Here is a 109043-nt window from a genome sequence, read left to right on the forward strand (position 1 = left end):
CCATTGCAATTTTTGTTCTTCTTGATGCCTACTAACAACCCTCTGAGTTTGTCGATCCATTAACTGAACACCCTGTATAGTGTAATGAAAATACAGCAAATTAATAGCGTTATCTCAATATACCCGAAAATGGACACAATGCCTTTTACACGGGGGCGTAGCCAGAAATTTCGTTCGGGGGGGGGGGGACCAAAGTGACAGAACAATAGATTTGGCAATATTTTTCCCTTTTTTCAGTAATTTTCTCACATTTCGGGGGGGGGGGACCAGACCCCCAAGTCCCCCTCCCTCACTACGCCCTTGCTTTAACATATACACACAGTATTATAATTGCAATGTTATATTATTCCCCCTTATTTCATGTAACGAGCATCGCGTTGGTTACGTTTTGAAAAACATGATTTTAGAGACCGGTAATGGTACGTGTGCTCATTATCGTTTCAAAAAAACACACAATATCTAAGATATTGGCCTATTTCATCACATGATATTAAACTGTCAATTAACCGAATAGCATTTTTAAAATGGGCAATCATTTGATAATCATTACTGAGCATTTAGCTAGCATAGCAGAAATTAAAAATGAGCATTAAATAAATTTTATATCAGAAATGTATGGCAGATGCGGGCCTTATTTTCATAATGTTCATAATGTTCATAAACAAAATGACACATATTAATGATTCTTTTTTTCCGATACAGCGACGCATACGTTTATGCGGTGCTTAGGGGTCATTCAAGTATTACGTAAGCAGATTTTCAACCATTTTTGACCCCCCCCCCTTGTCAGCAAAATTTCGTCAGCAGCTTAGAATATTTCATATCTTCAAAAAATGGTGGTCGATGACGTAAGAAACCTTCAAACCCCCCTCCCCCCTTGTCATCAAAAGTCAGCAAATCCGAAACCCCCTCCCCCCGATGCTGACGTAATACTTGAATGACCCCTTATTCCAAGAAATGCAGTTATGTAACGGATATATTTTTCCAGAATGGACATTTTTACTAACTCTGTGGCCTTATACCACATAATATGCTTTGTTTGTTTATACGTTGTTAAAAGAAGGTGAGAAGAGAAAATCTATCTCTCAAGAGAACAGAACGTGAGTTGGAATGTGGCTTCCGTCCTGGAAGGTTGTCTGTTTCGAGTGTGCTTCGAAATATAGGCTTCTCCGTTAAGTTCCGTAGTTTCGTGTATAAATTGGACACCCTTCCAATATCAAGAATCTGGGGATATTCCGCCACCTCACGGAAAAGAGACGCACCTCCGACGCGACGTCCCCGTATAAAACTGGCGCCCAACGTGGGGCTCGAACTCAGGGCAGTACGAAACGGACATTCGATCCCAACTGTGAGGTTCCTGATAGCGCCTAAAATCGAAATGGCGTATTTGGCCAAAGGTAAGAAACGTGATTTGACCTTACTCGCTCTAGAATTAGGAGAGGAAGTTCCGAATGATTCGCGTGTAGTAGATCTCAAGCATATAATAACAAAGTCCTCCGGTTATGAGGAAGAATTCGTGAAAGCCCTGCTGGCTACTATTATCGGAGAAAGAGAGGGAGAAGAAGAACGAGCTAGAATAGATGAGGAAAGAGCTAGAACCGACGAAGAAAAAGAACGATCTAGAATCGCCGAAGAAAAGGAACGAGAACGTTCGTTTGAACTTGAAAAGATGCGATTGCAGCTTGAGTTTCAATGAATCTCGACAGAAGAGCCATCCGTCACTCTCATCGATCAGCCCAAGTTCGACGTGAAGAGGTTGATCCCGAATTTCAATCCGAGTGAAGATGATATGTCGCTATTCCTAAAGTTGTTTGAAAGACAGCTAAAATTCTTGAAAGTGGAGAAGGTGAACTGGGTCGCGTATCTGCTGCGAGTTTTGCCGAATGAAGTTGCTAAGCTCATTGCTCGAGAACCTGAAGATAAGGCCCATGATTACGACCACATCCGGGAGGTTCTTTTACGCCGTTTCAAGCTGAGTGCGGAAAGGTTCCGGCAGCTCTTCTCTACTCACATAAAATCACCTGGAAGGACTATCACTTTGACATCCAAAGTTATTTCGAAGGCTGGCTGTCCGAACTGAACATTAGAAACTTTTAGAAACGAGCTGAAAGATCTGATGATTTCGGATCAGATGAAGAAGAGGATTCCACCCGAAGTAAAAAAACATTTTATGGATGTTTGGTGTGAGTGGACTACCGCTGATGAGATCGTGGAGAAGCTTGATGCTTATGATAACCTTCGAAACAAAAAGAGCGACATCCAATGTGAGAGGAAGAAGTTGCAGTCAAAGCAACATGAACCCCCCTAGGTCCCCAGTGCGACAAAGAGACTTTCATTCTAATCAACGTGCGAATCCGGAATCGGAAGATGCAGGACGTCATCCTGTCTCAAGATGTTATGGTTGTGGGGAACCTGGTGTTACCAAGTCCCGATGCCGAACGTGTAATCCTCCAACGGATAGACCAGGACCCAGTGTCAACGCTTTAGACTTATACAGTTTATTATCCTCCCATCCTAATACGGAATCGAAAGATGCCAGTAGCAGTCATGTACTAAGATGTTACGGGTGCGGAGAACCTGGTGTCGTCAAGTCCCGATGTCGGACGTGCAATCCTGCCACGAACACCCCAGAAGTTAGTGTCGACACCTTGGACTATAAACAAACAAAGCATATTATGTGGTATAAGGCCACAGAGTTAGTAAAAATGTCCATACTGGAAAAATAGATTCGTTACAGTACTGTATTAAACTACACGCACTGCAATATACTGCAAATATACTCAGTGAAATATAGAAACAAAAGACCGCAATAAAGTATATGTTAGTTATTGTTAATTTCGTTTTAATTCTAATATAAAAAATTAATTACGACTCAGTAAATTCCATATTAATCCGTATTTAGAATCAATTTAATATAATAAATTTGATTATTCGTAGAATTGAAATTATGGAAAATTAACTGATGCGAGTATATCAAGAGTTTTTTGGAAACCATGAGAGAAGTTTCGTGAAGCATTTTTGTCACTGATTTTAAACGTGGCTCATTTTTGACTATCATGTAAAGATTTTAGAAACGTGGAAATTATGTTGGCATCAGAAGAGACAGGGCCACAATTTTCTAATTCGGTTTTTTGGGCACAGGGTGTCCATATAAAAAGTTAATAGTTTTAAATTTTAATAATTATACAGTCCCTTGAAACATTCATGAAATTCCTAACTTCGCACATTTACATTCCGCAAGAATGACTCAAATGTCGGTCACCGTTTGCTTGCTATTCCCATTTTGAAAACCTTCAGGCGATTGTGGGACACAATGTTGACCCCGTCGAGAATTTTAATCGGCTCACGAAACAATTTTGAAAAAGTATTTCATTATTTCAAAATACACTCTCGGACGTACGGTTAAGATAATATGTATAGATATACTATGTAATGTATTATTGATTTTGTTGTAGACTATATAACCAAGTACGCACAAAGTATCTCAGCACCAATCAATGGTTCAGAGATACTTATATACTCATATTCGAATGTATGCACCATGCATTAGAATTAAATTTATCAGTGTTTTTCATCGATTGTGTAGACGCCTACAGGCCGCAGGTTGAGCGCAGTTATATGGCAATCATTATGAATCGGAATAGGATACGAATACGGGACAGAAAAGTAAAAATAAGGCGCAAATATATACAGCACCACTTTTTTTGTCTTTTGTTTATGATTTATTACTAATGGCATGGGAGGGGGGGGGGGCTAGAAAGTTAGACTGAAATGGGAGGGGGGGGGTAAAATTTGTATAGTCCACAGGCGGAAAAAACTTAAATACGTCTCTGACCAGAAGGCTGTTGTGGATGTTAGTTGTTGCTCGAGCTGCGATGTCTGCTTTCTCATTGCCCGGTATTCCAACATGACTTGGTACCCAGTAAAATTTTATTGTAGTACCACATGATGTGAGAGATAATGTAATTCATGAAAAATGGCATGAATAAATGGATGAGTGTGAAAAGTGAAGGGACACACATAGAGCTTGCAATGCGCTGAGAGAGAGAGAGTCACTATAAATGATTCATCGTCGGTGGCGTTTGTGTCGTGTTTGACGTAGAGCCTGAAGGATAGCGTATAGTTCCGCCGAATAAATAGTGTTTCGAGAAGTCACAGCAGATGTAGGCACAACCGACATGGCCAAGGCTCTTACAGCCGTCGGTATAGGCGAGGGGGGGCAACCCCCCCCCCCCCCCGTATCTCCGATGATGACCTACACGGTCAAAGAATAATTCTTTGCTAAGCAATGCAGACGTTCACACATCCCCTCACCGCGTCCGTACCGTTACCAAGTAGTTTATTTTATATTTTTACGGTGACTGTGTGTGTGTGCGGTCTCGGAAGAGAAAGCGCAGATTTTTTTATAAAAGAGGAGAGAGCGCTCATTTGTTTCATGTCGCTTCTCAATTTTCATCAATTGCTAAATTATTAATTCCATTTATTTCTTGATTTTAATCAATTTCGGCATTTTATTACTTTTATAAATTCTGAATTTTCAATAGTTCTGGAATTATTTCTTCCGTTAATTCTAAATTTTAATCTATTCCGAAATTATTTCTTTTATTAATTCTGAATTTTCATCGGTACTGAAATTATTTCTCCCAATTATTTTTAATCCCTCGATTCTAAATTTTTCGTTAGTTTCGGAAACGGTTCTCTCATTAGTTTAAAATTATCTCCATAAATTTTTGTGTTAATTAACATTTAATTGAGTGTTTAATTATTTTTTTTTTGTACGGATATTTCTCAGCGCTAACTGGGACATTGAGAATGAGTGATTTGAAATTATTATCGTAATACTGCCGAAGTTCCGACATTTAGTACAAGTTCCATGGCTTTCACATGAGCTTAATATGTCCTTTCAGACTAAACACGCCTCCCCCCTATGTTTATTGATTTTGTCTGCATTTGCCATCTGCGGAGGGACCAATTTTGGGTTTAGGAGACTCCACATTTACACATACAAAGTAAGATATTATTCTCTCGGAATTCGACACCATGTGCCCCAACAGATGATATTTATGATAGCAGTGGATTCTGAATGAAAAACAAAGAGAGAAAAATAAGTGTGTGTAAGTGAGGGGAAGAGTAATTATTTTCGACTCTTTCATTTCGCACCCTTAGTTCAAGATGGATGTACAAAAACTACACTGGTGTAAGAAATTAAGAGAATTTGCAGACTTGGTCGATTATCTCTAGAACTACTGTACCGATTTTAATGAAATTTGATATGTACATACATTGATACAATACAAAACAAATAACCGTTCAATAATTGTAATACACACGCATGATCGTGCGTAACACTCGTTGGAGTCGGAAGGTATGAAACAGCGGTTGCAGAATAAACAAAAAAATGGGTTAATAGATGTGTTAATAGGGGGTATGGTCCCCTCTTACAGATAAACAGGTCTCGCAGCGTGATTTCATACTTGAAATAAGGCAGTTTATCATTTCCTGTGGCAATTGGTCCCACTCGTTCAGCAACGCTGTTTTCATTCCCTGGATGGTTCCCGGAACCATCAATTGCGAGTTGCAATTGCCCTCCTCAGAGCGTCCCAGACATGCTCTATAGGGTTAAGGTCTGGAGATCTGGCTGGCCAATCCATCCATCGAATATCCTCACTCTCTAGAAAATTGTCGAACGGAAGAGCTCTATGTGGCCTCGCGTTATCGTCCATTAAAATGAACTCAGGGCCAACTGCACCCCTGAAAGGTGAACGTAGAGCTCCAAGACCTCACACCAGTCACAGTGCCTCTTTCAAAGACATGGAGAGGTGTACGGCCATCCAACATGATGCCTGCCCAGACCATTAAATCTCCTTCGCCATAATGGTCGATTTCGCGGACATTGGAGGGTAGGTAGCGGGTCCCTGGTTCTCTCCATATGAACGTACGGCGAGAATCGGTGCTTAGGCTGAACCGGGACTCATCAGTGAAGAGAACGGTCGCCCATTGATCCATACTCCAATCTCTATGCTCCATGATAAACGGATTCTCCTGTCCGTAGAAGTGAGCGGGACGCAAACAGCAGGTCTTCTTGCAAACAACCCTCTCTCATGAAGTCTTTTGGAAACAGTCACCCTTGATACACGGGTTCCTGTGGCTGCATACAAGTCACGAGAGAACTGAGAAGCTGTAGCACTCCTGTTACGGCTCGCTATAATCGACAAATGGCGATCTTCTCTGGCCGTCGTGGCTCTTGGACGACCTTGCCCAGGCTTTCTCTCGATGGATTCGGTATCCTGGAACTGTTTCCGTGTTACACACGACGCTGGGCGTTAAATCGAACTCCCCACAAATCTGGACTTGAGACTGGCCTGCTTCTAGCCTCCCCACAATTCGCCACCTCATTCCATCATCTAAACGTTGGTGGTTACTCATTTTTACTGTTACAATTTGAAATTAACCGATTGTTGCAAAATAACACCAAGAAATTCGCCGAGGTGTGCTATCGAACGAAATGCGTCTTAACTTACGCGCGCTTATAAAGCCTGTTTCTCTACTGGCTCCGCCTACACACACGTGTACAGTTATCTATTTGACGTACAAGATTTGCATTTTTGTCTAGAAGAAGTGGTTTTACATTCAGTTCAGTTCTTTTCATGAAATTCGATAAAATATGCAAATTCTCTTAATTTATTTCACCAGTGTAATAGAAGAGGTCAGGAAGTTTCTTGTACTTTATGATCAATCACACGTAAAATATGTAAAATATCGGAATGCAGAACATAAAGCAAACGTATGGAAAAACATTTCTACAACTTTAAAGATATAAGGTAAGTTTAAAATTATGTTTCATAGAATTATATTCAATAGCATGTAGCAAAATTTCGTTTGGAGATTTTTATTAAAATAATAATAGAATAATGAACTTGAAAACTGTGTGAATGTGTTCAATCCCCAATGCTCCATGAATAAAACACCATTTCGGTTCAAACTTTTTTTATCGTATATGAAAATATAGGAAACATTTTAAATTTAGCAACATGAAAGAACATGAATCAGAAAACGCAACATGCTCCCCTCCCCCCACATCCTGCAACAGGACTCCTGCGCTGGGATCTTTGGTGGGTTTCCAGATCGGGCTTTTTATGGGGATCCTGTGTAGTAAATTCATGGAGTGAAAAAAAAGAGATAATAATCGTCTTAGTTCCCGGGGCTGGTGCTCTGTCATCACTCCTCCGCTGAACACTATTCGGTGCTCCGCCGTCTCCACCCTTGTGAAGGCCATGCCATCCGACATTGCTGTTCAAGAGACTAGGACTTGGGCAATAAATGCTTTAAATTATCGCATACTGTTATGTAAGCGGAAAAAACGCCCTGGGAGACTACCAACGATTTCCACTATATTCGTCACCAATCGCAATGTGCAGAGGGGCGAATCCTGGGTTAGAAGATTCTACATACATACATACACAAAGTGGGATATGCTGTTTCTACGCAATTTGGAGGAAGGGTTGTATACTCCCACAGCTGGGGTCTTATCGCAATTTGACACCATCTGCCCCGACTGTTGATTCTGAAAAAAAGAAAGAAAATGTGTGTGTATGAGGAAGAGTACTCTCTCCACAGGTATTTTTTACTTTTTTAGTGACTTTTTTTCTCAATATATCTCTCCAGGAAATTATTTCCTCTCTGCCAATGGCATGTAAACAAATATATATATATATATACAGTCAAACCTCGTTAGTGCGTCACCCGGTTAACACGTCACTCCGTTTAACGAATCACTCCGCTTACTAAGTCATATTTTTGCTCTTCCAATAGTGACTCATTAACGAGGTTTGACTGTATATACACAGTCAAATAGCACCCGGCCTGGCCATCTCTTTTTTTACTCTCAGCTGCTCTTAGATTCTACAGTTCTTGTAAGTTCCTGTTTGGTACATACAAAACAATTTGGTGGAGGTTAGTCCAAATAAAAAACACCACGCACACACACACAGAGACAGAAAAAAAATTTTATATGCATATAATGGATAGATTATTTACAGTAGAATTCACTTTATTCATTCCATACATTAAATTGTTGTACACATCTATTAAATATTTTAGAATTTACATTTAAAATTGAAAACCCAAATAAAAAATAGATTTCTCTCGAACAGTTTTTTAATCTAAAATTCAAGTAAACAATAATTTCTTATTAACGCCTGGATATAATCTCAAATAAATTATGGCCTCGTAGCGTAGGGAGAAGATTATATCGCAAACATTAAAGAAATTTTGTGAAAATGCAAAATTAATTTAATAAAATTTTATCTGATTTAAATGGAAGCATATAACTTCCACTAACTACACAAATTTTAACATCTTGTACATGAGACATTTATATTTTTATAAAATCTGTTTTGCCCTCCCAAAAAATTGAATTCAGTGCAATAGATGTGATTGTTCATAAAAATATTTTATATATATAAAAAAAATACTTCATTTATTTTATAAGGTTTACTTACAGCTCAGTGATCTTACCTGAATGAATGAACGCCAGGGTCTCTGCCACCGGACTTATCCCGTTGCCGAGATCTCTTCCAGCCCAGCTTCGTGGCAGAGTATGGAACAAAGTGAGTGCACCTAACAGTCTGAGTGTGTAGCTAGTGTTGTGTATGATATTTCAGTGCTGCCATCTATACTTCAAATTGTGAGTGAAGTGTAATGATTGAATATTTGTAACGTTGTAGGCCTGTTGCTCTCTGTGGCGAGACTTTTTAACGGGGAGATCGGCTCGCATTCGCGCCTTGAAGTTGGGAACCACAGAAAACCAACTTCAGCCGACCACCACTGTGGGGTTTGAACCCGGATCCTCGCATCACGAGTCCGTCACTATAACCACTCGACCACCACAGCGGCAGTGACCTTACCTAGGCTGCGCATCGATACATCGGTTAAGAGGCTTTTGTTGCCATAGAAACGAGTGATGAGGTTCCCTCGTAGCTTCCTCTTCACTGTAAAGTTCTGAAACGGACTGTAGCTAAAAATTCCTACCTACCTATTTGCATATTTACTCTTGAAAATCGGAACCAGATCTAATTGTCACTTGACACCCCGGTGTCAGAAGTGCCCAGATGAAGCCCATGCAGTAAACCAAGTTCTACAGAGTAAGGAACGTGATTTTTGTAGGTCATTAGTAGATCAACTGTGTAGTTTAATCCACAGAAGTAAAAGAAATGATATATATATATATAACGGTGATTCGTCAGAAATAAGATACCTACTGTCAGGGCCGCAACTGGATACTTGGTTAGCCGGGGCAACCACTCATTTAGGCACCCCCCTAGTAATGCTGAAGGATAGCTTGAATAGTGAAATTTGCGCCCCCTTTTGTGATGCGCCCCGGACACCAGAGCCGCATGCTCCCCCTTCCCACTATTTGCGGCCCCTGCCTGTTGGTTATATTATGGGTAAATCTTGAAGGGAAAATTTTTTTCACAAAGACCGCATTCTATTATACACATTTTTTTCGCACATTTTGCGAACGCGTTGATAGTGTGGATCATGGCCCCCACATCTTGAATCAGGGCCCCTAGGCTGGGATCTTTCACGGACCCCCTTTATGATGAATTTATAGCGTGAAAAATCAAAAAAATGATTAAAATCCTCCCGGGCCCCAGGGCTGGAGCCTTGTCAGCCCACCTCTTGTTGGGGGCCATGGTCTGGGTCGTAATCAAACACGATCCATTGAGAGAGAATGGCATTTAAATTAATTTTACAAAATATTCAGAGATTATTAATAATAATTTAGCGCGTGGTCTACCAGCTGACACTTCATCGTGACTCGAATCATATTGAACAGTCATAAATTTTTGTCATACTTTTAAAGCGCTTCATCAAATATACGTTGCAATTCGATAACTTTGATAATTTTTCGAATTTTTTATTGCTGCTTTTGTTTAATTAATGTAAATTAATAGAAGCAAAAGTATCAAGCACTGGAATTCCATGACCCCCACAAAGGTGGGGTTGACAGGCAGGATCGTCTTAAGAGCATCATGGGTCCAAGCCACGGGATTTTTTGGAGGCCCTACCTGAAAAATTCACTTACGTCTCGTTTTTCTGAGTCACCTCTTCTCTTGAGGCCCTTCGGGCACGGCCCGGGGAGCCATGCGTTAAGACTTGTGCCTAAGGTTCACATAAGGCGTCCTTTTTTTTCAGTTTTGAATCTGGTAACCCTATCTAAAGACGACATAATCCTTATTTTCGCTTATTTGCTCGATCATCCATATTGTCTGAATTTTTTTGTTTAAAGAAATAATTATTTTTTCTACATAAAATCGATTATTGCAAATGTACGAATTTTGTTGCCGAAATTTTCGTCTCAAAAAAATTTTATGCTAAAAAATAAACTCTCTCTCTCTCTTCGTCATCGCATGAGTTGCCTGAAATTTCGAGATTAGATGGCAGCACCAACAGTATATAAATCTTCTCAATGATATAAATCAAGCCTCCATCGAGCTTATATTACTGGAGAGCGGGGCTAACGAGAAAGAGAGCTCTTTCTCGTTAGCCCCGTAATGCGCCCCATTCCAGAATTAAGGAAAGAGATAATTCCAACATTAATGAAAGGGAAATTTTAGAATTAATGAAAGAGATAATTTTAAGTATTAATGAAAAACTTCGAGGCACAAATGCAGGCCGATCTCCCCATTGAAAAGTCTCGCCGGCCCAGCGCAAGCTTATAAACTGATCTGAAAAATCAAACTTCCAGTTCAGTATTTTTTTCAAGACCCAAGGAGACATCCAAAACAAAGGACCTACACACAAGCACACGACAGGTAAGATTTTAAAAAGTGAATTTTTCCACACTCAACTTTATGTAATGTACTGCCATCTAATTTCAAATTTAAAAGTGACTCGTATGGTGATAATGAATTTTAAAATAAAAAAACTGTATTCTTTATTCCGCTCTGTTCCTTATAAACAAAAGCTCATGAACTGAACTGAAAATTCAAACTAAGAGTTCAGTTATTTTATTTGAGCATAAGGAGACGTCCAAAACAAAGAACCTCAATGAGCAGACGACAGATGGTTTGTTCTGTTCCCTACAAGCTAAGCCCACAAACAGAACTGGCAGTTTAAATTTCCAGTTCAGTGATTTGTTCAGGACACAAGGAGACTTCCAAAACAAGGAACCTGGAGAGAAGCAGACGACAGAGACTCTGAGGGTTTATTTATATACTGTTGGTGCTGCCATCTAATCTCGAAATTTCAGGCAACTCATGCGATGATGAGAAATTGAGAGAGAGAGAGTTATTTGTTAATTTTTATAGCATAACGAGTTGGGTGACCATACGTCCCATATTCCCTGGTACAGTCCCGGTTTTTTCTGTTTTTTTTCGGCCGTTCCGACTGTTTAGCGAAAGTGGCCCGGTTTTCCCCGTTTTTTACACGAAGCCTACTTAAATTTTTATTCTTTATTGAAGTCAAACGATGAAATTATTTTCCCACTCATAAATTATATTATGATAATTACAATTATAAATAGGAATATTAATCGCTTACATTTGTCTTAGTGAACGTTTTAGTTCGAGGAATTTTTATGAGAGAAAAATTTCGGCAACAAAATTCGTACATTTGCAATCATCGATTTTTTTATGTAGAAAAAATAATTATTTTTTTCCACAAAAACATTCGGGCAATATGGATGATCGAACAAATAAGTGAAAATACTGATTATGTCGTCTTTAGATAGGGTTACCAGATTCAAAACTAAAAAAGGAGGACGCCTGGTGTGAACTTTAGGCGGTGCCGTCTTAACGCATGCCTCCCTTCCCGAGGAGCGGGAGCGGCTGAGTGAGTGGGCGAGTGAAAGCGTGAGTGAGCAAATGAGTGGACAAGTGTTTGCGAGTGAGTGAACGCGCAAGTTTACAGTCGACTGTGTGGGTAAGTTGGTTGACGAGCGAGCTACTAATTTCGTGATTGAGAGAGCGAGTAAATATCGGCGAGTGGATGAGTGAGGATTGTTAGATCGAGCTACCGAGTCCGTGAGCGAGCGAAGAACGCTTTAATTATAAATATGTAAGGAATGAAAATTATTTCGAAAATGATTAATTAAGTAATGTATGTTTTGAATGAAAATTATATTACCAATTATATACCAATTAAACATGTAATGAAAAGTTTGTCGAAAATTATATCTCCAGTAACATTGGCCATAAGGGAATGCTATTTCTTTTTTTTTTTTTTGAAACTCGAGTTTCATGAGAAAGTTTTCGAAAATATTTTTTGTCACCCACGAGGTACAAGAATTGTAAGTTTAAAACGAGATAACTTCACACAGCTTTTGAACTCAAGCATGGCTTTAAACAATAAGAAGCTGAGGCTTTCTTTTACCATTTTTGCTGATGGAGAAAATTAAATTTATCTTCATACTAAGGGGCAAAGCCCCCCCCAAACTCCTCCAATGGACCTAAGACGTTTTTTAATTATAAAGCAAAAGCCTCAGGCACTGCGAATGCCTGCAAAATAGTCATTCAATTGCCAGTTTCCCACTCTGATTTCGATGAGCAATGCACTGCCATCATATTATAGAGTAGATATGCAGGGTGTCCTGTAAGTTGTAATGCGGCCTTTATGTCATTAACCGAGCGTCGTAGAATCGCTGACTCAGCCGCTTCTCCATGCCCGAAGGGCCTCAAGAGAAGAGATGCCTCAGAAAAAGGGGGCGTAGTTGAATTTTTCGAGAATTTTTCAGGTTGGGCCTCCAAAAATTCCCTTGGCTCGGGGGCCCATGATTCTCGTAAGACGATCCTGCCTGACAGCCCCACCCTTGTGGGGTCATGGAATTAAAGTACTTGATTCCTTTGCTTCTATTAATTTACATTAACTTTGTCAAAAATTACTTGGAGGGAAGAACCTTCAAAGTCAAAATTAATGAAACATACTCCTACGAGCGACCAATAAGGTCCTCAATAGCCCAAGGAAGCGTTCTCGGACCGGCACTACATAATTACCGTATGAACGACTTCCCCGTGAGCCCAACAGGACTCACGGCTCTTTACGCTGATGACAGCGCGGTCGCCCAGTGCCATCGTGACCCATTGAAGGATTGGATGCCCTTCAAAGGAATGCTAGAGAGATAGAGAGATGGCGTATCAACAACAGAGTTAAGCTAAATGCTAACAAGACGATATTCATGTGGATTACGGGCATCCACCCAGTAAACCTTCCACAAAACGCATTTCTTGTAGTCGAGGGAGCTCAGATAATGCCGTCCACACAGCCGGGTTTTCCTAGGAGCAGGTTTCCTGTGCCGCGCGCAACGTGATTCGCCCAGCGAGACACGCCGTCCGCTCACCAATAAGAAAAGCAGTGTTTTCCTACAGAGCGTAATACGGCTCACGACGGCGCTTTACGTCGGGCGTGATTGGCCGACTGCTTCTGGAGGAGTCAAATGTGTCGTGCGCCGCCGGTTTTGCCGATATTCTCTTCACTCTTGTGTGTTTTATTTCCCTTCCCTTCAAACCGGAGCATGCAGACGACAGATTAGCTGATGCCAAAGCCATATACTTTATATAGCCGCCCTGATCTGATGCGCCTCGCTAGGAAAACGCAAACGCGTAGCGTGATTATGTAACACGATTCTGTCGGCGCGAAATAGTCTAATTCGGTTCACGCTGCGCAACAAACCTATTCCTAGGAAAACCCGGCTTTAGGGAGGAAAACGTATATCGCCCCCCCCCCATCCTTAATACTATCTCTTGTAGGTAACAGGAGCAAAGGAAAGCAGTCCCCCCCCCCCTCCCACAAGTAAGAAAAGAAAGGAAAGGAGAAAAGCAACCAAGAGATAAAGGAGCGACGATAGATCCTTATCCCCATTAACAGGGAAAAGAAGATTGTACATAATGTAAATATTTTAAACTAATGTGAATAGGTGTAAATAATTTTACTGGTGATGGGAAAACTTTTCATTCATTTAATTTTCATATTAATAACTGATAGATATAAATACCAAACTTGTATGCTTATAACATGACGCATGGTGCTTAGGCACCTACGGCCCTTAGAAGACCCCTTTTAGGGATGGAAAACCTTCACGACTCGATCCCGTTCCCCCTCCCCCCCCCCTAAGAAAATAATAGAAATGCGATCGAAATTTATGATTATCTGTCTATGCTGCTCTCGCGCACCGATGGAATTACGTTTTAACCTTGAAACCCCGCAAGGAAAGTAATAAATATTCAATAAATCTGCACATATGTCATGGTTAAACGCATTATATTCGCTACTCAAATGGCGAGGAAAGATGGGAGGGAGGGGGGGCCCCCCCTCCCCTTCAGTGGACTCTGGAACCCCAGTTCACATGTCATTTCAGTGTCAGTGTCGAAGAAGAAGAGTTTACTTTAGACTAACTTAAGTCAATTTCATTAATTCGTAAACGATGTGTGTGCGTGTTTGGTGAACCGCAATAGAAAAAAATAAATTTCCATGTACTGTCGGTCCCTTGGTTTACGAAGGTCTCGGTGTGCGAACAATTCGGTTTACAAACAACTGAAATAATTTGGTTAACGAACACGTCTCGGTTTACGAACACGCAAGCTGAAAAAAAAAAAAAAAAGATTAAATCTAAAGAAATAATGGAGAAACTGAGAAGTCTAATGGCCACTTGGCGATTTTTCTATAAGTTCCCTCCTCCATATGCGAATCTTACGCAAACCATAAATCAGCAGGTCATTTCAAACTTTATGAAGCTGTAAGCCAATGGTGCCGAACCTTTTGGAGAGTGCGAGCTGTTGTAGAAGGAATGTGACGGTTGAAGACAAAGGACAAACCCTTCCTTCGGACAGCGTGACTGTCTGGTTTGAGAGGCAAACGCAAGTCCAGTCCGATAAAATGTAGTCACAATTTTTGGATAGGAGATCAATACAGATTGGTTAAAAACCTGAATTTAACCAATCCGTGTTGATAATTGTCAAAAAATTGTGACTAGTTTAAACGATGTCGGTGAATACCGCCCTTAGTGAGCTGCGAGACTTCAAGGCAACTTCCCAAGGAATTCATTAATAATGAGTCGTGTTTTATGGGGATTTTCTGAATTTCATCTGTTTAAAAAAAAAAATGTTTGATTGCGTGATTTTGGACAAAAACAAAATTGTTTGAAGAGAAATCTACTATTTTGCCATCTAGGTTGCGTTTTTTATCACGAAAATTTGTAAGAGGGTTTAGTGAGGCTGATTTACTTTAAAGAATTCGATCAATATTTCGAGCTTAAAATTTTAACTTTAATTTAAATTATAAATGTATCATTATTAAGTTGTTAAAAAATAGACAAGTTATTTTGTTATGAGATAAATATGTTTAAAATATATAGTATGACAACTTTTAAACTGGATCGTCGTTCTCTTAAAAAACCACACGCTGTAGTGTGGTGTTTATCGTTTCTTGGGAATAGAACCAAACTTCGACCCGGCAAAGTGGAATGGTACTTGACGGTCAAGGTTCGTTGAAACGACCATTCCGTTGGTTATTACTAGAGCCCGGATTATATGCAAATGCATATGCATTTGCATATTTTGGCCTTTTTTAGTATTAATGCATATAAATGCATAAAATCAAAGAATTTCCAGTATAAGTGCATATTTTTGAAGGTTTACTTAAACTCACTTTTTTTTTTATAATTTTCCAAATAAATATTGTTCGTAATATTTTCATAACATCGATTTTTTTCCCGGTATGTGAAATTTAGTGAATTAATACATATTTATAAAGTATTTTACGACTACTAACTGTTTTATTGTAAGGCTATTTCCAGAGATGTGTCAAAATGTTAATTTTGTTTTTAGAAATAGTGTCGAAATTCTTTTATTACTGCTATTTTCGTTATTGAGCAGCTACAACAAACTGAAAACTAAAAAAATGCCTGAATAAAAAATATGTAGAAGTTATTTGCATATGCTGTATACATATATATATGAGGGGATATTTTTTGGTAAAAATGAAACACATATGCACCAATAGAAAACATGTATTTTAAAAACACATTCGCTCTTTTTGCATGGTGTATTTTTTAATGCATATTTTCTCTTTTTTAATGCATATTTTCCCTTTTTTTATACATATTTCGGAATTTTTGACTTTTTCAAGATTTCTAATGCATATTCTGGGGTGTTTAATGCATATTTTGGAATTTTCAGTGCACATTTTGTATTTTAAGTGCACATTTTTAAGTGCATATTTTGCCACTTTTTTAGTGCATATAATCCGGGCTCTAGTTATTACAATGTTCAGAAAGATAAGCCATTAATGTTTTCCGTGTAAAGACTATCCTATATGATAAAACGACCACGCGAAACTGCAGTATGGTATGATATAACCCTGGATAAATCGCATTCAATCAAAGCCTTTATTCTACGATCACGCCGTTTTTAAAAGCTCAATGTTTTACAAGAGTTCTAAAAAACTCAAGGTGCATTTTTTTTTTCTTGAAATGGACATGATTAAAAACACAAAACATCGTTTCAGAATTGCTGTAATCCATCTTACTAGTTCCAAAGCCTACATTAACCAGAAAGTCATCAGAACCGACGTATACAGTCAAACCTCGTTAGTACGTCACCCGGGTCGTGTCATTCCACTTACTGTATCACTTTCTGGAAATATAAATTGTTTTTTATGGGGTTCTAATGTTATTAAACTCCTGATACTTCCAACTCCACACAGACAAAACTCGCCAGTGTGTTTTGCCATACAGTTTTTATTTTTCGAAACCATGAAATATATTTCATTTTCATTAATGATGTTCCAAAAGAATTAGAGGAAAAAATTAGAAATTAAACTGCCATACAACAAGACGACAGTACTTTGATTTCCTTTGATTTTGATAAGCATGCGGCAAAATTGGTGTTCCGGATAATTTTCCACAAGACTTCGAGTTTGCAAAAACAAGAAGTGGTTCGACGGACAAACACAGATTTATTTACAGAACAGCAATTTATACACGTATTTACAGGCTAATCAGAGAGCTAACAATTTTTCAATCACAACTGACTTTCCATCGAGTCTGTCTCTATTCGAGTCTGCCTTCAGCCTTGATCTAGCCTGTCATCACGTGAGCGCCCGGGGCTAACGAGAAAGAGAGGGCTATGACAATGAGCCGTTAAAACCCAAAACGGCTCCGTGATATGATTGGCTGCCGATGATGTAACAAAAATGAATGGGTTACCGGCTGCGAGAGATTTGGTGAAGAAAGTGGCAGTACATGGTACAAGACGTTAGGGATCAAGAAACGGAATGGAATAGTACTCAAAGCGCATGCGCAGAACTTGGATCTCCTCTGTGACGTCGTGGTGTCAGTCCCAGAATCCTTTGCGTTGTATCTAGTCAAGGTTACCACAATAAATAGCTTATCGCATGAACTGTCGTCGCCAAGGGAGAAAGAGATGATCTTTTGTTGCCATTTCTCAAAACAAAAACTTGATTAGCAAAACTAAATGACCATATATATATATATATTCTGTATTTTACGGTATAAAATAATCTATCTCCTCATTCCAATCAAAATACGCATTTGGTGGAATTTATATTACAGAAATGGTAAAAAATATTCTTTGTATTGTGAATTTCTTATCTCAACGAAAATTATTCACTGATGTTATTTGGAAAACAAACAAATTGCCTTGTTTTGGAAAACATGGTTGCATTACATTAATGCCGAACTTACAAAAGTGTGAAGTTAGCGGCAGGGCCGTCTTAAGAGCATAATCATGGGCCACCGGGCCCAGCGGTTTTTTGAGATAAATTCTAGAAAATTTCAACCAAATCTCATTTTTGTGAGGCTCTCTTCTCTTGAGGCCCGGGTGGGCCCATGTGTTAAAACGCACTGGTTACCGTCCGCACCAGGCCGCTAAATATTAAGTGTCGTAAAACGGGATTAAAATAAGGGCCGTAACTAGGCTGGGGCAACGGGGATACTCCCCCTGGGCTCCGAGTTGAATGGGGCCCCGCAAAAGTTTATATTTGTTCCACATTTACCCTTGCAAGAGGTGCCCAAGGAACATCTGCCCCGAGAAGGCACACTACAGCCCTGATTAAAATGTATAGGCTAATGATATCAAGCGATCTGATAAATGAAAAAAAAAGAAGTTCCGTTTTGAGTTTAAATATGCTTGTAAAGAGATTTATAAACCATAATTTTTTATTGATTTATAGATATGCAATGGAAAAATGTCACACGCATTATAACATACTCAAATATGATATACATACACAGCCTACAGATGGAACCCTAGGCCCGTCGTAAGTTCATCATGGGCCTTTGGACAAATTGATTTTTTTTAGGTCCCCCCCCACCCAAACGATTGCTTACCGATTTGCATGCTTAATTTCGAAATCATTACGAGATCTGATTACCATGTGGCACTCTGCACACTTGAGGCTCCCGGGTCATGCTCGGGTGGGGCCCGTGTTAAGGCGGCACTGTTTAGGCCAGGAGTTTGAAGGAATCCCCAATCGTAGTCTTTTCACGAAGCCTACTTTGATTTTCCTGTGAATTTATATGAAACAAAAATATTAAACTTCCCGTTCAGGATTCTAGGATAGCGTTATGTAAACACATAACCCCGCGCCGGAGCTGATAACGGTATATCTGCTGAAGTAGGGAGTTCTTGTACCCTGGGGACCCTACTTCTGACATGGTGCCCCACATCCTGCAGCAAGGTCCTTAGGCTGAGATCTTTGATGGCCCTTCCATAGCGAATTTATAGTGTTAAAAAACAAAAATTGGTAAGAATCATCCCGGGCTTTAGCCCTGTCCTTGTGGGGGCCATGGGACAGTGAACTTGGAAGTGAAAACAATTACGTGTCATTCTTCTTATCTCCCCCCTCTTACATATATTTAGGGCTTTTACTGATTTTCACAAATTACTTTTTCAAAAAAATTCAGGGTTTTCATGACCGTAAAAAATTCAATTCTAAATATATTTGTCATTCAGTGTCGTCTGAAGGCATAGGCCCACGCAGGCACGGCCCAGGGGCCTCAAGAGACGAGGGCCCCCCACAAAAATGAGATATGGGTGAAATTTTCTAGAATTTGCCAAGTAGGCCCTCAGAAAAATGACTTGGCACATTATCATTAGCTTTAATTTTCTTCATTTATTCGAAATGATCAACATTGTTGGAATTAAAATTTTCATATTAATTTTTGATTAAATGTTTCTTTCATAAAATATTCTGAACTTTTAATAATTCTCACGACACACACACACACCTGAATTTTCATCATTACATTTTTCTGTTTAGTGTTCATAATTTTCTTAGATATCTTCATCATTCTCGTATAACTGAATCTATTATCTGCACTTCTACATTTGCAAAAAATTTTGGAAAGAAAGTAAAGTATCGCAGAAGGTAATGCTTTTATATGCTGTCTTAAATCAGTTTCTATTGATTGGAATGCTTTTAAGAGATGGTAACCATAAGTTTATATGTGTGAGAGAGATTCCTTACACTCCGTCCTCCCAAACCTTTTCCGTCCTACTCCAAAAATCATTCCTGACTACGCCCCTGAACAGAGTGCACACATAATAAATATCATTACATTCATTTGAATTTTTCTAGAGTATAATAGCTTCTTTCACACAGGCTATTCTCAAAAAAATTCTTTGAGGATATTAAAATCTCATACAGAAATGGGATTAATTTGATGCTTGCGACGTGACTGTCTATTCCACATAATTTATGAAATTTTGGAATTATTTCAGGATTAATTATTTTGCTTTCAAACTTGGACAATTGTTCTTAAAGTTTTTGAAATACTTTTGAATAGCATCAAAATTCATAAGCCAATGTAATGCATGTTATTGTAATGTGACAAAGGCCTGAAATTACTCAATTAAAAGAAATACAGAAAGACATACCCGGAATTTACTTATCTTCAGTAGAATAGTACAGAAGGATATATATATATAGCTCTCTAATTCTAGATAAGTTTACGTATAGAAATGAATTTAGAAAAATGTGAAAATCAAAATGCAGATGAATTCATATGAAATATTTGCAATGCAATACAACAGATCACTCGCTTCCACTAATTTCTTTGTAACATAAAATTGACTATCACTTTATTGCACAAATTCATTAAACTTCAAAAGAAAGTTGTACTTCAAAAGTAAAAGTACAGTAAAACCTCGATAAGTTGTCACCTCAAGTTATCGAAAAATTATGACTGCTTAAACGGAGTGACAACTTAACCGGAGTGCCATCAGTTTTAATGTGCAATGTCGTGAAAATCGTATAAAAAAATTTAAGGTAATATGACATTTACTAAAGTGTGAACCAAAATAATATTAATAAAATTTACATTGCAAAAGAATAAATAATATCATTTTTTACCTTTTTTTTTCTCTCTTATTACTTAAATTATTGTGGTAAAATGTACTGTACACTTTCGATTTATACCAATAATTTTTAATTTAGACTAACGGAGCAACTGTTAGAATAAGCAGCTTTCCTTCATAATAGAACTCTCTATTGTACATTAATTTTACATGTACATCAAATTTATAATTTGTGTTTGTTCATCAGTAGTTCATGATACAACCACAAAGTAATCTTGAACACGTATGACTTGGTGGAGGGGCCCTGGGCTGGGAAAAGTAAACAGAAGACCTCAACTTGGGAAAGAATGTCTAATTTCTTTCAACAAAGATATTTTGTTTAAATTTCAAACTGTTCCGTTTGGGTATATAGGATTTTATGGTGACTTTTAAGCATATGACAATGCTGTTAACAAGCTATTTTTTAATTGGTAGCCATAAAAATAGTCTGTTCCACTTTCTCATAGTGACGAGTTAACCAAAATTAACGACGAGTAAACGAGGGTTTAATAATATTGTTGTCTATGAGAGCTGGGGGTGTACCACCTTCTGATTCTTAATAACCAATCATCCATACGTAAGAATCGGTTCGTAAGAATCACGTTAAGAATCGAGCTCCGAATGCAACCACGATGTGATTGTTAAAAGTTATTCTTAAGGTCACGTGACGATGGACAGGCCGATAAATTTCCCTTTCGGGGAATTTCGCCATTGGCCAATCAGCGCCCAGCTAAAAATTAACAACAGCTTGTTGTTGACAAGATAAGGAGGAAAAGAAATTTTAGAGCGACGCTAGCCTGAAAAAATGGCGGAGATTATTTCAGCAAATGTGAATACGGTTTTGAAGAAATTATAAATACATAACATTTTTTTAACATGTTACAGTAAAAAACAAACATATCCATACTTAATCATCCGATATTCTTAACTAAAGATCAAATCCATAGTTAAGAAGCGGATTCTTATTAAGAATCAGAAGGTGGTACATCCCCTGGAAGGGCCTGAAGAAAAATGACGACTTATTAGGAGTTTAGGTTATTAGTCGAATGGTCAATTGAACCATTGACCATTCAACCAATTGAATTTTATTTGTCTTGAAAACGTGGCAATTTTTGTATAAATTAAAACCAGGCAAATTTTTTAATTTTTGTGATAATTCCATTAATGTACAGCAAGGCAAGACCATAACGTGCCTTCTCAAAACAGATTTTTTCGTGGAGGCTTCTTGAATGTGGTATTTCTAAGCAAAATATATGCATAATTTTATGTAGGGGACCCACTTGGCTCGGGGTCCTGGGCAGTGCCCCAGACTAGTTAAGGGCGTGTAGCAAAGTCAAACTTAATTTGACCCGTCATTCCCCATAAAATTATACCTCAATTATGGGCTGCCAATTGTTGTTTTTTTCATCTAAATTAAAGAATTGTATTCAATTTGAATCGAAGGGAAGTGTGTGAAAGAATTATAATTATTAACTTAATTGTTTTAACTATTGTAAATAAACCATTAAAATAACATTGAAAATCAATATTTCTGATTGTTACAAGATACATAAAATAGTATATTTGCCCTTTTCTAAAAGCATTTAAATACTATTTGGTGTGTTATAAAATTAGTGAAATTAAGTAATGTTATCACATAGAGAAAGCAGTATGCAAATCAGAAGATAATTATAATGGAAAATAATGCCCATTTTTTCAATGAATAAATACAAATCTTTAAAAATTTACATGGCTAGACATGCGAGAATATTCTCCTGGGTGTAAAAATTGGAGAATAATCGATATTATTTAAAAGAAAAATGCATAATGTTTTTACTAGTTTTGTTTATATTATAAAATATATATCAGTTTTTATTGCCTGAGACAAAAAACAATTTTTGGCATAATCACCCCACAATGACAACATTCAGCTTGAGAATATTCTCTGTATATAAAAATTTGGTTATAAAGATTTTAGAAATCTTAAGATTAAAACCCTAAAACATTATTTTAAAATTAGATAAATTTTCAGAAATACGTTGAAAACAAAAAATTAAGCCAAAAGGTGATTGATGAAGAAAGCTATTCTTCAATAGTCACCTTTATTCTAAGATACAGAACTGTTGTTTTCGTCAATGTACATACACTTAAATTCTTTATCGCTCATATTTCTTTGCAAGTTGTGCAATTCAGCAATAGTGGTTTCATTTTCCTGCTTTCAAACTTTAACATTACGGGTTACAAACTTTAATATTCCCAGTCTTCTTGACGGGAAGAGAAATGGTTTCAAGGATATTATATATAACTACATTATAAATAAACAGGAGAATATTCTCAAGTAATTTATAATAGTAGTCCTTCCAGAGAATATCCTCCTAAAAGATTATTCTCGAGAATTTTACATCTCTATACATGGCAGATATAAATAAGCAAGTAGTACAGAAATTGCATGAAATTTGTGTCAAATGCCAGTTAAGAATAAAATTAAAAGAGTAGAATGAATGAAACAGATTTAGGAAATATAGATCAATAGTCTTGAATACTAAAACAGTAATAAGAGGAAAAAAGAAACATTGATTTATTCCACTAAAATGTATAACTAAGTTGGTTTAGCTCATTCACAGTCAAAGGTATCATTTCCTGTTACGTACATCGTACATCGTTAGTCTCATGTTGGAAGCTCCAGCAGTAGCCTGAAATCAGCCACTAGCGTAGGGAAGAGGCTACACTTATTTTTATGTTAGGATGTATGTTCCAAGAAAATGGCTGCTGGATGACAGACAGTGATGCAAGTAAAAAAAATGTCTTGACATCAAAGTCCATGATCAAGCGGCCTCTCCACCCAGACCCATGTCCTGAGAGAGAATTACTGGAGCTATTAATCCTGCAGGCTAGAGCTGATGTTTCCCTTCAACGTTTCATCAAAGCATCAATATAAAAACACCTGTCCACAGATCTGATAGAAATGTTTTAAATTATAAAAATGCCTTGGTAAAAACTGCTATACAAGGTGCTGGAAAAAAATATCAATGATATGGTTCATAAATACTATAATATTCAGATCATTTTTGTCGCACCACAGTCATTTTCTGCACAGGAGGGCTAATTAGACCAGGACCTATAATTTATTCCAGATTCTGAATGGCAGCATTAGATATTTTGTCCTTTTTTCATACTCAGAGAGGTTGGTGCGCTAACCCCTTGGTGTGGGGGCTCCCTGCGGTAAGCAATCTCTTTTCTGTGGTCATGTTGCCATTTCTGCTGCACCTGATGTCAGGAAAGTTTCTGACAAGAACGAACCAGGTATCGAACTCGCAACACCTCTACACATCCTTTGGTACTTTAGGTGAGTATAGTATCAACCTAGGCTACAGCACCCTACAAATATTCAGCAACACTAAATAAAATCAATAACACGATTCAGCAACACTAAATAAAATCAATACATATGAAAACTAAAAACTAATCGACAATATTATCTTATATATAAATGTGAAAGTATGTATGTATTCTCTTTATACAAATCTACAGTTTTAGGCCAATCGTCCCCAGATTTTGCATATATACCAAACAGGTCCAGGATTGAACCGTAGGCTACTTTAAAAGTTCGTCAGAGCTGGGCAAATGCCCGAAATGGGCGAAAAACTGTCGGGCAACAATAGTTTTGGAGATTCAACAATTACTTTCGAAACGTTTACTTTGGTTACCGTGGTTTCCTAGCAATGCGTTTCAGACGTGTATATATGCCTTTATAATGGTTTGCCACACCTTTAATTCTGTCATTATAACAGTTTATTCCTTTATAATGGTTTGTCACTTTTCCAATCCTCCTAGTAATTGAAGAAAACCCGGGAAGCGCCGGGTATTTCTGCTATCCTATATACAGGGTGCATGTAAGTGCTACTGCGGCCTTTATCCCATCAACAGCTCATTGTAAAGGTATAGTTTCAATTTAAAAAATGCTTAAAAGGCGTTTGAATAATATTCGCTGCACAAGCTAGACGTATGACGTCACCAACAACAGAGAACAATAACTACGACGACAAAACTTGGAATATAAATGTTCAACGCCAGCTGATGAACTCAATGCTCGCCTCAAATCATCAACACTCTGGCACGAAGTTAAAAAATTATCATTATCCACCAACATACGAGTTCAACAGCACAATGACTCAGCACTGCTATCATTTTCACATCGGTTGATCAAACTTGGCAATGGAAGAATTCCCGTAGACCCAAGCACTGGACTGATTACGTTCCCAAATGTTCCGCCTCTTCGCATGTCGGAAATCCGAAAAATTTGTACATCTACACACCAGACGGAAAAACAAATATTGTGTATCCACAAGCGATAGCCTCAAGTTTTTAATTAAAATATTTAAAAATAAAAGTAATTTTTTTTACTTGATGCAGAAATTTTTGATTATGAAATAATTAATAAGCTATACATATATAAATTTTTTACGGGGCGGGCAACGCCGCCGGGTGTCAGCTAGTATATATATGTATGTAACATGCATATATATAACAATAGAAAATGGTCATTAATTAGCAGACACTATGCACAATTCCACCTTTCATTGGAATACATCAATTCCCATTAACATTCACTGGAAATGTAGATTACCCTACAAACAAAGCATAATGAAGCAATTTTTATAAACTTATTTCGAAGGTGTTTCTGGTACTACAGAGTGGGGCACCTAAATGCATACTTGCCCTCCCTTTTGCGACAGAAAATTTTTTCTGGTACAATGGTCCCCTTTTTTCTCATAAATAAGTCTAAGCTGCCACCCATGCCATAAGAAAATGTGATTGTCTTCATGTATGGACACAACCTCTCGATTTAAAAATCTTTAAATTTTGATCTTGAGAAAGAAGCCAGGTGATTTTTCTGTGGCCCTACCAGGCAAATTTTCGAAAATTTAAACCGGTTCTTATTTTTGTGAGCCACTGCCCTCCCCCACATCCTACAGAAGTTCCCCTAGGCTTTGACCTTTGATGGTCCCCCGTCAGATGTTTCACGGGCCTGAATAAACTCACCCTTTGGATCGATGAAAATGCACGCTCTTCATATTCTTCATTTTGTCCATGATTTTTAATAATATAATAGGAAAAAATGTGGAAAACACGAGCATAACGAGACGAAAAAATGGCGAACAATCTGCAATAGAAGCAGAATGCAATTTTTAAGCCACTTTGCCAATTTTAGACGCCAATTTTCAAGCAACCTCGTACCTATGCTAACTTTATTGTTTAAGTGCTCCTACGTCACGCGTGAAATCACGCCCATTCGCGCTTGCGCTTTAAGCATTCCTTCGTGGTCCCTACCGGCTACGGTACATGGTTGGCGATGAAATTTCATTTTGTTTATGCTTTCCTTCTTCGCTGATCGTACCGCCATTTTTCCCTCACGTTTTGCGCTTGTTTTTTGTCTGGTTTTTAATTCGTAATTGTCATTCCATGACGAAAATAAACGGCCAACAAACAATACATTCTCTGTTCTTAAGTCAGCCACCTCGTTGGGCAATTCGCCTGTTGTGGCGTTGTATTTGTATTTGACTACTGTTGATGCGTTCAGAACGTGAAAGCACTCGGCTCAACATTCTTCGCAATCATCTGATTGAAAAGCTATTGACATGAAATTGAATGCGAGGAGCATGTATTCTCATCGATCCTGGGTGAGTTGATTCGTTTGTTAAAATTATTCGTAATAAAGTGTCGAACGAATTGTGTAAAACCGGCATTTCCATACCTTAAATTGAGAAAATTGTTTTATCGGGAGGGGAGGGGGGCGACATTAATGCAGATATATGCACAGAAACTTCCTAAAATTCCTTAAATCAAGGAAATCGTGTTACGACCATCATTAAAATTGCTGGGCAGGGGCGTTCTAAGAGCATCACGGCCCCCAGAGGCGTACGCAGTGCCGGAGGGGGGGGGGTAAGAACGTGGTCGTTATAATGTTTGTTCACTGTATTTCCATTAATTTATTTAATCTACGTAAACAAATATCTTTAGTATCTGACACATTTCTTAAATTATACGTTTGTTGCGTGGAAAGCAAACACAAAGCTAAAACAGTGCCAACACAGTAACACCAGTGGCAACAACTTTAAAATGACTGGAAATTACGCCAGAACCTTAACCCTTTAAGCAGTTTTTAAAGTTTTCCTGATGTGCATCGCAATTGCCACTTATGTTTATAAAAGTGTGCTAAAAGAACCAGAGATATTTCGGGGTGACCAAAATAAAGTAGATCAAGTTTAACAAGATATCTCAAGATTGCCGCTGTAAGGGTTTACTGTGATTTTTGTGGGGCCAAGTGTGATTTTGCTGCTCCCACCACTAGAATTTGATTAATGATTTTGCAACTGTGTTTTTTTCCTATGTAAAATTAGCAGCCCTTGTGAATTTTGTTGGTCCCCCCCCCCCCCCCAGTTCTGGCCCGAGTTGTGTTTTTGAAATACGCGATTTTCTTTTTTTTGTAGATCTTGATCTTTGAGGTTGCAAAAGTCAGGGTAGCGGAAAGATGAATGTCTAGTGTCCTGCTGAAATAATATTATTTGAAAGTTCAGGAAACAAAGTACAGCACTGGCAAAGTCACTTTGGGCAAACCTTTGGCTCTTACCAAAGCAGAGAGGTAAGAAATTGTGATTCTTCCCCCTTCCTTAATGCATCTTTTCTAGTTATTGAGCTTATACCTCTATATTTAATGACATGTTGGTAGCAATGAAGTCATTAGCACGCTAACCTACATTTTTCTATATTCAATTGTGCCTTCTTTTTTTTCAAAAATGTTATAGCCATGATAACCTCAGAAACAATTTAAAAATCAATGTTATATTAGAAATAGTACCATGGGCCCCCTCCACCAGGAGCAGCTCGAGCTTAACTGCGGCCTGGGCACAAAGCCTTGTGTGCTGCCCCTAAAGAAAACTCTTGCGAGAGAGGCTGACATTAGGGTTTCTAAATTCCTGACATTTTTGAACCTCTGGGAACAGGATGTTGTATTTCCAGACAATTTGGGGAATCACTTATTTACAGTGGAACCCTGTTTATATAACTAATTTATAATACTTATATAATAAAATTTTGCAATGATACAGTCAATAGATTTTTAGAAATTGTGTTTTAAACCAAAGTAAAATGTCAGAAATAACATTCTTCATAAAACGCCATTAAAATTTTCATTCACAGATTACTTGATGTAAGAACCAGGGTTGGGTTTTTGACATAAGTGTCAAAAACTGATTTGAACTGTCAAAATCTTAAATGAATGCTTTTGGATAATGTTTTGAACACAATAAGTATACAGTATAACATTATGAAAAACACTTTCATATGTTTCATTTTATCTACACTACTGATTACCTGTGTTCAATTTACTTAGCAAAGTGGAGCTGTTTATTCAAAATATACAACAAATACAAATACAACGCAAATGTGTGATAGGAGATCAGGGATAGGTTTCTTACCTCAGAAATTAGCTCGGTATTAAAACAGTCAAATAGTTTTTGTTAACCTGATAGACAGGTTGAATAACAAAACACTTTTATGTAGATTAACATGTTTTTATATTTTGAATTATAATTACTGAGCACAAAATATCTATTTTGATATTTTAAATTTTCGGATCTACCCACAAAATTTTATTCCATATAAAATTTCTCGTGTAGCATCTGTTAATACCCTAATTGTGCTCATTTATTCTCACCTAAAAATTTCATATAAATCCAGGTCATATAAATCCAGAGTTTTAACAAGTATTTTTAATCAAAGAACTGGCAGGACATGATACCCATTGCATATTTAGATAGCCGAAAGAAACCCAGAAGCCAAATGATGATCTTGAGTCCTACTTGGTCAAACAGGATACATGAAAACAGGGCAACTCCATTTTACATATAGCTCAGGGCTTGACAAATCTCGGTCGACGTGGTGATTATAAAATAGGTAAATGGTCGCCTGAAATTCATGTGATTGTTAAAATGGAGTCTAAGGGTGGCACAAAATTTTCTGATTTTATTGCAGTGTGCCTTTCAACATCAGGAGGAGTCATTAAGTCTCTGAAAAGTCGAAAAACATTATTTAGGACTGTTTTGAGGAAAAAAAAATCTTTTTTTTTTAATTCAGTCATGTGTTTAATTTATGTACTGTATGTGTTCTATAGATTCCTCAAGGCAGTCTTTCAAGCAAACTGGATTTGGATAATTGACTGAGAATTTGAAGTTTCTTTTTTTGATCTTACCTTTTGTGTGCCTGCATTGCCGGAAGTTCATTACAAAAGCAGCTTCACACGTCCCACAAGTCCATGGATTATAGCAGCTAATAATATTCAGATAGCCTATCGATGTCATGTGCAAGCAAAAATCATCAACCAGAATACAGAAATGTTTGTCAATGGGGTGGAGGGGTGTTGCATTTTTTAATCTCCTACAAAAGTATGGTTAAACCTCAGCTTCTAAATGGAAAAAAAAATATAACGAAAGCCGTAGGTCCTGATAACTATCAATGAACTTTTGCCTATGTTACAATATTGGTCCATTCTATATTTTATATTAGTGATTGATAGCAATATCCAAATGATAGCATTATGCATGATTTCAATAAACCGCATCTACTGTATTGTGTAAGAATTTTGGCCTCCTCCGATACCCTCCACCTCCCTTGTCAGCAAAATTTTAAATATATTATAATAATGATTTCAAATATTTTCAGAAAAAAATATTACAAAAGAAAACACCTTTTACGTGCTATTGTAATCATTTTCAATTAACTTTAAATCATTTTTTTAAAGGTTGGTAAGTCTTAAAGTTTTTCTGTAGGGAATTCCTTCCCCCCCCCCCCTCTCAGAAGTCAATTCTGCTCAAGTATATTATAGCACGTTATTTGTTCCATGCATGATGCTAAGGTGAAAATGAGGTTTCACCTGTTCTGCCATCTTTTTAAAACTATCCCATCTCTTTTGGAACACCATCTGTTTGCTCACTGTCCTTGCTTGAGTTAAAAACCTATTCCCAGCATCAGTCCTCGCTTGGGAAATTTCCCTGTTCCGGTCTTTCGGTTTGTATTTGTATTATTAATTGTTAAATGAATGTTTTTTCATCATAACTGCTTGTCTAGTATTTTACAATTGTTTTCATTCTCTTTTCAGATAAAAATGAAAGCTGGGATCTTTCTCCACAAAACACTAGATGATATCAGATTCATTAGTTTCAGTTCTGGAAATTGAACATTTAATCACCAAAAAGACAACATTCAAAAGGAGTTTGACACTTTTATGCTAAGTAGAAATGATCAAAAGTTTAGCAAGTCCTTTGCATGTGCATAGAGGCTGCAATCATACGTATTGTAAATGAACATTAGTTGATATTTTTTCATCAATAAATACTTCAATTTCAATTTATTTTGTGATTTATTTATAAAAATGATGTGAAATTTCCATTGAACTCTCAAGACTTGCTAAGATTTGGAGCGGAGGTGCTTTTGAACTTTTTCTAAACAAGTCTGATTCCTATCCTTTGTTACTGTATTAATTTACATTCACTAGCTTATGAATTTTGATATTTGAGAAGTGGAAAGATATTTTGAATAACATTGAATTTTGAAAATATAAAGGTATTTGGGTATTGCTTTTTTGGCAATAATGGTAGCCTATACAAAAGAAATGTTATTACCCTTTCAGACCTTGAATTCAATGATAACATACCTACAGTCCTTGAAGTCAGGGCTGAACTCACTAAGTTAAAAAAAAAAATCTACAGTGAGAAAAAGTTTACCACATTTGTGCTTTCTGGGATCCAAGTCAATTAGCTCGAGAAAAACGCCAGTGACAATATTTCTTGCACTGTCTTTACAGCAGGGGGCCACTAACTCTTTTCCCATAATATTTAGTGCAAAGCAATGTAAAAACAATAGGTTGCTTGTTTTCCCATCCAAGCCATCATTCCTCTAGTGATTAAAGCACAAAACTTGGGTGAAACCTGATAAAGTGAGCGCGTACAAACAAACGAAATTTTGAATGGCTCAATTTATTTGTGCAGTATTTCCAATACTTCAAGTGTAAAACCAAAGCATAGAAAGACTGGCACCGAAGAATTTGATTTGATAGTTTGTTGTTTGAACAACATTTCATTTTGTGTCAACGTCTCTTTTTCCAGCAATTAAAAAAATCTGCCAAATTACTGATCTCCCCGTTGGTCTCTGCTCAGTAGCGTACGCAGGATTTTCTTGAGAGGTGCTCATTTTTTTTTTCACTGCAAAAAAAAAAAAACACTGATAGCTTGGGGAGGGCATATATGTTCCCTGAGCACCCCCCCCCCCCCTGCGTAGCCTTCTGTTTGGGGGGTTTTGAACCCCATCTTGCGTACGCCAGCGGTTCTGCGCTTTTTTTTTCAGTATGTTGCACATTAATACAGCATACTCAGTATATATATAATGATGAAAACTAAAAATATGAACATATAAAAAATAAAAAATTATGAAAATTTAGAATTGTAAGAGATACATTATTAAAATCTAATGTGAGAGTTAATTATAACCCCATTGTTGAAAATTTAGAATGAAAGAAATACGCAATTGAAAATTTATGACAAGTAATTATAAAATTGTATTTTTGAAAAAAATTTTGAGAATCGATAAAAGCTTTCAATTGTCCATCAGTGCCGGGAGGGTGGGTCCATCCCCTCAAAACCTAAGAAAATGACAAAGATATATGTTATAACATGGCACATTCGTTTGCTCTCTATTATTCTCTCCCCTCCCCTCAAAAATAAATTTCTGGACAGGGCTGCAACTACAGATGCTTAGTTAGCCGATGCAAGCACGCATTTTGGTGCCTCGTCCTTCTAATATTGAAGGTGGGGTTAATAGATTATATTTGCGCCCCCTCTGGTCCAGGGCACCAAATCTGTTTGCTGCCCTGGTCCTGGGGTCCATTTGATGTAGTGGCTCTCTTATTGTTAAAACACTATACTGATAAGAATCATGACGAAACTTTTTTCGCTTATAAGCTTGGAAGTGAAAAAAGTTTAGTCCGTGTGATTACACGGACCAACTGGAATCTTGCCATTGACCCTACTGTAATGCAAGGATACTCAATCTTTAGGAGAGCGCGGGCCACTTCCTCGTTGATTTGAAAATGTGTCACGGTCCACTTAGTTCATGTGGAGATATACCGTGGGCCACTTGAGTGTTCTAGAGCTGAGCCACGGGTAACGAGTAATATGTGGAACTGCACCGCAGGCCGCTTACGTGCTCTGGAACTGTGCCGCACATCACTTAAGTGATCTGTAAATATGTCGTGGGTTACTTGACTGATTTGTAAATGTGTCGCGGGCCACTTGAGCGATGTGAACTGTTCCAAAGGCCCCTTAAGTGATCTAAAATGTGCCGCGGATCACTAAAATGATCTGGAAATGTGTCGGGTTCGCTCAAGCGTTCTAGACCATGCCGCAGGTAAGTGACCTGTGTATATGTCGAGGGTCACTTGAGTGATTGATGTTAAACTGTTCCAAGAGCCATTCAAGTTCTCTGTAAATGTGCCACGGACCGTTTACGTGTGCTGTGGAACTGTGCGGCGGTCACTGAAGTGATCTAAAAATTTTTACAAAATTAAGTTTGAGGTCGCAGGCCACATCAGATAAGTCCGAGGACCACAGTTGGCCATGGTTCGAGCATGTACGAAACAACAGCACAGTAGTATTGAATGCAACCAATATCTCAAAACGAGAAATTTCATGGATGGGAAATTTTCATTAGAATTAAAAATTCACGGTTTGAAAAAAAAAAATTTCTCTCGAAGACGAAAATCCACAAAATGAGTATTTTTACTAGAAATGACGTGATAACGGGGGAAATTTTGCAATTTTCTGAGTTCTACGTAATTTTGTCCCGTAAAATACAGATTACATGGTCATACGATTTCCAGATACAGTTCTGTTTTGAAAGATAGCAACATAAGGTCATCTTGGCGACTTGTTTCTAAGATGGAAAAGTATAATTTCTTGCCAAATATGATAAACTAATGAAACCACATTAGTACGTTTATACTGACGTCACTCCCTCATCAGCCAATCATATCACTGAGCCGTTTTGGGTTTTAACGGCTCGTGCTATGACACTCCGAGCAAAAACGACGATCACGTGACCAACTGGGTCCTAACTTTTTTTCCCTGTTCCCCCGTAATATGGCTGGCTTTCTTGCAAAACATCCTCTGCAATAGCCAAGTTCTTCCAACTTTGCAGAACATTCCCTGCGATCTTTCGCAGCATATATATACGCATTCGGTTTGCAAAATATGTTCTGCCCAAAGGAGTTTAAAGAGAAAAAATGACATATAACGAAATATTAAGCTTCCAAGTCTTTCTACACAAATTTGAATGTCATTTTCCCTCAAATATTGGATATATTTTCTTCTTACTAGACAATTACTGTATACAAATCTTATGGCCCCCACATCCTGGAACAAGGCTCCTAGGCGATATGGAGCCCAGAATGTCAAAGGTTGAGTCGACTGGTCTAATATATATATACGCAATATATTATGCAAAAACCTGTGAATAAGATGACAATAAAATGATAAACACTGGAAGAATAAAAAAAAATTTTTACCCTTAAAATTGGGATAACAAACTGCTGAAAATACACTGCACCGACTTACCTGCTTTTAATAGCTCATATACACTTCATAAACTCTAGAAATATCTGGAAAAGAACCCTTCAAGTAAATTTTATCAGGTTCACTAAGTATTATATTCCAATGCATTTTCATAACCCTCAAATGACAATCTATTGGTCAAACACGTACTGAAATAAAGTATATTTGCATTAGCGATTCAAGATCTATAGCTTAATTCTATGCAGTAAAATACAACTTTTTGCCCATTAAAGAAATTTTGTAAACTGCTTATTCACTGTGAAAAAATACTGAAATATGAGAAAAAAAACCAGACAGATGTGTACAAAATTTTTATTTTTCAATAATTCAAGGCATAATTTGTTACAAAGCTGAAGTTTTAAAATTTTTTCTAAACATGAGTTTGATCAAATATAATTTTTGAAAGAAAGTTTTTTTTCTAACTATATTTTTCTAGAAATAAAATAATTTTGTGGGAGCATACTACCACCTTGATATCTTAAATCAGTGATTCTCAACCAGTGCTCCGCGGAAACCTTGGAGCTCCGTGTGCAATTTCTAAGGGCTCCGCAGCGACTCGAGGAAAATAAAATAAATCAGTAAATTTGATAGAGAAATAAAAAAAGGTCTACAGGGGTTTGCCATAAAAATTATATGCAAAAAGGACTCCGCCATAGAAATTATATACAGAAAAGCGAGTCACAAAAAAGGTTGAGAACCACTGTCTTAAATAATGCTCAAAGGAAAACCTATCTTAAAGCAGTTCTGTGTGTTTGGGAATTCCAAATTATTCTCTACTGAAACTACAGATTCTGCTTCATAAGCTCAAAAACCAAATAAGAGTAATAATAATCTTTCAAGTTGTTTTAATTATTGAATGAAAAATGCACACCAAAATATAGTATAATATTTTAACGTTTATAAACATGGATGAAAAATACAGCATCTTTTCCAGAAGAGGAAAACGTCAACTACCCCACTTTCTTTCTGGAATAAACATTACTTACTTGAAATAAAGGGCCTTCAACTCACTCACAATAAAATGTCATTTTAAGAAACAGTATCACAAAAATTGCAGATCACCGTAATGACATCAACAAAATTGACGTGCACGATTTGACACTCACAGGAATGAAATCACCACTCAAAACACTAGGACCAATTAGAAACATAATACTTGAACCACTGGAACGAATCTAAAACATCTTGCCATGCCCCAGTCGAAGATAGGGCCAGTGGGAATCTCGTCAATCAATCCATGCACATCACTAATCAGATGACAAGGCATCAAGAGTTTCATAGTAACTCCAGCTGTTTAACCCGCACTCGATCACAGGCTCATCAGAAACATACAGCAACACGTCAGCGAGAACTACATACAAGAAACCAGCATATCTTTCTGACGAGACAAAACTGTTCTCAGATGCATTCAAACCTTCAGAAAGTTCCCTAAAAAACATTAAAAATAAATTAAGCGAAATCTCCAGGATTTGTTACAGATGTTAAAACATTGTCATAAAAGATGCAACACACAGCAGGAAACAAAATCAGCAGTGTTTTTCAACGGGCCCCCATGGGCCCTGTGACAATTATTTACTATTATTACACAAAGAACACATTTAATGCTGTGCAATTGTAATTTAGTACTTCAATTTTTTTGATATATAAATTATTAAAAAAAACACATTTTGGATTTCATGGGAAGGTAACATGGAATTTGCCCTTCGCTACAGGAGTCTGTGTTGTGTGTCTTGACATTCACTAAGGGGTCCACTACATCAAAAAGGTTGGGAAACTCTCTCTACAGTACAAATACATACACTTTCAAAATGAACAAAGCATAAATATATAAAATGTAGGCAAAGTTCTTACAAAAACTATTCAAACTTATTTTACTGTTCATTAATAAATGATTACACAAATGTGTATCAATGAAATCTGCATGAATATAATACTTGAGTGTAACTTTTACAGGGCGTTCAATTGAAGCATTGATGAAGTGCTCGCGAGCATGAAATCAGACATGAGCATTGAGCACCTTGGTGCTACTTGGTGCCTTATACTAACCATAGCCATAATTTTATTTAAGTGATATGAGTGTATATGTGCATTTTATTTACATTATACTCTCATCATAGGCAAAAAATTTGCACCATACATGTGTATCAACGCTTTTCTAGATGATTTGAATAACAATTATTAGTTACGTTAGTCAAGCTGTTCATCATTTCGCAAATTTATTTAATTATTATATAAGTACCTTAAATCGTAAATTTAACTTAATTATTATACCCCTACTGATTAGTTAAATCATGCAATTTCCATGCCAGAAATACGAACAGCTTTGCAAGTGGTAACATACACAATTTCATTTACTTTATACAGACAAATATGTTAAATTAATAATAATAAAGATTATTAAATAATACTAATAAAGATAGTATTTAACACTCACCTGCATTTGCATGTTTCTCAGAAGCTAAAATTGGCAAAGATAAAATATTATAAAGCTTGAGATTATTGGATCGCATATTCGAAGCACTGAAAAAATGCCTTCCTCTCAGCTAAAGCAAGCAGCAACACGAACGAGCAACGAAAAAAAGTAGGACCCAGTTGGTCACGTGACTTTCGAGTGCCGTAGCCCTCTCTTTCTCGTTAGCCCCGACTAGAACTCATTAATACACGCCTATATGAAGGCGTCTTAGCCCCGACTGGAGAGAGTATGACGTCAGCGGTCTCCCCCTTGGCAGTGCTAGAACTCCTTAATACGAAGGCGTCTTAGGCAGTGCTGAGACAACACCCCCCCCTCTTATACTTTATTATAGTACCCGTTATTATTTTTGCCCGTTTATCTATAGGGGGCAAAGCCGCTTGAAAGGGGCTCTCTTAATGCAGCTTTGATAAGGGGTGTTGGCTGAGAACGGTGTCTCCCAACATCTTTCGTCGGAACATCATGTGACTGGGTGGTCGGTGAAAAAAAAAACAATCCCCCGTTATTTTCTTATGGCATCCACAGGAATTTGAAACAATAAATCATAGGCGGAGATTGACTTGGAAGTCTGGGGAAGCAAGACTGCCACGAAGCTGGGCTGGAAGAGATCTCGGCAACGGGATAAGTCCAGTGGCAAAGTTCGGGGGGGGGGGCACGATGATGATGATATCAATTCATGTACACATATATACATTAGACTCCACCTTTGACACTGGGCCCCCCCCCCCATGCAATAAATGAAAGAGAGCATTAATGGGTCCCTAAGAGCTGCATAGTGTATGTTTTGTCTTTTGTTCTGTTGTCTTTATTTTATTTTGTATATTTGTATTCATGTATTTATGTATGCTATTTTGAATTATTAAATAAAAAAAAATTTCAGCATTAATGAAAGAAACAAATTCAGAATTGATGAAAGCAATTATTTCAGAAGTAATGAAAGAATAAATAATAATTAATAAAGGAAATAATTCCAGAATTAATGAAAGAAAATTCAAGAAATAATGAAGGAAAATTCAAGAAATAATGAAGGAAAATTCAAGAAATAATGAAGGAAAATTCAAGAAATAATGAAGGAAAATTCAAGAAATAATGAAGGAAAATTCAAGAAATAATGAAGGAAATTAGGATTAGCTCATGATCAGTGAGTGGTAAGTTATTAAAAGTTGTTTTAGCCCCACTATTTGGGATGGTCAGCTCAAGTTGGTTTTTCAATTTTAAGGTGCAAATCTAAGCCAAACCCTTCAAGTGGTTTTTGATATTTTCCTGATCAGATCAGCATTATAATTGCCACATTTGAAATTGCAAAACCTTGCCATTACGTGTGTGGCTTTCTATGAAGAGAAACCTTTTTGTATTATTTATACTGAGCATATATTTATTTCTCGCTTCTTCTTCTTATCTAACCTAGAACAAAAGCTTAACTCCGTCCACTGACAGTTGATCCTCTGGGCTGTTAGAATAATTGTTTATTCTACAGTGTATATCTGTTTGTCTACTATGTATATATATATGTTTATCTTCAATGTTATAGAATTTCTGTGATCTCATATTGATTTTGATAGACTGATCCTCTCTGCTATATCAAGAAATTGCTTATTCTATAATGTATAAAAATTCAATGTACATCTGCACAGTATTACAGAATACTATGAAAAATAACATTTTCAACCTACGGAAATACAAGCAGCAATAAAAAAAAAAATTTTAATTTCAAAATATACAAAATCGTGTTTATTTCTAATTGCCTTTGAGACTATGACATAGTGTGTGCAACTTTGTTTATTTATGTTAAACGTTATTCAATAACATATGACTTAATAAAAAAAATTTTCCCCTCTCACTGTGTATAATTATTTGTACATTTCTATTATTCTCAGAACCGTTCAAATATTACGTAAGCACCAATAGGGAAAAATAGGGTTTTGTATTTGCTTTTAATAACAAGGAAGGGAGGGATTGGAATGAAGATTATCTTAGCATTTGGATGAGAACATATTGGCATGGCTTTATTCAAATCGGGTTTGAAGAAAATCAAATATATATTTATTGAGGACATATAACTACAGTACCTTGGCTAACAAATGCCTCTGCTGGTGAATTTTTTTGCGAACAATTTTTTTTTCATAGTTTTTCTGCCTTGGCTAACGGATGCGATTAATGAACATTTTCTTTGATACAAATGCAAGCAATGAAATAAATCAGCTGCATCATGAGATGAATTTAAGCTAATGATTGTCAGAATGTCACTTGAGCATTGATTTACTCACATCCCCTTTTGTGTAATCTGTTCTACAGATGTACCAAAACACAAACGGATGGGGGACACCTACACACTCGACTCTGTTAGCACTGGCTTAAACAGAATAAAGCTGGTGTTTATTGTGTGCATAGTTTAAAATAAAAAGATCTTCTGTACAAACACAACGCCACAACAGGCAAAATGCTCAACGAGGTGGCTGAGAAAAAGATGCCCATAAAAATATGGATGGCATATACTTCAAAAATATAGCAACCCAATTAAAAATGCAATTAACAAAAATTATAAACAATGTATACACATGATAAAATATTATACAATGCCCATAAATAATACTTATGGTTGTCTTCATCTCATACCCCATTTAAATTCTCATTCATTCCAATTTCAAAGCTATTCATTTTAGCGTTAGGTCAGTTTTTATCGTCTTTATAACATTCCTTGGTATTTTAAAAAACTTATCTTTAAATTTTGAGCCATACCTGGAATAAATTAAACAATATTCCACAGAAACTTATGGGAAATTGTGTTTCAACAAACAAAAGTGATTCTGGAGCAAATTTCTCTTCATACATTACTGTATTCTTATTCAGAGCCGCAACTAGATACTTTGTCACCCATGGCAAGCCGGAATTTTGATGCCCCTTGCATGCAGAGGAAGCAGTTAAAGAGTGAATCCGGGACACCAGACCCGCCTTACACCCCCCCCCCCACCCCAGTTGCAGCCCTGTCCTCATTTCCAACCAAATCTAATACAGTATCTCATATAACTAAAGACATAATTATCAACAATTTCCTGTTAGTTGAGCGTTCATCACACTGATATAGATTTGTAATAGAATCATTCTTCACTCTTTTAATCAAAGCATTGATATGTTATTTGGAAAATGATGCATCAGTACTTGGACCAGATCAAGGTGATAGCCACATTTGACATTTTAATGAAACTCACGGGGCACTAAATATGCTACACATATTAGGTAACAGCTCAGCAAACCATGCGTTGAAGATTACACCAGTCTGCATTTTTAAACTTTTTCTCAGATGATTTCTTAAAAGTCAGTGCTCCTTAATCAATTTTTAATGCTGATTCCGAAAATGACTTCCATTTTTGTCTATCACGTCAGGTTTTCACAAATATAAGAAGTCATGTTTTCAATATTTTAATTAATGTAATCAAAAATCAGTCACCATTTCATACAAAGTATTTGGTTACACACTTTAAAAATATTGTAAAGAACTATCCTAATCATTTCTTGACTATTCTTTAATAAAACGAAAAGCAAATAGTGTTCCATTAAACAAACTTTCTCCTTTTTGACTTTCTCGCAGATCCTCCTTCATCAATTCTGTCCCTCTTCAACATCCAACAATAGTCCGCTATCATATTTTCATTCCATCTTCCCTGGTACCTATTCTCCATCTCTTTAATATCCTGGTGAAAGCGTTCACCGTACTCTTCACTGTAATGTCCCAGATTTACTGGGAAGTACTCGATATTGGGAGTGTAGAAAGTGCACATATACACTCATGTTACAACCCAACTTCTTGAAATTCTTCAACATTATTTCAACAATGTTTCTGTAATTTGGATCTTTGTTATTCCTCAGAAAGTTTTCGGAAACAGATGAGTGGACCGGTCCATGCATCTTTTTCTCTCTCATTCATCATTTTTTTCAAAATCTTTGTCCTTCATCAGCTTTTTGATTTGAGCACCAACGCTTTCAGGTCCAGCTTTCAATTTTTCGTGTGTGATGGAGGGAAATTTCACAGAAAGATACTTGAAGCAAGGCCCATCTTGTGGTAGAATCCTTACAAACTTCATCAAGCCCAATTTGATGTGTAATGGTGGAAGCAAGATTTTTTTTTTTTGGGGGGGGGTGGGGGGTCTATGAGCGGTTCGTGCAGGATACTTTTAGTCCCAGGAACAAAATTTCTCCTCTCTGGCCAAACTCTCACAATCCAATGCTTTTGCTTTGCCCGACTGTCCCATTCACATAGAAAGCAAGTCATTTTTGTGTACCCAGCTCGTTGCCCTTCCTATAACTTCGAAGTTACCACAGATGAGCCATTTGTGAAATGCATACTGAATATTTCTTAACAGTTCTTTCATGTTCTCGAATTTCTTTTTCATTTGAACTGAATGGGCTAGAGGAATGGACCCATACACATTCCCATTATGCAGTAACACGCCTTTGAGACTCCTCTGGGAGGATTCAATAAAAAGTCTCCACTCAGTAGGATCATCCTCAATACCATAGAAGTGCATCAACTTGTTAATGTTATGTGAACTGAAGTCATCTTCAGGCACATAGACATCATCATCTTCGGAGATTGCAGCACGTTCACATTCAACATCGTCTGCCACGTTCTGTAAAGCAGCTGGAGGAACAGGGGCAGGCAGTTATTGTCCATGTGGAACTGGACTAATGGCTAAAGGATTGTTTGGATACACAATTTGTTCTTATTTTTTGCATTGCATCCCTGTACAATTATTAAGCAGAAGTAACAGTCATTAAGATGGCCTTTAGGCTCCCTCCACACCATAGGAATTGCAAACGCATGCACTTTTTTTTCTTTTGTCCATAACCTTAACCTTTCAACATAATAGCGGCAAACTTTCTTTGGTGCCCATGCCTTATCCTGATCCCCTAGTTTCATTTTAAAGTAAGCATAGTAAGCTTTATTCACAAAGTTCGTTATATCTGTTCTTTGCTTAAGCACTACAAAATTTCCGCAAATGTAACAGAAAACATTAGGATTGTTCACACACTTGCGTGTAGACATTGTAAAACAACAAGACAAAAACTGAGAACAACTTGTGGAAATGCAAACAGAAATAAACTGGCAATGCGAACGTCTGACAGCTTTAATGTTACTTTTTGGACTCTTGCCAATTAATTCTCGCCAATCAGTGTGTTCTAAAAGTGGTTCGATAAGTTGACAAGTATCCAAAAGTACACTTACGTTATGTGTGACAAACACATAATGCTCTCAGCGATGAATCTTCAAAATCCGGCTGATTGCGAACGAACTGTACATGATAGAAGAAATCTAAGAACAGTTCTGTAATCAGCATAAAAAAGTGAGCTAAGGACAGTTATTAATTTTCAATCATCTGATATCATGCAGACTAGTGTCATTGTATAGACCAAACGGGGTTTTGAAACCAACTTGATCGATGCTCTTCTTGGGCATTCAAAATGTATATGCACTATTAAGGAATGGAAAAAGTTATAGTTTTAGTTTTGCTGGCAAGATGTCAGTAAAATATTATAAAGCACAATGGCAATTGATCGTTGTTTTGTTGATTCGTAGAGGTGCTCACCTCAGCAGTGCAATGTCCTTAAATCCCGATCTATTCACCTAGGTTGCTTCAGATCCACAAGAGAAGTAAAGAGGGTCCGGGACCCTTACACAGGACCTACCTTTAAAGGGGGGGGGGGGGCCACAGGGTAAAATATTTCCTCTCATCACAAGGTTTCAAAAAACATTTTAAATTTACAGAAATTAATCAAAACGGAACACAGACATTTTTCTACGATATTTCATTTTTTTTTTAATTTAAATTTTTAAATTCAATTTTTATCTCTTGGAGGTGGCGAGTGGGGGGGGGGGGGGTATACAATATATTACTATATCCCCCACCCGCGTATCTCTCTAGATGGGGAGGGCAGCCGAAGCCCCTTGGTTAATAACGGTACTAACCTAGAAGGTTTTGGTCCAGTTTACTTGATTTTGCTGACAAGTGGGGTGCTGGAGAGGGGTAAACAAATCCATAATTTTGCTTAAGTAATACATGAACGGTCTATAGTTACGGCCAAAGCTGTATAAAGATCTGTACCGTAAAGCTGTAAAAAATCTCCAGCCGCTTTGGTTACGGCCCAACCACTTCCTTTTGGAACTATTTTAACTTTTCTCCAGCTCGGAAGGTTTCACTCTGTTGTTTACACCTTTTAGTGTTTACGCCGCTAAATTTACGGTTCGAGAGTAACTCATTCCCGCTCCTCTGTGATTGGTCGAGTTCACTAGGGAATGTCGGATTTTTAGCCGCTAGTGGAATGTAATATAAGCTCGATGCAAGCCTCAGAAAATCTTTGTCGTCTGCTTCTCTCCAGGTCCCTTGTTTTGGACGTCTCCTTGTCTTCTGAAAAAATTACTGAACTGGCAGTTTGAACTTCCAGTTCTGTTTGTGAGCGTTGCTTGTAAGGAACCGAACAAACCAACTTCTTGTCTGTCGTCTGCTCATTAAGAGGTTCTTTGTTTTGGACGTCTCCTTATGCTCAAATAAAATAACCGAACTTTTTGTTTAAATTTCCAGTTCAGTTTATGAGCTTTGTTCATAAGGAACTGAGTGGAATATAGAGTATAGTTTTTTTACTTTAAACTTCATAGTCACCACATGAGTCGCTTTTAAATTTGACATTAGATGGCAGCACATTACTATAAATTGGAACATGGAAAAAAATCCCTTTTTACGATCTTACCTGTCGTCTGCTTGTATGGAGGACCTTTGTTTTGGATTTCTCCTTGGGTCTTCAAAAAATTACTGAACTGGAAGTTTGATCTTTCAGGTCAGTTTATAAGCTTTGTTTATAAGGAGCAGAGCTGAATGAAAGAATTTAGTTTTTTATACCTGAGCGTCGTCATCACCACATAAGGTTCTTTTGATTTTGGAAGTAGGTAGCAGCACCAACAATATTTTTTTATAAATGAATGTCTAAAGCCGGGTTTTCCTAGGAATAGATTTGTTGCGCAGCGTGAACCGAATTAGACTATTTCGCGCCGACAGAATCGTGTTACATAATCACGCTGCGCGTTTGTGTTTTCCTAGCATGGCGTATCAGATCAGGGCGGCTATATTATAGTATATGGCCTTGGCATCAGCTACACTGTCGTCTGCATGCTCCGGTTTGAAGGGAAGAAAAACAAAACACACAAGAGTGAAGAGACTATCGGCAAAACCGGCGGCGAACGACGCATTTCATTCCTCCAGAAGCAGTCGGCCAATCACGCCCGACGTAAAGCGCCGTCGTGAGCCGTATTACGCTCTGTAGGAAAACAGTCATGCTGATTTTCTTATTGGTGAGTGGACGGCGTGTCTCGCTGGGCGAATCACGTTGCGAGCGGCACAGGAAACCTGCTCCTAGGAAAACCCGGCTTTAAAGTGTATAAATATCTACTCTATAATATAAAATCATGAACTCGATAAGGGCCTGCTTCTAAGCAACCGAAATTATTGAAGATTTTATGTTACAGAAATGGGTGACGTTTTTGTGTTACGGAAGTCGGTTACGATTTTGGGTCAAGTATTCATTTAACTCTAGCATATACCGGGACCCATTTGACCCATCGGCTGCATGTACCGAGAGGGCCCTTGGCTGGAATTTAGATGACGAGCCCCCAAACCAACTTTTCAGGGGCCCCTCTGTGGTTAATTAATAGTGTGAAAAATCAAAAGGTGATAAGAACCATTCCTGCCCGTCAGCCCTGACCTTGTGGGGGGTCACGCCGAGAGGTATGTATAATATACATATAACACCAGTGCTCCCAACACACAGGGTCCGGGTACCCGGGGGGGGGGGGATTGCACGTATACCTTCATGGGGAAGTTAAAAGTTTTCATTTCCAGGAGCCCTTGATATGGATCTCATTGTTTTCTTGCTGGAAATTTTTCAACGTTAAGCGACAGCTAGAGCCCAAGATATATCCAGTCTGGGGCCCCCATAAAATTTGCGAATTCGGTCACGGGTAGTTGCGTGGGTGGGCCTGGACTTTATTCGTTGGTAAAACGAATACAAATAAAAATTTTTCATGGCACTCGCAGCGGGGGATGACAGACAAGCTTCCAAGTTGGGGGCCCCCCATGTTTACAGGTTTCATTTTGGGGGCCCTGGATGAATCTCATTCTTTTCTGTTGTAGAATTTGCAACAGCGGAAGCCCGAGATAAAGCCAGTCTGGTGACCCACTAAAAGTATGCGCATGGGCCAGCACATACTACCTATATTAAATGAATATAACAAATGTAAAATTTGTCATTTTCTTAAATAATATTATGTGTGGTGACAATAACTGCTGGCTCATTTTTGACGTGATGTTACTGTTCCGACTTAGCTATTCTCATTCAGTTCAACTCACTTGATTAGAAGCTCAGGGGGACTGCAGAAAAAATCAAAACCATGTGAATGTTTGAATTTGCCGTATTTAGTATTTTGTCCGGCGTTCAGACCTTCTCCCCCCAGAGATGGATTAAAGCTGCAGCAGCACATGGCCCCGAACTTTGAAAGGCTCCGCACCTGCAGAAAAGATTTTTTTAGACTTTTTTCCTAATAATAAAACAATCGGGCACGGCTCTTCATCTACGACAATAGCATCATAAAAACCCAGTTTTGAATCCACACATGGAAAAAAAAATCTAACTAGACATCCCTTTTTTACAGCGCATTGATGTAATCGTATCTTCCTTTTTTGGCTGATCTCTGCTCATAGAAACCTGAAATGCATTTCGTTTAAAAAAATTGAGAGGATTAATGATATAAGGTGGGCATCAACTGCAATTTAACATTAGACCACAGGCAATTTCAAACAAGATTTGAAAAAATATCATTGTAGAGGGATTTATTGTTATATAGAATATTATATGTGCCATTGTGTGTCTTCCGTGTTATCATTGTAGCGAGATTTCACTGTAATTATTAAGAATCAACGATGTCTTTTCGAAGTGTAATAAACAGGCATTGATATACAGAATACATTCCTGATGCTCTTATTATTTTAGTAACAAAAAGTTATTCTTACACGAAAATACAATCGATATACGGACCGATGTGAACAAAATTTGAAAAATCTACGAACATGGACAAAATGAACATTATATGCTATGTATGATAATCATCTTCTCGTTCGACACTTACATAATCTTCGATCCTCAATAGTAATGACTGCCATTGATGAAATACATTTGACATCTATAATTACTTAAATTTTCCTACTCCGTTATAATTTTGTGTTATCTTTATCATCTTTTTTTGAGTCTTTGATAGATTCGATTTCAGTGTCTTCGGAAATGGACAACCCTGGTGTCCATTTCTTAAGGTCGATATCGGTTTGCCATTCCATTTTTTGTTTATGTTCTTTGACGGCTTGTCTCACAATGTCCATTATCATCTTCTTCGTTAACACGCCATCTTCAGAAACAAATGCAGATGCCTGAAGGAAGAAAATGGAATCAAAGTGGGGAAATAATATAGTGTCATGAAATGGCACCGATAAAACTTTTTGGCAAAATTATGAAGCAATATTACCTTATTACTGAAACTGAGATTGGTGACAATACACCAAAGTCCTAAGGTTATAGGAGTTTCTCAGATTGTAACCCTGAATAAGACTTTAAATCCACGTTTTACTCGCTGTATTGCAGAACATCTTTAGAAGTAGTGCAAAAGTTGAGGACGGAGCCTATATTTATGTGCTCTGCTGGTAGGCTTATTCATAGTTGGGGGGGGGGGGGGATTTTGTTGGTGTCATTGCAAGTTATATTCTGCTCAAAAGTAGCAGACATTTGAAGTTTATATCATTGTTTTAATTTGTATAGTTTGAAACAAAGAGTGTGGGTCACTCGATTAGTTTGAAAATGTGTCGTGGGTTACTTAAGTGACCTGGAAAAGCACACAAGTCATTTAAATAATATATGGATGTGCAGCAGGTCAGGTCACTCAAGTAATTTGTGGATATGTCGTGGTCTCAAGTGATTTGGAAATGTGCCATGGGCCACTTAAACTCTCTGAAACTGTGCAGCGGGTCATTTAAGTGATCTGTAAATGTGCAGCACGTCACTTAAATTATCTATAAATGTACCAAAGGAAGCTTGGGTGATCTGGAACTGTATCTCAAGGGCTAATCAAATGATTTGTAAGTGTGCCGCAGGTCACTTAAACCTTTAAGTGACAATCACAATATATCTCGTCTCCATAAAGCCTCTTATTTCAGCATTGACAAGCCCAGATGTTTTGTAAAGCTGATTTCCCTCTGAAAAACTTTTCCCTACACCCCTTAGTTTGCACCTGTTGAAAATTGGAAGAAAGCCTACTTCATTAAAAAAGATATGGCATTCTCTGAAGGGGAGTTTAGTCATTTCTAATTGCTGCTTAAAGGGTTAACTGATCAGTAAATATGCCACAGGTCATTCAAGTGATCTTGAACTATGTCGAAGATCTGGAAATGTGCTTAGTTTTTCTTTTTTACAACATTAGGCGTGAAGCCTCTGGCCTTATCAGATAACTCTCAGGTCCACATTTAGCTAGCAGGCCATGGGTTGAGCATGTATGGTTTAAAACAATGACAGCTTAATCAGAGCTATTGTGTTGAATCATGGTGATTTTATATATATAAAGGCTAATTTGAGAGACCTAGAAGGTTGGATTGAAACAATAAAATCTACTACTTTTATGGACAAGACAAGAAAGCTTACATTGACCTCAGGCAGGAACAAGACATGGCCATTCAATACATAGAGAGTATTCCTGTCCCTTATTGATATGCACCAAGGTGTAATATGTATAACAGGTGACATAAAAATTTCAAATTTTTCAGCCTTGAACCGGCTTCAATTTTAATCAAAAGGTAACACATTTCCAAAAATTTCTTTAAAAAAACTGAACATTTCTATAATGTAGATAACTTCCTTGAATGTTGATCAAGAAACATAGTATTTAAGTATTCCTCTACCTCATATTATTTGTCTCGGTCATCTTAATGGTCCGGGAACTAATGTGAGTTGTGGTACCGCATCGGGTTCAATTGCATAAAACGCAGGCGATTGATTTTTCTGGGATCGGGAAGAGAACAAGTCCTTGTGATTTGTACATGGTGAATGCTACCTGTTCGCTATTTTCTACTTTTGTAGAGCAAATTTACTCCAGAGGAATACCAGGATGTCTACCAAATATCAAAAGCAAAATTCTGTGACCTTTTCTCATTCAACAAAATTAACCATGCTGGACTGTTTTCTTATATCAGTGGTTTCCAAACTGTGAGTAGCGACACCTAGAGGGGTTTGGGTTAATAAAATGTGGGGGGGGGGGGGGGGTCTTAATGAAAGGGGTAACGAGAGTGAATTTACAAAATAAAAACATTTGATAAGAAATGAATTATTATTTTAATCCTTCGAAACTTTCCACAGAGCATGATGAAGATGCCAATACATATACAGACATGCCAACATTGGCATGAAGTAGTGCTGAATATTGAGCTTCACCACAATGGGTGGGAGGACAACCCCTCCAACCACAATAAAAAAACTCATTTTTTTCACATTTTTAAAAACTTAAATTTGAAGATTTAAGTAAAACACCCTTTTCTTTACTGATTGTGCATTACTGCACATAGACAAAACACATCGGCACAGGTAAAATAAAAAAAGTAAAAAATATTTCTTATATACAAGAGTCAAAACCATTGTGTAAGGGTACAAATATAGTCCGGTAGATTTTCCGATTGTGACAGTCAATGCCGCCATTCACTCACATGGGGTTCTAGCCTATCCTGGGGACCCGAGATAATTCTCTCACAATTTTTTTTTTAACACTATCAACTATCAATTCATTAGATGGGACCCATGAAAAATCAGGCATGGGAGCGTCGAAGATCTTAGCTTAGGGGTCATTCAAGTATTATGTGAGCCTCGATGGGGGGGGGGGGGGGTTTGATTTTTTTGAACTTTTAATGACAAGGAGGGGGGGGGGAAGTGGAAGATGCAGATAAAAAATGGCTAAAACATTTGCTGACATAATACTTAAATGGCCCCTTAGGGGCTCTACTGCACGATGTGGTTCTCAACCTTTGGAAATGCGGCACAATTGATTTATTTGTCTTGATTTTAAGGCCTGGCCAAACACATGATTAATGGGAAATAAATGGGTAAAAATGAAACAATAAACCACTCACAGCCCAGTTTGGGTGATGTCAGGGTCCAGTGGTTGAGAAACACTGCACTAGACCACAGCCTTATTTTTCCCCTCTTCACTTCAGTAAGAGGGAAAAAATCACGTCGTTCCCAAGGACCTTCCGAAGAAAAAATTTCACATATTCCTTTTCCTATTCACATTTTTCGAAGTTATATGCTCTATCATCATGCTTTATTGTCGGTCTAAGATTGCAAGCCTGTCACCGTATTCCAATGGTTCTCTATTGTCAGCTGCTTCCCTTGTGGGTCATGTTTCCTTCATGATTCATCGACGGCTCCACAAAAAGTTTGGCAGATATTTTCCCATACAAAGGAAAAAATTCAAAGCATAAATAGGCACACAAATCAATATTTTTAGCTAGCCACGACGCTCCTAGGAGCAGCGAAGCAGCACACTTTTAGAAACACTGTGGTATTCCTTTAAATTCGGCCTGAATGTTGCATTGCAACACAATTAATGGTGAATGAGTCCGATGTTTGTTTTCTCTTGAACTCTCTCATTCTGTCACGTGTGTACTGTAAGATTTCATAGTTTGCCACAGCTAGTCGCTAAAAATTGATTTGATTAAAAAAAAAAAAAGGATGTTAATTAACAAAAAAAAAAATCAACTTTCTTCCTTTGCGGGGGTAAAAAATTGGCACTGTTTCACCTGGCCTTCTCGAGGATGCGGCTGACAGGGCTGCAGCCCTGAGGCCTGGACTGGAACAATCACCATCATTGTTTTTTCACGCTATAAATTTACCAGAGAGTCCCCCCTGAAAACTCTGGCTTGCAGACGCTTCAAAGATCCAACAGCCCTGCTCCACGATGTGGGGGGAAGGTCATGTCCTTTCTACGAAAACCAATATTGTTCTCAAGAGGACGTCCAACTGCCATGACAGTCAACCCCCAACCCCAGGAATTATCACACTATCCTGAGAATGTCACTTTAGGGGAATATTACAGATGTTGAATGGTCACAACAAGCAAAGAAAGAAAAGTTCTTTTTTTGTTCATCCAGGCTAAATACCTTTTTTGGCCCGCCCATATAATGTATGCCCCCATATATGTGATTACATATTGATATTGTTCTTTTATGTTGCTACTCGTCAATCCATCCTCGCCCTCCAGGCAAAAAAAAAAGAGGGGGAAAAGGAGCCTAGATTTTAGGGGGAAAAAATCTGGAGAATCATAAAAAAATCCATGACCTTTAAATTTTGTGACTTTTTTGGGACTTACGTGACCTTTTTTCCTCATTCTGTGACTTTTCTGGGAATTCATGACTTTTCCGTGATGGTAGAGACCCTGAATACATTTTCACTTCTAACTTTGAAATTAAGGAAACTGGAAATGTTCCCTTTTCAAAACATAGCGGGTTTTGAAAACATATATGTGGCTAAGAAAAGTATTCCTATTCTTTTCTAACTGGCACTCATAAAATTTAAAAATTAGAAATTCATAAAAGCCTGTTTTCATCATACCTGCCATATAGAAGCCATATTGGAAATTCCTCTACCAGAGAAGCCACTGGTATGTTTGGCAATGTCAGAACACATCTCGGAGTAATCAAAATTTTCTACCTTCAGTTTCCTATTCAAAAGAAGAAGAGTGAAAATACACAGCTAAGAAGAAAAACACTTAAAAAAAAGAAGTAAATTTGATCGCATCAAGAATTATACTTGTTTCACAAATTTACTTTGAAGAATTTTACCTTTTGCCTTCAGTAGCTGGAATGAGAACATATTTATCAAAATACAATCTGACCAAACGTTCTCTTTCCTCTAGGCCAGGCAAGTCAAATTCTACGACAGCATGTATCCTATCATTAATGGCTTTATCAAGCTGCTCCGGAGTATTACTCGCCAAGACTAGCATGTACCTATAACCAAAAGCTATATTACAGAATTGCTGGGAAATATAATAAAAAATATTTTATATTTTAATTACAACCAAATAACACATATTTGATATAACAAGAATATTTTAATGAAAATAACTTTTTTACTTGTCTGATTTGTCTCCCGTCCGAGCCAAGAAGGCATTCAACGAAGCTCTGAGAGACTGACTCATTCTTTCCTACGAAAAAAAACATATTTTAATTATCTATTTTCAACCTTTTGAATGTATAAATAAGTGTTTGGAAGTTCAATTTCTTGTGATACTTTTGAATAGTCATGTGGAAATTTTATTTATTCATTACAAAGATGTAAAAAACTTACAGCGCTTCTTTTTCTTAGAAAAGCATCTGCTTCATCTATGAATACAAGCAGTCTGAAAAAAGAGATGCCACAAAATCAGAAATGAACAAAAGGCAGGATTTGCAGAGAAACAGCATTAAAAAAAAAATTATGCACCAATTGTGCTGAAATTTGAATTAACGTATATTTTTTCCTACAAAAAAATGAGAAAGGACCCCCTTCCATTCCTTAAGATTTCATTATTTATGAATGAAAGTTTCACACATTAATTATATAATGATTTGGATTAGGCTATGACGTTCTTTTCCCCTCAAAATGACAAATTTTTTATTGGGAATGTCAAAGTAAATATATACACAGTAAAATTACTGTATTCACATAACGAGACTGTTAAATCGGGAGAGAGCTGAGAATTACTTGTATTCACAGGAGAGTGATCTGACGTTTACCTGTGTCTACATTCATCCTATTTCAGTATAGAGTGAAATGATGTTACTCTCCGGTTGTTCATACAGAGTACAAAAGACTTGATACTAAGGGGAAATGAAGCATCCCTTAGACAGGATGTGCATTTTCTTCATAAGTTGAAGTTTTTCAACTTCATCTTCAGTTCCACATCACAGTATTTTGTATCGATTTCAACGGCTTGTCAGACTTAAGCTACTACTACTAAACCGCATATGCACCTTGTCCATATTCTTCTGTGAAACTTCTAACAAATTGGTGCATGTTGGAATGTGTGTGTATGTGCATAACGTGAAATTTGTTTCTGTGTAATAATTGTTATGTGTAGTTCTGCCATCAATCTTTCTAACTATGAGTGAAGCGTAATGATTGAATAATTGTACTGTTCATACAAGATATGCAGAAGACTGGATGTTGTGAAGATATTTATTATTTGAGATGTTAATTTTTTAAGGAAGGAAAAAACTCATCTCTGCCTCCACCGGGAGTCGAACCCGGGTCTCTCGATTGCCGTTCGGCATATATACGCTCTAGCGAAGGAAAATCTCTATCTCCTCTGTAGCTTAGTGATCAGAGCACTCGTCCGGCAATCGAGAGACCCGGGTTCGACTCCTGGTGGAGGCAGAGATGAGTTTTTTCCTTCCTTAAAAAATTAACATCTCAAATAATAAATATCTTCACAACATCCAGTCTTCTGCATATCTTGTATTAACAAGTGGAGAGCGACATTCATGTCATAAATTGTACTGTTGTTCTCTGTGGCAAGACTTTTTAATAGGGAGATGGGCCGCTGTGGTGGTCGAGTGGTCATAGTGACGGACTTGCATCGCGAGGATCCGGGTTCAGCCCCCACCATCACCGCAGCGGTGGTTGGCTGAAGTTGGTTTTCTGTGGTTCCCAACTTTGAGGCACAAATGCGAGCTGATCTCCCTGTTAAAAAGTCTCGCCGCAGAGAGAAACAGGCCTACAATATTATAATTATTCATTCATTACACTTCACGCTCTATGAGTTGAGGAAAAAACTCATAGTTTAAAAAATTGATGGCAGCACTACACATAACAAGTATTACACAGAAACAAACTTCACGGAAGGTTCACTATACATACATACATACACCCACATTCCAACATGTACCAATTTGTTATAGGTTCCGCAGAGGAATATGGACGAGGTGCATGTCTGGTTTAGTAGTAGTAGTAATAGGGAGATGGGCTCGCATTTGCTTGTACCTTGAAGTTAGGAACCACAGAAAACCAATTTCAGTCAACCACTGCTGCAGCAATGGTGGGGTTTGAACCCAGGTCCTCACGATGCGAGGGCATCACTATGGCCACTCGACTACTACAGCGGCTCACACTTACCTGGAGAAGATGCAAAAGTCAAGCATCAATCACCAAAAAAGTGAATTTGACTGATGATGGGGCGCTGTATGCAGTGCACAAGGATTAGGGGGACTTTGCATGCAACACATATCTCAGAAATTTTTCCCATCCCGTCTACATTACTCATGAGCTTATGAAATTGCTCAAGTACAATCTCTATTGATATAGTAGGACAGGGCTTGGGGATTGAAAAATAATTAAGGCAAAATCAGAGAGAATGCGCAAATGGCTGTCATCATACGAGTCAGTTTTTCCTTAACATTTAGTGGTTGGTACCAGGGCCAGAACTAGACAGGAGAGGAGGCAGCAACTGCCCTTGGTGGAAAAATTTAGGGGCCAGCAAATCATGGGTGGGATCAGGAAAACGTTTCTCCCCCACCCGCACAAAAAATCTTAGTTATGGCTCTGGTTGGAACAATCATAAGGTGTCTGTGATGCATTTATGGATGATGTATTTGATGTTCAGTAAGAATATTTCAGCTACAACTCATAAATTGTTTCGTTTTACTTTTCTTGGACACGTTGACCCTTTTTGCTGTTTGTTAGCAGGCATGCATCAATCACCAAAAAGTGAATCAGGGCTGTCTTAAGATCATCTTGAGCCACTCAAGCAACATGATTTTTCTGAGGCGCCCTTGCCCAACAAGACATGTTTACTCTAAAAAATTTTAAGCATATCTTATTTTCATTCCGTACCCAGGTGAGCCCATGCATTAAGACATACTATCTGACACAATTTCCAACATTCTTGTTCTCAGTCTCTAATTCATCAATCACACACAAAAACTTTTAGGTAATAAAATATCAATTTTTTAGTCACCACTGCGACGTGGTGGCAGGGATTAGTCAAGCTTTCTAGTAGGACCACCTTAAAAAATTACAGAGCCACCTTTACACTTACAACACAAAATTCAGTCTATGATTCATTATGCAAGTTTTCTTTTCAAAAACTTTGAATTCATACACACTTACCCTCTTCTATACTTATCGGCATAGTCAAACAATCTGTGTATAGCTGTCACACCCTCCCTTCCCATTGGTGCAATGTCAGCTCCACTCATGATTGCACAATTCATGCCGCAATGTTGAGCTAATCTCTACAATAATTAAAAAATATATTATATATATATATATACACCATTCAGTGGCTACTATAGTATGTGTAACAACAATAAAGGAGAAGTTTTTGGAGCAATAATGATATTTCATGAAAAAAGGTGGCTTCACACACAAACAGCTATGAGCAATAATGAGGATGAGATTTAAAAAGTTAAATTTTTCATGAGTCAAGACCAATGTCTGAGGTCTGGTTAAACTACTATGAAACCACACATGCACATTCCTCTGAGGAGAGAACTTCTACATAACGAAATACATGTGTACATGTTGTGAACCTAACCTGAAGTTTTTCTGTGTAGTGCCTGTTCTGACATCCATTTCTTGAACTATGAATCAAAGGTAATGATTGAGGATTTGTACTGTTATGAGCCTGTTGCTCTCTGTGGCAAGACTTTTCAATTGGGAGAATCAGCTTGCATTTTCACTTCAAAGTTGGTAATCAAAGAAAACCAACTTCAGACAACCACCACTGTGGTGCCGGTGGGGTCCAAACCTGGGTCCTCATGATAGGAGTTTGTCACTATCACTAATCGACCACCTTGGTAGTTTGGGTTAAACTACTACTACTACTAAACCACACATGCACCTTGTGCACATTCCTCTGCAGAATTTCTAACGAATCAGTACATGTTGGAACGTGTTGTGCGAATGTATGTATACACATGGTCCTAAGATATGTATGTTGTCAGAATTTTGCTTGTTTCGTGTACTTTCCTAGTGCTGTCATCTGTGCTGTATATTTTGAAGTAAAAATTCAATGTTCATGAAAGTAATGATTGAATTTTCATGTTATGTCATTATCGTGTTGTAGGACTGCCTACGCTCTGCGGAGAGACTTTTTTAAATGGGAGCCGGCTGGAATTCGCGCCTCAAATATGGATAAAATCCAGAAAACCAAATTCAGCCAGCTAACACTATGCTGCCAACAGGGTTCAAATCTGCATCCTCACAATGGGAATACAGAACGATGCCCACACAACAGCAGCCTGGTAAAACTGCAAAACAACCAGCCAAAGCACTGTATCTCTTCACATACTTCAGACCATGGGCGGAAATACAGAGTGGGGGGGGGGCATCAAAGGTAAAGCCAACTGATCTAATGTATTTGCATACATATGAATTGACGTCATCATCCTGCTCCCTGCAGCGATCATTGTGCCCCCCTCAGACTTCTCAAGTCTATCGTATCTCCGCCTATGCTTCCGACTTTGCCCAAATTATTTGGTTAATGTGTAAACTGGCCAGAACTCGAACATTGATCGTGACGTTTCTATTAAAATTTCAACATACTCTGGCAAAAAGTGTTTTTCCTGTTCCAGGTGGTCCGTATAATAACATGTTCATGTAAACGCCTCGATTCTTTTTAGTATTTGCTGTTGCTAAGGTGAACATGCTGAGTCGTTGTTCAAGTGTAGGCTGTCGGATAAAAAAAAATAGAATATCTTTCTTATAAAAGACAATACTGAAAAAATCTGTCAATATCAGATTTGAAATCTAAAATGCTTAAATATTAAAAATAAACAGTTCAGCTCGCACATACATTCAGCACAACTCCTTGAAGCGTATCTCCCGATTTGGCAGTTAACCTTCGAACAGTCTGTACAGGATGCTTCAAACAATCCATAATTGTGAAGCCGTAAAACTCTTTAATGAGAGAGGGTCTCATGAGATGGGCTCTTATGTGGTCTGCTCCTACTTTTGTTCCCCTCTTCGCAGTGAAATACCCAACATACAGGAGAGTGACACCACCAACCTAAAAACAAATTGTTTTTACTTTTCATTAATAAGAGAGGAACTAACAATTCAGCAAGTTCGAAAAATAAAAATCATTATAACTAATTGAAAACAACAATTCAAATGAAAATGATTATGAGAATGAAGCTGAGCAGTATATCAGGAGCATTCAAATAGAATCCATTTCAGGCAATTTTGTATAATGATTACCTGGTTGACTGTGGAACACACAAAAGGGATGCCAAAAGAAGCTGTATGTGTAATGTTTGAGAAATGCCTAATTTTTTTAAAGGCTTCATTTATAGATGCATGGCATTATGTTGAAGGTGGTCAGTGTGGTTCCAAACCTATCCCTGCATGACCAGGGAGTGTTAATACTTATCTGAGAAAATTCAAACCAATGAACGGTGACTGTGTATAGAGAGAAGTTTAAATCAACAGCACCTAGGAAGATTGCTTGTGAATGTGCAGCAATGGCCATGGCAAAGTTTCGGATTTGTTATGTGATGGCCAACTAGAAAGAATGTAATCGACAGTCTAGTAATAGAGACAAAAAATAAAAAATAAAATAAAATTGCGATTGTGTATAAATGAAAAGACACTTCGCAATAAAAAAAAAAACTTACAGCGGCGACTAATTTCCTCCCATCAGAAATGAAAGCATTGAAACCAGCTCCGAATGTTGATGCGGCAGTCCTAAAATGCACAAACTAATTCTTCAAAGTGAGCAATCCATTTCATTTATACAATCACATGCAAGATAAATCAAAAAATTATAGATATTTCAAAGCAGATAGATAATCATATGAAACTCACTTCAGTAGTTCCAGATTACTGGTTCTTTGTTCGGCGGCTTTTAATCGAATCTGTTCCAGATACAGGTCTTGATTTTCTCGCTCCACTTTGCCTCTAGCTTTCACTTCTGCTTCAACTCGCTTCATGTCACTCTTTTCTCTGAGCTCTAACTCTTTCTCAAGAGTTGCTAGATGAAAAGTAGATTGAAAATGTGATTCTGAACATAATAAGGGACAATATAAAATCACTGTTCGGGATGCACAACTTTCTGAGCACAAAATAAAGTTACATTTTTAACCCATATTATTTTAACAGTTAAGAGATTTCTTATACATCACTAAATGACCGCCACCAAAGCTTAAGGTGACATTTAATTACCTCGTCTCATTGCTTCTTGTTTGGCGAGGGACTCCTCTTGCTTCCTTAAATTCTCATCATTCGCTCTTTGCTAATATAAATTTAAAAACACTTTCAGAAAACATGCAGCATACAATAGAACATTTCGATAACGGATATTTTATTTTTTTTTTTTTTTTATTTCCAAATATTTATTTGTTTCCAAAGTTAAATAATACATGAAACAGTGGAATCTCAATATTTGTTGTCAAGAGGCTTGAGCCTGTACAGAGCAACTAATTAAAGATAAAGACGAAAGAAACAAAAAAATAACACAAAACTTATAATAAAAATAAAAAAAATAAAAAAATAAAAAATAGTTAAATAATGAAATGAATTTTCAAATAAATTTTTCTAATAATTATGCTGATATACAAGTTCACATTTGATATAATAACAATTGATATGAGGCAACTACAGGCGTATGGATAATAATATAATTCGCTTCTATAATTGAAAATATACATCTATATCGTCTATTGCTATTAGAAATTCAAAAAGTGATTTTTTAAATGATGCAAACCTAGATATATTCTGCATTACCAACAGTAAAGCATTAAATAGTTTAGGAGCAAGGTAGTAAAAATGTTTGCGAAATATTTCTTTTCTAAATGAGGGTATGCGATAAATTTCGTTTGGTCTTCTCAATGATATGGACTCTCTTTGAGTGCATATTGATTTATTACGATATATGTAGAGTATGATTCGGTAGATGGCGTTATGTCTTATGGGGAGTAGATTTAAATTTCTATAAATTGAGAATAATACTGGGAATAAAACTATTTCTGTGAATGAGGAGTGTCTATTAATATGCAGTTCATCCCCCAAAAGCAAACCAAATTTTCAGTTCCCTTGAAATATGCAATACAGTAAAACTTCTTTTGCTTACACCAGAAGGATAAAAAAAATCTTTCTGTAAAAGATTGGTGACCATTAAGCAAGGGTTGAGAATGCATATTTGAAATAGGTTTTGGTTATCAATATTTGGCAGTAAAAGAGTGTGGTTCTATATATAGGGTTTGTCTTAAGGTGGTGAAATACATCAAAGCCCTACTCCAGAGGATAAAAAAAGTGTCCACGTTAACCATGAGCGGTCCTATGTCAAAGTTAGCTGCACATAGGGCCACATTAGCAAACAATGGTACATTGTTGTTGCATTGGTTTTTATACCTCTTTCTGCTACATCTCGAGATGTTCGCGACCCAAATAGAAACAAATGATGTCATCTGATAAACATTTTTGAGACAAATGTAATGATACTCTGGATTTAATACCTTTTCCAGTCTAGGCACAAGGCTTGCTGACTGACATTTTAACACGCTATGTCTTGGGAGGTTCACAATGTAAACATAACACAATAAAAGGAAAACTCCTGTGAATTTTGCTTTTTAGCAAAACTTATAAGCTATACAGAAACTGCAAAGGGTCTTTCCTTACTGTGAGGGAGGCAACAGGTGGTGTCTATTATGAGATTTTGACAATATTAATGATATCTTAGTTATGTTTAAATGAAACTTTATTTGGTGTAATTTTCTGTCACAAAACTGAGGCTGTTATAGTTTTAAAAGTGAAAGTCTTAGCTTTTGTGAGTAATTCAAAGCCGTGGCCTATTCATAAATTTTTTTCTCAAACATTTTTAATCTTCATTGATGAGTTCTTGGTCAGAAATATTTAACTACAGTAATTTCACACAACTATGGTCCAAACACCAGTGCTCAATAAAACATTGATAATTGAAATGCTAACATCTAGTGGACAATTTAAATAGTAAAACAAAGAGCATAGATAGTGTAATATGTAGACGTGGTTAGAATGCCCTATGTCTGATATTTCCTCCGAATTAGCTGTTAGATGGGGATTATGTTTTTCATGTTATCTTGTCAGCTGCAAACTTTCTCAGCTACAAGTTACTACAACAAGCTGCTCTGAGCTATTGATATTCTGTATTACACGTAATTTAGTACTTGCATTTGTTTAATAAACATTTTTACTATTGCATGCATACAAAAATAATTATAGGAAAAATACTAGAAAATTGTACTTTGCTCTCAACTATGGTCCAATCATTTTTATGGACCACAAGATATTACTCGCAGCTTCGTTCGCATGGATTTGGTAATCTGAAAATTAGTCATCAGTGGTTCCCCCATGTGACATTTGAACACCTCATGAGAGACCCCCTTGGGGGACGAATTTTCAGAAATCCTGTCTAAGTGGGTATCTATATTATAAAATATAATAGACTAAATTTCATATTTATGGCTTCAGATTTTGGCTCAGTGATGATTGTTCCACACAACCTTTGAATCCTCATCCCTTAGGGGTTGAATTTTTAAAAATCCTTTATCAGTGAATCTCTACATTACAATACAAAAATACTGACCAAATTTTATATTTATAGCTTCATTGGTTTTGGGTCAGTGTGATTTTTCTATATGACCCTTTCCCTATTGAATCCCCTTATGACCCTCTTAGCGATCAAATTTCGAAAAACCCCTTCATAGTTAGTCTTTATGTCATGAAACAAAACTTCTGACTAAATTTCATGATGATAGATAGCTTCAGTGGTTTTGGCTCAGCATGATTTCTCTATGAGCCCCTTTTGACCCACCTAAGGGTGGAATTAAAAAAAAAACCCTTCTTCATCATCTTCTAGCAAAGAAGATAAAGATAGATATATGATGTAGTTGTAGTACATTCTCTCAAGTATGGTTTGTAAGTGATTTATAACACAAAATATTTGATGGAATATAGTTGGGACTTCCTAATGCAACTATGGTCAAAAATTTAATTTTTAAAAAATCCATATGAGATACATTAAAAAATAAAAATGTTTAGTATGAATGCTTGATCTTTCTACAGGCAATATCAGCAAAAAAAAATTGAATAGCTTGAATACAGAAGTTATGATGGTAAGTCTAGAAAATGGTGTCATGTTGGCCCATAGTTGTGTGAAATTACAGTATTCCACTCGCCTACCATTCACTTACAGCAGTGTTGCCCCAAATTGGTTGATGTTTCTTCAAAGAAGGCATTTGAATGGCCCGGTCAAGGTGGAAGTGACTGCCCGTCATATTCACCAACAGAGTTTAACTGCAATCACAGGTTAAAGGATTAGAGATTGGTCAAGATAGAGATTAGATTAGACACATGGATTGGCTAAAATCTACAGTTTAACCAATCCTTTTCGATCTCTAATCCTTTAACCTGTGATTGCAATTAAACTCTGTCAGTAAACACGGCCGTATAAGATATACAAGTTGTACCTAAAGTTTGTGAAATCTTTAAAAATTAATTTGAAAAAAAACAAATGATAAAATACTGTGATTTGCCGAACAGGACTAGAGAGATATCCAGTTTTTCTTTTAAATAAGAAGTAAATTAGTTCCAAAAGTTGCAGATAGATGGTGCTGACACACAATATATGAAGCAGATTTTTGTACACAAGGTTATCAATAAAATAAATGGAGATGCCCATAGATTCATCACATGATGACAATTATTATTCAAATAAATCTATGGAATGAGTTGCAACGGTCATAACGTCCTCCTGCTTATCATCTTTTATTGAAAGTCTCATCTGCATTATTCCCTCCACGCATTGCATGTCAGTGGCATCTAAGGCAACTTATGGAACTATATTTTTCTTATACAGTTAGATCTCTCTATAATATCTCACCCCTTGGGAAAGAACAAAAATGGCTTCATAACCAGGGTGACTTAATAACGAGTAATCCCAATTCACTAACATGCTGGCAAGGACCAATAAAAAGCGAAGTCATAAGTCAGACGACGTTAAAAGGAATGACAAACAGAGGCCTTGGTGTAAAAAAATTTGTTTTCCCTATGAACCAATATATTCAAACTTTCCCTCTTTCAAACCAAGTATTACTCCGGTCTATTGGCATAGGAAATTTACTACCGACTGAGTTGTGCTGGAAGTGTGAGCGTGTGTAAATGAATTTTCAGTGCTGCCATATATATTTCAAATTGTGAGTGAAGTCTAATGATTGAAAAATTGTAACATTGTAGGCCTGTTACTGTCTGTGGCGAGAAGTTTTTTACAGGGAAATTGGCTCACATGTGTACCTCAAAGATGGAAAATACAGAAAATAAATTTCAGCTGACCACCACTGTGTTGTCGGTGGGATTTGAACATTAGGCCCTCATGATGTGAGCCTATCACTATGACAACTCGACCACCTCAGCGGCAATTCATTCAAACTGCAATATTTTGTCATCACTTGTCATTTTTAAAGTTTTAATACCATTGTTTAATAGTGATCTTCCTGTTTGCACGACGACACCACAAATTGCTATAACTATCATTCATCGATTGAAGTAATAATTTTCAGAAGTTTCGAAGGGTATGTAACATGAACTGAAATCATTATGCAAACAAAGAGTAAGTTCTCCTCGGAACATTTAGGTTAGAAATTTGATATGCTCACTTGTTGGACGAGTTGGTCTTCATACCTCTTCCGAGCAAGTTGATCTTGATACTGTGCTCTCTAAATAAATAAAAGTATATAAACAAATGAGTATAACAATTTTTCACAATTGAATGATTTGTTTCAAATTTTGCAAGACCATGAAGTTTTGGACACATTTCAACACATCATACATGATTTCAGTAAGTTTGATAATATTAAATAGAGCTACTAATGCGCAAGGATTTTCATACTTTATATTTTCGTTCCACCTTAGATCTCGAGGAACTTGACATATAACACACTAAAACAGTTCTTATACGGGCATCTCTTGCTTACGCAATTAATTGGTTCTGCAAAATAGCACATAAGATGAAATCGTGTAAAGCGAGTAGAAACATAGGGATGGGGGGGGGGTTGGTTTTTTTCCCAGCAGGATTAAAAAAATGAACCAGACATCAAAAGAACTTATTTTTCAATGAATTAGTAATTCTAACTCATGTATCCCATGAATTTAGCCAATAATAATGAATTAGATTAGTACTTTTCTCTCTTCATTACTTTGGGTTGATTCTAGTGAGTGTGTGTGGATGTTTTCTTTATTGAAGAACCTGGTATGACACGCTGATAACTCTTTTCAATGAAACAGTCGAGGTTCGGCTGACAAGCAGCATATTTTTACGTTTTCTTATAAAAATTTTAGTAACAAAGCCGAAATTCTAGTTTCACTGGAAGCATTTTTTTCTCAATTAAGTTTTTCATGGCATTGCCAATGTGTTACCAAACAATGTTGTTTATCAGTGAGTTGTATCTGAGAATTTCTCCCATATTTGTCTCAGCTACATCATCCAATCCAACAGATTTTGCCACCAAACAATTTAAATACATTATATGTTTATTTCCAGGATTAAGGTTGAACTCAAGACGAATTTTGCATGTTGGAGTTCCTAAAATCAACTTTCACAAGTCGCGTTATAGCGAAATTGTGTAAAATGAGGAATACCTGTATCAAATGAGGGTTCCCAACAAAATCTGCTCGATCATTTTGCTCACAATGACAAAAAAATTTCCCTGACTTGTTCTGACCAAAATTCAAGAAGAAAAATACAGTCGAAACTACATTTAATGAATCAGAAGAAAACCGACAATTTTATTTGTAACATAGAAGAAATCGTCAAATAGGGATCAAATAGATCAAAGGGCTTTTCTCTTCAGATGACCCACCATTCTTCATTTGTCAAGGCAGAGCACGAACTTGAAATGGGTCATTTAGACCAACCAACAGCTAGGAGCTCTCGAGTTATGGGTCTCCGATTCAAACTTGATTAGCAGGGGCTTCCAAGATGGATCGTACAAATATGTTTACAGCTAGTGACTTTTGAGCTATGGGTCATGAGCCAAACTTGATTCGTGGGAGCTTCCGAGACAGGTAAAACTCTACTCACAGCCAGGGATTATTGAGCTATCCATGGGTCACAACCGAGACTTGATTTACAGGGGCTTCCTAGATGAGCTGTAAAAAGTCACTTACAGTTCTGTTAGAAATGCATGACCGGTTCAACCGATTTCAATAAATAAATAGTCCCATGGGTCGCAAAGCTGATCTTGTTGATTTTGGGTCTATGCTGAAAAAGGTTAAGAACCTCCAATTTATTGTATTGGTGCCCACTGAAACCTTTCCACGCACGCAATAATGGCTTTATTGTTTTTTTTACTCAGAAAGGAATGAATTCTCGCTCATCTTTTATGTTTGTTACTAAAGAAGAGCTGAACATAAAATTATTGTGGTTTTGAGCGATAGAAATACCAAGAAAAAATTTGATGACAGTTTAAAAAAAATTCATTTTATCGAGGGTTTTTAATTCGTTAAGTACAAGATTTGAGCTTTGTTTTTGCCAAAATTTCAGAAAAAACAAAATTTTTGAATATGAGTTTGTTACAACAGGGTCCGACTGAAAAATCTCAATGTTCCAAATTTCAATGTTCAGTTTTTTGAGATTGTTTTTTTTTCCCTTCACAGAATTTCCCCTTGACTTTTATCAAATATCTGCATATTTCCCTGACTTTTGCCAAATATTTTGAATGTGCCCTGACCATTTTTAATTTTCCTGACTTCTCCATTTTTCCCTGGCTTTCCAGGTTGTAGGGGAACACTGTATACTCAATTCAAATTTTGTTTTGAAAATATCTCTTACGACAATCCATGACTGGAATCGGGGCACTCAAATGGGGATTTTCATGAACAAAAGTAAAATCGCCAGTTTTTTTCCTTCCTTTATGAACAAATGGTGGTTAAAAAGTACTTATGGTGATCTAGAACTGCATCAAAAGGAATACAGAAAGACATTGAAAATTTTTTTTGTCAAAAACAGCCGAATCCCATTATAACGAATACTGTTATAGCGGAAAAAAAACCTTGTTTTAATGAACACTTTTCAAATCCCCCCAGATAATTTTACATAGGAATAATGCAAAAAAAAAAAAAAAGAATTCTCTTTGTAACAAAATTTTGTTATAATAAAGTGATTTCTGTGGTCTCTTGTAGTTCGTTATAACGGGATTCGATTGTAGAGTGAAAGGTTAACAAAATTGATGAAAACTCCTCCTGATTGGTCGAGAAAAGTTTCAGATCATAATGCATGCTGATAATAGTATAAATGTGACATCATGCCAGCTATCACAACTTAAGGAGTAACCAACACAAATAATGGTAAAAAATTGGGTAAAAAAAAATTGTGAGTAAAACCTGTTGGTTGTGTTTGGTTTCTTCTGCGATCGTCTTTCTCCGCTCTTCGTTCTGGACACGGATCTGCTCTGTTTTTGTGTTTTCGATGTGTGCTTCATACTCTTTGATTTTGGCCATGTTCTCCAACTCCTTGTTATGTTCCTGCATCTTGGTCATGTCGAGAATCTGCTTTGCGTGAGCTGTGAGTTCAGAAACAATTTCAAATCAGTAAATCGACGTTGACAAACTCAAGGTATCAGATCATTACAGAAATGATAAAATTGACACACTTCAGCCTTTCCTCTTTCCTGCAAACTGGCCGTGACTACAGCTTCCAAACCATACACAGTTTGGGAGGCACGACTAGAAATCAAATCATTCAAGAATATTCTGAGAACCCTGTCCCATCCCCAAAGTAAAATATACCACTACATGCACCTAGTACACATTCCTCTACAGAACTTATAATGAATTGGTACATGCCCGAATGTGTGTGTATGTGTTGTGAACCTAGCGTAAAGCTTGTTTCTGTTTAATGCTTGTTATGTGTACTGCTGACAACTGCCATCAACTTTTTCTAACTATGAGTGAAGTGTAATGATTAAATAATTTTACCGTTGTACGTCTGTTGCTCAATGTGGTTAAATATTTTAACAGGCTATTGGCTCACATTTGCACCTCAAAGTTGGTACCCAAGTAAAATATGCCGGAAACTGTGACGCCACAGAACATCTCAGGAAAAATGTAAAGAAAAATCCAGAAAACGCTATAATGAGAACTTTCATTGCAGAAATTTCCAGGCAGCAGAGGGCATGTTGCAGCGTTAGAGTGAAAACTTAATATGCACAAGCCTGGACTATTACTATTTTTGGTTTTGATGAATCAGAGGTCGATGGATCCCACTATGATTGAGCACAGTTGTGGGAACATAGAATAACTGCCAACTTTGGAGAATGAGAATTCAGAGGTTCCTACAAGAATCCTCAAAAATAAACTCAAAAGGGAATCTTTGAACAAACAATATGGGAATTTTTCAGGAAGAAAATATTGTAGGATTTTTCCCCTTCAGAAAAACGTGACATTGTGCAAGTCATCGCCAACCAGTTATTATTTCCCAACAAAATTATCTGTCATAACTACTCCCAAATCTTGCCAACAAAGGAAGCCTGAAATAGGACATACAGACTCAACAGGACACATAGTCAAAGTAGATACAAGACATCTCATCAATTTCATGTGCCGAAAAAATAGAATTGATGCTAGTTGTTGGGTGAATTTAGTTTTCTCCACCCGAAAATGAAATATTTTTTCGTGGTTTGATGCAATGGCAACAATTAACAAAAGTGACAGCCTTTTTACTGGGTCATTTCTTTGACCTGTCGAGTATAAGACGATCATACAAGCATCTCTCATAAATCTCCCTGGATCTATGCTGGTTTTGGGTCACATACTACCACAGTCAGTTATAAATTAGGCAATTTGCTACTGATAAGTTCATATACAGGCTGTGCATAGTCTGAGTTCAGATGCTAACTGAGAATAGCCCTTTTCGTGCGATTTACGATCAGCTCTGATTAGCTTGTCAGTGTGTGCAGTTGAAGTGCGAGTGATGCAATGATAAGATGCTTGTCTACCACCACGAAGGCTGCCATCAGGTCTGGGGATTAGTTACCAGGAAATAAGTTCTTTCCTTATTGTACCCAAGGCAACCACTGATAGATGGCGCCTCAGTATACTCTCACCTGAAGTCCCTTATCTCCAAGATGAGGACAGAAGTATTGTATAACTTTCTCTAGAGAGAAAGATTTCCAACCCTACTTAATTACTGGTAAATTACTGTATGGTGATATGACCACGATTGGTGTGTGGCAAAGTAGTAGTATAGTTTGAGGTCAACAGTGCTCTATGGGGCTCCTTAAAAGCCTTAAGGCCATAAGTTATTAAGTAGTTAACAAAATTTTCAAGTCATCAAGTACTTTACAATGTATGCCAATGTGAAAGCACGTTTACACAGATGAAGTTGGTAAGTGATTCAGTGGTTAAGTAGAATAAAGCTACTTTTTGGATTGAGTAGGAACACATGCCAGTGGTGTGATCTCATTTTATCCAACCTTAATTACTTAACTCGTGTAAACAAACCTTAATGCAAAGCCATCAACTAGCCATCTGGGTGAGGCTTTGAGCCCATGTCCTAAAATGAGCCTGAAAGCCCGTTCACACATGTTAAGTGATTTATAGTTAACTAAATTTTAAGTTGGCAAGTTCTCGAAAAGATGTCCACACATTAAGTGGATTTAGTGAACATTGATTTTTTTTTTTTTCAAACCGAGCACAACTCAGGTCTATCGCCATAGGCAATTTACTACCTAGTGAGTTGTGCCGGAAGTGTAAGTGTGTGTACCTAACAGTCTGAGTGTGTATCTAGTGTTGTGTATGATTTTTCAGTGCTGTCATCTATATCTCAGAAGTGAAGTGAGTGATGTGTAGTGACTGAATATTTGTACTGTTTGTAAGACTGTTGCTCTCTGTGGCGAGACTTTTTAACGGGGAGATCGGCTCGCATTTGCACCTCGAAGTTGGGAACCACAGAAAACCAACTTCAGCCGACCACCACTGTGGCGAAGGTGGGGCTCGAACCTGGGTCCCCACGATGCGAGTCCGTCACTATGACCACTCGACCACCATAGCGGCAGTGAACATTGATTGGATGATTTTCCATAGGACACCCACTGGCGCATGAACATAGGCCCACTTAACTGGAAAAATACTAAATCACTTACCAACTAAACGGCCCTAATTACCTGCATACATTTTAAAGAATTTGACAACTTAACCCGGAAGAATTTGCTTGGTTTGCTAGTGCATAAGAACTCGTTGCATGGAAGAAAACTCTCACACTCCTTAACACAATGCGATAAACTGATCCTTACCATCACTTAAAACACACTTTCTTTCAAACCAAACAAAACTTCAGTCTATAGCTATAGGCAATTTATAACTTAGTGTGTTGTGCTGGAAGTGTAAGTGCGTGTACATAACAGTATGAGTGGGTATCTAGTGCTGTGCATCTGATTTTTCGGAACAGGTGCTGTATAATCCAGACCGCCAAATCCAATATAATCCAGATCGCCAAGGGCGCTATAAGTTGCCAACGGCGGCGCTCTCAGTTATGCCGATCGGGCTCTCACTTGCTTTGCCGGGTTGTCATTGTTATAGATTGTTCCTCGGTAGCTTCCATTACCCATCCATTATAGATGGCGCTTAAAGCACGGGCGATTCAAACGGATAACGGTGATTTTTCCCTTTGTGCAGTAGCGTCGTTGTCTTGGATTATTCACGATGCGATTACCTTTCGTTAGTTGTTTTTAGCGTGTCTTTTCAAATGTTTGAATAGTCATTTAGTGTTTTTCGTTCCGAGCGTTAGGATTACATTTTCGTCGACCGGTAGGACTGTATCCTTTTTATTTATTTTTCTTATTAATATTTGTTACTTTATTTAATTTCCGTTATTTATTTAAAAGAATCTGGATACCCGGAAATAGCCCGGGTTTTAAATTTTTTTTATACATAGAATATGCTTATTTTTACAACATGCATGACCGTTGTTTATTTAAATTATTATATTTAAATTATTATATTTAAATTATTATATTTCATTTGTGTTTCATGATATTTTTCATATTTGAATGGGTTTTTATTATTGTTTTCCATGCTGGAGATTTTTTTTTTTTCAGCGTCCGCAGTGTCTAACGGCCTTGGCAACTTTTGGTCGGGTCGTTGGACATGTTTGGCGCCGAAAAAAAAAGTCGCCAGAAATCGCCAATCTCTGGATTATACAGCACCTGTTCCGATTTTTCAGTGCTGTCATCTATATTTAAGAAGTGAAATGAGCGTAATAATAGAATATTAGTAGTGATTGTAGGTCCAAGACATTTAAAAGGAGAGATTGGCTTGCATTGATGCAAATTATCAAACACACTGATTATCAAGAAACGAGTGGAAACTTTGACCTTAGTTGTTTCGAGCGAGAAGCGGAATATTTTTATGGTGTGAGATTAGTTTTCTTGGGTTAAGATTTAGTTAACTACTAAATCACTTAACGCCTGTAAACAGTCCTTGAGGCAATCCACTAATGTGTTATCCCCAAAGGAATGGGTTGTGAGAGTTATCAAGATAAAGATGGCTCCCTCATAAATCCACTTAAATCTGGCTCTTCAACATTTTTTGGGCTACAACCCCTTACCCAAATTTTCTAACACGATCTACATTCATTAAATGGCCATGCACCAATGTAGGGCAGTTATTGCATCACACACACAAAGGTATATTTACGTGATAACTCGAGTTCCCTGGCGGCCTTCGCAGCTCTCTCCAAAGCTGTCGAGTCGAACCTGTAGGACGAGGATGAGCCTGCTCCATCATCTGATCCAGATCCCCCTGATGAGGATGAGCCCCCATCGCTTGTGGGAGGTGAACTTCCGCCGGGGACTTGGCCGTCACTACCGGCCGCCATTTGTTGCTCGAGAGTCGGATCTCGCTTGATACCGAATAACCACGACATGATGTACAGAAATTTGTGATTCAATCACGACTTCCCGAATGAGATCTGCGATTTGTAAATGCACCGGCAACACGGAAAAAAACGTGCAGAAAACCACAACACACTTGTGGGAACGTGTTGCCAGATTTGCCAGAACCTTTAAAAATTTCCAGCCAAAGTCATCCTCAAAAGTAGCCGAAAATATTTGATCTTCATACGATCAGCTACGTATTTACCTAAACAGTCCCGGTTTTTTCTTTTTCTGGCCGTCCCGGTTTTTCCCGTTTTTTACATGACGCCTTCTTGGATTTTTATTCCTTGAAATTTTTTTCCATCTCATAAATTATATTATGATAATTACAAGTATAAATAAGAACATTTATCTCCCACATTTGTCTTGTTGAACGTTTTAATGCGTTGAATTCATTTTAATCCACTGCAATTTGCAGTAACGCTTCGTTTCCGACCATTGCGATTTTTACGTAATTTCAGCAATATTTGGCAACTTTGTACACTTTTGGCGTTGTTCGTGGCGATAATTGGCGATGTCCCGTATTTTCTCGTATTTGGAATTCCACTTTCCCGTATTTCTGTCAAGGAAATATGGTCAGCTTAGTACTAATGCTATTTGTAGTTGATAACGGCTTTTGCTGCCATCTATTCTTTAATTTGAGAGCTTCATTAATGGATCAGAAATTATCTCTATCTATCTGTTGTCCAAAAATCAAACAAAAAAACTACGAAGAAACTACGAAAAACTACCACCTACTGTATTTCCAAAGAATAAGTGGGAGCCAACCCTGGATATAGGATGCTTTTTAATAGGCTGACCATATTTTCTCGAGAGAAATACGGGACATTGCGTTTCCAAATACGGGAAAATACGCCAAACCGATCAGCTAATAGCTCATTGACGACGAGCCACCAGAGGGCTATATAGATCGGTTTCACCGTCCATCGCACGGTTCCGTTCGGCATATATACGCTCCAGCGAAGGAAAATCTCTATCTCCTCTGTAGCTTAGTGGTCAGAGCACTCGTCCGGCAATCGAGGGACCCGGGTTCGACTCCCGGTGGAGGCAGAGATGAGTTTTTTCCTTCCTTAAAAAATAAACATCTGAAATAATAAATATCTTCACAACATCCAGTCTTCCGTATATCTTGTATTCTCATATATAGTTGTAATTATCGTAAAATAATTTATGAGTTGAACAATAATGTCAATCTTTGACTGCAATAAAGAATAAAAATTCAAGTTGGCTTCGTGTAAAATACGGGAAAAACCGGGACACTTTTGCCAAAAAGTCGGGACGGCCAAAAAAAACAGAAAATACCGGGACTGTCCCGGGAAATACGGGACGTATGGTCACCCTACTTTTTAACCATAGGCGGAGATGACTTGGAAGTTTGGGGGGGGGGGAGGTGGCACGATGATGATTTCAATTCATATATGCATACATTAGATATTTACATACATTAATATATACATTAGATCAGTCGACTCCAGCTGTGACGCTGGGTATCTCCGCCCATGTTTTTAACCATTAGTCAAAATCGTCCGAATTTCTTTATCGACAAACATGGATGAGCGCTTTTGAATTAGCAGCCAAACCCAAATGTAATGTTACTGAAAGATGTTGCTGATACAGGATCAGCTACGAGATAATAAAAAAAAATCTACCAAAAAGAGCCAGTTGACGAAAAAATCGCGAGGATGGTTTGCCCAGATAACCGACACTGACAAGTAAAAAATAATCTATAACGTACATTGCTAATGTAAATACGGTCGATTTTGACAGCACCTTTTTGGGAAGGGGTGTTTGCGGATTCTTTGAGGGACAACGGCGGGTGTGGTGTCCGGGTCTCATGGACTAAAGCCTCAATCATAAAGATCGAGGACTGGGGGCGTCGGGCCCCCTGGCCTAGTGCACGCAGTTCTCTCCAGCGTTTCCCAAGGGGTGGGGGAATGTGCTTATATCCCCCACGTGACAGAGCCTGGGTCTGGTTCTACAGCCCCTCCTAGAAGACCCTATCCATTGAGATTATATTAGTAATATAACTTCGATCACTCTATCTCTGGAAAGTGCTGACCAGTCCCACCAGACCCCTCACTAGTGCCGTTTTAACGCATGGGTCCACATGGGGGCCTCTGAAGAAGAGGGGCCTCACAAAAATGAGACCCGGTCGAAAGTTTATAGAATTTACAAGGTAGGGCCTCAGAAAAAACCACTTGGTCTGGGGACTCATGATGCTCTTAAGACGCCCCTCCCCCAGTTACAGAACACTGCTGTTGGCAAAAACCGCCACTTGTCAAAGCTATAAATTTTCCACCGAACTTTTGTCAAACTAGCCGAATTCGGTAAGGAAAACCGCTAGTCTGGCAATCCTGGGTTTTGCCAACTTTCCTCTTATCAATTTTTCACGTCATGTAATCTATTGACCATATGACTAACATTTTCCCGCTGTTACAGTGATAGGGCCTATTTTACAAAATGTTTTTTCATTCAATATCTGCTGCACTAAATTAAAGTCACATGTCGACTATCTGCGTGTTTTTGAATTTTTTAGTGATCAAAATAATTTTTAACGAACAGTCATTGTTGTTGTGATCATCACTATCAATCGTAAGAAAATAATTTTACTGTCACCACAAGAATCACTTTTAATTTCAAAGTTAGATAGCAGCCCCAACAGTTCGAATGAAACAGTGGAAATCTCTTCTTTTGTGTCGTCTGCTTTTTTTTTTTTTTGAGGTCCATTTTTTTGTAAGATTCTTTCTGTGCTGAAAAATAACTGAACTTGTTATTCACTTCAGCCGGGTTTTCCTAGGAGCACGTTTCTTGTGCGACGCGCCGCCCACTCATCAATAAGAAAAGCAGCATGACTGTTTTCCTACAGAGTGCAATACGCCTCACGACAACGCTTTACGTCGGGCGTGATTGGCCGACTGCTTCTGGAGGAGTCAAATGCATCGTGCGCCGCGTGTTTTGTTCTCTTCACTCTTGTGTTTTCTTTCCCTTCCCTTCAAACCGGATCATGCAGACGACAGAGTAGCTGATGCCAAGGCCATATACTATAATATAGCCGTCCTGATCTGATGCGCCCCGCTAGGAAAACACAAACGCTTAGCGTGATTATGTAACACGTTGCTGCCGACGCGAAAATTATACTGTTCAGTTCACGCTTCGCAAAACACCTATTCCTAGGAAAACCCGGCTTTAAGCTGGGTGTTGCGCTGCATTATGCATCGCGCTGTGTTGCTTAATGTCGTGCATTACACATTGTGCAGTATCACGTCTTGCGGTGCATCGCGTGTTATACTGCATGCGTGTTGTGTTGTATTTCTTAAATGTGGCGCATTACTTATCAAGTATATATGCTGTGTTGCGCCTTATGGTGCAACTGGTTTACGCATTATGCTGTATCGCTTATAGTAGAGCATTACATATTTTGCTGCATTGCCTCTTTCGGTGCATCGCGTACTGTGCGTGTATTGCATAGTGCTGTGGACGATGATACTATGTACTACTACTAAATCACACATGCACCTCGTTCATATCCTTTTGCGGAACTTCTAACGAATCGGTACATGTTGAAATGGGCGTGTATGTTGTGAACCTAACGAGAATTTTATTTATATGTAATGTTTGATACAGTGCTGCCATCTGCCGCTTATTTTTCAAACTGTGAGTAAACTGCAGTGATTGAAAATTTGTACCGTTTTAGGCTTGTCCATCTTTGTGGCGAGACTTTTTAACGGGCAGATCGGTTCGTGTTCACACCCCGAAATTGGGAACCACAGAAAACCGGTTTACGGAAAATTCACCGCCATGCAATTCACCGCTAGGAAAATTCACCGACCAACAATGCACCGCCATGCAATTCACCGCTAGGAAATTTCACCGACCAACAATGCACCGCCATGCAATTCACCGCTAGGAAAATTCACCGACCAACAATGCACCGCCATGCAATTCACCGCTAGGAAAATTCACCGACCAACAATACACCGCCATGCAATTCACCGACGACAGTTCGATGCGAGTCAGTTAGCGAGGGAATGAGCGATTGAGTTACTGAGTGAGTGAGTGGCCCAGTGAGTGACTGAGTGACCGAGTGAGTAAGTGATTCAGTGAGCGAGTGGGTTACTGATTCAATGAGCGAGTGAGTGATCTATTGAGTTAGTAAGTGCCATATCCTAAAGATATGGCGGAAAGTTTAAATAATGACTTTATGAGAAGAAATTCAGATGATACGATTCGGGTTGCTGTATTTTTTAAATATATGACATCCATATTAATTGTGGGCATCTTTTTCTCAGCCACCTCGCTGGGCATTTTGCCTGTTGTGGCCTTGTATTTGTACAAATTACAAATTGCTGTTGCCCAATACAAGATAGTATATTCAACAAAATTCCATTAACTCTGTTTTACTCAGAAACTTCTAATTGAATGTTAAAAGGGATAATAACAGAATTAAAAGATAATAAAGTAAGTGGATACGCGATGAATTAACTTCCTAAAAATGCTTAAAATCCTCTCCTGTTATCACTTTGATGTTATAAAAAACATCGCTGATCATCAGTAACCAATGGATTTTTTTTATGCTGAACTAGCTGTTGCCCGCGATTTCACGTGATGAACTTTCCGGAATCCCGCCTTAGTGCGTATCTAGTATATGTACTCTATATTTACTATATACGTATATATATACTTCCTATGCAACGGAAATTAGTGACGATTTTTTTATTACGGGAGTCGGTGACGTTTTTTGAGTGATGGAAATCTGTTACGTTTTTGTGTTACGGAAGTCGGTTACGATTTTGGGGTCAAGTTTTCATTTAACTCTTGCATATATCGGGACCCATTTGACACATCGGGACCAACTAATGTGCATGTACCCAGAGTTTCCCACATCCTACAGCAGGTCCCCTAAGCTGAAATAGATGGCGGGCCCCCAAACAAGCTTTTTCACGGGCCCCTCTGTGCTTAATTTATAGTGTGAAAATATCAAAAAACGATAAGAAACGTTCCGGCCCCTGTCAGCCCTGCCCTCGTGGGGGTCATGCCGAGAGGTATGTATACGTAAAATATACATATATCACCAGTGCTCCCAACATACAGGGTCGGGGTACCCGGGGGATTGCACATATACCTTCATGGGAAAGTTAAAAGATTTCATTTCCAGGGGTCCTTGCGATAGTGGAAGCCCAAGGTATATCCAGTCTGGGACCCCATAAAATTTTCGAATTCGGTCGAGGGTAATTGCGTGAGGGGGGGGGGGCTGTATTTTATTCGTTGGTAAAATGAATATTTGCAGTGGCCCTCACATGCCCGATTGGCTTCCGAGGCAGGGGTCCCGTTTCATTTTGGGGGCACTGGATGAATCTCATTCTTTTCTGTCGTTTAACATTGTGGAATTTTCAACAGCGGAAGCCCGAGATAAATCCAGTGTCTGGGTGCCCCACTAAATATCTGCGTATTGGGTCCCCGTTACTGGATGTGGGCCCTGGATTTTATTCGTTTTAAAATTGATAAAAATTAAAAATTTTCTCGAATTAAAGATTGACTCGATCAATCACTTACTCATTCGGTCACTCAGTCACTACTGGGTCACTCACTCACCCGCTCAATCACTGACTCGATCAATCACTAACTCACTCGGTCACTCAGTCACTACTGGGTCACTCACTCACCCGCTCAATCACTGACTCGATCAATCACTCACTCACTCAGTCACTCACTGGGTCACTCACTCAGTCACTCAATCACTTACTTACTCGGTCACTCAGTCACTCACTGGGTCACTCACTCAGTCACTCAATCACTTACTTACTCGGTCACTCACTCACTCACTGGGTCACTCACTCAGTCACTCAATCACTTACTAGGTCACTCACTCACCCGCTCAATCACTGACTCGATCAATCACTTACTCACTCGGTCACTCAGTCACTACTGGGTCACTCACTCACCCGCTCAATCACTGACTCGATCAATCACTTACTCACTCGGTCACTCAGTCACTACTGGGTCACTCACTCACCCGCTCAATCACTTATTCACTCGGTCACTCAATCACTTACTTACTCGGTCACTCAATTACTTACTCACTCGGTCACTCAGTCACTCACTGGGTCACTCACTCACTGGGTCACTCACTCACTCTGTCACTCAATCACTTACTTACTCGGTCACTCAATCACTTACTTACTCGGTCACTCAGTCACTCACTGGGTCACTCAATCACTCTGCCACTCAATCACTTACTCACTCGGTCACTCACTGGGTCACTCACTCACCCGCTTAATCACTTACTCACTCGGTCACTCAATCACTCGGTCACTCACTGGGTCACTCATTCACTGACTCGGTCACTGGATCAATCACTCGGTCACTCAATCAATCACTAGGTGACTCAATCAATCACTCGGTCACTCAATCACTGACTCGGTCACTCAGTGGGTCACTCACTCACTAAGTAACTCAATCGCTCACTCCCTCGCTAACTGACTCGCATTGAACGGTTGTCGGTGAATTGCTAGTCGGTGAATTTTCCTAGCGGTGAATTGCCGGTCGCTAGGAAATAGCGGTGAATTGTTGGTCGGTGAATTTTCCGGCGGTGAATTGTTGTCGGTGAATTTTCCGCACACGCAGAAAACCAACCAGTGTGTTTTGAAAGTTTACGAGGGTCCCCAAACAACCTTCTTCAGGGCCCGAAGTGAATGTTATTATATTAATAATATAGGATCCGAGCCTGCATGCTTCCGAATAAAGAGCTGCATCTGACAAGTGAAAAGCATCGCCCCCCCCCCCCATATTTGTGGCCCAAAACTACGAATGGACCCGAGACAAATGCCTCACTCTTGCTTTTTTTAAAATCAGGGCAATGCAGAAACATGCAACATATAGGAATCTATAATTTTGCTATACATTAGGTATTTACAAAAGAAATTGCGACCTTAATTTTTACGGCCTGCTTTCACTTCTGGATGTACCAAACCAGCTCCAAAAAATAACTAAATGAGTGACATTGTCCATGAATTCATGAGTTTAACTTTATTTCTCATGAGCAACACACTGGTTTTATTTCGAGCTCAGTAATTACTCAACATTCCATTGTGTTCCCGCTGCTCATTCATAGAAAATGCTGCAGAATATATATACACAGTGCTGTCTTAAGAGCATCATGGGCCCCACGGGCCAAGAGATTTTTCTGAGGCCCCTCTTCACTTGAGGCCCCCGGACCATGCCCAGGTAGCCCCGTGCGTTAAGACGACATTGTATATATATATATATACACACACATACACAACCAACAGTCCAATCATTCCATATTCAAAGAAATTTCTACATTATGTTGGACTGAAATGGCGAAAAATATCATACATAACCGAAGACGAAAAAGTATTATTATTATCCATACTTCACCAAAAGAAATTCATAATTTATATCAGATAATCATGAAAACTGTACAAAGGTGGCGCTTTTTTTCCTTGCTAATCACTGTCTCGTGGTGAAAATCGGATAAATACGAATTGGCTTTAAAACTTTTGATACGTATTTCATTCTTCCCTGAAATGTTTTTCCAAGATTCTTAAGTTTTCTCTGTTGTTTTTGCGTCCATCACTATTTCAAAAGAGATTTTTTCTCCATTCCATCTTCAAGATCGAATCCGTAATTGAAATAATCCAGCAACCTGTATCTAGTCTTCCTGGAAAAGCACCTGAAACACAAAGGGAAGGTAGCATCAAAACGATGTAAAATCGTCAATTTCAATTAATCATGAAATCTTACTACCTACCTTCAGGAGGGCTGTCCCAAAATTGACGGGTGCATTTGGGGAAATGCACAAAAAAAACAAGAAAAAAAGAATGGGAAGAGAGTTGGAAATGAATAAGGCACGGGTAAACTGTAAATTTTGTAAGGAAGACTTTAAAAACTAGACGCAAATTTGCGCAGCAGATGGTGCTGTCGTATCGAAAAAACCTCCAATACTCATACGATAATTACGTAAATATTTGTTATTTATTACGTCATTCTCATCTGTAAATAATCATTATCGTATGTAAAAATGGATATTAGCCATCTCTCTCTGTGAATCCCGCCGAACTGGCGACAAACTTGGCACGTTTGGCTACAGCGCCGATAAGTTGGCGATGTCATAGCGCCAAGAAAAGTGTAAAGATCCCGCGAGAATCGTGGAAATTGTTCTGGATGGTTTCTTTTGTCTATGTAGCAGGAGCCACGAAAACGGAACTATGAGGAGTTTTGTTGAAATTTCTTGAAGACGAGATTTCTTGCATTTTAAAAAAGTCGCTCTTCCTTTTTGGCGTGTTTTGTCAAAATCTCTGCTTTCAGGGCCGGATTAAGATGTTTGAAGACCCTAAGCACTTAAATGATTTTGGTGCTCCCCCCCCCCCATACGTATATTTTACAAACAGTGTCGCAACAGCGCCGATGATTGGTCAGCCGGGCAAGATCACATTTTGGCGCCCTTTGTAATGTTGAAGGAGGGTTAAAAGTTGAAATTGGTGCCTTATCTGGTCCGGCGCCTGAGGCGCGGGACCCGTTTGCTCCTCCCCAACTAGATAGTAGTAGAGTAGGCCACAAGAGTAAGCAGGACTGCAACGACTGCAACTAGATACTTATTCAGCCGGGGAAAGCACGCATTTTGGTGCCCACCCCTCTCTGATCCGACGCCCGTATCACAAGAACCTCCTGCTCCCTAGGGCCGCAACTAGAGGGGAGCAGACACGGGACGATAATTATCATTTTTTTTCGTGTTTTCCCACATTATAAACTTACTCTGGGGGGGGGGGATGAAAAGTTTGGCCTGGAGGCGTACCAAAGATCCCAGCCTAGGAGTCATAGGATATGGGATCCATGGGTTTTTATAAATTCATTACAGAGTAATGAATATCCGGTAAAAAAATCTGACACAGCGGCCCTACCTGGATTGTGGAGGAGGCCTGATGCACCAATATGCCGTAAGAACATGGATAACTCGAGAAGATATCTGTACTTGTGCGGAACCTATTTTTGGTGCCTCCTGCCTACGTTTTTTTGTCGACAAAGCTTCTCACTTTTCAACTCGAATTTCGCACTCATCTTAGGGCAGTGCCCAAAGATGCAGTGTCCTGGATCCGTCTACTTTCACTCCATTCGAAGCTGAAGATGTCTGCCACGGCTTTATTCGCAGATAAAGATATCTGTCTCGGGTGATAAGTAAGAACCGAATAATATTGGAAAATTTTCCTGTCCCGTAAAATACGAGATGATCCAACGAACTTACACGATTCGCTTCTTCCGAAATATCGACTTGGATCCGCACCTGTTGGTTCCCCATACAGCCGCGCAAGTCACACGGCCAAAGAACCGTCCCTGGTTAAGAGCATCGATTATGGTTTCTTTTCTGAATACGTGGCTACATAATAAAAAGGGCTGGACAAATCCACAAAAATTTACACTCACGAATAAATAATTTTTATGCAAGAATAGGCCATATATGTGGTTGTATGAGAAAAATACATGCCTCGTCAAAATATTTACTTGCCCATGCGTAAACACAGCACTGCAACTCCCAAAATAAATTACTGGCTTCCACTGAGGTAAAATATTTTTGGTATTAATTTGGAGGCCCGAAAAATTATGAGACCCCGAGAAATAGCCCACTTGTCCTATGGAAAAATCGGTGCCCCCCCCCCCAACATCTTGCAGCAGTATCCCTAAACTGGGATCTTTGACGGGCCCCCCGTAGGCAGAAATTTAGTTAGGAGGGGGACAACTTTCATTTCGGAGAACCAAAGGGATAGAACAATAGATTTGGCCATCTTTTCCCCCCTTTTCGGTCATTTTCTCACATTTCGGGGAGGGGGGGGGGCATATCCAAAAGTCTGCCTCCTCCCAGTACGGCCCGGCCGGGGCCCAAGGCCAGTGCCGTCTTAACGCATGGGCCCACCCGGACACAGCACAGGGGCCGTGAAATGAGATTTGGTTGAAATTGTAAGAACCAAGAGTAAAACCGATCGGTTTTTCACTCTTAGTTCTCATAATCTGTGGAGCGTATCGATACGCTTATTAGTTGCATTTTTCAACAACCCAATTTTTTTCCCAGCAACCTTACATCGCTTTAAAGTGATTGCCAGCGATAAATGCTCTTGCCTTGAGCCTGGCACGCCCCTGCACTACGCCACATGCTGTCCAGAAACGATGCCCTTTCACTTCTGTTCGCCGGCTGCCCATTTACACAGACCATGGATGCTTGGCATACTACGTCGAGAAGAATCAAAGGAAAAGATAAGAAAAATGGTGAAATTCCTTGAGGAACATCCCGAGAAGATAAGGGATCCGTCTCCTCCAGCTCCTGCAACTCCGGTACCAGCGCCGTTAAGGAAACCGCCGCGTCTTCACCCTGACAGTGCGCTGGTGGCACTGTTTGCGAGCGAGGAGCAGGATGAATCCCAAACCTAATTAATGACGTCTCGGAGAAATTAGACTGACTGTATTGAACTGCCGGAGTGCAATGAGGTGCTCTGCCCTTCTTGTCATTTGATTCAATCCTTGATCACTCAAATTTCTGATTGCGCCTTTTGCGATACGATTTTTATACAACTTTCCATGACTATTTATTATCCGTGCCCGTTGCACTTTACTTTAACTTGATTAATTTGATTCTTCGATTTACATAATTTTTGATTTCCTTTCACTATATGTAATCTTTGACGAATCAATAAATTTTGGTTTTACCGGAGATGCCCTGTTCCCCCCCTCGGGGGGGAGGGGCAAAGTGCTTGCGTTGCTTCTTGCGACAGAGCCTGGGTGTCTCGCGGTTTCTCCAGTTGCATTTTTCAAAGTTTTATAAAAGAACTTTTTTTTGTCAATCTTTTATAATGTAATACTAGACAGGAGAAGAATTTTATGGGCGACTCCCTATTGACAAGTATTTTATTGGCTGATTATGCCCCCCCCCCGCCTCTTTTCGCAAGTGTCGTCTTAATGTGAGGAGGGGGGGCAGGTGCTCGGGAGAAGACGGGGCTCAGCTATAGAAAGGGGCCTCATGAATATACGATCTGATAGAAAAATTTTAGAATGAACACGCAAATTGGTAGGCAGGTATTTTTTTAATAGCCAGATAGGGGAGGAGGGGGGGGGGTGGACTCAGAAAAATCACTTCACCACAGCACTTATGCAGGGCCACAACGAGGGCGGAGCCGGCTGGTTTGGTGAATCAGCAACTGGACCAGAGAGGGCACAAATTTCACCGTTTAATCTCTACTTCAACATTACAAGAGGGTGCCAAAATGCTTGCTAGACACAAAACCTCTACTTGTGGCCCCGGGTCTACGATGGTCTTGAGGTGGCCTTGATGTACCAATGGGTAGAGGCATAAAATAGCAAGGAATCTCTGCCTGTGCGATATCCATTTTTGGTGCCCCCCCCCCCCCCCCCCGATGACGTTTATCAGCTCAACAATTTTTTTTTACCTTCCAACTCGGATTTTTCACCCTTAACTAGAGAGGTGCCCCGTGTGGCCGCACAGGTCGCACGGCCTCTGTGTGTGTGGGGGGGGGGGGGGCATTGAAAGTCTTCAGTCTAGTTTCTTAAGGCCCACCAAAGATGCCAGCCTAGCGACACCTGCTGCAGGACGTGGGTGCGATAAATGCACCCAGTCTTCCCGAAGCTAGAACGTCCTATAGATATTGTATCTAGGAAGTAATGAGTCCCGTATATACCAGGTGACTCGAAACGTTACTCCTTCCGCCAATAGCAGTTTTTTTTGCCTTGTAGCAGCATTTGCCGCGAATTCACACTGGCACTAACAATTTTAGGGGAACTAAAAAATTAATTTAATACTCTAGAATACTTTGAGACTAAGCTGACCATATTTCCTCGAAAGAAATACGGGAAAATACGGGACATCACCAATTATCGCCAAAAACGACGCCAAAACCAAACAAAGTTGCCAAATATTGTTGAAATTACGGATAAATCGCAATGGCGGGAAATGATGCATTACTGCAAATTGAAGTGGATTAAATTGTATTCCACGAAAAAAAAAAGTTTACCAAACCAAGGCAAATGTGGGAGATTAGTATTCCCATATATAGATGTATCATAAAATAATTTATGAATTGAAAAATAATGTCAATCTTTGACTTCAATAGAGAATAAAAATTCAAGTAGGCTTCGTGTAAAATACGGGAAAAACCGGGACACTTTTGCCAAAAAGTCGGGACGGCTAAAAAAACAGAAAAATCGAGACTGTCCCGGGAAATACGGGACGTATGGTCACCCTATTTAAGACATTCATTTTTAAAAAAATATTGTTGGTGCTGCTATCTACTTTTAAAATCAGAAGTGCCTTATGTGGTGATGACGAAGCTCAGGTATAAAAAAACTAAATTATTCATTCAGCTTTGCTCCTTATAAACAAAGCTTATAAACTGACCTGAAAGATCAAACTTCCAGTTCAGTAATTTTTTTAAGACCCAAGGAGACCTTTGTCCAAAACAAAGAACCTCCACACAAGCAGGCGGCAGGTAAGATCGTAAAAAGTGAATTTTTTCACACTCCACTTTACAGTAATGTGCTGCCATCTAGTCTCAAATTTGAAAATGACTCTGGTGGTGATGATGAAGTTTAAAGTAAAAAAACTATATTCTTTATTCCTCTCAGTTCCTTATAAACAAAGCTCGTGAACTGAACTGGAAATTTGAACTGATAGTTCAGTTATTTTATTTGGGCATAAGGAGACGTGCAAAACAAAGAACCTCTTAATGAGCAGACGACAGACGGTTTGTTCTGTTCCCTACAAACTAAGCTCACAAACAGAACTGGAAGTTCAAACTGCCAGTTCAGTAATTTTTTAAGGACACAAGGAGACGTCCGAAACAAGGAACCTGGAGAGAAGCAGACGACAGAGATTCTGAGGCTTGCTTGCATCGAGCTTATATTACTCACTGAGCTATATTACTGGAGGGAGCATCCAGCCGCCGCGACGACGGCAGCGACATCAAATGCAAGGAAATGACGTGACTCGGTGAAAACAAAGTTCCCGCCTGGCAATTTTTCCATAGAAATGTACGGTTCGGTCTATAAAATATTGGGTTTTAAAGATTAAAAAAAAGGATAGAAAGAAAGAGAGAGAGAACTCACACACACACATCTAAAGTTGAAAAAATATTAAATTATTTATTTCATTAATATATACTGGAATCATTTCTTTCATTAATGGGGAATAATTTCCTTCATCAATTTCGGATTTCCCTTCATGAATTCTGGGATTTTCCTCCATTAATTCTGGAATTTTTCTCCATTATTACTTGAATTTTCCTCCATTATTACTTGAATTTTCCTCCATTAATTCTGGAATTATATCCTTTATTAATTATTATTTCTTTCATTACTTCTGAAATAATTGCTTTCATCAATTCTGGATTTGTTTCCTTCATTAATGCTGGAATTATTTCTTTTATTAATGCTGGAATTATTTCTTTTATTAATGCTGGAATTATTTTTTTCATTGATCCTAGAATTATATCTCATTGATCCTAGAATTCTCTCTTTCATTAATTTTGGAATTATCTCTTTCCTTCATTCTGGATTCATCTTTCATTAATTTTATTGTTATCTCTTTCATTAATGCTGAAATTATTTCTTTCATTAATCCTGGAATTCTCTCTTTTATTAATTTCGGAATTATCACTTTTATAAATGCTGAAAAATTCTCTCTCACATTAATTCTAGAATATTTTCTTTCATTGAATCTGGAATTATCTCATCGATGCTGAAATTATTTCTTTCATTTATTGTTTCACATTCCTGTGTATGCCATAAGAAAATAACGGGGCATTGTGTTTGTTTTCACCGAGTCACGTGATGACATGTTCCGTCTTTCGTCGGGACATATTGGGGGACACTGTTCTCAGTCTCAGCACTGCTGAGGCGGAGACCGCTGGCGTCATACGCTCTCCAGTAATATAAGCTTGATGGAGGCCTGATTTATATACTGTTGGAGCTGCCATCTAATCTCGAAATGATGGATGGGAAAAAAAATTTGGGCAATATGGATGATCGAACAAATAAGTGAAAATACGGAATATGTGGTCTTTCAGATAGGGTTACCAGATTCGAAAACCGAAAAAAGAGGACGCCTTTTGTGAACCTTAGGGGCCGTTCAAGTATTACGTAAGCAAATTTGTAGCCATTTTTGACCCCTCCCTCAGCAAAACTCTGACCCCCCCCCCTCCCCATCCCCCATGTCAGCAAAATTTCGTTATCAGATCTGCCCCTCTGAATCCTAACGCATATTGGTGGCATCAGATACGTACACGGGGGGGAAGGCCCTCATGCTCCCCGACGATCAAAAATTTATTTTTTTAATGCAAAAATATTTTTTTTTAATTGAAATTTCGGAAGAAAATACTTTTATATGTTATTATAATCAATTTCTGTTAATTCCAATGTTATTTGAAGGCTATGAACTCAACATTTATCTTTAATAAATTCATTGAGACCCACTCTCTAAGCCATATAATGATAAATCGCATAAAGGCCCTTGGCCCGCGGAACAAATATGGCCCCGGGGGGTTATCTGATGCTGCCTGCTCGCCAATTTGTAAAAATGAACTAAGCTAACTATAACTAAATGAACTTATGCTACAATTTTGTAAAAATGAAGTAAGCGGCACATTTGCAGATCGCTTAAGTGGGGCGATTCCGGAACATTTAAGCTGCCCGTGGCACATTTTCAGATCACTTAAATGACCCGGGACACAGTTTCAGAACACTTAAGCGAAATGTGACTCATTTATAGATCCCCCTGAGTGACATGTGACGTAGTTTTAGAGCACTTAAGTATTCCCCAGCGAGGTTCTACATCGCTCAAGTTACTCGCGGCACATTCTAAGATTATTTAAGTGATCCGCGGCATATAATTACAGATCGCTTGAGTGATGCGCGGCACAGTTCCAGAGCACTTGCGCGGCCTGGACACATTTCCAGATCATTTGGATCCGCGAAACGTTGAGAGATCACTAAAGTGGCTCTGTAGGGCACTTATTAATAGGGGGGGGGGGGTGTTACTTCAAGTGCCCACAAGCTGTCGAAAGGTGGGGGGGGGGGGCAAAGCACATGTACTCAATGTACGTATATATATATTTGTACATACATATACAATTTTTAGTGTATTTTCAAAAGCCAGGGAGGGGGCAAAGACCCCCTGCCCCCCCCCTAATTGACGGGCCTGAAGATGCCATTTAAAAATATTTAATATTTTCAAAAAGGGTGGTTGATGACGTAAGCATTATCCAACTCCCCCCCCCCCCTTGTCATCAAAAGTCAGCAAATCGTAAACCCTCCCATCGATGCTGACGTAATACTTGAATGGCCCCTTAGACAGTGCCGTCTTAACGCATGCCTCCCCCACCTCAGGCCGTGCCCGAAGGGCCTCTAGAGAAAAGGTGCCTCAGAAAAACGAGACGTAGTTGAATTTTTCAGGTAGGGCCCCCAAAAAATCCCTTGGCTCGGGGGCCTATGATGCTATTACGACGATCCTGCCTGTCAGCCCCACCCTTGTGTGGTCATGGAATTCCAGTACTTGATTCCTTTGCTTCTATTAATTTACATTAATTAAACAAAAGCAATAAAAAGTTCGGAAAATGATCAAAGTTATCGAATTGCAACGTATATTTGATAAAGAGATGATGACAAAACTTTGTCTCTTCAATATGGTTCGAGCCACGATGAAGTGTCCGCAGGTGGACCACGCGCTAATTATTATTAATAATTTATGAATTTTGTAAACTAATTTAAATGTCATTCCCTCTCAATGGATCGTGTTTGATTACGGTCCACACTATCAACGCGTTCCTGAAATAATGGAAAAAATGAGCATAATAGAATGCGTTCTTCATGAAAAAAAATTTCCCCTTCATGATTTACGTTCGTAACACGAAAAGTTCGTATGTCGGGGAAGCAACTAAATAAAATTTTTTAGAGAGAGCCGAAATTTTTTTTTTTTTCATTGGGCCGCGAAATTCTCATAAGCCCGGATCTGTAGGTATGGTCTCCAAAACCTTACAGAATACTCCAGTCCAGGACGAACTAGGCCTCGAAAAAGCGGAAGAATGACTTTAGGAGAACGCGAAGAGACCTTTTTGAAAATGAGACCAAGCGTTCTATCTATTCCAGACCACCGATGAACAATGTTCAGCAAACCTAAGCCGCTCGTCAATTAGAATTCCCAAATCGGTGACCCTAGTTGCATAAACGTATTTATAAGAGAGAGAGAGAACAAATATATATATAAGAAGGGTGTAGAAAGAAAATGTGACCGAGAGAAAGTGAAATCCACTGCCACACACTAATCTTTACCCCACCTTCAATTTCTACCATGTGAACAATGAAACCAGGTTTTTGAGTTTTTATCACTGATTCTTCAAATATAGATCATCCAAATTTGTTGCCGAAAGGGTCTACGTGAAAGGGGTTAATCAATTTTTTGAATTGGTCAACCACCCTGTATATATGTAAGTAGTAATGATATTCGAAATATGCTCTTACTTCAATCCTGTCAAGAACAGCTCGCTCCGCCTCGGTATGAAGACCTCTTCCTGTTCTCTCAAGACGCAGCTAATTATATCCTTCGCTGTCTTCTTTGGATCCAGCAGCGGCATTATGGATGGGAACCTGCGAGAAATGTTAAAGATTCAATCTTTAGATCTGGATGTTGCATCTGGGAATCGACAGATTCGGGAAAAGAAAAGTCGTCTTTCTCGAAACAGCATATTCGAGACGTTCCCAACAGCTCGCTTACCTTGACTTGATGTTTGATATCAGTCCGGTGGTGATGATGACGGGATTGACCGTGGTCACTTTGATGTTCTTCCTGTTGGCGGCCGCCAGTTCTGCGTGGAGACATTCCATGAGGCCCACGGCTGCGTATTTGGAGGCGCTGAAAACGAGGGCGAGAGAGAGAGGCGTTCGTTACAAATGTTCTAGATTCAAAATACAGTAAAATCCCGTTATAACGAACTCCAAGAGACCGGAGAAAGCACTTCGTTATAGCGAGAGTTTTCGTTATAAAGGAATTCCAGATTTTTTGCATTGTTTCTATGTAAAGTTATCTGGGAGGGGGGGGGATTAGAAAAGTGTTCGTTAAAACGAGATTTTCGCTATAACGGTATTCGTTAAAACGGGATTCGACTGTAATTACAGTTCTGGCAACTATCTCGGTGATCAAAGACCATCTTAACTCACCAGTAGTCGGATATGTTGGCCATGCCAGCGTGTCCTGCTATAGACGCTGTGGCGATGATGTGTCCCCTGTCCATTTCCAGCATCCGAGGAAGAAACTGCTGCAGAGTCTGCAAATATATACGCATAAAGCACGATATAATTTCAGTTTAAAGTTTTTTACGGCTCTGGGCATAACAGTGGTCGCCATCATTTCTTCCTCTAACTAGTGATATAGTGCACGCCGCTTGATGATGTGACCACATCGGGACAAGGAGTGGGAGAGTCTGTGATAATAATAACCGATTGAGATAATTATATCCGAAAAAAATCCATGTTGTAAGTACGATGGCCATAAGTCCCGTTTGATTGAACTGTTGGGATAGAAACGGGACAACTTCAGCAAAAGGTTTCAAAACGTTAAATCGGGCATTTTTTTTTTCAGTTGATCTAAAACGTGTATTGGCATTTGTATATATTTTCCCTCACATTTCAAGCTAAAATTCTTTATTTATTCAGAGGTTGCGAACACCTTTCGACCTCTTAAGCCTACATAGTCTGGCAGATTGATAATATACGATGATTGATAACACAAACCAAAGTCCCGATATCTACTAACGATATTTTCGATATTAACGATAATTGCGGATCACTTGAGTGATGCGTGGCACAGTTCCAGAGCACTTAAGCGGCCCGGACACATTTCCAGATCACTTGGATCCGCGAAACATTTAGAGATCACTAAAGTGGCTCTGTAGGCCACTTATCAATTGGGGGGGGGAACGTTACTTCAGGCACCCACAAACAATCGAACGGTTTTTCTCGTTTTTGACGCACCGAGTAAGACGCCATTAAGAATATTTCATATTTTCATAAACGGTGGTTGATGACATAAGGGGGGTTTAAGGGTAATCCAAACCCTTCCTCCCACATTGTCATCAAAAGTGGGGTCCAGTCAAGTCATAATGGAGGCAGTTTGTTTATTTTCGTGCTCCGTTAAAAATTTTGCTTTAAAACGTGATTATTAGGTTATGGCAGGCAGTGAATGCGTAATTCCTGTTTATCAAGTCTAGGAGTAAAGGTGCATGTGTGGATTTGTGTGGTGGTGTGAAGTAGGAAAGAAATTTGGATATTGTTAATGCCACGCGTGCTACATCGGTGCAGTCTTCATCAACTAGCGACGGTTATTATCTTCCGCTATAAATGACTCAAATTTTTCATTTGATTTGTCGGTGGGAATGTCAGCTTCAAAACGGTATGAACATCATTCAAACATTCCAATTAGTTCGAAGTGGATGGTGTGATTACACAAACTCCGGATATAAACTTCAACGGTTTTCAAGCGGTCAAGCTAAACTATATTTAAGGATCGCCTGGACATGATAGGGGTGAGTGATTTTTGAAACTTGATAGCAGAGATCATTAATCAGAACATTTGCTATAATTCAACCTGCTTATCGTTGCCATAACTCTTATAATTGGAGAGCAGAAATTTTCGTTATTACGCTTTCATGGGTGATTAGTGCACAATGTTCTCGACAGATGGCACTTGAAGGGACTTACATGGATTACGAACATTTTTTTTTCGCATTGCATATTATTGAATTTAAATTAGAGAAAAGTATATGATGGAGACGCCAAAGCTACCGAAAGGGGAGGAGCACAAAAGAGGGCTGATGCATAAAAAGAAACAAGCAACGGGAAGGATGAAAAGCCAGAGATACAGGGAGACAACCAAAACAAGAGTGAAAGACACGAAGGACCAGATCCCGAAAATCAAAAATCCCTAGGTGGAATCCCTAGAGCAGTGGAGACACGAGGGATGAGAGCTCATCACACCCTACGTTTAGCCTCTCGACATCAACGAAGTCATTTTCTCCTTCAGACTTTATTCCGAAACAGGCAAGAGGAGACAGAGAGGAAAAAGAGGAAAGAGAGGTGAGACCAAAAACAGTGGAGGTGGAATCGTTGGAAAAAGAACAGGTCACAAGGAGGAGTAAAGGAGTACCAGTGATCATAGGAGCCGACCCCAATGGTCATCACGAGGAGTGGGGGTACAAAAAAAGTGACGACAGGGGAAGAGCAATCCACGACATGACTATGGAGACGGGTCTTGAAGTAGTCAACAGAGGGAATACAACACCGACATACGACCTTGACGGACGAGAGGGATTTTCCGGGCTTGACGATGTAAAGCAGGGGAATTGAGCGGATGGAGCGTAGGAGACGAAATCACTGGAAGTTCACATAAGTATCTGCACTTCTGGTGGGGGAAAGAGAAACCAAGCCCACACAGAAGAAAGTATAGTACGTTTATCAGAAGGATCAATAACTTCGCGGAAAAGCTCAAATGCAGGACACAACAGATGATAGACAATATCAAGAAAATTGGAACTGTAGATCAACTGGACAGAATAACTGAACAAATAACGGAGGTGATAAACCAGACGGCGGATAGGACCCTAGCAACCAGAGAGGCACCGAGAAAAGGGAAGGCACCGTCGTGGACCCAAGAGCTAGAGGTACAGAGGAAGCTGCTGAGAGCCAAACTCCGAAGATGGAAGAGATCCTCGGAAGAGAAAAAGATAGAATATAGGGTAGAATTCCGAAAACAGACAGCGATATACAATAAGCTGGTAAGACGAACTAAGACGGAAGAATGGAGGAAGTTATGAGCGAAAGCGGTAGACCCATTCGGGAACGTATATCATGCGACAGTCAAGACAAGGAGGTCTACGGCCCAGATTCTAATGGGAGAGGAGGCAGAGAACATGGAAGAGGCATTGGAACAGCAGCTCCTAAGACTCTACCCGATAGATGAAGAAGAGCAGGAATGGCAGAACAGAGAGAGAGAGGACAGGATACAGCAGAACATGGTCAACATCAGGGAAGGACGGAGCCAACGATAACGGAGAAAGAGATCCAGAGATCGATGAATAAAACTGGAAACAAAAAAGCACCAGGCCCAGATGGGATAACAGTACCAATGCTCAAAAAGATTTACGAGGAATACCCGGCATTGCTCACTGAGTTATATAACAAGTGCCTGGATCTGGGTAGCATACCGAGGATTTTCAAGATTGGAAAGGTAGTATTGATACCCAAGCCAGGGAAGGAACAAGAAAAGTTGGAATCGTACCGCCCGGTGACACTACTATCCCATACGGGAAAAATTCTGGAAAGAATACTGGTGACTAGGACTGTCTATCATCTGGACAAGAAAAAATTCTTGCATCCAAACCAGTACGGATTCCGGATGGGGAGGTCGGTGGACGAAGCGTTGTGTGATATAATAGACATTCTACGAGAAAAAAGAGCGAGACAAGAGCATACGGTATTAATATCAGCTGACATCAAGGGGGCATTCAATGCTCTTCGTTACGGAAATCTCCGTAAAATAATCCCGCAACTGCCGATACCAACAGAGCTGAAGCTGACACTGAAAGCTCTCTTGAAGGGCCGAAAAGTTCTGATGGAGGTAGAAGGAGAGACAGTGGAGCATGCACAGACAAGAGGATGCCCCCAGGGATCATGCTCTGGCCCCCTCATGTGGAATATAACGATGGATGCGCTGCTAAAAGAAAGGTGGAGGGAGGGGGTCAGAGTACAAGCGTTCGCAGACGACCTACTGCTGTTGATCTCGGAGCCCAGATGGGATGATGTAGAGGAAACAGTTGGAGAAGCGCTGGAGGCAATTGCAAAATGGATGGATCGGGACGACCTAGAACCAGCACTCGACAAAAGTGGTTACATGTGGTTTAGCACACGAGACAAGCGACCTAAAATCAGGATGAGAAACCAGAGACACACATGGAGAAAAGAAATGAAATACTCCGGGGTGCTTATCGACAGCGACCTGGATTGGATTCCACATCTTCGACAGCAAGGAAAGAAGGCCAATGCAAACCTACAGAAGATGATGGCCATAGCAGGTCCAAGATGGGGAATTAACCGGAGGATGAGGAGAGTGCTCTATGACCAGGTGGCAACCAAGACAGTAACGGTAGACAGTAATACTGAAAGAAAGGAGGAATGTAGCACTGATGTGGGTGAGAGGCCATGTGGGCGAACGTGGAAACGAGGAGGCAGATCAGTTGGCGCGGGAAGCGATGAAACTGGAGACAACGTCCCAGGAGAAGAAGATCGCTGCGGTAACGGTCAAAAGAATAATTAAAGGGCAGACAATAGTGGAATGGCAGAAGCAATGGAATGATCCAAAAACAAACGGACGGCTTATTCATAGAGTCATCCCAAAAGTCCAGTGGAAAGAACGTTACTGGAGTAGGGAAAAGACAATCTTCTTCTCGGGCCATGGACCGCTTCCCACCAACTTCAAGCGTTTCAAAATTTCCGACAACGAGCAATGTATATGCGGAGGAGTGGGAAGTCCAATTCACTTTGCCACGGAATGTGTCCACACCAGTCGTTTCCACTTAGTTAAGACACGGCCGCAATTGGAGAACGAGTGTTTAAAAGAATGGCCAAGGATGATAAAGCACTCAGGAAAATCAAGTAACTTGTCGAGCTTTTTGGAAGAGAACATGGAGTGGCTCCATAATAAGCGGACGGGAGCGGCAGATCGAGCGACAAGCCCACCCAGGAGAAGGAGTGAGCGAATCAGAAGACGTCAGGAGACAGAACAGGAGACGGGACGACAGGGAGAAGAAGAATGGACTGAGGAGGAAAACGACGATCAAGAGGCAGACGATCCAGGCTCCGACTCCGACTTCCAATGAGGACGAGGCGAAGAAGGAGAAAGGCATTAAGTCACGAATTAGTCTTTAATTAAATGAGGGCGAAAGCTGTTCCTTGTAGGCTAAGGTCGCGAAGCAGCTCCCTTGAAACCATGCCGGATGAGAGGCTGGACTGTGAGGGCTGGGCGGCGGCTGGCCAAGTGTCAGGCAGTTGAATGCATTCGGTGTGTTGTGCACTTAGTATACAGTCGCTTTCGTGGCCCGGGGTATTTGGGGGACACACACACACTACTAATACTTCCGGCACAACTCAATCGGTAGTAAATTGCCTACGGCGATAGACCGGAGTTGTGCTCGGTTTGAATGAATGAATGAATGTCATCGAAAGTCAGCAAAGTCGGAAACCCCTCCCCCCCCCATCGATGCTGACGTTATACTTGAATAGCCTCTTGGCGCCGTTCCGACCAGCGGACTGGCGCTCCGGAACGAAACCCGTTCGTGAGTGACTGCTCACCAGCCACAACAATGCCATACTTTAGTTATGATGCCATCTGTTGCAGATTGCAGACAGAGGTGAAAGAATTTCGAAAAATAACCCGGTTCCTGCTTATGATCCCGGCATGCATCTGTGTACCTATTTTCCAATCATCAGCTCGTGATGAAAAGCATGTCCCCGTAATTTAGCTTCCTTACGTGGGATGACCATTGCAATGACAGCGAAATATTAATGAGTTAACTTATTTTTAAGGTACTATTTAATATATATTTATATTGATTGTAAATTTTATTTTAAGTGTTTTTACCCAAAAATGAGCGATGACGTTGACCTCGAAACAACGTCGAATGACTTTTTCCGGCAGCTCCAACAAGGGTCGGCCGGAGAACACGCCGGCGTTGTTGAAGAGGTACGTGACGTCCCCGACTTCGGCCCTGACCCTCTGGGCCATGATTGCGACTTCTTTCTTGTTCGTCACGTCCACCCTGTAACTGTGAGCAACGTGGCCCGCTGTTCGGATCTCTTCTGCGACGTCGTCGTTGCCTTCCTGTGGATGACAAATGAAAACATGCGAAAGTGAAGCGCCACAAAATTGATAATGTACATCATACAATGGACCGCGGGCCAAATGTGGCCCGCGAAATCAAACATAATTTTGTAAAAATGAACCAAACGGCACATTCCCAGATTACTCAAGGGACCCGCGACATATTTACAGATCTTTTAAGTCACCTGCGGCACAGTTCTAGATCACTTACGTTACTTGCGGTGCAGTAGTACATCATTTAAGTGGTCCGCGGCACATTTTCAGATCACTTAAGGAACCCGCGACATATTTACAGACCACTTGAGTGACTCCCGGCACAGACCCACAAAAAAAAACCACTTAAAAGACCAACTTCGCACTTACAGGTCACTCAAGTGACCCACAGCTTATTTACAGATCACCGCGGCACAGTTTCAGAACACTTAAGAGACCCGTGTCACATTTACAAATCACTGAGTGACTCACGGCACAACTCCAGATCACTCAAGTGTCCCGCAGCATATGCTATATATTTTCAGTTACGTCATATATTTTTAGATCACTAAAATGAAATGACATAACGCATGGTTCCAGATCACTTAAGTGACCCGCAACATATTCACTTGAGTGAAACGCTGTTCAACTCTAAATGTCAATATAAAGCGGTACATTTATACATCACTTAAGTAGATCACTTAAATGATGTATAAATGCTGCTGGAGAACTCGCTTAAATAAGCGCTGTTCCAGATCACTTAAGTAAGTGGCCCGCGGCACGTTTTCCAATTACTAAGGCGGCCTACACTCTCCTAAACGTTGAACACCCTTGTTTAAGATATGCATACCAGGCTCGCGTTTCCCTAGCAACGAAAGCCGCTGTCTTTCTTGTTGGTTGGGGGGGGGGGGAGGGAGGGTGAAACCAGTGTGTCAGAAGAGTTTTTAATGTCGTGAGTCCGGGACCCCGGGCACAATAACACTTTTGTCGGCCCGTAGAACTTTCCACATGTGAAAAGGGCGAATGTAAGCCGATGTCCCATTTAAAAGGTCTCTCCTCAGAGATCAAGCAGATCTTCAACACGATACTTAAGCCCCGTTCACATGTGCAAGATTGGGGGTCGCTTTGGTGATAATCACCGGCATGAGACTCGTAGGGAAGAAAAAGGTGGGAGAGAAGCTCATCAAAAAAAGGCTCATCTTTCTTGGGGTGGATTGGTGGTCGACACCGACCTTCTCTCCCATAATCCTTTGCGCCGCGAAAACTACTGCAAGCTCTTTCGTCAGCCATCTTGAATCGAGCACTTCCGTTCAACCCACGTAACCAGTGACGACTTCCGGAAAGAAGAGGGGGGGGGATTACCGGCATAAACTAAACGTCATGTGAATGGTTTGTAGCGAAAATCCCCGTTACTGGGAACTTCCCGGGATGTTTTATTGCACATGTGAACGCGTCTTTATAGAACATGAAAATTCAAGGTTTTTACTTCAAACTATAAAAGACCGATAGCAGCACGAAACAAGCATAACTCCGACAACATAAATACGTTAGTATCAACTATGCAGGGTCTAGGCCAAAGTTTCCCAACCTTTTTTGTCCCATCGGCCCCCAACGCAATGTAACCCATAGGATCCTACGTTATACCCGTAGCTTCTACCGCCCTCCTGGAACTTTCGATCGCCCCCAAGGGGTCGTTAACGCCCACGTTGGGAATCACTGGCGCTCGTCGTTCGTCGTGGAAGAAATTTGCCGCAGAGTCATTTTGTCGCGATCTCAATCCGTGCGACAAACTTGAATCGCTTTACATTTTGATTGTGATCTTATAAATAGGGGCTTTCGTTTTAGGCGTAAAATGAAACTACATTTTGTTCCCTCATTTAATTTGAAATGTTTCCCTCCCCGTGCCTATTTTAATTTGTAACAAATGAAGGAAAGTATTCATTGAAGTCATCGAGGGACGTTGGGGGGCCAAACACCGAGCTAATAAACTGCAATTAAGGAAATTTTGAAAATTCAATTTTCACCGTATAAGCTTGCGCTTCTCACTTTCTGTCGGGGTTTCCATTTCTCGCCAGTGTTGAGGCGCACACCAAGATAAAAAAAAAACTCTTATCTGTGTTTACGTACAGCCTTTAAAAAGATAGTACCGTATTTTGGTGTACAGTAGAGTTTCTCAACCTGTGGTCCGCGAAGATAGATGTAACTAGCGGTGCGAGGTCGGATTTCGGAAACGCACTAATTGTAATAAGATTTTTCAATGAGAATGTAAACAATTTTCTCGATTTAACGATAAATTTGGAAATATCCCTGGCATCTTAAAAACATTTTGGGCGGTACAAGAAATAGGATGTGCACATGGTTTCAGCTCATCCAACAAAATTTTTTTTCTTCATCGAGTCATGTCCGTAAGCTAAATGTAAAAAAAAGGAATTTGCAATCACACTAATTCGAAATATTCGGTAAAAAACAACACAAAAACAGGAGAGAGAAAAGACAATGGCTACTTTTAGCGGTTACACGCAAATATGCTTATGTTCATATCAGCATAGCCTCACCCAGGCGCGGGATTAAGTATTTTGCGCACCCCCCCCCCCCCTGAACGGGGGTTTTCCAGTACTCTTAGGGCGTCCATGAGTACTCTAGTGCCCGCCACCGTAAAACTACCTCGTAGTGATAAAAAAATGTCATTTGGCAATAAATATATGGGCAAAAGTGTCCACTTCTCAATCAAAAAAATTGCGAGTGCGCCCCCAGGCACTCGAAGGTTTAGGACTCTCTGGGCTAGAAAACCGATTACACTGGTAAACAAGGTTTTTGTTTCTTGGACGCTGAGTACTGTTTCTTACGTATTTTTCGATTATCGATTTACGTATTATCGATGCTGATTCTGAATCTGTCGTCAGAAATCGTCCATCAGGCACCAGTTTTCCGCAATTGCATTTTCCATTGTTGCGGGTTAGCCTAACCAGCCTTAATACTCTATACTTAGGAGATCAACATTTTTAGCCTAATAATGGGTATTATGAATATTAAAACTTGCCTCATCTGATTAAATATTATGGAATAGTACATCAAGATTCTTTTGAGATACCTCTGATCATGTGCTAGCCATGGGGGACAAGGGAATTACGAGCCCCTTTCTAGGGAATTCCTGACCAAACTGTCCAAGCTTTGCTCCTCGACCAAAGCAATTTCAGCACCTTTTTTGAAGGAAGATGACTCAGTCTATTGCAATGATGTCGATGCTCTGTACGTTGCATTGGGGCATTAGTATAATCCCCTAGAGTGGAGGTTATTCATAGATTCCTCTAAAACCCGCTTGAAAGTAGTACTTTTGCACAATGGTAACGAAAACCCCTCCATTCGCATCGATTACGGGGCCCACATGAAGGAGACATATGAAAACATTATTACGGATGGTTCAGTATGAAAGACATGTCTGGCACTTTTGCGGAGATTTGAAAGTCATTGCCCTTGTACTCGGTCTTCAACTAGAATACACCAAATTTTGCTGTTTCTTGTGCTTGTGGGACAGCAGAGATAGACAAAACTATTATGTAAAAAAAACAATGGACACCAAGAAGACAGCTCGTTCCGGGAACCAAAAATGTCGTCAGTCAGCCCCTGGTGGATCCTCAGAAAGTCTACCTGCCCCCTCTAGCCTACACATTAAACTGGGATTGATGAAACATTTTGTTAAAGGAATGAACTGAAACGGCAGCGGTTTTAGCTTTCCACGAAACAAATTTCCACGGGTCAGTGACGCTAAAATCAAGGAAGGCATATTCGTTGGCCCTCGAATTCGAGAATTAATGAACGTTGCTGAGTTCGATGCCACCCTAAATGAGCAAGAAACACCAGCATGAGAGTCATTCAAGAAAGTAGTCCAGAACTTTCTTGGAAATAACAAGACGGACAAATATAAGGACCTTTTGGAGGAATTATTTCAGAACTATAAAGCTCTTGGTTGCAATATGTCGCTGAAGATACATTTTCTTCATTCACATTTGGATTTTTCCCCAGAAAACCTAGGTGATGTCAGCGATGAGCACGGTGAGCGATTCCACTAGAACATATCCATCATGTAATCGCATTATCAAGGCAAGTGCAGCCCAAACATGCTGGCCGATTACTGTGTTGGACATTAAAGAGAAATATTCCTGCTGCAAAATACTGAAGAAAAATCATGTAAAAATACCTTTTGAACTGCCATTAATATTAGAATTTAAGCTATTTTAAGTTGTAAGCGAATGCGAAAAATATACGTTTCTCAAAATTTTAAACGCGTGTTACTCAAACACTATGCCTGACACACAAATTCTGAAAGCAGATTCGGAATCAGTGGGGAAAATACTATAAGAATGACCCTATTTGATCAAAGAAACACGAAAAAAGTGAAATTTTGTTTACCAGTGTTATCTACCCAGGACCTTAACCTTAGAGGTTCTCTATCTTGAACTGAATTTTAAGCTATTGCTTTTTGTTAAGAAGTTGAAGTCGAAATGTAATCAAAACATTTTTATCCCCTTTTGCGGCCCGGTTCGGCCGCTCATTTCGCACCTGTCTAAGCCCGGCCCTGGCCTCACCAAATGCGAAAAATACATTTCTTCTTTCTATTACCCTGAAAAAAAAATAAACACATGGGATTGGTTGGACCACAGTGATTCCAGTGTAGCATTATTCGTACATTTGGACCCCTGAGAACCTTCAGATTGTCTTTCTTCTTTCATTCAATGTTCAGTATATTTTTAGAACTGTTGAGGTACAGCAGTTGAAAAAAAATCTGTCATTAGTTAATTTTACACTTGGTGTGGTGACGAGAGTGAACAGAAACCACTCTGTGTTGTGTGTTATGAAGTGTTGTCCAACGAGAGCATGAAACCTACGAAACTCCGACGACACCTAGAAACTAGGCATTGTAATTTGAAAAACAAAACAGTTGAATTTTTGTCAGCAACGCTTAGGGATATTCAATCACGGGGGAAAAATGTCGTCTCAGCCATGGGTTTGACGAACAGCAAAGCCTTGGAAGCGTTCTACCTGCGTTCTACCTAGGGTGACCATATGTCCCGTATTTCCCGGGACATTCCCGGTTTTTTCTGTTTTCATGGCCGTCCCGACTTTTTTTGCAAAAATGTCCCGGTTTTTCCCGTTTTTTAAACAAATCCTACTTGAATTTTTATTCTTTATTAAAGTCAGAGGTTGAAATCATTTTTTTTAACTCATAAGTTATATTTTATCATTACAAATATAAATAAGGATATTGATCTCACATATTAAACATGGTGAACGTTTTATTTCGTAGAATTTATTTTAATCCACTGCAATTTGCAGTTGTGCTTCATTTCCCACCATTGGCGACCTTCCGTTATTTTAGAAGTATTTGACAACTTTGCTTGCTTTTGGCATCATTTTCGGCGATAATTGGCGATGGCCCGTATTTTCCCGTATTCGACATCCCAACTTCCCGTATTTCTTTCAAAAGAATATGGTCAGCCTAGTCTTACCTTTCAAGTTTGAGCATAGTCAAAACAGGTAAAACTCATGCAATCGGTGGAAATGTACTTCTTCCGGCTGTAAAAGATGTCGTGAAAACAATCTTTGGGCAACAAATATATGAAAGATATTGACTTGATTCCTCTTTCTTATGACACTGTCAGTCGCAGAATCAATGATATGGCAGATAATGTAGACTCTCAATTGATCGGAAGAGTTAAGTAAAAGCCCATACTATACGTTACGAATCGACGAGACAACTGATGTGACAAATGAAGCGCAGCTGATGTGCAGATGATAATAACATTCACGTATTTTATTCTGTAGGATGAAGAAGCGGTCATATGAGCCGCCCACGTCTTAGACACCCGAAATTTCATTGATGGCTATTGAAAAACACTGCAAATTTGAGGATATTACTTCCAACTGATCATGCAAAAATTATCTTATATTACTGTTATTTTTCCCGACCACAATTACTCTTGGTACGGAATATATGATGATATGCTTGCACACATTTAAGACACACATTTGCTGCAACATTTATCATCCATTTCTTAACCCTTACAGTGGCAATACCGAGATAACTCGTCAAACTTGATCTGCTTTGTTTCGGTCATTCCCCCGAAATGTCTTAACTTTCACTTTTAATGTAAAAAAACAAGCAATATTTTTGGATCTTGTTACGCTTCATGCGACCCACGAGTTGATACCCGAGGTTTCAGTCATCTGGGCTGACGCAGAGTCCAGACGAGATAATTTCTTAACCGGCAAGACGTACAAAAAACAGCAATAATTAATTTCTGAGCGCATTTGTGATTTTTTACTTTTTTTTGCAACGTGAATTGATAACATCAATTTTTTTATACATACAATTAAAAAAAAAAATTAAAATAAACCGAGTTTGTGCATTGATAAGTATAAAAAATGAATGAATATGTTTCTATGTATGTGTGAGCTGTTGTGAAAAGTTGAAGCACAAATTGTAACTAGTAGATGACGGCACAAATCAAATCTTGTGAAATGAATTTGGCATTGCAGTGTTTGCGTAATTTGATATTTACCTAACTTTCGAACACCTGTTATACAGAAAATGGCGTGTATGTAAGGTAACTAGATTTTCGAAAATTTGAAATTGGATGATAATGACGTGGGAAGCACACAGTTCCTTTCCGTATATTGCAGCCATCTTCAACCTGTTGCTCGCGAGCACCAAGAGTGCTCAACGCTCATGTTAGATTTCGTGATCAACGCTTAGCACTTGATCAACGCTTTAATTAAACACCCTGTAAAAATGGCATTCAGGGATTACAATAATTCAGATTTTTCAGGCATAAGTCTGTCAAAGTTGCCGTAACTGGTGCTCTTCGTTTGATGATAGGTATAGGCAGTGCTCGCGACTTGAGAAAAGTTGAAGACCCCTGCCGTAGTGGAACACAACTACCAACTTTTAAAAATTGCAGTATCTTAATAAATTTTAACTTCTTACTTTTCTTCACACCGAGTACAACCCTGGTCTACCGCCATGAGCAATTTTCTACCGATTGAGTTGTGCCGGAAGTGTGAGTGTATGTATAGTCAACTGATCACGAGAAGAACACTGGCTACGTCACGTTACGTCACGTCGGACGATTCTATTATTTACTTTTAGGCAAAGCTGCATTAACTTTCAAGCGGCTTTGACTTTTAGGTAAAGCAACTGCCCATCGAGAATAGCGCAATAGCTACGGCGCTTTCTCGTTTGGCGTCTTTAGCGCTATTTTGGCCGCCTAGAGATTTCGCTAAAAGCGCCACGGCAGTGCTCTCGATAACGCAGTCATCGCAGTGTTTTTGTTGCGTAAACACCGGCTGTTCGACAGTGCCGTCTTAAGGCATTGTCGCATTAGATTCACAAAAATAAGATCTGGTTGAAATTTTCCAGAATTTACGTGGTAGGGGCCTCAGAAAAATCACTTAGTCCGGTAAAGCCCGTGATTCTCTTAAGACGGCCCTGCTGCTCGAGCACTTACGGCACATTATTTTAATACAAAAAATATATTTTTTATTCCGCAGAAGGGATCGAAAACTCCAGCCTTTTTTAAATAGTCAGTTCCACGCATCAAGCTGAAGCCGAACACTGCTCGTACAAAACATTTTCGACCATGGGCCCCCCAGAAGGATGGGCTACTACACCGCACACCAACTCCGGTCATATATCGCCATACGGTAATTTCCAACCAGTGGAGTTGGGTGGGAAATGAAGGCTCCATCCATCGGTGGCCACCCTAGGCTCGGTAGGTAAAGAGGGCTTCGAATGTTCTATGCCCGGATTCGAACCAATGGACCTTGATGGTAACCTTCGTAGTGGCAGACGAGCTGAAGACGAAGGATGGGCTGACAAAATCCAGCCTATAGGAGAATTCTTATAATTTTCTTTTTTTTTTCCACACTGTAAATTCAGAATGGACGGCCGGTGAGAGATACCTGCTGCAGCATGAGAGGACCATTCTTCCGATGCCTTTAAGCATGGCCATCACATCTTGCAGCCGGGCTCTCAGATTGGAATCTTCGACGGGTCACTCTAAAATGAATTTATAGTTGTAAAGAATGATTAGAATCATCCAGGGCTCCATGGCTGGATCTCTGTCAGCCCTGCCCTTGTGGGGACATGCCCTTAAGGTGGCTATAGACGTAACTGCAAACTTGACAAGCAGGCATGCTCAATCTTTTTATTTGTCACTACTGCATTTGTCACCTATTTAAAAAGCCCATATGAGCAGCTTCTGTGGAGAAAGTAAAAAAGGAAAGAAGACGATGATATAGCTACAAGAGAAGGTAAACAAAAGAAGAATGGCTAATTGCTAGCAAGTGGCATTCTCTTGCTGCGGTATAGAAATTAAACTGGAGAAAATGCCATATAATTTACAGTACAAATACAAATACAAATACAAATACAACGCCACAACAGGCAAAATGCCCAGCGAGGTGGCTGATAAAAAGATGCCCATAAAAATATGGTTGTCCTATGTTTCAAAAATACAGCAACCCAATTAAAAATGCAATTAACACAAATTACAAACAATATATACACATGATAAAATATTATACAATGCCCATAAAGAATACTTATGGTTGTCTTATTCTAAGAATGGATAGCTTCTCGACTTACCCCAACATGTTTATCGTATTTCTTTTTAAACGTGTCAATTGTGTTACAATTTACTACCTCCGGGGGTAAGCTATTCCATTTATTAACAACCCTATTGGAGAAAAATTCCCTGCGACACCATAACCTTGCATTGTCCCTCACCAATCGATACTGGTGTCCCCTTGTAAAAGCAGTCGATTGGCGGTGTACTAAAAGTTCATGGTCCATCCTATCCATCCCATTGAAAATTTTGAACACTTCGATCATATCTCCTCGACACCTGCGTTCATCCAATGTAAACATATTCAAAAAATGAAGTCTTTCTTCATAACTCAAGCCCTGTGTGCCAATAAGGACACGCGTAGCTCTTCTCTGCACCCCTTCAACCAAGTCTATGTCCCTCTGTAGGTATGGTCTCCAAAACCTTACAGCATACTCCAGTCCAGGACGAACTAAGCCTCGAAAAAGCGGAAGAATGACTTTAGGAGAACGCGAAGAGACCTTTTTGAAAATGAGACCAAGCATTCTATTCGATTTTTTGACAACCGCTGAACAATGTTCAGAAAACTTAAGTCGCTCGTCAATGAGAATTCCCAAATCGGTGACTCTAGTTGCATCCGGGATAGTGACACCATTCAACTCGTAAGAGAACCGTGGGTTGTTCGAACCAAAATGAGCGACCATGCACTTATCTACGCTAAACGTCATGCTCCATTCATTTGCCCATGCTGCAATCTTGTTTAAGTTGGTCTGGAGCAACTCCCTATCGCTTTCATTCCCGATTACCCCCATTAGCTTCACATCATCTGCGAATTTGCTAGTAATTCCATCGATACCCTGATCGAGTTTATCGATAAAAAGTGAAAAAAGTATGGGGCCAAGGACACTTCCCTGAGGAACTCCACTTGTGACGTCTGTCCAACCAGAGAATTCCCCGTTCACCATAACTCGTTGCGACCTATCTCTTAACCACGATTCTATCCAATTCAGCAAGTTGCCCCCTATTCCAATCTCGTGTAAACGCTTCAAGAGTTTGCCATGTTGGACCCGATCGAATGCCTTCTGGAAATCAAGGTGAACAACGTCGACATTTTTGCTCTTACCGAAAGCCTTAGCCACGTGATCATAGAAGCAAAGGAGGTTAGTTACACATGACTTCCCCTTCCTGAACCCATGCTGATTATCCGACAATACATTATTCTCGTCTATCCACTTCACAAACTGCCTTTTGATGATAATTTCCAAAATTTTCGAGAGGGAGCTCGTCAAACTCACTGGACGATAATTAGACACCACTTCTCTACTACCCTTCTTAAATATCGGAACAACGTTAGCCAGTTTCCAATCTCTCGGGACGATACCCTCAGCAACACTACTCCTGTATATCTGTGCGACTGGCCCCAACAATTCATTAGCACCTTCCCTGAGAACCCTGGGATAGATATCATCTGGTCCTGGTGCTTTGCTTGCACATACATTTCAAAAAGTGTAATTATTTGGAGGTGGGTGGACTTGAACCCGTGTACCCTGAACTCTTCCCATCTCTAACTCTGTATCTTACCAACCCACCACTACAGCACTAAAGTAGTAATAAATTATTATTATTAGATTAATAATACTCTTCTTTTGTATTAAATTATTAATTTAAAGTAATCTTATACTCCCTTCATTACTAAATGATCGAATTTTTTTCGGTATCAAACATTTTAGTTCAAAATATTAAATTTGATAAAAATTCAAATTTGTTAAATTAAAAAAATTAATTTACTTCCAAAATTTATGCCAACAATTTTCCGAGTACATCTTTTAACAAACGCCAACTCAAAAAGCGCAGCTCACTCAAGCGTGAAGACTGACGCTGAGTTCACTGAAGCGTGAAGAATACCCTCATAACAGAGATTTGCGCCGAGACAGCTTTTACTGTGTGGCAACCCGGGATAATTTTTATCCTTTCCCCGCGCCGAAATGAATCCTCACCAGAGAGGGGCGTTCGCGTAACTCTTCTCGTGATCTGTGGACTACACCTAACAGTCTGAGTGTGTATATGATGAATACTTCGAATTGTGAGTGAAGTGAAATGATTGAACATCTGCAGCGTTGTAGGGCTGCTTCTCTCTGTGGCGAGGCATTTTAACGGGGAGATCTGATCGGGGACATTTGCACCTTGAAGCTTGAAACCCCAGAAAACCAACTTCAGCCGACCATGTCTGTAGCGACGGTGGGGTTCGCACCCGGGATGCGAGTCCGTCATTATGACCATTCGGCCACCACAGCGGCAATAAGTTTTCACTGGAAAATGCAATGTGAAATAGTTCAGTGGTTTCCACCCTGGCAAATATGACCCCCTTTCCTCGTGGTTCTGGGATTTCCTGGAGGGGGGGGGGGGGTCGCTACAGGCAATTTTTCTGGGGCGAAGTGGTTTTTCTGAGGCACTTTACTGCCTGGACATGCCTGACTACAGATGTAGGTGCTTGATCTGGAATATTTTAACCACATCTCATCATCACGAAGCCCTTCCGCACTCGAAGCCCCCGGGCCGTGCGGTAAAAGATGTCACGGCCTCATGCCCATACATCTACGTGATGAAATCTGGTGCTATGATCTTAGCGAGTACGTGGTTAAATATGTAAAATGTTACTTTTCCAGCTAAGTGCACTTTGCACAGGGATCCACGATGTTGAGACGGGCCTGCATAGATAGAGTCGCCCCCCCCCCCAGAAGAAGAAAGCTCACCCTGTGAATTCTAGCTCAGGGAAGGTGCGGATCCAGGGTGATGTGTCGAAAGGAGTAATTGATCGTGTAGGTTCGCGTTGCATCATACTACAGTTTACAGTAAAGACAGATTTTTTCTATATTCCCCCTAGTAGTAGACCAGCGTCTGACCCAGGGATCTAAAGATCAATCTTATTCATAAAAAGAAATTTTCATTGTAAATTAAGTTTCACTGAATTCAATTCAATAAGCAGAAAACGTCTGACACCGGGATGAGGGGGGGGGGATTTATAATACCACCACGAGAAGAAAATATGGGCATCAGCAGAGAAATTTAAGAAATACTGTAATACTATTGATACACTGTACGTAATTCATAAGTAGAATGGCTCCATAAATTCAGAAGTACAGTGGAACTTCGGTTAACGAGCTTAATTCGTTCCACGATTATTCATTCACATAACAGTGACTAATAAAAATGGCTTCATTCAATAATACAGTACAACACAATAATAATATAATAAATAATACAATGAAATATATATATGATATAATAACGCCATAAATAAACATGCAATACGGTAATGTCTACAAATTAACTTACTTTAAACGACGAGAGGGAGGATGACAATGTGTTTTGGACGACTTAGGGACCCACTTGTTTTTTGCAAACGTATTCTCTTTGTCCGACTTTGAAAAAGAACGTATCAAATGACATTTGCTTTTGCCTCATTTTTAGGATTTCTCAAAAATGGGGACTTTGCATTTTTTTGGACAGATTCATTTCCCGCACACTGCTATTATTTGACTGGTTCTGTTCTACAGTATTCCCGCATTTTACACATATCTCCCATCTTATTTGAAGTGAGGCATTTTTCTCTTCCTCAGAAAAGGTACCCCTTTCTCATAATATTTTGCTGTGCAGGTAATGCAGGTCCATCAGTTTGTCTAGTCACTTCCTGGCCAATCAGAATTTATAAAAAGAAAACAAAAAACTCCAAGCGCTCACATACGCGTGGTTACAATGCGACATCTAGTTTCGTATCGTAACCAGTCAATCCCGTACACGGATGTTTTCTTTTTCCAGTGAGGCACGCTGACTGAAGACTGTAGGGGAAGAATATTACCCACGATTCCGCAGTACGAGTGTGGACGAAAGTCGGAAAACATCGGCTCAGTTGTGATAACGTGGCAATCAGTAAACAGAGCGCAAAATTTTTGCTCGTAATGCGAATCATCGCTTGTTATATAACCAAATAAAAATTCTTTCAAAATTTTTGCTCGTTATGTAAGTTGTTCGTTAACCGAAGTTCCACTGTTGTTTAAAAATTCATAAAAATTGACGGAATTACTTTATCTTAATGCGGTAGGTGGGAAGTTATTCTCAAAAAAGGGGATTTTATCTGGTACTGAAAAAAAAATTAGTTCAAATTTTTATCGATAGACACGAGAGACCAACCAAAAAGGAAATAGATGAGAAAGGGTCCCGCGTGCGCCCCAGGGCTGGAGCCCTGTCAGCCCCTCACTTGTGGGAGCCATGGATTGGCCTTCATATAAATAACCACAAACAACAGCCAGAGGAAAAACACTTATTACACTCACCTCATTAATGTCCCACAGAACCATGACAGCACCGAGCTCAGCCATCTGCAGGGCAAGTTCCCGTCCCAGGCCGTGCCCGGAACCTGTAATCAAAACTATTTCACCCTTGATGCTCTTCTTCAGCTTCGGGACGCATAATCGCGTGATTCTCTTGACGGGATCGAAACACACGGCGAAGAAGACTTTGCAAGTGTCACCAAGTGTGTCGGTGAAACTCATCTTCGTTCAAACGGTTATTATCTCAAAAATTCGGCTTCACGAGAGCTAATATCCAACAGTCCATCCAATTCGAACACACTTATTCGTCTTTACAAAAGTCCGGAATCATCCACTTTGAACATACAATAATTCTCACAGGTTTTAGAGGTTCCACTTCGAACGTTGGGCGATATCATCCATCAAATACGAACCTCGTTTCACTGGTGTTTTTCAATAACTCCGTCCATTCATATTCCCTACGTCACAGTCGAACATTTGTTTCAGTAACAGCCAAAAAACCACAAAATATTGAGAAAAACAGACCTTCGGAATAATTCCAGCGAAGAAACTCTTTCTTTCCGAGAAAAATGGACTCGAAAGAGATTGAGGCGTTGCAGCCACATCTCGGCCGTAATTCATCTGCTTGCGTGTCAATGTGCGCAACTTGCAGTCCCTTTCAAGATTGAAAACAACCAGGCTCTTGGGAAAGCTCTGGTTTTTCCCCAAATTGCATCATCGCCAACAGGCTTGAATGAAAAAAAAATCATATTTACAGCCTAAAGTACAAGAGATTAACTAAAGAAGCTCTCATCATGGTTCGATGTCTCTCGATGATATTATAAGAGAAGTTCGTGACACTGTTAATGACCTTCTTAGACCGGTTTTACATGGTATCGATCCTACAGATGCATTATGAAGATTTACCAGTGGTCATTCCGCTTTCTTCTGGTCATCGGCGGTGGAATTTCCCCCCCTCTTTCACCTTCCACAGACATTTCATCTTGATGGTAATCGTTTTTAAAGGGAAAGAAACTTTCTAGATGGGAAGTTATTTCCGCCTACCATGGACCAAAACTTGTCCATCTACTGACGTCATTTATGTGGATCTTCTTCCTTCAAGATCGTGGTTTCGTAATGATAGTGATTGATCTCTACGTGACTTTCTCTTCAGAAGAAAAATAAAATTATATTATATATATATATATATATATACATTTATTTGTGGAAAAAAGATTACTTTTTCCCCAATGCTCGTCGCCATTGAATTCTTACGCCTTTCTTAGAAGTCATAAGGAAAATAATTGAGTTTCTAAGCACATTGTTGACCTATAATTACGCAAGGACTTGTTTCGGGATGAATATAACTGAGCTGCCCGTACATCACGTGGATGTATTTATAGAAGGGGTTCTTAACCTTTTCCACGTCCCGAACCCCTTAGTGCAATGAGATTCGATTTCTTTTATTATACGTTTTCCATTCGTTAGTTTTCTTTTTACAGAACTATTTGGATGTTTAAAATACTTCCATTCGAATACTGTGCAATGATACCTACGTCAGTTACTTAGAAAAAAAAAAGGTTCGCCTCGTTAATGTGCTGCTAATATGGTAAAGAGTGAATTGCTATTCGCTTAAAGTACAATGCACCAATCTCTCGAAATAGCGTTGGAAAAAATCGTATCTAAACAAGATTCGCTTCCACACGATCCTGACCAATGTCTTAATAAATAAATAAGTAAATACATATATATATATATATTACAGTCGAATCCCGTTTTAACGAATACCGTTACAGCGAAAATCTCGTTTTAACGAACACTTTTCTAATCCCTCAGATAATCGTACATAGAAACAACGCAGAAACATGGAATCCCTTTATAACGAAATTTCGTTATAACGAAGTGATTTCTCCGGTCTCTTGGAGTTCGTTATAACGGGATTCGACTGTATATAAATAAATAAATAAATATACATATATTTCTTCAGTTTTTCACGTTTGAAATTGGTTTTTCTGGAACGTTGGTATTTGCATATGCATACCTCCCATCAGCTAGACACAGTCACGAGTTTCGAAAATGTCGGTCCTTATTTGTATTACCAAAGAAAGCTGTTAGGCAGCTGGTTGATCTGGATTCATTGAAACGAGATTTTCATGTTCATCCTCGATAACGTCCTTATGTTCTGAATGAGCTTCTTTCTTCCCATTTAATAGATGGTAGACATTCAATTCTCTGTTGGCATTCTCGCCGAGGTCAAGTACATTCTGGAGTGCAATGGAGATGTATGATTGTGTTGTGCCGGTATTGATGTTTCTCTCTGTTTGATGAGGGGAAGTGAAAAGTCCATAATGTCAACAACTCCTTAGTTCGTGGTTGGTGATAAAATAATTCCCATTGTTACTTCATGGAGGGTATCCACTAACAGATAAGTCCTCTCGACGAATGAATAAGTTGCTTAAAAAATGACATTGAAAATAAGCTTTGATAATAAATAATTGATAATTCCTATCAATAAATAAATAATTGATAATTCCCATCACTGATTTTTATTGGCAACTAGCTGATACCCGGCGACGTTGCCCGCCCTGTAAAAAATTTACATATATATATAAGTAGCTTATTAATTATTTCTTAATTAAAATATTTCTGCATTAAGTAAAAGAAAATTACTTTCATTTTTAAATATTTTAATTAAAAACTTTAGGCAATCGCTTGTGGATACACAATATTTTTGTTTGTCCATCTGGTGTGTAGATGTACAAATTTTCAGGATTACCAACACGCGAACAGGCGACGTAAAGCTGTCCGTGTGAAAAACAGGGCTCAAGTAGGTTGATACCTGCCACTACTAACAACTGGCCTTGCGCTTTGTTTATCGTCACGGCAAAAGCTAAAGGAATCGGGAACTGTAATTGCTTGAAAGTGAATGGCATTTCTTCAGTGATAATTGGGGTACGTGGAATGAAGACGTCTTCTCCTCCAGTACATCCATTAGAATCGTTGCTTCTATGATGTAAGTGTGCAATTTCTTCACGCAGAGTCTGTTGCCATTGTATCGGTATCTCCAAATTCATTATAGGTGCTCCGGCTTTGAGGGTCAAGTTGTGTGGTGGCACACCTGGAATATCCAAAGGAGTTCAGAAATTCTGCAGGATATAGAACTAAATGTCTGTGATCTTGTTCACACTGTCATTTTTCGGTGCCAGAATCGCTGTCAGAAAGCCACTCATGGTTTTGGTCATTTTGTTGAATGTTTGGGAAGACTTTGTCTGCAAGTTCTTGAACTGAGTTTATATATATAATAACTGGCAAAATCCATTTGGGAACGTTATCAGTCCAGTGCTTGGGTCTACGGGAATTCTTCCATTGCCAAGTTTGATCAACTGAAGTGAAAATGATAGCAGTGCTGAGTGATTTTTCAGTTGAACTCACATGTTGGTGGATAATGATAATTTTTTAGCTTCGTGCCAGAGTGTTGATGTCCTAACAAACTCGAGGCGACCACCGATAGACAGCACCTTCACTTCCAACCCATCTCACTAATGGCAGTAAATTGCAATGTAGCGATTTGGCCAGAGTTGGTGTTTGGTGAAGTAGAGTGCTGATGATTTGAGGCAAGCATTGAGTTCATCAGCTGGCGTTGAACATTTTTATTCCCTGTTTTATCGTCGTAGTTGTTGTTCTCTGTTGTTAGTGACGTCATATGTCCAGCTTCTGCAACGAATATTATTCAAACTCTTTTTAAGCACTTTTTAAATTGAAACTATACCTCAACGATGGGTGGTTGATGAGATAAAGGCCACATTAGCACTTACAGGACACCCTGTATACATGCAAGCAAAAATATCTGGCGCTTCCCGGGTTTTTTTTAATTATTGGGAGGATTGGAAAAGTGACAAACCATTATAAAGGAATAAACTGTTATGATGGCAGCGTTAAAGATGTGACAAACCATTGTAAAGGCATATATTCACGTCTGAAATGCATTGTTGGGAACCATGGTAACCAAAGCAAACGTTCCGAAAGTGATTGTTGAGGCCCCAAAACCATTGTTGCCACACAGTTTTTCGCCCATTTCGGGCATTTGCCCATCTCTGACGAACTTTTAAAGTAGCCTACGGTTCAATCCCGGACCTGTTTGGTATATATGCAAAATCTGGCGACGATCGGTCTAAAACTGTAGATTTGTATAAAGAGCATACATACATACATACATACTTTCACATTTATATATAAGATATCCGAAGAAAGAGGAAACTGCTAATTTGTTGACGATTGAGTCATCAATACATCCCTAATCGTCATCTCTTAGAAACCCGCAATTCCAAACATACAAGAATACTGATTTTGAGCCTATTTGTTCCCATTATGACAAATTATTTTTATGTGTGACCTTATCATATTTATTACAAACATAATTATATCTATTATTCTGATTATAGTATGCAAATTTAGATCATTATAGACACTTCCGGAGTTGTATTAATGCATAGAGCTTGCTTCTACAAGGTTCTCCAGGTTTAGAAATCTATCATTCAATTGATTAGAAGTTTCTAACAGTGCCGTAAATATTATTATAAAACAACAGATAGCAGTTGAAAAAACAATTATTAAAATTATTAATTATTTATCAAAAATGAAGAAGAAGCCCATATACTCTTCTCTAACTTTGTTTTGGTCCACGTAGTAATTCTTGTATCATTATTCATAGTAATACAGTCGAATCCCGTTTTAACGAATACCATTAGAGCGAAAATCTCGTTTTAACGAACACTTTGCTAATCCCTCAAATAAGTATGCTTAGGAACAATGCAAACAACCTGAAATTCCTTTATAACGAAATTTCGTTATAACGGAGTGATTTCTCCGGTTTCTTGGAGTTCGTTATAACGGGATTCGACTGCATCAAAAATGCAGTAAAAAGAAAATGTAGAAACGTGAACAAATGTAAAAAAAAAATGGCAGCATTTTATATTTGCCTATATAAGATATTTGTATTTGAATTGAAGGTGCTCGGAGATTTTTCAGGTTTTTTTTTCTCCTTTATATATACTGGTTTTTCCTACCCTTTTTCTATTTTATATAAATGGCGTCTTCTAATTCAGTTAACCGTCTCTCCACGTTACACGGTTTCGTCGTCATTAGCGTCATCTATTATTCGTACGTGACACTAATCATTTAGCAAACTTAATCAATCCACGCACTGTGACTTAATTTTAGAAAAGAAGTAACAACAAAGTGATGAAAAAAATGCCAAGAAACTTAATATAGTATTAAAATAAAGAAAATTATCAGAAACAGAGGGAAAAAAATTCCGTTAATTTATGGTTAAAGATATATATTTTGTATTTCTAAAAAAAAAACCAATAAATTTTCTTACTTGGCGCTAATTGTTTATTCATGAAATTGAACTCTTAGCACTTTCGGATGTAGAGAGAAACACCTAATAAGAGACGTGTATCTCACTGATTATCTTCTTATTAGATCGTACATAGCAAATCTCTTGAATTTTGTTATTATGAGCTTTGATGGTATTCGTGAAGAATCTAAATTGCTTCCATGCACAAATTTCAGTTGTTTTTTTTTAATGTTACTATATTTTCCATAGATATGTATACACCCAACCGCATCTGAATCCGTTAATTTTGTTGATTTTTTTCGTCAATTTTTAAATGTTATGTGGACTTTTTGGTTCGGGTTCCTCCAATTAGGAATTCAAAGAAGTTTTGAGC

General features: G+C 39.0%; 2 protein-coding genes and 1 long non-coding RNA gene across 3 annotated transcripts; 1 reads left to right on the forward strand and 2 right to left on the reverse strand.

Annotated features, from left to right (window-relative positions):
- Positions 1-25722: 25722 nt before the first annotated feature.
- On the forward strand, positions 25723-29687 carry LOC149080831 (uncharacterized). The gene is made up of 3 exons (XR_016193348.1): positions 25723-26014; positions 26825-26976; positions 29491-29687. It is a non-coding gene; the product is annotated as an uncharacterized LOC149080831 (long non-coding RNA).
- A 14779-nt stretch (positions 29688-44466) lies between these two features.
- bor (ATPase family AAA domain containing bor) lies at positions 44467-67578 on the reverse strand. Its single transcript, XM_089237501.1, has 14 exons — positions 67245-67578; positions 62934-63112; positions 60209-60268; positions 55740-55809; positions 55383-55548; positions 55193-55262; positions 54373-54585; positions 54123-54248; positions 52686-52810; positions 49887-49938; positions 49673-49743; positions 49379-49546; positions 49149-49257; positions 44467-44932 (listed from the first exon to the last, which is right to left on the reverse strand). Exons 1-14 carry the CDS (start codon positions 67471-67473, stop codon positions 44720-44722), a joined length of 1851 nt encoding a protein of 616 aa, XP_089093627.1. The 5' UTR covers positions 67474-67578; the 3' UTR covers positions 44467-44719.
- Positions 67579-74494: 6916 nt separating this feature from the next.
- LOC149080833 (short-chain dehydrogenase/reductase family 16C member 6-like) lies at positions 74495-104339 on the reverse strand. The gene is made up of 6 exons (XM_089237502.1): positions 103336-104339; positions 90186-90425; positions 84713-84819; positions 84270-84407; positions 84017-84142; positions 74495-75176 (listed from the first exon to the last, which is right to left on the reverse strand). The coding sequence occupies exons 1-6, from the start codon at positions 103552-103554 to the stop codon at positions 75080-75082; spliced, it is 927 nt and encodes a 308-aa protein (XP_089093628.1). The 5' UTR covers positions 103555-104339; the 3' UTR covers positions 74495-75079.
- Between the last annotated feature and the right edge of the window lie 4704 nt (positions 104340-109043).

Source organism: Pholcus phalangioides, unplaced genomic scaffold, assembly GCF_987345545.1.
Source record: "Pholcus phalangioides strain wild (caught in Gottingen) unplaced genomic scaffold, Ppha-v1.0 ptg000010l_1, whole genome shotgun sequence".
NCBI classification, from domain to species: Eukaryota; Metazoa; Arthropoda; class Arachnida; order Araneae; family Pholcidae; genus Pholcus; species Pholcus phalangioides.

Excerpts from the sequence above, each read along its gene's own strand:
- bor (XM_089237501.1), bottom strand. The coding sequence starts at position 67,473 with ATGTCGTGGTTATTCGGTATCAAGCGAGATCCGACTCTCGAGCAACAA. Across the intron at positions 60,269-62,933 it reads AAACCAAACACAACCAACAG|AGAGCACAGTATCAAGATCA; the intron begins GTTTTACTCACA and ends TTATTTATTTAG. Across the intron at positions 54,249-54,372 it reads TTCAAGGAGTTGTGCTGAAT|CCTACACTTGAACAACGACT; the intron begins GTATGTGCGAGC and ends TTTATCCGACAG.
- LOC149080833 (XM_089237502.1), bottom strand. The coding sequence starts at position 103,554 with ATGAGTTTCACCGACACACTTGGTGACACTTGCAAAGTCTTCTTCGCC. Across the intron at positions 84,820-90,185 it reads ACGTCATCGCTCATTTTTGG|ACTCTGCAGCAGTTTCTTCC; the intron begins GTAAAAACACTT and ends ATATATTTGCAG. Across the intron at positions 84,143-84,269 it reads ATATCAAACATCAAGTCAAG|GTTCCCATCCATAATGCCGC; the intron begins GTAAGCGAGCTG and ends CATTTCTCGCAG.